The sequence below is a fragment of the Cnephaeus nilssonii genome (genome assembly GCF_951640355.1).
Source record: "Cnephaeus nilssonii genome assembly, chromosome: 20".
Lineage (NCBI taxonomy): Eukaryota > Metazoa > Chordata > Mammalia > Chiroptera > Vespertilionidae > Cnephaeus > Cnephaeus nilssonii.
In genome coordinates, this window is record NC_137091.1 from 5686283 (window position 1) to 5827580 (window position 141298).

At 58.1% G+C, this 141298-nt stretch overlaps 1 protein-coding gene across 2 annotated transcripts; it reads right to left on the bottom strand.

The window, feature by feature from the left end:
• Positions 1-17199: 17199 nt before the first annotated feature.
• On the bottom strand, positions 17200-84997 carry NKD1 (NKD inhibitor of WNT signaling pathway 1). 2 transcript variants are annotated; one of them, XM_079799345.1, is made up of 10 exons: positions 71173-71379; positions 71010-71042; positions 70217-70350; positions 35668-35734; positions 26354-26460; positions 23781-23876; positions 21902-22049; positions 21472-21556; positions 19827-19954; positions 17200-18868 (listed from the first exon to the last, which is right to left on the bottom strand). In XM_079799345.1, the coding sequence occupies exons 1-10, from the start codon at positions 71195-71197 to the stop codon at positions 18276-18278; spliced, it is 1416 nt and encodes a 471-aa protein (XP_079655471.1). In that variant the 5' UTR covers positions 71198-71379; the 3' UTR covers positions 17200-18275. The 2 variants fall into 2 exon arrangements, with proteins under 2 accessions (XP_079655471.1, XP_079655472.1); XM_079799346.1 differs by lacking the exons at positions 35668-35734; positions 71173-71379 and adding an exon at positions 84944-84997.
• Between the last annotated feature and the right edge of the window lie 56301 nt (positions 84998-141298).

The following is a 141298-nucleotide window of genomic DNA, read 5'->3' on the forward strand; positions in this document are numbered from 1 at the left end:
CACCACAACCCCGGCCAGGGATCAGAAGCATCAGCCTCTCGGGGAGCTGCTCAGCAATGCCGAATGGCAGGCCGCCTTGGGCCCACTGAGTTAGAATCTTCACGTGACAAGCTCCCTCCCCTTCATCACAAGTGATTCCTGTCTGTGCAGGTGAAAGCAGGAGGCCAGCTAGGTAGGCAAGTTAAAGTGGGAGGTACCTGAGGAGCAGCATCCACTCGCTTGTCTTCTCCCCATCTGTCTTCCTGCCTCCCAGCCCCTCCACACACACACTAGATCCCTCCCACACACAGGCTCCTCCCACACACAGGCTTCTCCCACACACCTAAGCCCCTCCCACACACCTAAGCCCCTCCCACACAACTAGGCTCCTCCCACACACATAGGCCCCTCCCAGACATATAGGCCCCTCCCAGACATATAGGCCCCTCCCACACACCTGCCTCACTGCAGGGCCAGGAACCTGCAAGCTGGTAGCCCAGGCCAGCTCACTCGCACCTGGCAACCGCTCTGGGCCCTCTCCCCAGAGGCTGGGGGCTCCTTCAGACAGCAGCCTGCTCCTGCAGCCTCTCCCTCCTGCCCTGTGCCCCCCACCCCCCCGGACGGGATTAGACATGCCTCCCCCAAGCCACGGTGGGAAAATGGCATGTCAGTGGCCGCCTCATTTAACAGGCAAGACACAGATACCCAGAGAGGTTAAGTGACTTGCCCGAGGCCACACAGCCAACAATGAGCAGAGCAGGAAATTCACCCTGAGGCACCCTTTAAGGTCTTTTCACGAGTGTCTGTTTACAGGTGGGGAAACTGAGGCTTGGAGAGGGGACTCACTCAAGGTCACATAGACAGGGCAGCTCCAGGACAAGAGCGGGGTGTCCACATCACAGCGATGTGACTGGCCGTGGAGCAGACACAATTATCCCTCAGCCAAATGGTCAGGGAGGGCTTCTCGGAGGAGGAGGTGTAGAAGGGAGCCACAGGGGAAGCTCGGGAGGCGGCCATGGCAGCCGGGGGAGGGGAGAATTGTAGGCAGAGGGGAAGCAGAAAGGCAGTGTTGAGGCAGGAACTCTTCCATCCCTGGGGACCCAGGACGGGGCCCAGAAAGGAGGCAGCCCCTGCCTGACAAGGGGGGGCTTTCTTCTCGGAAAGCCCAGGAGTAACCAGCCTGAAGCCTTGTCACCCAGCCCCTCGCCCTCACTTTCACTTTCTCTGTCACTTCTGCTTCCCTGGGCCCTGCGTCTCTCTCCTCCTGGGGACAAGATGGCCGCAGCAGCTCCGGCCTCGCATGCTCCCTGGTCTGCCACCCCAGAGGCCCCCTCGGGGTCGGGTGAAGCTTTCTTCTGGAGGGGATGCAGGGAGCACCCCCGAGTCCTTTCCTGGGCAGGGCGGCCCCCCGCCCCACAGCGCAGCAACCACCATCGGCTGGCCCAGCCTGCAACAGGAACAGGTCTCACACTGCTTTGCAATCTGCTTTGTAGCTGTAATAGGCTTTCTTTCTTAGAGCAGTTTTCGGTTCGCAGCAGAATTAAGGAAAAGGTGCAGAGGTTTCCCATTGACCCCCTCCCCCCACATGCATACCCTCCCCCATTATCAACATCCCCACCAGAGGGGTTACATTGATGAAACTGCACTGGCACATGATCACGCAGAGCCCGCAGTTTACATGGGAGTCTCCCTTGGGGTTAGGTTAATGTCTCCGCCATTAACGTGTATCCGAGGGTGAGAAATTAAAGTATGGCTACATTGTATCATGTCATCAGCATGTCCCTGCAACACAATATCCTTCCCTGCTACTGCCTTTGGTTCCACTGGATCCTTTTGGTTTCATGGCCCTGGTTGTGTTAACCGGCTTGTAATGTTCCCGTTTCCTCATTTCAAGCAACAAAGCAGCAAACGCCGCGGTTTGCTGTGCATTTCCTCTTCGTAGTGAGTTTCGCAGGCTGACTGTCATCCCCGTTGCCCTTAAGGTGACAAAGATGTTTCTTTTCCGCTTTCCCTCCAGCACTTCAGGAGGGAGGCGGCATCCAGGAGGATCAGTTCCTGAAGTTTGAAAAGCGACCGGCAGAGGGCGCTGCCGCCCTTGGGGCTCCTGGAGCTCCGCGGGCTGTGCGGGAGCGAAGGAAGGAGACGGTAGGGGACTCAGCCTTTCCCGAAAAAGAAAAGATTTTGCAAACCCGTTCGAGGCGGTTTGAAATAGCGCTAGAAGGTAAAGCTTTGCTGGGAAGGCGCTGGTGCTTCGCCGCCTCCTTCACCTCCCCCACCCGCCACTGCCAGTGTTGGCTGGGGTCCCGGGCGACCAGGACTTGGGGTTCGGGACCTCACTGCCTGGTGTCTGCTCCCCCAGGCTCTTCCCCGCAACCCGGAGGCCCCAGAGGCGGAAGGAGGCCTCCGCGCTCCACCCCTCCGCCTCCTGGGCGATCAGAGAGGAGCCAGTGAAACCCGCGACTCCGAACAAAATAGGGCGCGTAAAAATAGTCCGGGGGCACGGGCCTCCCCTGTGTGACCAGCTGCCTCCCAAGGGGGGGCGGGGGGGGCTTGCTTAACCCTCCCTCCTTATGGGGGAGGGGTTATTTTTCCAACAGGAGGGGGCTGGGTGCCCAGAGCGCCACCGCATCGCTTTCCAGGAGGGAGGCTTTGGGAGCCACGCTCCTCCCCAGACCTCCCCGCACCTCCCAGCTTCTGAGGACCCAGGTGGTGCGGGGGAGGGGGCCCCATCATCTGCTCACTGGAGTGGGGGAGGGGACAGGACTCCGTGCCGCACACCTGGACTCGTTTTCGCCTTTCCACACCTGAGCCCCGTGCAGACTGTGGGTAAAGCAAGGGTTGGAAGAGGGAGAGGGGAGGGGGGTGGGGGGGGGGAGAATGGAGAAGTACCCCTTGCTAGTTAGAGTGCGAATTGGTACAACCACTTCGGAAACGCGCGTGGCCACCCTCTCCTGAAGCCGGACATGGAGGACTCTATGGGGACCCAGCACTCCCCCTCATAGGAACGTACCCCACAGGGAGACAGGGAGACGCTCACCCCAAAGCCCGAACTAGAATTTCAGAGCAGGACTACGTCCAACAACAACCCCCAACTGGGAACAACCCCAGCGCCCATGGACCAGGAGACGGATAAGCGCTGTGGCTGGGCGCCGGGGGAATAGTATGCAGCCCTGAAAAGGACCTGTGCTCCAGAAAGGGTGACTCTCACACGCTGGAGTGAGTGGAGGGGCAGCCGGTAGGACCCCCCTGAATGACGCTGGGGAAGAGGAGACACTGGGGTAGTGGTTGAGGATGCTTCGTTCCAGGGCAAGAAGAAAAAAGCAGAGCGGGTCCCTGTGAACTCCAGAGAGCGGCCATGACCGCCGGAGAGGGCGGGGCTGCGGTGGGAGGGGCATAGGAGGCCTCCGGAGTGGAGGGGATCTGTTCTCAGTCCCTGGTGAGGGTTGTGAGGGCGTCTGTTTTGTGATACTTTGTTAAGTGGCACACTTACATGTTATGCACTCCTCTGTGTGGTGCAAATAGTCGAAATATATTTTATTGATTTCAGAGAGAAAGAGAGAGGGAGAGAGAGAAACATCAATGATGAGAGGGAATCATGGATGGGCTGCCTCCTGCACGCCCCACACTGGGGATCGAGCCTGCAACCTGGGCCTGTGCCCTGACTGGGAATCGAACCCTGACCTCCTGGGTCATAGGTCGTCACTCACCCACTGAGCCACGGGCTGGGCCACTAGCTCACTCTTATTGGCAAATCCAACCTCCTGGCCTGCCCACTCCCCGCCCCTGCCCAGCCCCCTTAGTCCTCAGAACCGCCTAGAACCGTGGTCGGCAAACTGCGGCTCTTGGCCCCTTGAGTGTGGCTCTTCCACAAAATACCACGGCCTGGGCGAGTCTATTTTGAAGAAGTGGCGTTAGAAGAAGTTTAAGTTTAAAAAATTTGGCTCTCAAAAGAAATGTCAATCGTTGTACTGTTGATATCTGGCTCTGCTGACTGATGAGTTTGCCGAGCACTGGGCTAGAAGCGTGGCTGGCAGGCTGGGGTCGTGGGCGGTTGGCCTCTGGCTGTACAGGACCCGCGCCCCGAAGGGTTCATGCTCTGTGGAATCCGCGATGCTTTCAGAACATCTTCCCCACATTTTTATCCCCCCCCCCCCCCCCCGTGAATTATATCCGCAGCCGGTCCTGCTGCCGGCGGATGGAAGGCACTCAGCAAGGGGCTGCTGCTTGTTCGACAGCACCCTGTGCGGACCCCACCCGCGCTCCGGCAGAAGGGGAGATTGTGGGGTGGGAGGGGTGAGGCCGGGGCAGGAGGCAAGGCCACAGGACCTGCTGGCCATTCAGCTTCAACAGCCCCGATTCCTGAGACTCAAGGTCTGGGCTGCCAACGTCCCCCCAGGAGCCCCCTCCCCTCCCCAAAGCCCCTTGGGGACGCTCCCCAACCTCGGGCTCCTTGGCCCATTTAAAACCCAAGCTGCAGGCGGACCCGGAGCCTGGAAACCAGGTTTCTGCTTTGAACGCGGCTGCGGACGGCTTCCCGGCCTGGCGCTGGCCCGTCTTCACAGGCTGGGTTTTAAACTCGCTCTCCTCATGCTGTGATCAAAAGCCTTGCTTGTTCCCTGATGGGCGACAAGAGACGTCAGAGCGACTAATGAGAGTGTGGCTGCGCCCCCATCCCTGCTCCTGGAGCGGGGAGGACCCCAGGCATCCTGGGCGGGGGCCTTTAGGATCTGGGCGGGAGGGTGCGGAGATGAGGGTAGAGGCTGCAGGCAGGGGTGGAGGAGGGGGCTGGGCTGGCAGGCTGATCCTGTGGCGCCAGGAGCCACCATGCCTCCCAGCATGCACTTCCCCTTCTTCTGGGCAGAGCGCCCCAGTTTCGCTTTAGGGTGACCACCCTTCCTCCACCCTCCTCTGGTTCGGGGGGTGCTGACTCCAGCCCCAGGCATGGGCTGCGTGTGGGACTCAGACCTGGCAGAGTGGCGTCTGGGACTCTCCCGGCCCCAGCGATTGGCTGCAGGGTGGGCCTGAGCCCATCAGAACCACCGAGAAGCAATCCTGGGGCGCCAACTGTGGCGGCCAGGAGCCTGCCCGAGAGGGACTGAGGGAATAGACCCAAAATGGAGGCGAAAGGGACAGACGCTGAGTCGATGACCTGGAGCTCCTGGATCAAACTGTACCTGAAGGTGGCTGCAATAAACTCCCTTTTCTGGCTTAACATGCTGAGTTGAGGTTTTCCTCTCATCAGGACAAAACATGGCCGTGTGGTGATCGCTTATCATCATCAGAACGTGTGTTCACTGGCCGGTACGACTTCCTCCATTCCCACGTTTCCAGGACATGTCCAGCCCCTGCAGGCTCGTCACACACCAGCACTGGGGTCGTCTCTGTGAGGAGGCACAGTCTGGACAGGGGAGCTGAGGCTGGTCAAGCGGGATGCCGCATGGAGAGGTCTTGGGGTGGCCACACCCCCGGGTGGTCCCTGCGTGGGTAGCTCTCCACTCGAGAGACAGTCCAGAGGAAGGGGTCCGAGTCCTCACACCGGCGGCTCCTGAGGCCGATGTCCCCCTCCTTGAACTTGCAGCCCCATTTTACAGGCTCAGGGACTGAGGCAGCGGGGACGGGACAGCTGACACTCGCACTCTCCTCGCCCGCCTCACCCTGACACATGCTGAGCGCCCCCCCCCGCCCCCAACCCCCTGCCCCTGCAGCTGGGGGGAGGGGGCTGATGCTCAGACACCGACTGTCCTCCTGGCTTCAGGGGCAGACGAAGCTGGAGGGAGATGCTCAGGCTCCTGAATCCCTCTGCCCAGTCACTGCCCCACACAGCCCATTGGCCAGGACCAGCCGCCCCCTCACTGACACATGCAGCCCATTGGCCAGGACCAGCCGCCCCCTCACTGACACATGCAGCCCATTGGCCAGGACCAGCCCCATGGCCCGTCACGTTGGGGGGGCATGGAGAGTTGGTGACCAAAAGAAATCTCTGCTGTCCACCTGCTGGGCACCCCCAGCTGTTGTCCACTCGCCACCCGCCATGGGATCACCCTTCCCTCACTGAACACCTACCGAGGACGACTGAGATCCGGGCACCGCGAACAGGACAGACAGGGCCCCAGTCCTTAGGGGCGCATGGCGGCGGGGGCTGGAGGATGGAGCACCCCTCCGCGCAGGGCTCAGGCCTCATGCCTGCACCCCCCTGTTGCAGCAGCACATCCTTTCCGACTTGCCCGCTCAGTTCAGTCAGCTCTCCAGCCTCGAGTGAGCCTCGGTGTTCCCGTCTGTGCGATGGGGATAATAAGAGACTAACAAGTCACCCAGTAACAACGAGAAATGTGGGTCTCAGGCTGGTGCAGCCTCGCGGCCAGGGCAGCCAGCATCCCAACACGTCAGCCTGACTCCATCATCCCCTCTCTCCCTCTCCTTCCTGCCTGGGTGCTCCTCAGGGTTTTCCTCAATCTCTTCCGCCCTCTGTAAGAAGGAGCGGGTCTGAGCCCAGCCGGCGTGGCTCCCTGGTTGAGCGTCTGCCTATGAACCAGGAGGTCAGGGTTCGATTCCCGGTCAGGGCCCATGCCCGGGTGGCAGGCTCGATCCCCAGTGGGGGGGGCATGCAGGAGGCAGCCGGTCCATGATTCTCTCTCCTCATTGATGTTTCTCTCTCTCTCCCTCTCTCTTCCTCTCTGAAATCAATAAAAATTCATTTTTTAAAAATTGTAAAGAAGAAGGGGGTCTGAGAGCCCACCTCCCAGCCACAGCCAAGGTCAGCAGGCCTGGCCTCGATCCCCTGAAGACAACAGCCCCGCGGCATCCCAGCACCGCGGCTCAGGTCCTTCCAGAAGGCCATTCCCAGGGTGTGGCCAGGTCAGCTCCAAGCCCCTCCCCCCCCCTCCCCACGGCCGCGCTGCAGACGGAGCTGTGGTCGCAGTTTCCCGCAGGACCGCGAGGCCACCTCTGCCTCAGGGGAACCTGATGGCCAGGTGCTGATTGGAACCAGGAGGGGTTCAATCAGCGGAGCCACATGCTAGGTGCGGAGATGAAAGTGCCACCAACAAGCATCGTCTCCGGGGGGGGGGGGGGGTGTCGGGAGGGAAGCACACAGCGAGGACACCTTTCCTCCTCCCGGCAGCCCTGCCACGCTCCGCTCTGTCGTCCGGGCGCTGAGGACCCTCCGGCCCCGCACCAGGCAGGAGTGTCACTGTGTTTGACGGTGGCCCCGCGCCCACGCCCCGCACAACTTCTAAATATACAATGGATGCCTATGAATTATCGTTTCCAACCAGCCAAACGAGCCTTCATTTGCTTAATCGCCTCTTCTGTGTCATCGGGAAATTGTATTCTTCCCTAATCCCTGCATCCAAAGCCACCCACCCCGTGACAGGGGGCTGCCTGCTCCTGGGAAGGCCTGCCTGTCCCCTGGCCATGCCTCCCCCCACCCCGCCCATGAGACAGGAAGCCTCCTGGGGCCTCCAGAGCGTTCCACAGGGTGTCTGAGGGGCAAGGGCCGGGGGTGTGGTGGAGGCCAGGCTGGGCCCCCTGCCGTCCACAGAAGCAGGTCCGGCAGGGCCCGGTCCGATGGGACTGGGTCTGATCAGTGTGTGTGGGGGGGGGGGGCGGGGAGACTGGGTCAGCATCTTTGGGGTCCCTGCCAGCAGCCCTGGGGACTGCCCTCCAGTCCCACCACCCAGCGACGTCCCGTGTCCTTGGCCCCGGTGCCTGGATGAGGAAGGACCCCGAGACCCAGGGAGGGGAATGCTGTCCTCAAGGTGGCAGGGCGGAGGGCGAGGCCGGGACGCAGACTCGGAGTCGAACTTGTCCGGACTGGGCGTCGCCCTGAGAGCGCGCGTGCGGAGGCACTGTTGTCCTGCGGATGGTCACTCTCCTCGCACCCTGAGCACGAGGTGCACTCCTTCCTCATCGCCTTTGGGCTTGGCCGTGTGACCTCCTTCCACCAGAGGGAGGGGAGCGAGTGAGATGCCCCCCCGCCCCCGCAGCCCTGGGTGATCAGGAGGTGCTCAGGGAAGGGAGGGCGAGAGGAGGGGAGAATTGCATCAGCCCCCAGCCTTGCCATCCTCGTCTGTGAAATGGACGCCATAGAACACCGACCCATCAAGCTGCCCTGAGGACTGGATGGGCGGTGCTTTGCCTAAGGCCGTGGTCAGCAAACTGTGGCTCGAGAGCCACATGCGGCTCTTTGGCCCCTTGGGTGTGGCTCTTCCACAAAATACCACGGCCTGGGCGAGTCTATTTTGAAGAAGTGGCGTTAGAAGAAGTTTAAAGTTTACAAAATGTGGCTCTCAAAAGAAATGTCAATCGTTGTCCTGTTGATATTTGGCTCTGCTGACAGATGAGTTTGCCGACCACGGGCCTAAGGGAACATGGCGTCCAGGGAGCCTCTCAGAGGGCCCAGAGCAGGGAGAGGCGCTCTCTCCCCGGCTCGGGACTCCCGCCCACCTGCACTCTGTGAGCCCCTGGCAGCTCTCTCCCTTCCTCTCCCTCAAAAATCCATAGAAACACACCGTGGGGGCAGTTTCCACACCGGGAGGAGAGGGAGAGGGAGAGCGGGGGCAGCCAGCCGCCCGGCCCAGAGGGGGGCAGGGGGTGTGGGCGGGGGCTGTGCTCGCCATCCTGGAGCACGGCCACGGGGTCCAGAGAGGGAACCGCCCGCTGGGTGTAGGGACCATCGTCCATGGAAGGTGGTAACAATGACGATTGTCCTCTGTCCCAGAGCCCTCGGTCCTGAGCTCTCCACTGTCTCTAGAGTTTGTTTGGGGGGGGGGGGGGTTGAGCGAGCGGGTTGTTGGGAAGAACCGAGAGGGACTGTGGGGAGGACAGCGGGAGGCCACTGGCTTAGCCGAGCCAAAACTATTCCTAGAGAATACCTCCGACCTCTCTGAATCAGTTGAAGGCAAGGAAGAGGAAGAAGAGGAGGGAAGGGGAAGGGAGGGGGGGAAAAGAACCTGTAAGAATAAAGCCTGGCATTTGGGGTGCCCAGAAAACCTTACAAGCTCAAAATCTCGCATTTGGTTAGCTTGTGAATATTAAAACCAAACTGGAGGCTGAAGACACAAACTGGCTTAGACTCACCGCGTGGCGCAGAGGGGTATTGGGAGCAACCACAGGACGCAAGGTACAAACACACCCTCCCTCCCCTTCCCGTCTGAATCTTCCGCTGCAGACACGAAAATGGGGAAAAGACAGAGCTGGTTGACCCTCCATGCCGTTCATTCATTCATTCACCCCATCATTAATTCATTCAACCATTCATTCATTCATTAATTGAACATTCATTCATTCAATTGTTCATGATTCAATTATTCATTCATGCAATCATTCATTCATTCGTCACATCATTAATTCATTCAACCATTCATTCAGTCATTCAATCATTCATTCATTGAATCATTCATTCATTCAATTGTTCATCATTCAATCATTCATTCATTGAGTAATTCATTCATTCAGTCATGCACCAGCAGGCACATATCGAGTGTTGCCTGAGTCCCTGCCCTCCAGGGGCTCACAGGCTACTTGCTGGTGGGGGGAGTGGGGGCGGCAAGGAAAGCTCAGCGCTGGTGAGCAGGCAGCAGAGGCAGAACGCAGGGCACCTGACCCAGCTGTCTCACCGCCTAGCATGCCCCCGCCTACCAGGATCATGCCTGCAGGAGGTTTCCTGAGTCCCCAGGCCTCCTGGCTCCCCCCAGCCCCTAAGCCCCTAGGGCCTCACTCGGATGGACCGGGCCCCGGGCTGACAGGGCCTTGGTTGGCTCAGAAGTGTCCCTTGTGTCCATTCCTCTTGTCTTCCCCTTTAAGGGCGAGGGCTCCCAGAAGGAGGGGACCGTGTCCCCAGGGCTGACCCACAGCCTGGCCTGACCTTCGGGGCCCCGGTCCCAGCCCCCACTCCTGCCTCCTGGCCTCCTCCTCCCGGCCTGTCCGTTTCTTATTTCATAAAAATCGATGTCCGTGCGGCTGTGTCTGCACATAAAAGACGTGGCATCAATTAGCCTCCTTTGTCTCTCCCCTTCTCCCTGTTCCTGCCTCGTCTCTTTTGGAAACTCTTTGTTAGGGAAAATCTCGTATTTCAGCAATTTGCATTATCCACACACTCAGCTTTGAAGTTCTAAGTTATGGTAAGAAAAGGACCCACTTATCTGCCCATAAAAAATGTTCAAAGCTTATAAACTCCCTGAAACAGATGTACATTATCATTGGATTTGCCTTTCTCTGGGCTGGAGCAGCCTCCTGCTGCCCGGCCGCCGCCCCGCCCCCGCCCCTGAGCATCTTGTCTCCACGGAAGCCCGCTCCCCACCGGGCCGCCCGACTTCAAAGGCCCGGGCTGTCTGTGGGCAGCAGAGCTCCACGTGGGAACACAGGGCCTTTCAGTCCCCCGCGTTTAAGTCAATATCATGCCTGCCTCCTTCTCCTCTCCTGGCATTTCCGACTCGGGCAGCAAATCGAGGCCTCGTCCTCTCTGCCTTTGTCCCCTCGCTCCTTCCAACTTCACTTCCGCCCCTTACCCCACTCAAGAAGAACGTTATTCAGCAGCGGGGAAGGTATTCCTGCTCCCCGGGACCCCGAGCAGTTTTATGGGTGGGAATGTCATCAGCAACTTCTACCCAACAGGCACCACGGGGCGCCCGCTCGTCGGGCTGCTGACCCCTTCTCCACTAAGTGGCCAGAGGGTCACGTGCTGTCCCGCCCGCCCTGTTGACCCTCCACCTTCTTGATGTTGCCCCCAGAGTGATGTGCAAACTCGCCCCTGCGGCCCCCCAGGCTCTGCTCACCAGAGCCTTGCTGTCTGCACTCAGCCCGATGGCCCACCCACCGCCCACCTCAGGCCCTTTGCACCAGCTGCTTCCTCTCGCTTTTCACCTGGCTAGTTCCTCCTCATCCCCAGAAGTGATCACAGTTGGTAACAATGTAATGTTTGTGTGACAGCTCTCCCCCTCCTTCCCCCCCCCCCGCCCCCACTGGGCTGAAAGCTCTGTGAAGGCAGGGAGGGTGCCTGTTTCATTTAGTGCCGAGCAGGGCTCCTGACACATAGTAGTTGATCAGTAAATACCTGAAAGTACGGGGGGACAGAGGGGTCTGGAGATGAGCTTGGGACAGGTGTGGGCCAGGGGAAGGCCAGCGGGTCCGAGCAGGACCTCTCTGGGCAGCGGGTACCAGGTTTGGGTCACCCTGCTCTTCCCAGGCCTCGAGCAAACTCCATTTGGGAAGCTCCCTGTCTCCAGGGAGTGGTCAGACTCCAGGGACTCACTTTCGGGAACTAAAGGGCGAAGCATGGATTTGAATGAGATGCTCAAACCCTTAGGGAGGGAGGAGGGAGGGAGGGAGGGAAGGAGGGGGGAGTGAGGGAGGGAAGGAGGGAGGGAGGGAATGAGGGAGGGAGGAGGGAGGGAGGGAGGGGAGTGAGGGAGGGAGGGGGAAGAAGGAGGAGAGGGAGGGAGGAGGAGAGGGAGGGAGGGAAGGACAGGGGAGGGAGGAGGAGAAGGAGGGAGGGAAGGAGGGGGGAGGGGAGGGAGGGAGGGAGGGAAAAGGGGTCACATGAACCACTCTAGAATATTCTGGCCAGGAATTCCCGAGCCAAATCACAATCAGATGCTGCCTTTCCAGGACAGAGCCCGAGGAAATGGGGTCAGGTGACTCCGGTTAAGAGGGCCGGGGGCCCTCTCCATCTGGAAGGGGTCTGGCCAGGGCACTGGGCCACTCAGAGCCACCCGGAACCCGGCCTGCGCTGGGAGACCACGGGCGGGCGGGCCGAGTCCCAGGGCACGTCCCTTCTCCTCCAGGGCCCCGGGCGTCCCTGGCTTCCTGTCTGTCCCGATGCCGCCGTCTCCATGAGTCCCGTCCGCGGGGCTCTGCCGAAAGCAGTCCCGTGCCGGCCTGGCTCGGGGCCTCGCTGGGCAGGTGTTTATCCCTCAAGCACCTGTCTGTGCTGAGGCTGCGGCTGACCCAGCCGTCTTGATGGCCGCGATGACTTTGGGCGGAAACAGATGCTCACCAAACCATCAGAGGCCCCAACACATACACACAGGCACCCCTGACTGGTCACAGATTCCTCGGAACCCCCAACCAGTACTCAGGGCCCGTTCACGGTCCTTGGTCCTCAAGCGCCGAGCAGCGGGAGTTTTGAGCCACTCCTGGGGGCAGCTGAGGCCACGGCCTGCAAGAGGGGCCTGAGAGCTGGTCTGGGCTCAGCTCCGGGTGAGAGTGTCCATTCCTTCTCCGCCACCCCACCCGCCCCCGCCTCAGTTCTCCCGTCTCTCAGATGCGAGGAGTAACAGTTCACCGGCCTGCACCCTGCGCCCGGCGCCTGTTCCCGGCGTCCGAGGCGGAGGAAGAGAGCGCACAGTGAGGGCTCCTGCTCTGACGCCGACCCCGGGCCCCCGTGGGTTTCCTTTCCTCTTTGCACAGTAAGAGGCCGTCTTTCTCTTTGTTTTCTCTTCTCATTTAGCAAGATTAAAAGTTGGCCAGGCCGTGTTGCTTTGTCAAACTTTTATATGAAACATGACTGGTGCGTGGCTGTGTGTTACAGTCTATGCCAGTGGCTCCCAACGTGGGGTACACGCCCCACAGGGGGGCAGTTTGATGTTTAAGGGGGGCCATTGGAGAATGAGATATGAACAGTGATTTTTTTCATGTCTTATGGTTCCAGGGGCCTCCTATACAGTCTATCAATAGTCATGCATTTCAGGTCTCTAGTATGTGTTGTGAAACTTTGCTATTTGTTCCTGTCACTTCATATTATTATTATTTTAACAATTTCTTAGTGATTTCTTCCTCGGTACGTCAACTGTCCTTTCGTTCTTTTATTTCTTTCACGGATGCCATGTTCTTGGGAAGCTTGTTTAGACCAAGTTCGTGGCCTTTTAGGCTTCCTCCACGTGACTAGTTCACTTTGTGAATAATAAGAATTCTATGTCGGGTGGGGGGAGCATCAGGGTGTTAGAGATGCTTAGGTGGGACGTGGCCCAAAGAAGGGTGGGAACCCCGGGTCCATACGGATGTTCAGTCACATGTCGGGGTCTCGGCCTGGCTGCCCAGGAAGTCACCTTCGAACCTGAAACATCTTGATGCCTGGACCACGCCTCCGACCAGCAGGTTGGCGCCCTAGGCAGCGAGGATGAGGCCCAGGCACCGCCTGCCTGCCCAGCGCTTCCGAAGCACCCCGAGGACCTCCCCACCCTCCCCCGCCCCCTCCCCTACCCCCAGGCTGGGCTGTGCCCAAGTCCTGTTTGTGTCTCAGACCCAGGTAGGGACCCTCTCGTCTCCGCCAAGCTCGGGCACTGAATACACCGGGATTCTTCCACGTTGTGGGGAGGGCGTGGGGAGGCGAGGGCGTCCATGGCCCGCCAGTCGGCTGTGACGGGGAGCCTCGGCCAGCCTCTGCCGTGTCCCCGGGGTCCCTTCTGCTGCTAGGGGGTGGGTCTCACCCCCGCCCCATCTCACGCTGAAGGCAAACGCGGGTGTAGAAAGGCGTTTGCCGGGCAATACGTGAACCAGGATTCGAGGGCGTGGGCCCTGAGAAGAGGGTCAGGTGCAGCCGTCTGCTGGTTTGGGAGAAGGTGGCGAGACCCCAACAGCCAGATCAGAGCCCCAAACGCGGCATGACTGTGGGAAGGGACGACACCGTAGTGACGGGGGCGGGGCCCCGGGCACCACACTGAGGAGGCGGTGAGCCTGTGGCCCCACGTTCGTCCGTACAGACTGTCACACAGCCACGCACGTCGGGGGGAGGGGTGACGCGGACTGAGCCCATGAGCCTCGGGGACAAAGAGGAGCGGGAGGACGGTGCTGGGCTGACCGGGGCCAGGCTCTCCCGGGGCCTGCGGTCCCCAGACAGCTGCTGGGTGGACGCAGCCGTTCCTTTGATGCGGGGGAGGGGTCCCCGCCCCTGAGGAACATCTCGGGGTCCCTTTCATTCCTGAGCACTAGCAGGTCCCTCAGGAGCGGGTTATGCGTGCCGGCGCCTGGCAGAAATGGCCCTTGGGGTGCAGGCAGCCTCCCTCAGCCTGTAAACATCTGACACCTAAACACGGAGAAGGGGGGGGCTAAAGAAACTGCTCCCTGCTGTTCCCTTTGCCAAAACGTGTAATTGGCATGGCTGGGGGCGAGTGCACCCCCAGGCCCCCAGGAGATGGGAGGGGGCCATGGCAGCCGCAAGCCTCACCTGAACACCCCAGGCCACCTCGGTGCCCGTGGAGGTCAGCGGAAACGGGGCATCCGGGCACCAGCGAGTGCTTGTGGGTAAGGCAGGAGTCCAGTCTCCCCGACAACGGCTCAGGGCCCCGAGCTGGTGCTCAGAGCTGGGGGCCAGGCCCAGGCTCTAGAATGGGGGGGGGGGGTGTCGGGGGTCGATTTGCATACAAGACAAAGCCCCCGACCCCAGCCTGCAGGAAAATGTGCTCAGAGCCTCCCCAAGGAGCACTGTTGACTCCTGTCGTCCCCCCTCCATTCCTCTCTCTCCTCTTCCTTCCACTTCTAATCCCGAGGTGCAGCTTCTTCGAGGGGTCATCAACGACAGCATCCGAATGGAAGTCACGTGCTCTTGAACTCTGTGGTCGGGGCTCCTGCTGGTGGGCACGAAGGCAAGCCACGCCCGGGGCCTGCCGGCCAGGGTGAGCCCCACATGCCTGCAGGGAGGGGTGGGGCCGCCGCCCGGAGCCGAGCAGCTGTTGGAGAGAAGAGGCCCGAGCGGCCGGGCCCACGGAGCCGGGTCGCCCACGCCATGAGGCCACAGAGACCAGCCGAGCACGCACACCACGCTCCCGCTCGGGTGAAAATAAAGGCGTGGGCCCGGCAGGGGGATGAGGCCGTGACTGCCATGTTTTCTTCCTTAAAAATAGATCTGAAGTAAACATTGCAAAAGGCCTCCTTTTGTAAAGCCTGGGGGAGGTCAGAGTCGCTGTGACACAATGTTTTCTGTTACAAAATTGTGTTAGAAATACTTTTAAAAAGAACAAAAGTGGGGGTAAGGGAGAGAAGAATAAGCAGAGAGTATTTAGTGGAAATATTCTGTGTGATACTATAACGATGGATACATGTCACTACCCATGGGATTTACAACAAACGCCGCCAGTGAGCCCCGAGGCAAACTGTGGATTTGGGTGATTATGTGTCGATGTAGGTTCATTCTTGGTAAAAAAAAAAAATGTGCCACTCTGGCCCTAGCCAGTTTGGCTCAGTGGGTAGAGCATCGGCCTGTGGACTGAAGGGTTCGATTCTGGTCAAGGGCGCATGCCCGGGTTGCAGGCTCAATCCCCAGGGGGGGGGGCATGCGGGAGGCAGCCAATCGTTGATGTTTCTATCTCTCTCCTTCTCCCTTCTTCTCTGAGATCAATAAGAATATATATTTTTAAAATGTCCCTCCCCGGTGAGAGATGGTGACAGTGGGGGAAACTGCGTGAGTGGGGGGAGGGGGGAGATCAGGACTCTGTCCCTTCCTCTCAATTTTGTTACAAACCTAACACAGCTCTGAAAAACACAAAAACAACGTCTTGTTAAGAAGTTAATAAACTTTACATGGGAGCTATCGTATGTAAATGCGTTTATTCTTGTCCATAGCGGCAGCGAACACTTGTGCGTGCTCCCGAGGGTCAGCCAGTTTTCGCTCAGTGAATCCTCACAACTCTGTGGGGAAGTCTGATCCCCTTTCCCGAAAGGGAAACTGAGGCTTGAGAGGCACAGAGTCCCACGTGGAGCACTAAGAGAAGATTTGAATCCAGGCGGGCTGGCCCAGGGGCCTGTGCTGCCAGCCACCAGGCCACACGCAGCGGCCCTGGAACGTGCCCGCAAGCCCTTTTCACGCACACCTTTTGGGCCCGTTCAGTCTTTTATCTGCGCACACCACCATTTCTCAGAGTGATTTTTAAAATACATCCCAGTGACTCCTGACAGCCGTGGGGCTGGGGAGGGCAGCGTGGGACCTCCTCTGAGAGGCCGAGGAGCCGCTCCACAGCCACCAGGCCACAGGAGGCTCCCTGCGCGGACCCTGTTCCTGGTTCATTGCCATGGTTGCATTTCTGGGCCTGGGGCACCAGGAGCTCCTGTCTGCTCAGCATCCTTCCTCTCCTTCCTGGCGCAGACCCCGCCCCTTGCCACAGGTTGGCCATGTGACCCCAGTGGGCTACGGTGATTGGTCCAGGGATGGGTACCAGCTCTGAGCCCAGCCAATCAGAATATTCTCCTTGGCTTCACCTAGTCCCTAGTATAAGATCCTTTCCCACTTGGTTGTGAGGCCCAGAGAGCTGGCAGCCCCCACACGGTGACAAAACATGCCGGTGGGGGGGTCTCTCTCCTCCCTCCTCCCTCCCTGCCTTCCCTGCTTTGGTTACATTCCCATTAGTTTGTGTTGGATACCGACGGTCAGAAGCCCAGATGCTGTGGTTAAGGGACCTCAGGGAAGACTAGAACCCCAGCTCTGCTGTGTGATCTCAGGTGAGTTACTCAACCTCTCTGAGCTCCAGCTCCCCGAGCTTCCACTGGCTGCCTCCGAGGGTTGTCCTGAGGATAAACTGTATTAATCCATTCCCAGGCACAGGGGTCACTAACCCAGTAATTTGGTGACAACAACTAAGCCCAGTATTTTCAAAAAGAACTCCTTACCGACCACATTGAACCCAAACCAGAGGCTGGAAAAGGGGTGGCAGCTGGGCAACCAAGCATCAGACGGGCGGGCAGCTGGGCTCACTCTCCACTCTCTTCTCCGCCCTGGAAGGACCCCTGCCCGCCTGCAGGGGAACCCCCATCAGCAGCTCCCCCGCCCTCCAGCTCCCCATGGCTTCAGCACAACAGGACGCAGGGCGGGCAGGAGAGGGAGGCCAGGGTGGCGGGTCCCTACAGGGTCCCCACAGGCTGGCGGCGGCGCTCACGGCTCGTTCAGGGGCCACCCTTCTCCACCCGCTGCAGGGCTGGGAGTGACCCCCAGTGCTGGCCTGGATCCTGCACTCTTGCCAGCTTTGCCCGCACTGGGTGGCTCTCTCCTTTATTACACTCTCGTCAACGAGCGCCATGTGTGTCCCGATGGCTTGAGAGCAGTCCTTTTCCGGCCCCTCCAGGCCCCCATCAGACAAAAGCCGGCCCTGCGGAGCATGCTCCCGGGGCCAGCTCTGGCCACTGCCCCGCCTGGCTGCTCCTGCACCCCAGCAGGCTTGTCCAAACCTGTCAGACCCCAAACCACAGAAGGGACCCCTGAGGACAGACGAGCGGCTGTTCGCATCCGATGGGGCCCCAGCAGGAGGCACGCAGGGCCACGTCTGGGCTCGGAGGGGTCTGGAGAAGTGAAGCAGGAACTCGGGCACACGGGGGAGGTACCTGAGAGTGTATATTTATAGAAAGATACATCGAAATGGACAGGCGGCGTCTAGCTATAGATACAGAGAGCCGGCAGGGAACCGCGTCGGGCCGCCTGGATGTTTGCCGAGGGTAGACCTCAAGGTTCCCGCATCTTCCCTCAACCGGCGACACCCCGCTGCCCGGCCGGGGGAAGCCACGGTGGCTGAGGTGGCCGGTTCCCTCTCGGAGGTTTCCAGAGCGAGAAGTCTGGTTTCAGGGCAGTCTTTAACTGTGAGCGTATCTTTCTAAAGAAGCGAGGAGGAGGAGGAGGAGGAGGAGGAGGAGGAGGAGGAGGAGGAGGAGGAGGAGGAGGAGGGAGCGGAGACGCGTCTCTTCGGGTTGTGCCCGGCGAAGACGACGGCCGCGTTCCCCGCGGGCGAGGCGTGATCCCACGGGAACGATCCCACAGAAAGGACAGCGAAGGCCTCTGGGTCGGGACACACACAACAGCCGGGAAGGCGGCGCGGAGGCCGCTGTCCGCCGAGATCCTTGGAGCGCGTGACCGTCAGGCAAGGGCAGAAGAAAATCGGAATAAACTAGGAGGTAGCAGCTGTGTATCTTCTCGGAGACTTCGAGGGCCTCTGGGAGCCGGGCCCAGAAACGGTGCTCTCTCTCCTGGGAGCGATGGGGGCGCCGCAGGGCTCTGGCCCAGGGGCTCCGGGGGAGGGGGGCAGGGGGCTGGGAAGGGCGTGGGCCTGCGAGAAACCACAGCTGGGAACCCGAGGGAGCCTCCGGCGTCTTCAGGCCGCTTCCCAGCCCGCAGTCCCTTCGTGGGTGAGCGACGCAGTCCCCACGGCATATAAATAAGGGTTAGTTCTGTGTGTCCATATGTCGTCTACACGGAGGCTAGCTGAATATTAGTGGAGTAACAATAATTATTAATAACAATAGTCGTCATAATAACAATAATTAATAGAATAAGAATGCCTGGGGGCGAGGGGGGGTCCTTCACGTGGTGGCGGCCGGGCCTATGTCTGGTAGAAGTGGTGGTAATGGTGGTGGTGCTCGTGGTGGTGGTGGTGCTCGTGTCTCTGGACCGCCTGGCCGGCCTGGCCGTCATGCGCCACCGCGGCCGGCGCGGGCAGCTCCCGCACGTGGTCCCGGCCCAGGACCGAGCCGCCGGCCAGCGGGGCCTGCAGAGCCCGGCACCCCTGCTGGCCCTCCTTGGCCCGGTGCCTGTGCTTCCTGTGCCCGAGGGGTGCAAGGGTGGGGAGGAGGCCCGGGCTGGCGGCCAGGTGGGCGGACGGGGACACCGCGGGGACAGCGGGTCCCGGAGGGGGTTTGCTTCTTGCCCCCCTGGCCACGTGGCCCACGCCCACGTTCTTGCCCTGGGCCTTGGGGGACCTTACAAAGTGCTTGCTCCCGTCCTGGGCGCCCCGGAGCCGCTGCTGGACCTCCGGGACCTTGGCGAACGGGGTGTCCAGGCCGTGGGAGGAGCCCGGGTCTGCGCCTTGGGGCTTCCGGTGGGGGCCGTGGATGGCTTCTGGCTCGTGGGAGCGAGACCGCGTGGGGTTGGAGGTGCGGGGGGGCAGTTCTGACTTCTGGGCCACGGACGGGGAGCCTAGGAGCCAATGCAACAGATACCTCATGAGCACCTACTGCGCGCGGCGCTGCACTGTGCCCCACAAGTTACCTCCACCCTGGTTCGCCGAGTCTGAGGAAGGCCGGCTGTTCTTTATCAGAGTCCCCGCGTCCCCGCCTCCTCCTGGCCTCGGGGACGGCGCTCTGCAGTGGCACCCTGCCATCTGCCTGGTGGGAAGAACTGTGTCTGTGTGGGGTCGTTAAACAGAATCCCCCTCCCTAGAGAGAGCTGCGAAAGAGAGGGAGGCGGAGAGCGTGCCCAAGTGGGGTCGTGGGCATGAAGGAGACCTGCAGGCATGTTCCTCAACTTCCAAGGTAACCCCAGAAAACCAGCATGGAGGGGGCAGGGAGGGGCGGGGTGAAGTTCCTGAGCTCCGTTCTCATTGGTCTCAGTGAGAGCTGGGACAGCAGAGCTGATACAGACAAAGCTTAGGGAAGTGGGGTCCTCCCTGGGCGGAGAGGGCGCAGGGCAGGAGGGCAGGGTGGGTGTGGGACGACTGGTCTTCCTTGTGCTATAAGCTCTCAGATACTCCCTGATTTGGTTCACTTCGTGCATGTGTCATTACTTTTTTTAATATATTTTTATTGATTTTTAGAGCGAGAGGAAGGGAGAGGGAGAGAGAGATAGAAACATCAATGAGAGAGAAGCATGGATGGGCTGCCTCCTGCACAATTGGGGATCGAACCCACAACCTAGGCATGTGCCCTGACCGGGAACCGAACCAGCGACCTCTTGGTTCATGAGTCAATGCTCAGCCACCGAGCCACACCAGCCGGGCATTACTTTACTTCTTTTAACGTTTTTAATGTCATTGCCTCCAATAACATCTTAAACCTGTCCCATCCAAGCTCTGCCTTCCCCCAGCCCAGGGGGGACGGTGACCACTACCCGCCTGACGCACCCTCGGCCTGGCCACGCCCCCCCTCAGCCGCCTTACCAGGCCCGAACTGGGACGTGTAGTTCTCTATCCCAGCGAGGTCTAAGTAGTGGTTTCTCCTCTCAATGTTCTCATCCACGCAAGGGTGGTAGCAGCCGGGCTGCTCCAGGCGGCTGTCCCCCTGGAACCTGTCACAGGAAGGCAAGTGAGCGGCGGGTGCTGGCCCGGGGCGCTGGGGAGGGCGGCAGGGCACAGCCTCCTGGGAAGCCACAGGACCAATCCTCCTGGACCCTTTGCTGACCTCCCTCTGGGTCCTGGGGACGGTGTGAGGGAGGAAGAGGTCCATGGAGACAGATCCCTGCCTGGCCTCCCTGGAGGAACAGGCCCAAAGCAGGGGTCAGGGGTTACTGGTCGACACTTAAGGATGCCCCAAAGCCAGGCTTCAAGCCACGTGTGCCTGCGCAGACCCCAGATAGGTGGCCCAGCTCCCGCCTGGCTCCCCGGGGGGTGTGGGCAGCAGAAGACCCCCAGCCGGTGGACTCGAGGCTGGCACCTGCCCCAGAGCCCAGGGCCCGGAGGGGGCCTTCCCTGTGTGTGCATGGAAGGGCGGGGCGAGAGGCGCTGCGGAGGCCACCTTCCTCCCCCAGGGGGGTCCCCTCCCCTTGCAGGGCCTCCGTGATCTGCACGTACCCCCTCCCTGCCCCCCTCCCCCCAGCAGAGCCCCCCACCTGCAGCCAGCCCTGGGACCTGTGATCGTCAGCCCCTGCCCACATCACACTGAGCCCCCTGCGTCCCCCTTCTCTCTGTTCCCTGTGCTGCTGCGTCTCAGAGTCCAGAACTTTCCTTCTACCTTCACTTAGGAATCAACGTGCCTCCCGCCTCCGACGGCCCTGCCGCTTTACTGCACCGTGTGCCCCCTGCTTTCTAAGCAGCCCCCTTTTCCTCCCACCTCTTCCTTCCCTCTGGGAGGCACCGAACCAGGAGAAAGGGACCGGCCGCCGCAATGGAGGCCCTCATGCAGCCCCGAAGCCCCAGTGCCTGCAAGCGTTTTCCCTACCCCACGGGCAGCCCCGCCTGCCCTAATCGAGGAGAGGGCAGCGACGGTCTTTATGCCACTCGGTGTGGGTACTCGTACATCTGCCCGCAGAATCACCCACGTGCAGAACCCCGAGGTGCCGCCCAGACCCCAAAAATAACACGTAAGGAATACACTTGAGCACCTTTGCAAACCAGCAAACGCCAAATGCCAACCCTCTCTGGCCTAAAGCTTTTGGATAAAGCAATGTAGACCTATACTCAGTTATTTTTTTATTTTTATTTTTTTAATTTTTATTGGTTTCAGAGAGGAAGGGAGAGGGAGAGAGAGAAACATCAATGATGAGAGAGAAAATCATGGATCTGCTGCCTCCTGCATGCCCCACACTGGGGATGGAGCCCACCACCCGGGCACGTGCCCTGATGGGGAATCAACCAGTGACCTCCTGGTTCCTAGGTGGATGCTCAACCCCTGAGCCACGCCGGCCGGGCAAGACTCGGTTATTTTTAAAAATCAAACTTTGTGAGCCTGTCGTCTGAAATCGCTGCCCCTGAAGAGAGCGCAGACGGAAACCCCCTGCTCGGGACCTCTCAGACGCAGGTACACAGCTGGCGCTTAACCGTGCTCAGGTGCCCTGGGCTGCCCGGCCCCCGCCCCTGCCCGCTGTACCTGAGCGGGGCTCGCTGCTTCTTGTCCCAGCTGCGCAGCTCCTCCGCGGGCTTGGTCTCTGCTCTGGGCCTGATGCTCTGCAGGTCTGAGTCCCGCCCAAGAAACAGCCTGATGAGCAGCTCGATCCTGCTCCCGACGGCCTCCGGGTCCCGCCCAGGTTTTCCAAGCTGCTGGCCCCAGCAGCTGCCCAACGGCTTGGTGGCCAGGCTTCTCAGAGCCAGGACCAGACAGAGGGGTCTCACAGTGACCCGACCCATCCTGCTCAGCTCCTCCCACCCCATCACGACACAGCCTCTGCCCTGGCTGCCGGCCACACACGTGCCCAGCCGTGCTGTGCTCCCTCGGGCCTTCGGCCTGGAATCCTTTCCCTATCCTAACCCCACCTGCCCGCAGGGTAGCTCCCAGTGCCCGCGCCCGGGCCGCCCCTCACCGGGGTGGTTGAGAAGGATGCTCTTCTTGCCCTGGCTCCCGTCGGGGGCCACGGTGAGCTTCACCCGCAGCGTCTTGCTGGACGTCGGGGAGTGGTTGACGGAGGAGTCGACCACCTCGTAGATGGTGTGCAGCAGGCTGGTGATGTCCTGGGGGCGGGAGGGAAGCAGAAACCGCGCGCGGCCTTAGCCACAGCATGTCCGAAGCAGGGATGTGCGCTCTCCGGGCCACGGCCTCAGGTGGGCAATCACCCGCCCAGAGGCCCTGCCTGGACACAGACAGACCTGACTGTCCCTTCACCCCACCTGCAAGCACTGCCCTGGCCAGGCAGGGGCGCACAGGCCCCACCCACGGCGGGGGGGCCGCCCTAGGGCCATGCAGGCTGAGAGGCATCTCCGAGAAGCCAGACCCAGTCTCCTGTTGAATCTCCAGAACCTCTGATACTGGCAACTAATTTTTTTCTCCAATTCCCCACTCCCCTCTTCCCCCTACCCCTGCAACCGGCATTCTACGTCGTCTAGTGTCTGACCCCTCTAGGCAACTCTTCTGAGCAGCATCACACAGCATCTGTCCGTCCGTGACTGGCCATTGCCCTCAGCACCATGCCCTCGAGGCTCAGCACTCTGCAGACAGCCGGCCCAGGAGCTCCCCCTTTTCAAGGCTGAGTAACATTCCACGGCGGGTGCAGACCACGGTGGGTTTATCCACTGCTCTGCCGACGGGCACTTGGCTGGTGTCCACGTTGGGGCTGTTGTGGATAACGGGGCTATGAACATGGATGTGCAGGCATCTCTTCAGGACCCTTCTTTTCTATGTCGGGGGACACATACCGAGAAGTGGGGGGCTAGATCACATGGGGTTCTGTGTATCATGTTTTGAGGACCCTCATGCTGCTTCTCTCAGCAGCTGCGCCGTTTGACATCCCCAGCAACAGTGCCCAGGGTTCCAAGTTTGCCACTTCCCTGACAACACTTATTTTATTTTCTCTCTTTTATTAAAAAAAAAAATATTTTTTTTTTATTGATTTCAGAGAGGAAAGGAAAGGGAGAGAGAGAGAAACATTCACGATGAGAGAGAATCATGGATCAGCTGCCTCCTGCACGCCCCCCACTGGGGATTGAGCCCGAAACCCAGGCACGTGCCCTGACCGGGAATCGAACCGAGATCTCCTGGTTCATAGGTTGACGCGCAACCACTGAGCCCCGCCGGCGGGCGGCACGTGCTGATTTCTGTTGTCTTCAGAGCAGCCATCCTGGTGCTGTGAGGTGGGATCTCAGGGCGGCTTCGACTTGCACTTCCCTGATCATCAGTGACGTTGAGCATCTGTTCATGTGCGGGTTGGCCATCGGTGCATGTGCTTTGGAGAAATGTCTATTCAAGTCCTTTGCCCATTTTTGATAGGATTACTTCGTTTTTTACGTTGAATTTTAGGCGTTCTCTATACACAGTACTCTGGCTGTTCCCGTGTCACAGACATGATTTGCAAATGTTTCCTGCCGTTCCGCCGGCTGCCCCGCGCCCTGCAGGCCCTTGGATGCGCCACGTTTACGTTGTGATGGAGTCCCATTCATCTACTTCCACTCTTCTTGCCTGATTTAATTTTACCGAACCCTCTGTGGGGCGGGGCCAGAGCCTCTGGGGGCGAGACCAGCATTGTGGAGGCTGCCTGTTTGGGACAAGCCTCCTCCCAGCAGCCTCGGGGCTCAGCACCTGCCTAGCCTCGTTCCCACCACACCCGCTCCCTGCACCTCCTGTTTCAGTTCACCGGGAGGGACAGGCCCTGCCTTAGCAGAGGGGGTGGGCAGAGTCGCCTGGCACAGGACCAGTGCCCTGTGCCCCAGGGCACGGCCCCCAGCCAGAGGTCAGGCGGGCACACTCACCTCACGGGTGACCTTCCCATTGTTGTCAAAGTCATACAGGGTGAAGGTCCACTCCTGCCGGCTGTCCTCCTCCACGGACACGTCACACTGCAGCTCCTGACAGACAGACAGCACACGGTGCGCTGTCACCCGGCAGCTGGAACACCTGGCGCCAGGCCACAGGGCTGCCCCTCCCCCCAACTGCAGAGTAATGACCAAGATGCGACTGGCCAGGGAGAGCGGCCAGGCCGGGCGGGAGTTTGGCCTGAGGAGAGATGCCCGCAGGGTGCCAGACGGCTCTGGGTCCTCACAGGCTAAGGGAACACCGGGGCAGGGTCTGAGAGGGGGCTCTGTGGCCTTGGGGAGACTGAGCGTGGACCGAGGGCTAGAAGTTACCCTTCACATATGCCTACACACACACGCACATGCATACCCACACGTGTGCACACACACGTACAGGTCTGCATGCGCTCATATGTGCTTGCACCTATGCACCTATACTCATGCACACCTATACACATGTGCAGCCTGTGCACGCCTGCACATGTGTGCAAATATTCACATTCACACACACCTGCACCTGCTTGCACGCACACACAGACGGCACTGTCACTTGGGAAGCTGTGTTGCGGCTCCCAGGGTGGCCACCTGACCGGAAGGCAGGGGAAGGGTGGGCACAAAGAACTAAAGGTCCTTCCGTGTGGCCCTCCACAGCTGCGTGCCCTCCACCTGGGCATGTCTCCCCTGCGCCTCAGTTTCCCCTGTGTAAGTTATGGAAAACGGCGGTGCCGCCCTCATAGCCGTCCGTGTTGGAGCAGTTGCTGGCCCGCCCTCCCCCCCCCGCCCTCGGTGCTCATCGTAGCTGTGGGGGACAGGTCCCGACCGCCCACCTCCAGCCCCTAGCTTCTGTGTCGAGGGCAGCCGGAAGGAAAAGCCAGAGACTGCATCAGGGTGGGGGGCGAGTGGTGGAGGGTACCCCAGCCTCCATGTCCCTCCAGAGGACAAATCTGAGGGCACCCGTGGGACTGAGCCTCCGCTGCCCTAGCTGTGAGCCACCCCTTAACCTTCATTGGCTCCCTTCCTTCCCTGCTCCCTGGGATCACCCCCAGACCCTTGTCTCAGGTCTGCTTTGGGCGGACTGGAGATGAGTGTGGAGACTGGCTGGCACCCAGAACAGTCCAACGAGCGGTGGTAGCTGCTCCTCTTTGTAAGGATTCCTAATACAGTGACGTCACACCCTCTCCCACACCCGAGGGGTCTGACCAGGGGACACTGAGCCGGGCGTGGCGAGCTCTGGCGCTGGCGGAAAGCACAGGGGCCGCTGAACACAGAGTTCTAGGAAGGACGGCCGACTGGGAAAGAGCGTCCGGAAAGGGCCTTGAAGATCCACAAGGTTCCATGAGAACCAGCAGAGAGGCCAGACCACCCTGTTCCACGCCCTGCCCGGCCGGCGGGGCATGCGGACAGGCTCAGCCCCCCAGACGGGGGGCACTGGCCCCAGGTCGCTAGAGAAAGCGTGGCCAGGCACCGCGCCCTGCCCCCAGCCTCTGCGGCGCAAAGCCAGCTCCTCCCGCCGCTCTGGCAGCCCACGCTGAGCTCAAAGCCGCTCTTCCCTCAGTTGTGACATGTCCGTCTGATACCTGCCAAGTGCCCGCTCTGCTCTCTGAGGAACTGCTTCAGGCGGCACAGCACTCACCCCGCACACACGTGCACTCACACACGCACATCTACAGACAGGCATGCACACACCTGCACACACATACATGCATGCCCACACGTGCACACACATGCACACCAACAAATGCATGCACACACACCTGCATGTACACATGCACATGCTGACACATACGCACCTGCACGTGCGTGCACACATACTCTCACACACGTGCATGTCCACATACATATCTACTCATACACACCCACACACTCATGTGTGTGCACATGTGTTCACACACATGCATGTCCATGCACTCATGCATGCACACATAGAGTTTAACTGACTCCCTCTCCCTGGCCCCTCTGATTAGCTCCAAAGGAAGCCCAGGTTTGAAGTTCAGAGACAGGTTGAGCAGCTATTGCCACCCCCACCTCCTGGACTTCTCAAGTGAGCCCTCCCCATGGACCACAAACAGTCCCAGGCAGGCAGCCTCCCCTCTCCAGAAACAGACCCCCCTCGGGCTCCCAAGGACGCGGGACGTCCAGGCCTGGGCCTTCCCTCTCCTGTCCATGCAGGAGGTGAGCAGCCTCCACATCTGGCCAGGCCTCAGCTTCCTCCCCAAAAAGCACCACCGAGCCCTAGCCAGTGTGGCTCAGCGGATAGAGTGTCGGCCTGCAGAATGAAGGGTCCCAGGTTCAATTCCAGTCAAGGGCACATGCCCGGGTTGCGGGCTCAATCTCCAGGAGGGAGCGTGTGGGAGGCAGCCAATCCATGATTCTCTCTCATCATTGATGTTTCTATCTCTCTCTCCCTCTCCCTTCCTCTCTGAAATCAATAAAAATATATTAATAAAAAAAGAAGAAGAAGAAGAAAGAAAAGCACCACCGAGAAGAGAAAACCATCCTCCCCAGGCCCAGCACCAGGAAAGGAAACTTACTTCCAATTTCAGCTGCTTCTTGGAGCCCGGACAGGATTCGCTCGGCTTCTCCATCCTCTTCTCATCGCCACTGGCCAGCCCGCTGGTCTTCTCGGGGGGCAGGGCCACTGTGGGGGAAGGCACGGGAGGACGCGTGAGGCCTCGTGCTGGGGCCCTCCCTGCCCCCCTGCCCACCTGCTGGAATCAGAGTTGCTTTGCCCTCCAGGGCTGTCCAGCGGCTCCAGGGGGGCCCCGTCCAGGGCACACCCACCCTCTGCCCACGGGGGACATGCTGCTATCATGACCTACAACATCCTTTACTCACCCCCTCCCCACACACACACCCCTCCAGAGGGCGGGTGGGGGCTGCAGAGAAGAGAAAGGAAAGGAAGAAAGAGAAACAAAGGCCAGCTCCATCTTCAAAGCCGCTGCCTCCCTGCGCGGAGGTCCTGGCTGGAGATGTAAGCCGGCCAGGCTTATCGAGACCAAACTTCAAGTTCAAAGGGAAGTTATCAGAAAACCACCTTCAGGTTCAATGTTGCCTTTCAAGTTCCACTTGATAAAACCCAAAGAAAAGAAACCTCTGGCCCGGCTCTCTCCTCTGGAGCCCCCTCCTCCCCTCTGAGCAGAAACAGCCTGTCCTCTGTCAGGTCCTCCCCTGCCTCTCTCCTCTCTCCTCTCCCGGGAGGGGGACATCCCTCCCACCCCTCCCCCACTTCACGTCTTCTCTGAAGATCAGGGTGGCCTGGCCTGGCCTCCCTTCATCAGCAGGGCCTCATCCCGTCCTGGCTCAGAAAACCACCCAGACGCCCCTGGAGGGGATCCTTCCCAGCAGGGGCCAGGCACACAAGGGGAGTAGGACTGGGAGCCATCCTGCCCTGGGTCCCGGGGGCCAGGAACAAGGACAGTTAGCGCCCCCTTGCCCCATCAAAGATGGCCTTTCACCCTCTCACTGTCCCCTATCCAATGGCTAGAGGAGGTAGGTGTCGGAGAACCCACCGATCAAAGCCTTGCAGACCCCAAGGCCAGGGTCGGGGTCAGGACTCAGGGATCATGATTCTACTTCCACCCTCTGGACCCTCTGGAACCAAACCAGGCCAAACCAGCACCCGCCCCCAGACATCCCCGTGCAGAACAAATCACCCTCCACCCACCCACCCATCTATCCATCCATCCATCCATCTTTCATCTATATCTAGCTATCCATCCACTCATCCACCATCCATCTATCCATCATCCATCCTTCATCATCCATCCATCCATCCATCCATCCATCCATCCATCCTTCCATCCATCTACCATCCATCCATCCATCATCCATCCATCCATCCACCATCCATCTACCATTCATCCATCCTTCCATTCATCCATTCATCCATCCATCCATCCATCCACCATCCATCTATCCATCATCCATCCTTCATCATCCATCCATCCATCCTTCCATCCATCCTTCCATCATCCATCCATCCATCCATCCATCCATCCTTCCATCCATCTACCATCCACCATCCATCCATCCATCCATCCATCCACCATCCATCTACCATTCATCCATCCTTCCATTCATCCATCCATCCACCCACCATCCATCATCCATCCATCCATCCTTCCATCCATCTACCATCCATCCATCCATTCATCCATCCATCATCCATCTACCATCCATCCATCCATTCATCCAGCATTGGGCTCATGGGTGGGCTGCAGAAGGAAGAATGGTCCTACCACAGGCTGCCAGGGTCCAGCCTCAGTGAACAAAACTATAATGGAGATGGGCTTTGGCACCAGATTCCGAGCCCATTCTCTGTCTCCTCCTCCTTCTGGTTCAGCTCAGGGACTTGATTTCCCCGAGATGATCTCTTGGGGGGCACAATTTCAGGGGGAGTCTGATCATGCTTCAATGGCAAGGCACAGCCACGAGAGGAGATTCTGCTCATATGAAAGAGGAGAAAGTAGGAGGAAAAGGAAGAAAAGGGACAGAGTAGGAGGAAAGCAAAGCCTGCCTCTTGCCTCTGGAGTCCCCTGGGTGACGTAGAGCAGGACTGGCAAACCACGCCCCCATGAGCCAAAACCTGGCCGCCTCCTGTTTCCATAAATAAAGTTTTATTGGGACACAGTCGCTCGGACACACATTGTGTATGGCTGCTTCCCTCCATGATGGCAGAGTTGAGTAGTTGCAACAGAGATGGTGTGGTCCACGGAACCAAACATGCGTCCTCTCCCAGCCCTTTGCAGAAAAGTCTGTGACCTGCGCTGTAGGGGAACGCAGCCCTCACCCGCACCTGGTACCCTGACCCGCGGGCGCGGGCTGGGTTCCACCTGCTGCTCCCCTGCTCCACGGGAGCCCCGGGGCACGCACACCTGCCCAGCTGTGCACACAGCCATGGAGGGACAGACAGGTCAGCGCTGCCTCCCTCAAACCCGCTCTCAGCTCAGGAGTCTGGCGCAGTGGGCGGGGCTCCTTTCCTTTTTCTAACTATTTTAAATCTATTTTTATTGACTTCAGAGAGAAGAAGGGAGAGGGAGAGGGAGGGAAACATCTATGAGAGAGAAGCATCATGGATCGGCTGCCTCCTGCACGCCCCCTACTGGGGGGTCGAGCCTGCAACCTGGGCATGTGCCCTGACCGGGAATCAAACTGTGACCTCCTGGTTCATAGGTCGACGCTCACCACTGAGCCACGCCGGCCGGGCGGGGCTCCTTTTCTTCTGAAACGGCTCCCCGCCCCTCCTCACTCCGTCCCTCCTCACTCCCCGGCCACGAGGAGAGGAGCAGAGCGGAGCCGCTGTGTTTACCAGCTGATGCTGGCCCACACTCCCGCAGCCTGGCATCGCTCCACCCCCGGCAACTGCCAGATTAAATGCATTACTTGACCATCCTCACCCGCTCCCTTTGATGTTCCCTTCTCGGGCTTCAGAATACCTTTTGGAGGGAGATCAGACAGCATTAAACAGAATTACTAATTAATTAAGCAAAGTTAAATTTTAAACACTGTTTGTTGTGTTAGCCAAAAGCCTGAACAGAACAGACTTTTTTCCTCCACGGAGATCAAAGACAGCCTCTTCCCTCGCCCCTCCCCCCGTTTAAAGAAAGGAGGGGCTGGGGAGGAAGAGAGAGAAGGAAGAGGGCTGGGGACACTGGGGACAGAAAGGAGGTACCAGGATGGTGGCTACTCTGAGCCGGGTTTAAACACCCGTCCCTGAACCCCACCCATGGGCCTCAGGGAAGGAGGCCCGGGCTCATGGGGGACGGCAGGCTGGGAGAGCCACGGCCACTTTCTGGGGACTGTTTACCCTGGCAAACAGCGGCGACCGGGGGAGCGGGATGGCATGGCCGACCCAGCACGAGGTGCTGACAGCTGGCACCACCCAACAGCAGGGAAGAAGGGCTGTGAAATGAAACAGATCCACCACCGCACCCCACCCTCCTCAGCAGGACGAGCACCTCCGGCTCTTCCTCCCTCGCCGCGGGGACAGAGTCCTTTGGGGTCACTGGGAGCCTGGCTGTGCCAAGCAGGCCGTGCACGGTACGGCTCTAGGCGGCGCGTGCCCGTGCTGGGCGGTACACATCTGCGGATGGCATAGGACATTTTCTGAACAGATGGTGAAAGGTGTCGTGAGGAGGGGCCCCTTCTCCTGATTTGCACAAACGCTATTTGTCCCTAGCAGGATGCTGTCTAAACGCATCCCATCTAGCTGGGCCGGCGTGGCTCAGTGGTGGAACATCGACCTATGAACTAGGAGGTCACAGTTCGATTCCCGGTCAGGACACATGCCCGGGTTTCGGGCGCAATCCCAAGTAGCCGATCAGTGATTCCCTCTCATCATGGATGTTTCTCTCCCTCTCTCCCTCTCCCTTCCTCTCTGAAATCAATAAAAACTACATTTAAAAATAAATAAACAAACTCATCCCGTCCAGCACTTGATCCCGTGCGGTCCTGGCTCGGGTCTTCTGGTGGCTTCGCAGGGGCCCGCCACGTCCACGCAGCCACGACAAAAGTTTCTGCTGGGCTGCGGCTGCTGGCTACGGGCCCTGGGCTGCCCACGTGGACGGCATGCGCCGTACGGGCACAGAGCAGACAACCTACCATCACCACGGTGCGCTCACTGCACCGAATCCCCAGGCGGACACGGGGAAGGCCACGTAGCAAGCACACCACAAATCCTGGCTTGACGGAGCCTGGGACTGGCATGGGAAACGGGGTAAGGGGAAAGGGGTAGGTTATTCCTGAATCCTGCACTGAGGCTAAAATCCAGACCCTGGCCCAGCCGGCGTGGCTCAGGGGTTGAGCGTCGATCTGTGAACCAGGAGGTCACAGTTTGTTCGATTCCCGGTCAGGGCACATGCCTGGGTTGCGGGCTCAATCCCCAGTAGAGAGCGTGCAGGAGGCAGTCGATCCATGATTCTCTCTCATCGTTGATGTTTCTATCTCCCTCTCCCTTCCTCTCTGACATCAATAACATATATATATATACTTTTTTTTTTTAATCTAGACCCTGAATGGTACAGCAAAGGCCGTTACTGTGACACAATCCAGAAAGGTGTGGTTGACATTAAACTTTGGAAGAAGCCGCAAATTAGAACACAGGGCAGTGACTACGTGAGCCCCAGCAAAGACCAGAAATGACCAGGACACCGAGGCGTGGCGGGCACCTCTGCGGGCCCAGGTGCCTGGCGTGTGCTCAGCTAGCCCCATGTCAGATTTAACACAGGCCGGGCCTCCTCGCTGGACTCGGCACATTCGCCCTACGTATCCACCGCCCCTTCTTAATGGTCCTCGCGCAGATTATCTGCCACAAATATTTCCATCTCGGGGTGGATTGCCGGGATGTTTCTGACTCCCCAGCCCCCCGACAGCAGCTGTTGGAGGGGAGGCAGATGAATTTAATATTAGCCGATGCCAAATATAATTAGGCGGCTAATCTGCTGCGTGTAAAAAGAGAAAGGTATCGCGTGTGCATTCCGGGCCAAATGGTTTCTTGCGTTCAGGGCAGGAGGCTCTCCCCAGGGAGCGAGGGTCCCGGAGACGCACAGATCTGCCCGGCCGCGGGCTGTACCGGGACCCGGTGAAGGGAGTGGGAACACGCTATTCCACCGGCTCCTCTCGCTAACGCCACGCAGCGTGTGTGGCTGCTCGCGTTTGACAAAAGGGGAGCCTGAGCTTAAAAAGCATACTCGCGCCCGGTGTGGCGCAGGGGTTGAGTGTTGACCTATGACCCAGGAGATCACGGTTCAATTCCCAGTCGGGGCACATGCCCTAGTCGCAGGCTCGATCCCCAGTAGGGGGTGTGCAGCCGATCCATGATTCTCTCTCATCGTTGGTGTTTCTCTCTCTCCCTCTCCCTTCCACTCTCTGAAATCAATAAAAACTTTTTTTTTAAAAGAAAAAAGAGGGGGAGAAGTCCTGCCAACAAAAGCTCTCTCCTCGCAGCATCAGGTGCAGGGCCTCTGGCCATGACATTCAAATCGGACTGAGAAGGGACATCTGTTCAGGGAGGGAGGGCGACACGCCGGGCAGGGACAGAGGGAGGGGAAAAGCCTTCTTTGGGCTAAAAATATCATGTCCCTCTCCCCCTCCCCCACCCCTGCCCAAGGTGAAAGCTGTGATGAAACTCAGGTTTAAAACCTAACCCCGAGCCACCTGAAACTACGAGCGCCTCCCGATGTGACACCCGCGGAGCCTCCGCGGTGCAGGCGGAGCTGCGTGAAGAGGGGTCCTGAGGGGAACTGCCGTGGGCTGACCCCGGGGCGCCAGGGCCTGCGGGGTGCAGTGGGCGATGGCTCTGAGCTGAGGGAGAGGAGCCAGCGCCCGGCCCACCTGCCCCCTCTGTCGGGGGACAGTGGGGTCCCTGCTGCTCTCCAGTGAGCACCTCTCTGCCTCAGACTCCCGGGCCCCCACCCGCAGCCGGTGCTCAGTCGGAACCCGAATGAGGATTGCGAGGCCGGAGCTCGGTCCTCGGTCGGCTGTGTGACCCTGCACAGGCTCCACCCCCACTCCGGCCTCAGCCTCCCAGCTACACGTAGGGGACCGGAGGCCCCCCCGCCCCCGGGGCTCCGCAGCGAGGTGAATGGCCAAGCCCTCCCCCCTGGGAGTCTGGGTGGACTGGCCTGGGCCCCGAGGGGAACACACCGCCGGCCTGGTGGCTGCGGGAGAGGGTCACCTGACTGGGGTCGCCTGCTGTGAGTACCATGGAGCACTTACCGCAGGCCAGACCCTCAGCCCCCACTGGGAGGAGGAGGAGACGTTCAGGGGTTCTGGTAGGGTTAGAGAGGCTTTGAAAAGAGGCCTTGCTCGATCTGGACAAGGAAATGACCAAACCGCCGTGGGCCCCTCATCGAGAAAGGTGGACCTGAGCTGGCCAGTTGCTCAGTGGTTAGAGCATCAGCCGTCACACCAAAGGCCGTGGGTTCAATTCCTGATCAAGGGCTCGTACCTGGGTTGCAGGTTTGATCCCCAGCCCCAGTTGGGGTGCGTGTGGGTGTCTATCTCCTCTCTCTCTTTCTCCCCCCTCTCTTCCACGCTCTCTAAAAGTCAATGGGAAAAATATCGTCGGGTGAGGATTAACAAAAAAAAAAAAAAAAGGAAGATGGACCCACAAAACAACACAAACCAGGACAGCTCACAGGCACAGGCACGTTCTCCAGACCAGGCTGTCCTCCGAGCTCGCACGCCAGTGACCTCACTCTGCACAGGAGCCTGAGGGAACCCGCACAGAGAGGGTGCCCGGCTCCCCGAGGTCACACAGCGCGTCGCGGGAAAGCGGGCTGGACCTGCGGCCTGACTTGCAGATCCTCAGGAAGCCAGAGTAGGAGGGAGGGAGAAGGCGCCTCCTGTGGCCTCCGCTGGGGGAGGCAATGTTCGGGGCCCCTGCACAGTGGGACAGGCCCCCCCGTCTCAGTCCCCACACCACTGCCCTGCTGGGCAGGCCCAGCTGCTCCGGGCACATCCACCCTTGGGGCCGGGGAAGCAGAGATGCCACCGGCCCTGCCAGGCCCAACCCGGGCTGGGAGGTGGGGGCGGCAGGAAGCAGCTGGACCCCCAGGGAGAGGGCCCCCTAACACTGGTGGCATTGAGGGCTCCTTCCTTCCTTTTTTTAAAATCCTCAACTGAGGATACCTTTTCCATTGATTTCCAGAGAGAATGAGGAGGGAGGAGGGTGAGAGAGAGAGAGAGAACCATTGGTGTGAGAGTGAGAGAGACACAGTGATGAGCTGCCCCTCCACACATGCACCCCCACTGGGGCCGGGCAACCTGCCACCGAGGTACGTGCCCTTGAGTGGGAATCGAGTCCAAGACCCTTCGGTCCAAGGGCTGACGCTCTAACCACTGAGCAAGCCGGTGAGGGCACGGCCCCGTTCTGAGCGGGACCAGCATGCCGGACTGGGTTCTGGGAGTCAGCTTTCTACAGACACTGCCAAGCGGACTGCACTCTGCCTGCCTTTACCCCCATCAGAGAGGTCGGAGGACAAAAACCAGGTATTTGGGGATGCTGAAGGTCAGGGGGCACAGGCCGGAGGGTGAGAGGCAGGAGTGAGCGAGAGGCTGGGCAGGGGGGCAGCGAGAGGTGAGAGGGAGAGAGGGGTCCCACTTACAGGTCTTTTCCTCCAATGGGTGCAGAGCAGGAGCTGTCGCCTGAGCTGGGTCAGGAGGAGAGACTGCTGGGGTGAAGGGTCTGCCAACAGGCCTGGCCCCACTTTGCACCTCAGGCCACAGGCCACCGGCCCCAGGCTGTACCCCCTCCCCCCACGGGGAGGCTGGGAAGTCCGGCCGGTGCTGGAGGGAAGTGTGGGGCTGACCTCGCCCTGGCCTCGCACCCGGGGCCCGGTCAGCCGAGGGAGGGCTCCACTTCCCAGTGAGCCCCCCTCCAGCCACGTGCCGCCCCGCCACGCCCCACCACACCCCGCCAGCGGGGGCTCGGGACGTTTGAAGTTGACTTTGTTCTCCCCGCAGTTCAAAAGGAGCTCCACAGCCGCCGCGCACCCAGCCCGGCCTTAATCTCCAGCCGCGCGCGTGCTCCCAGCTGGCCGGTTAAGGCGGTTAAGACGCTGGATTGGGGCCGGCTTTACAGAACAACGCAGGAGCGAAAGCCCGCCTCTCCCGGGACGGCTAACAGGCTTCTTTTATCTTCCTGCCTCAGATGGCCTTTTCTTCCTCCCTGCGCAGCCCTCCAGCCCGCCAAGAGGCGGTGAACTTGGCCAACAGGAAGACAAAGGAGAGATTCAGGATTCCACGCGCTCTCCCTGGCCGGCGCGCCGAGGACGCCCACCGCCTCCCACCCCCACCGGCTCCGGCCAGGTGGGTGCGTCCCCGCGGCCAGAAACCACAGCACCTGCCTCGGTCACAGCCCGGCCCCCGCCCTGGGGTGGGCGCCGGAGAGCCACAGCCCGCACAGGGCCCAGCCTCCCTCGGGCACAGCCGGAGCAGCCACTCTCACGGCTGTACTTACTTCGGTGTCCCTGTTTAATGCTGTCCTTCGCCTTGCGTTTCACAAGGAACCTGGGACGGCATTCTTGTAAACGTTAAACCGTCAGTCACAGCTAACGCTACAGTCCTCTGGGCCATTCCGTCCCCCCTGAGGCTCCTCCTCCTGTGCCCGGGAGCGGCTGCTATTGTGTGTCTAGGCCTCTGGCTACACGGCAGCACACACATGAGGCATCTACACATATGCACGGGGATGGGTGTCGGGCGGCCCTTGCTCCATAAAGGATAACGTGCCATCTGTACGTGCCGTGTTTCTGCGCCTGCTCTAACCGCTTTCTGTCCCGGGCTCCTGTGTAAGCCTTCGTTTGAAGAACGGGGCCCAACAGCTTGACCACTGACAACCCAGTCCAACCTCCTCTAGGTCCTAGTTCTTTCCTCAACGCAGTGCTTCCCCTTGAAGAAAGGAGGCGTGACAGCCGAGAGGAAGGAGGTGAGGCCGGGGGGCGGGGGTGGGGTGCCCACATACGTGTGCTCCAGGTGAGTGGACGAGTGGAGAATGGGGAACAGAACAGCTCCGGGAGGGAGCGCTCACGGCATGCCTGACGCTGCGGGAGGGGCCCATGAGGAGCCACTACGCTCACTTCCTACGGAGCAGCTGAGGTCAAAAAGCCCATCCGAGGCCCCGCAGCGGACACACGGCAGGGCCGGGCCGGGGACCCACGTGGCCCGGCTCCACTCTGGGCCTGGACTGTGGGAGCCACACTTCCCTCTTGCTCCTCAGCCCTCCCCCTGGAGTCCTGCCCTCTGCCTGGACCACAGATTTCTGGAGGGTGTGCAGGGCATGTGGCAGACCAGATGGCCCCATCCCCTCCGCCCTGCCCACTGGGAAGAAAGCAATGGAGTCCAGTACCTTCCAGTCGAAAGTCTTCCTCCTCCTCCTCGCTGAGCGTTTCTCTGAAAACCTCGCCCACCAGCTCCTAGAGGAAGGTAAGACAGGGATATGAAGGACACCCCGGGGTCAGGTGGCACCTGGCATCGGGGCAGAAAATGTGGCGTTGTGAGCATGTGACTGCCTGGTCGCAAGGAAGCTGGGGCCCCGCTCCGATTGTCCGGATGGGAATGTGGGCCAATGGAGGCAGGTCCCAACCCACCTAAAAAGCTGATCATCAGCCCGGCTCAGTGGTTGAGTGTCGACCTATGAACCAGGAGGTCACAGTTCGATGCTGGTCAGGGCACATGCCCGGGTTGCGGGCTCCATCCCCAGTGGGGGGCGTGCAGGAGGCAGCCGGTCCATGATTCTCTCTCATCATGGATGTTTCTCTCTCTCCCTCTCCCTTCCTCTCTGACATCAATAAAAGTATATATATTTTCTAAAAAGTTGATTGTCACACTGCTGTGTAGGAGGTAAGTTTTCTCAGCCTGCGGCCCACCACGAAACACGACACGGGGCCACACTTCTCCCCCACAAAGTGAGTCCCACCTCCACCTCAGCAAAAGGCAGAGGCCAGATCGTAACATGCCCCCATCTCTCCCCTGGAGCGGGACAACGCGCCTGCGCGGTGGCCTCACGAAGAGATCTGACTGGAGCCTTCCTCCCACGGCGGGTCCCGGCGGCGGTCCCGGTGGTTTACTAAGAGGGCGGTGTGCGGGGTAGGCTCCGACCGCCCTTCCCATAAGCCAGACTCTTCAGCACACGTTGGACCTCCATGCTCCGGCTTCCATACGCCTCCCTCATCTCCCGCCGGTCCCTGCACACGCCTGGCCTGTCCCTTCGCGTGGGGTAAAGATGTCTGGGAGCCCACCCTGGCAGGTGCGCTCAATGGTTAGAATGTCAGCCCATGAACTGAAGGGTCTCGGGTTCGATTCCTGGTCAAGGGCATGTATCTGGGTTGCAGGTTCAATCCCTGGCCCTGGTCAGGGCACGTGCGGGAAGCAACCAATTGATGTGCCTCTCTCACATCAGTGTTTCTCTCTCTCTCTCTCTCTAAAAATCAATGGGGAAAATTTTCCTCATGTGAGGAGTAACAAAACAACGATGCCTGGTAGCTCACCCCCGAGGGCAGAGCGTCGCCCCCGCCGGTCGGGCTGCCCCGTGGGGCTGTTGGGTTGGCCGGGGAGCGTGGTCAGTCCTCAGGCTGGGAAACGTCTGGGATATCCACAGAGGTCCCACCTCTCTGCCCCCAGCCCAGCAGGACGACTCCAGACAAAAGGCTAAGACGAGTTGTCAAACTGTCTTCTGTATTTATTGGTTTTCTGCCAAGAAGAGTTCTGGGATCAAAAAAAGATTATTTTAAACCAAGTTAAACAAGGTCCCTTCCTGCAGGACTTACTACGGCAACGGACACCGTGAATAACCGTATAACGTGGTCCTCACACGGCATCCCTCGAACCCCATCAGACCACGGAGTTTTATTTCTCAGAAGCATGCCGTGGGACCTGTGTTCCAAGGAACCCACTGTGAGAAACGCTCCTCTTGGCCGGGAGCGGTGAGTTTTGGGTGAATTACACTGCCTTATCGCTCCCGGCGCCCACCATGACCCGCGGCGGCGCTCTGCAACCACGAAATGACAAGCGAGAAAACCAGCCCAAACCCAGCGCTGTCCCCAGCTTCCCTTTTGAGAAACATAAAAGGGAACAGGAAAAGCACCCTCTCCGAGAAAAATCAGGGGAAAGTCCTGCCTCTCGGATGCTTAACAGAAAAACCAGTGCTCATCTCGATGAGCAAAAAAATCATTAAAAGTTTAAAATCGCTTTGCGGGGTCCACCATCTTATCCACTGGGCTCGGCCGGGGCCACTCTGCTGCCTGCCGTTGTTGGGAGGAGACACAGCTCGCATTTAGGGCTTGGCCTTCTCTGTTCCCTTTTCTGCTTTCAAATCACCCGGGGGCACTGCCTTCTCGTCCCTAAAGGTGGCTACAAGGTGGCCATTCAGACTCGGAGCCCCGACTCAGGCCCCTGCCTCCTGGCCCAGGATGGCTTCCCTCCCCGCCACCCCCCCCCCCTCCCCAGCCCATGACCGAAACCCCGACCATCTCCTGGGCGTGCGGACTGGCTGTTTGTGTTCACAGAGCCGGAGGTGACAGGGGAGCTGGGAGCTGGTGACAGGAAAGACACACGCTCGGGTGGCATCAGTAGGCAGCGGGGAGGCCCGGCAGCCAAGTAGGGCCCATCTTTCATGCCAGGGGAGGGCGATGCCGCCTCCGCCGAGAGGCTGGCGGGCGGCACTTCCTCGCAGGAGCCGGGATGTCCTCAAGGGCACCCGGACCCCTGCGAGCTGAGGTCCTCCGGAGCGCCGCGGGGCTCCACGCTGACCGCTGCCACCCCAGCCGCTCCCTGCACGGCGGCTCCCGGCCTGGCTGACGGCGTCTGCGAGACAAAGGCTTCGGAGCGCGTGACTCCAGATGTCACCACCAACAAAGCATGTCTGGGCCCGTAAGGATGCTGCGGGGCGCATCACGCAGCCACAGCCCCCCGGATGGCGGCCTCGGGGCTCTCTGCTGGAGGACCAAGCTCTCTGATGTGTGAAAGCAGAGTTCTGGCACGTTCTGGGGCGGCCTCTTCCTGCCAAACCCCGCTCAGCTCCGTAGGACGCTTCGCAAGCTCCTGGGCGCCATGGTCTGCTGATACAGACACTCAACTGCGGGCACGCTCCTCTCAGCCACCGGCCGGACGGCCAGCGCCGTGCGGTGCAGTGTCCGCGGTCCTCAGGCCATGAAGCGCTAGGCCAGAGGCAACATGGCCACCTCCCTCGCACCTGGACCTGGAGCCACTGCCTTCTCGGAACCTCAGTCTGCCTGTCCCTTAAGTGGGCACAGCGATAAACTGCAGCAGCACTAACAGGACCGCTGACACTTCCTGGGCATTTCTTAGGGGCCAGACGCCGTGCCAGGCACCTTTTATGAACAGTGAGTCCTTTAAGCGACATGAGACCCGCTCTTTCCATCCCTCAAGGAATAAATGCCCGTAAAAATGATTTGCAAACTGTACAGTGACACGTATGATTGTCATTAGGTTTTTTGCCTACAAAGAAAGTGCCCTCAACCCCCAGGGACCATGTGAGACGGGAAAATGATGCAAAGACAGCCACTCACATCCCTTACCAAGTATTCATGGGCCCCCCACCAGTCTCCATAGAAAGGGGGGTCCTACTCGCCCCGTGTTTCAATGAGGAGGAGGCTCCAAGAGGCCCGGTGCCTGGCCCTGGAGCACCAGCCGATGAGGGGCAGGGCCCCGATTCCAGTCAGCTCCTTCGATGCCCGCCTGAGCTTGGACAGTGGCATAGGGCTCCTGTGGGCACAGGGCAGAGGTGGCACAGGGACTTGGCACTGGCCTGGCCAGCAGCTCTTGTGGGTCAGGGGCCAAGCAGGCCCAGCTGTGGTCTCAAAGGCGCCCACAGCCCTGATCCACGAAGTGTGGGACGTGGCAGAGCCCTGGGCGGGAGCCCCGCATGCAAGGTCCCGGGCTCGGTCCTCGGGGCCACCGCACAGGAGGCACTCGGGCCCCTAGACAGCCAGGAGCCCCCTGGGAGCCCTGGTGCAGGGGTGCAGGGCATGGAGTTGGCGAGACCGCAGTTCAGATCTCAGCTCTGCCTCGCACAAGCGGGGTCATCCAGTGAAGGACCTTTGTCCCCAATGTGTGCACAGGGAGGGGGGCCCTCACGCTGTCTCGGGGTGCGTGTGAGGACCAAGTAAACCACTGGATAGCAAGTGCTTAGCATTCTGCCTGAGACCACGCCTGGGGCCCAAGAGATCAGTGGCCTTCTACTCTTTTTTTTTTTTTTTTTTAATCCTCACCCGAGGATATTTTTCCCATTGATTTTTTTAGAGAGAGTGGAGGGGAGGGAGAGAGACACAGAGAGAGAAGCATCGATGTAAGGGAGACCCATTGATTGGCTGCCTCCCACACTCGCCCCAACGGAGGCCAGGGATTGAGCCTGCAACCGAAATACATGCCCGGAACAGGAATCAAACCCGAGACCCTTCAGTCCACGGGCCGATGCTCTAACGACTGAATCGAACTGGCCAGGGCGTTACTTTTTCTCTCGTTGTCAGGTGGCCACCAGATCACTCCTGGGGGAGGGGGGGGGTGAAAGGCTCCACAGACATCCAGACACACCCCCAGCCTGGCACGCGCTTCTTCCTGCTCTGCATTTAGCCCTCACCGCAATCCTCTGAGTGGTTCCATTACTGCCCCCACTTTACAGATGAGGAAACTGAGGCACAGACATTAACGACTTGTCCAAGGTCACTCAGCTAGGGTCAGAGCCAGGATTGAAGGCAGGCCTTCTGGTTCCAGCGCCCACGCCCTTCACCCCCCCACAGCGCCCCCCCCCCCCCGTGAGAAGCCATCCCCTGCCCATCCCCCACCGCTGGTGCCAGGCCCGCTCTCCTCTGGCCGCCAGGACGGTGAGCCTCAGCCTCTGCTCCACGTTCTCATCAGACGCCTCCTGGATCCTCAGACCCCCTGGGCCCCCCAGACCCTCTGCCCCCACCCCACCCCCCCCCCCCCCCCCCGCCCCAGCCTGATGACGGGCTGCCTCCCACCCAGTGGCCGGGCTTGGTGGCCTCTCCGGCCACAGGGCCCAGCCCTGCCTCCCTCCAGAATCCCAGCACCGCCCTCCTCGGCCCCTCACGGGCCCCAGGGAGAGGCCAGCTCCTCGGGCTCCGGGTGTGCAGCCAGCACCAGCCGGAGCCCAGAAGCGCAGGCAGGATGCCTTATAAGGCCTCCGGGGACGGGAACCACATCAAAGCGGGGCCTTGGGGCGCGGGCTGGAGTTCAGCCGGGCTTTTTCCTCTTTGTCTCTGCGACTGGCTTCATACTCCTGAGCGTACGTCTCCCCCCCCTCCCCCAGTGCTGTCAACCTTTCTGCGCGCTAAGAGCTAACAGATGTCGGTGCCCCGGGTTTCAAAGGAAACTCCTGGTGCCCACAGGACCGGGGACAGCTCAGAGGCCCCAGGAATGCGCAGGGCTGGGCCCGGCCAGCGGGAAGCGGAGGCTGGAGGCAGGACCAAGCCACCCTGAAACCCTTCCCTCCGAGCAGTCTGCCCTGGAGCCGCCCCAGGACATTCCTGGCGAGCTCTCCCCTCGCGCAGAGCAGCGGCTGCGTCCCGGGGAGCCCGCGCCTCGCCTCCGGGCTGGCCTCCCTGAGCTGCCTCGTGCACCCGGGGGTCCAGCCCGGCTTGTTCTCTGGATCGAGGGTCTGCCTGTCAGGAAGGTGGGCCTGGGTGGGTGGGGGGACGCAGAGCTTAGCAGGAAGGGCTCCCGCCCTGGGGCCACAGGCAGCCCGGCCGCAAAGTCTACTTCCTGGGCGTCCCCCCAGCGAGCAGGCGGCAGCCACACACCCTCCTCCCAACTCGCCCCTCGCCCCAGAGCCCGGTCCCCTCTGGGCTGCCACCGTGGTCTGTACATCGGTTAGTTCTCTCTCTCTCTCTCCCTCCCTCCCTCCCTCCCTCCCTCCCTCCCTCCCTCCCTCACCTACTCTTGCCGTAAGCAATAAGATCAGTGAAATCGCAGGTGTGTGAGGTCCTAGTGGTTTTTTTTAAAAAAATAATGCATACCCTGACCAGTGTGGCTGGAGCATCGGCCTCTGCACTGAAGGGTCCCAGGTTTGATTCCTGGTCAAGGACACGTATCTGGGTTTCAGGTTCGATCCCTAGCCCAGGTCGGGGTGCATGCAGGAGGCAACCAATCGATGTGTCTCTCTCATTGATGTTTCTCTCTCTCCTTCTCCTCCTTCCTCCCCTCCACTCTCTCTCAAAAAAATAATCAGCGGAAATAACCTTGGGTGAGGATTAAAGACACAGGCGCTGCCCACCATCCCCCCACGCCCGTGTCCTGTGGAATGTGGGTCACGCTTTGGGAACCAGGCGCTTTAAGGAGTCCAGCACGGAGGTCCCCTCCCCCACCCCCACCCTGAGCCATCGGGCTGGTCCCAACAGGTGGAAAGGGGTGGCGAAGGGGGGAACAGGGGGAGGGCAGCACCTAGTGAGGGGGAGAATGGCGCTCGCAGCCCATTGGACGCTCCCCACACCCGACCACAGGCCCTCCTCAGGGGCTCCGGTTCTAGAATGTGATTGCTGGGCATGGAGAAAATCGGCTAACGCCAAAGGAAAGCGGCCAGGTTGGGCATTACCCAGAACCCTCCAACCTTTGGGATTTCTGAGCTGGATGACCCAATGCCAGGCAGGCTGTCCAGGGCCGGAGGCCCAGGGGGCTCGGCGTCACTGGGGTTTCCCTCCCGGTGCTCCGAGGAGCTGCTATGGTGGAAAGCAGGGTCCGACGGGCTCGGGGCAGTGACTGAGGTCATGGACACAACGGCCCCGAGGTAAGAACAACCTGCACTTCTTTAGTGAGGGCCTGGCCCACGCCCGGGCCCTGCTCAGCACGTGAGGTCGTGGCCACACTCTCCGACGGCCTGGGAGCCGGTGCTCTACCCCGAGGAACCCGAGGCCTCGAGAAGGGAGGTGACTGGCTCGAGGGTCTGATGGTCAGCCCGGCTCCTGCCCCAGCCCCTGACCCACACAGCACGCACCCCACCCTGCCACTGCCCGCCACACAGCCAGCCGCCACCAGCTGGCTCCACCTACCGCCTCCCACACGGCACAGCCGCACGCTGATAGCGGGAGGCCACAGGGGCCGTGACGGGCTCCGATCTCCGAGCGGCTGGCACTGCCTCTGCCAGCGGCTCCTGGCCCGGGCGCAGGCCTGGCGCTGCTGCCAGGGTCCAGCGTGTGCCCTGCTGAGCAGGGCGGCCGTGAGCCAGGCTGCTAGGACAGACTGCGCTGTCACCCGCGCCCCAAAGCACGGGGTCCCCACAGACACGGCCACCTGCGGGGGAGGGGGCGCACCCCTGCAGGGCACAGGCCCGCCCCCGGGAAGCAGGATGCTGTCGGGGCCTCCATCAGGAGGCGGGGCTTCCTGCGCCTCCTACCTGCACAGGGGATGGGTCCTCTCCTCTCCACGCCCCGGGAGCCCTCACCTTCAGGAGGGGACGCGGAACAACGCCTGGGCCGGACGCTGCGAGCCTCCTGCTGTGCACGCACACAGCACCCATCATACACAGATACACACACAATACACACTCTCACACACACTCTCGCTGTCATGCACACACTCACACTACACATGCCTAGCACACGCCTCCCGTCAGGAATCACAGCAGAGCGCGCTGGAGAAGACAGCGGAGCAAACAGGAAGTCGCTCGTGTTGGTCCTGGACGGGACGCATCCTGGCAGTGAGCTTGGCAGCTTTCCAGTAAAACAGGCGATTTTCTGGTTCCAGCTGGGCAGGAAAGTGTCCCCAGGCCCCACCACCCCCTCCCACAGCCATGCCACGCAGGGACCATGACGAGACCACGGCCTCTCCCCGCTCCTGGCTGTCTGTGCACACGTGGGAAGCTGGGGGCCGGCAAGACCCCTCTCGGTGGCCATGCGATGCAGACAGGCCTTGATCTCCGAACTGGCATGAGGCCAGCTGAGCATGTCAAACGGGCTGTCCCTGGGGGCAGGGAGGGGGGCAGCTCTCTCCTCCCCACCCCACGGCGCACCCAAGTCCAACTGTGCCCACTCTCAGGCAAGCAAAGATCTAAAACCAGGTTTTATTATTGTTTTTTAATCCTCGCCCGAGGATGTTTTTCCATTGATTTTTAGAGAGAGGGAAAGACAGACAGAAACATCGATGTGAGAGAAACACATCGATGGGTTGCCTCCTGCACGAATCCTGACCAGGGCCCAGGCTGAGGAGGAGCCTGCAACCGAGGTACGTGCCCTTGACTGGAATCAAACCCGGGACCCTTCGGTCCTCAGGCGGACACTCCATCCACTGAGCCAAACCGGCCAGGGATAAAAACAAATTTTTAAAAAGAGACTGTCACCACAGAGTGGTCCCCTGGGAGGTCACGGAGGTCATGGTACGACCTTGACCTTCCTTGGAGAGCCACCCACCTGAAGCTCGCCAGACTTCACAAATAAACAGGCAGGACACGCGGTCACATTTGCATTTTAGACTCCATCATTGTCTAGCATACATACGTCCCATGCAGTATTGGGGATATACGTTTATGAAAATTGTTACTGACCTGAAGTTCCGATGTAACTGGGTGTCCTGTATTTTATCTGAGGACCCCGGCCCTCGGCACTTCCATCCGTGAGGTGTGGACAGGGCTGATCTCTCCCCCTAACCACAGGGTGGATGCATGTTCCGGGCCTGACCCCTGGGGACTCTGCACATCCCTGGCCACAAGGCTGGGCACGAGGCCCAGGCCGGGCCAGAGGGATGCAACTGCAAGACAACTGCTCTCTTCTGCCGACATGAACGAGACGTGACCTGGCACTGAGGGGAACCGCTTACCTCCTTACCTTTTTGTCTAAAAAGGAGAAAAAGCCAACATAGAGGAAAACAGATCCAAAAGGGGGAAAGCGACAGAAAATGGGTCCTGAGAACACTGTCTGAGCACCTGGATCCAACCATACCTGATGCTCATGTTCCCCTGGGCCTTTCAAGGAAATGAACCACTAAATCACCCCGTGTTTGGGCCAGTGTGCGCTTCTTTTCTGTTACCAACCGCTGAAGGAGTCCTGCCCAATCCGCCTCCTCTCACCCCACCCACCCCTGGCACCACGCTGGGCAGAGTCCGTGCTCGGAGAACAGTTAGGTTGCACATATCTGTAATTTTATACCGTCCTGTGGACGGCAGCGTGGGACTATGGCAAAGGCTGGGCTGTGAGGTCAGACAGGCTCCATTCCCACCCGGCTCCGCTCCGCCCCGCCCTCATTCCAGGGTCCTACACAACTAACTCAAGTCTCCGTCAGCCTCAATGTCCTCGGGGGTAAAACAAAGACACTAGGACCTGGGTCTGGGTGTCCATGTAATTTTACTGCCCAAACTGGCACACTTTGGAGAGTGAAAGGGGACACTATAACCAGGCATGGCTCAGTGGTTGAGGGTCGACCTCTGAACTAGGAGGTCACAGTTCAATTCCCGGTTGGGGCACATGCCTGAGTTGCAGGCTCAATCCCCGGTGTGGGATGTTTAGGAGGCAGCCCATCAATGATTCTCTCTCATCATGTTTTTATCTCTCTCTCTCCCTTCCTCTCTGAAATCAATAAAAATATATATTTAAAAAAAATAACCAGGCCAGGACAACAGGAGTGACTGGGACTGTCGTGGGTCAGTGGCCCACCAGTAGCCCTGCCTACAACTCGCCCAACCCCACCTTCCCCCACGGTCAACTCCTTCCATCCTGCCTCCCTCCCCTCTCCCATCCCTGCCCTCTGTCCAAGACGCTCCCCTGCTTCTCTCCTCTCTACTTCCTAACTGCTACTCCCAGCCTCAGCTGTGATGTTCTGCCCCCCCCTCCCCTCCCCCCCGGGCCCCCAGACTCTGTAAGCGCGCCCCCGGCCGCCTGTGCTGGCCACGGTCACCCAGCGCTCAGCATCATTGTTACTTGTGGATCGCCAGGCTCCCCGACGTGGGTGGAGAAACACCAAGGACAGAGGCCGTACCGTCTCCCTCATCATGGAAGGCCCTATGGAGCTGGTGCAGCGTCTAACACAGACGGGGCCAAAACACACACACCCCCTTCCCTCCTCCCGCAGGTCCTGTGTTGTCTCTGTGGATAGGAACATCCAGGGTGAGCTGTCCAGCAGGGACCTGAATCGGAGCGGGGACGGAGGGGCAGGGGGCTGAGTAGGGGAAGGACCGCCCCTGGGAGACCAGGACCCGCTGATACTGTTCTCCGAGCTGGTGACTCTGGGGACAGCCACCCCGCGAGGCCCCGCCCAGCTGGGCGGCCGTGCGCTGGCCCTGTGGTGGCTTCCACTGATCTGGGGCCAACACGACTGGCCCCGGGCCGGCTGTCTGTTCCAGCATCCAGCCCTGGCTCCTGCTCAAACACAGGCCTGGCGTCGCCTGCGGCCTCACCAGCTCTGCCCGCGGCTGCGGCCAAGTCACTGCCCAGAATGCACGCTGGACAGGTGCAGAGGCCTCTGAAGCCCGAGGCCACGCCGGGATGTGCCACACGCAGACCAGGCTGCTGCGCCGTGAGCAGCCCGCGGCCCCTTGGGTGCCTGGGCCCCGTCCCACGCAGCTGCCCGGCCCCCCAGGGCAGCCTCCCCGCCTGATGTCTTGGCTCAGCCAGCCCGCAGCCTGAGGTTGGCTACCTGCAGAACTCTGCCGCCCCGGCCCCTCGGCTCACACCCATCCCACGCCTTTAATTCACAGGATCCCTCCCTGCTCTGCAGCCCTCACCACTCCCTATTTCCAACCAACTCAGTCCCCTCTGTGGTCTGGCCCTACCTTCCAGGCCTGCTCCTGGGAGACAGGTGGTGATGGGGAGGGAAAAGGCCGGCCCAGAAGCCTCGCGCCGTGCCTCAGTTTCCCCACTGGGCAAAAGGGAGGAGGCAGGGCAAGGGGGTGTCTCCAAAGGCCTTCCTGCTCTGACAGGACTCCAGGGGCCCCTGATGGGGTCAGTCAGTCAGGCCCTGACCTCCGTCCTCCTGCCGTCTCAGGCCCCGCCCATGCACAGGACCACGGGCCAGCCTCCCAGGACCGCCGGTCTCAGGAGCGGAAGTGCTGTGGGGAGCAGGGAGGTCATCTGTGGATCTGAATGTGTCCCCCAACCAGGCTGTATCAGCCCCGCACCTTGCTCTCCGGCCCCCGCATCCAGCCCCACAGAGACGCGCAACTCCAACTCAAAAACAGGAAACCGACACGTGCGTGGAGTAAAGGGCAGACACACGGCTGCATGAAGCACCCAGGAAGGACCCCACGGCCTTAACCGCACAGTAGGTTGAGTGCTAACGGCCTTGAGCGCACAGTGGGGCCACAGGGAGCCAGCAGCATCACTGAGGGGTATGGGGCCCAGAATCTGCCCCAGGCTGCCTGGGGTTTGGGTCTTGGCTCTGTCACCGACCAGCTGTGTGATGCTGGGCAAGGTGTTCCCCTCCCCCCTGCCTCAGTTTCCTCCTCTGCAGCACAGGGCAACAATACCCACCTCATGGAGGCGGCGGGATGACTGGCCGAGGTGACATTCGCACGGCACTGAGGACAGTGCCTGGCTCGTCGGAAGCGCTCTAGACATGTGTGTGCGATAAATGAAAATAAAGGTTCGTGTGAAGTACATGAAGACTAACAGAAAAGAAGGATAACTCCCCCTCCCACAAAAGGGATGACCGCTCGTGAATGCCTTTAGCGTGTGTCGGTTTGGCATGCAGGAGGCATGAACATGTGGGTTTCTGCTTCTCCCATGGGGCGCCTGCCAGGCCTGCACGAGGAGCGCTGTGCTCCGGAGCCTGACCGTGAACAGCGATCACCGCTCCGCGTGTGAACGGACCCCTCGCGTGAGGACAGTGACAGCACCACAGAGCCGGGCACACAGTGGGACCGCATCCGATAAACACGCACACCGTGGACAAAAGCATCCGCACCCCACAGAGGAGCCAAGAGCCTCCTGGGCATGTGCGTTCAGCAGCCAAAGGCGCGAGGAAACACGGAACGTAAGGGCTCGGCCGTCTGTGGCGCGTGGATAAATGGTAGCTGTTACTGCTGCGCGGGCTGCTCTGGTTTTCACCATTACAGGTCCTCCCTGGAGAGGAGGGAGAGAAATCGATGCCGATGATTTCTCGATGGAGGAGAGGAGGGAGGCTGAGGCACAGAGAAAGGGATGAGGGATGGGGGGGGGGCGGGGGAGAGCGCTGGGAGGAGGGGAGGCCCGGCCTGAGCAGGCGCTTGGCGGCTGGTCTTGGAGGCAGAAGGCCTCTGGAGAGCCAGCCCGGCCTCAGAAGTCAGGCCAGCTCGCAGTTCCCGGCATCCCGGCCCCAAGTCCCCATTCGGCCCGCTGCCCGGGGTGCTCAGACCCTTCCAGGGCCCGGGATGTGCGTCCAACGCAGCTTCATCTCAGACTCGGGCCCAGAATTCCTTGGCCGCGGGGACCAGTCTCCAAGAGGCTGACAGAGCCCAGCTGCTGGGCGCCTTCTCCCGCACTCCCACCCCCGCCAGCCCCGGCCTGCCCCGCCGGCTCCCTGGCAGACGAGCCTGAAACTGCCGTTGTCCCAGCCCCGGTCCCAGCTGCAGATTCGGTACAAACGCCAGTGAAGGCCTTGGCCCCTCAGCGCCCGCACGGTGGCAGGCCCCACCTGGTCCGAATCCGAATCGAATGACAGGTCTGCCCACGCTGGAACGAAATCTCTGGAAAGGCCACGATTTGAAGGAAAGGGAACAACAACAAGAAAAAGACCCCTCTCTGTTCTCCAGAGCGGCACCGCCTGAAGGTAGCAGCGTGCCTGACCCTCAGGGGAGCCAGGGAAGGGCCCCCCAGTCTGGAAGGTGTGAGGCCGCCACGCTCTTCGCAAAGACTTGTGTCTGGAAACGGGCCTGTAAGATCTGGCCTCCCTCGGGCCCGGGAGGGAGCAGGTCTCTCCCAGGACGGAGAGGAGCCTCATCTTGGCCGGAGCTCCAGGCAGAGGCCCGAGGGGCTGCTGCCGGGGGGGCAGCGCTGGGGGGGCCCTTAATCGTTTAACTGAAATCACATCCGAGGCATAATTAGCAGACAGCTCCCAATTCATGATCTGAGGCCCATCGGCTCTAATGGACTAATTAGCCGAGACATCCTTGGGCGGGCAATGCACTCTGGCCTTCTCAGAAGCATCCCAGGGAGCTGCGCAGATCAAGGCTGGCATCTGGTCCAGAGCGGCCTCGCTGCGGCTGGGCAAAGAGACAGAAGCATTGCTGGGCAGGAAACGCACCTTCCCACACGCTCAGCTCAGGGCGACCGAGCTGGCAACCTCCCACTGCACGATCCCACCCCCGCCCCCCAGGTCTCGCTCCTCGAGCCCTGGAGACTCACAGCCACTGAGGGGTGTTGCAGAACCCGTGGTCGGCAAACTACGGCTCTCGAGCCACATGCGGCTCTTTGGCCCCTTGAGTGTGGCTCTTCCACAAAATACCACGGCCTGGGCGAGTCTATTTTGAAGAAGTGGCGTTAGAAGAAGTTTAAGTTTTAAAATTTGGCTCTCAAAAGAAATTTCAGTCGTTGTCCTGTTGATATTTGGCTCTGTTGACCAATGCGTTTGCCGACCACTGGACTAGACCAATATCATCCCGGATCAGAAAAACAAGCCACTGGCTCTGTGGCAGCCCACAAAGTGCCCAGAGCCACAAAACGACCACAGACAGTGGGCGCTGGCTGTGCACCAGCTCTCCCAACCCAGTTGCTTCTGAGCAAGTAGCTGGGCCAGCGGGTGGGGGGGTGCGGCGGGGGCTCCCACACAGCAAGGAGGACTCAAAATCTCTGCGAGGAGTTTGCAGAAGACAAAACCTTTGCAAAGGCAGAGTGTGCATCGTGGAGAGGCCCTCAAGGCATCTGGCAGGAGAGCAGGCACACGCATCGGTGTGGTACCCGTGCGGAGCGAATGCAAGAGACAGCGACTGCACCAAACCCAGGACTCGCCGTGGGGCTGGGGCAGCGGTAGATACCTGCGCCAAACACTCACTCTCCCCCTTCCACAGTGCGGGCTGTCATGGGGAGGTGGCTGCCCAGATGGGACTACATTTCCCAGCACCCCTTGCATCATGGGGCCATGTGATTACGTGCTATGCGCCACCTCGCATCCAGGAATCATAAGAAGTAGGTAGAGATTTTCCATTCTCTCATTCCCCTTTCAGCAGCTCGAAGCAGAGAACTCAGAAGCCCTGGCAGATGAGTGAGCCAGAAGTTGGAAGGAGCCTGGGCCACTAAATCAGTACCTGGGTGACAGTCACCTTCCAACCAGGATACCTGTTTCAGACAGGTATGTGAGTGATACATATAATTCTAGTGTATTAAGCCACCGCAGTATCAAGATTTATTTGCTACTAGAGTCCCGATGCACAAAATTCATGCCAGAGTAGGCCTTCCTTCCCCCGGCTGCCGGCTCCGGCTTCCCTCTGGCCCCTGGGACCCGGGCTTCCCTCACAGCCCCGGCTTTGTCCAGAAAGACACCTGGTCTAATTAGCATATTACGCTTTTATTAGTATAGATAACAACTAGGGTTACCCAATCCACATCAGGAGAAGAAAGAAAAAAAAAATACTATGAGCCTAGAAAACAAATCCTCACCCGGTGGGCAGCTCAAGGCAAAAGCAATTCAGGAAAAACTCCCCTTGCTACATCAGATCAGCCACTGCCTCCTACATGCAGCCCACCGGAGTCTCCAAGTACAGGTCAACTCTAAGACCCCTGGGTGCTCAGTTATGCCTCCTACCATGATCAGGACTAAGTTATAGAACTTATTTTGAATATATTTTATTGATTTTTTACAGAGAGGAAGGGAGAGGGATAGAAAGCTAGAAACATCGATGAGAGAGAAACATCAACCAGCTGCCTCCTGCACGCCCCCTACTGGGGATGTGCCTGCAACCAATGTACATGCCCTTGACCGGTATCGAACCTGGGACCCTTCAGTCCGCAGACCGATGCTCTATCCACAGAGCCAAACCGGTTTTGGCAAGAACTTATTTTGGAAAAAACAGTTATTCACCAAATGTATTCTGCCCACCCACCCAAGGAGCTGCTGGGGGCGGGGGGGGGGGGGGGGCAATTCGTCTCAACTTTGAACAAAAGGCAGGAATAAGCCAATGAGATAGCAACCAATCTCGGGAACTCAGAATCTTCCAGAAGCCTGGAGTGCGTTTGGAAAGCTCTGAATCCAAGGGGAACCCACCCACCTTGGCACTATGGATGCGGGGGGGGGGGGGGAGGAGGGAGGGGGAGGGGGGCGCGTCCCATGCCACAGGATGTTTAGCAGCACCCCCGGCCTCTATCTACCAGGCACCAGTAACAGCCCCCACCGGGCTGTCATAACCAGGAACGTCTCCCGCGTGCCAGCGCCCCCTGCTCCCATTGAGCAGCCCTGCTCTACAGGGCGCCCCCTGGTGGCCACGCCCACATGTACGCCCGGTGTTTCCAGATCTCCCATCCTCTCATATCTGGACTTTTATGTAAAGTGTCCAATTTTTAAATGCTGGCAACTAATGGATTAAAAACAATTACTTTATCCTGTAAGAGCCAGAACCACGCGTGCAGGTCACCTGCTGAGCCTCTGCTCCATCGGGGGGGGGGGGGGAACGAGACAGGACAGGGCCCCCTCCCCAGCAGGGAGCCCCTGAGCATCCTAAAGGCGGAAAGCAGCCCCACAGCCCTGGGAAGGAGCCCTCAGACCTGAGACACAGACCAAGGCAGAGGCGATGAGGACCCGAGTTAGTTCTGGGGGGACACTGTGAACACGGCTGACGGACCCAGATCCCCCCTTGGCAGGAAGGGCGACTTCCCTCCCCAACGTCCCCACCCCCATCAGCCTCAGCTCCCCCAAATCCAATCACCTTTCTGCTGCAGAGCCCAAGGCCCTGGCCCGGACGTTCTCGTCCACGAAGCAAATGTCCGTGAGCCCAGCCTCTGGGCACACAGAATCTTTTATTTTTATTTTAGCTTATTATTTTAATTTTTAAAAAATATTTTTTCATTGATTTCAGAGAGTAAGGGAGAGAAACATCAATGATGAGAGAGAATCATGGACCTCTGGCACACCCCACACTGGGGGTGGAGCCTGCAACCCGGGCATGTGCCCTGACCGGAATCGAACCCTGACCTCCTGGTTCATAGGTCGGTGCTCAACCCCTGAGCCCCGCCGGCCGGGCCACGATGCATCTGTTAGAGCTGACGTTCGCCCAGGACTGGGCCCCCTGTCTCCGAGCCCCTCGTTAAAGGACTTGTTCTGAGCCAGCTTCCTTCACTTCCCGCGAAAATCTGGGTTACTAGGGGGAGGGCAGTGGAGAATCTAATAAATCTTAGAATATACTTCTTGGCTGAAGGGGAAAAACACACCCTGCTTGCTGCTGTCATGAAAGGGCTCCCGCGCCCCCGTGAAGGGAGCGGGTTCAGAAGTTACTATTGTATTCAGGCTGCATTAAATCAAGCTGTGAGCGCCCGGGTTATGCTTTTAAAGAATGCCCTGAGCCAATTCTGATGTTTAAAGGGAAAAGGAAAAGTTTCCAAGCCTTCCATAAATTCCGACAAGAGGAAGTTTCAAACCTGGGTGTTCGGTCCGGGGCCCCCGCATGGAAACAGCTTGGTTTCATGTATTTGGTTTTACTGTTCAAACTTGAGGGTCTTTTAACTTTTTATTTTTACAGGGCTCAGAAGAAAAGGGAGAGAGAGCCATTTGCTCACCGGGTGCCAAAGAAAACCCCGGCGCCTCCGTCGGAGGGCCCCTGCCTGCACGGCGGGGAGGGGCCCCCCTGGCTGCTGCACCCCCCAGCGCGGGCCCCCCCCCCCCCGCCCCCGACGCCAGGCCTGCGTGCCCGGCTGCTGATGAACTCGGCCGGATCGATTCAGGCGAGCGTGTGCGTGGAGCCCGGGTAGGACAGTCCCCCGGCCGGGCCTGAGCTTCGGGAGGAACAGAATGGAGACTTTCCAGAAACAGGCCACCAGCCGAGGAACCCTAAATATAGCCCCCCCAGGAAGGCTGTGTCAGCTCGGCCAGGGAACCAGTGAGGCCCAGCATCGCGCGGAAATGTCAACCAACGCAAACAGACCCTCCCATGACACCTCAGCCCCAAGCCCTGCCTGGGGTAGGTAGCACCCCTTCCATCGGGAGGGGTGACTCACGCACCCGTTTCCAATGCCCAGCTCCACTCGCCAAGCGCTGTCCGCCCAGGTGGTCCAGGCCAGTGCCATGTACCCATCTGACAGGCAGGAACACTGAGTCCCCGGAGAGGGCATGGGAAGCGGCGGGAGCACAGGCAGTCCTGAGTGAGGATCCAATATCAAGCTCGAGCGCTCGAGCCCGCGCAGGGTGGCCCAGTGGTTGAGTGTCAATCTATGAACTGGAAGATAGCAGTTCGATTCCCGGTCAGGGCACATGCCCAGGTTGTGGGCTCCATCCCCCGTGGGGGGCATGCAGGGGGCAGCCAATCCATGATTCTCTCTCATCAATGATGTTTCTCTCTCTCTCTCCCTCTCCCTTCCTCTCTGAAATCAATAAAAATAGATTTAAAAGAAAAACAAAGATCCAGCACTTGATACTCATGACCTGGAAAAAGGGCCTCACTTTTACCTTCTGTAAAATGGGAGCGAGGATGTTTACTTCAAAAAGCTGGGATAAGGCACAAATAAAATTTAGAAATGTATAGGTATGTATACACATGTAGCATTCACATATACATATGTACACATACATATGTACATATACGTTCATGTGTGTGTGTGTTAAAAGGAGACTCCTGGGCCTCACCCTAGATATAGATAGTTAACAGCTGTCGCTGGTGCAGCTGGGCACCCCGCCCCCATCTGTGGCAATGACACCCTGACACTCTTCAGGTCGCCACCCCTCCCCTCCGTCCCCGTGGCTTCGCGGGCCTGACCCATTTCCAAAGGGACCTGGGGCACCACTGAGTCAGCGTTGCCAAGGGTTGAGCCCGAGGTTATCTGGAGAAGTCCCCCAGGTCACTCCGCTGCGCAGGAGGCGGCGTGGGAACAGCCCCAGCTATCTCAGGGGGCTCAGCGCTGCGCTCAGAGGGTTAATCCCCGGGTCTCAGATCCCAAAGGGCTGCAGGACTGACCCTCTCCCAGCCCCGCGCCACGAGATAGCCATGCGGGAGGTCCGTGAGGCGGGTTCTGATCTGACCCAGGAAAGCACTGCCTGGCTCCGCAGGGCAGCTCGAGGGGAGATGGAGGCCCAGACTCCAAACGGAGCCTCCCCTGTCCCCTCAACCCTTGACCGTAGCCCCTGGGGGAGGGAGGGGTGGTAACAGGACATCCACCCATCCACAGGCAAATGCAGCGTAAGGAAGTCTCCATAGCAACCCTCCACCTGGACAAACTAATGAGCTACCTGGTGGCCACACAGAGTGCAGGGCGGCAGTGGAGGGACGGGGAGAGGGTGGTGCTGAGGGCAGGGGGTTCCCAGAAGGAAGGAAATCACAGAGACCTTTCCACAGGGGTGGGGGCGGGGGAATTCCAGCAAGACTTCTGTCTCCTCCCTCACGAGAGCAATGTCATTAATGGTAACAACACAGGCCACGGGGGCTCACCGGCAAGGTCTACTGGGCTCACACACCAGCCCCAAGAGGGAGGGTCAACTCTGGTCCCATCTTACAGATGGGGAGACTGTGGCCTCAGAGGTTAGGAAAGCTGCTTAAGGTCACATGAGTGGCAGGTAGCAGCACCCAAACTCCCCGTTCCAGAGCCCAGGGTCCCCCTCTCCTGCCCGGCGGTCAGCACCCTCCGGCCTCTGCATTCTCTGGATCTCTACCCAGGTCTGCCTGACGCAGGCTCGCTCGAGCCCCAGCGCCATGCTGCGCCCAAGCTGGTGGATAAGAGGAACCTTGGGGCTGCTGAGCACCCACATTTAGGGAAGGACCAGTGGGTACACAGAGGTTTTATTTATCTTTAATAATATATTTTTATTGATTTCAGAGAGTAAAGGGAAGGAAAAGAGAGAGAGAGAGAGAGAGAGAGAGAGAGAGAGAGAGAGAGAGAGATATCAATGATGAGAATCATGGATCGGCTGCCTCCTGCCCGCCCCACACTGGGGATCAAGTCCGAAACCCGGGCCTGTGCCCTGACGGGGAATTGAACCGTGACCTCCTGGTTCGTAGGTTGATGCTCAACCACTGAGCCACACCAGCCAGGCCACAGAAGATTTCTATTTCCTGGGGTCCACACAGCAGACCCCCAACCCTGTCCAGCCAGAACACAAAGGAAGGGGGTGGGGCACATGACCCTGCAACACCCAACCTTCCCAGTAACCCCTGGGGCCCAAGACAAAGCCCAGGGTAATTCCCAGCAAAGTCCAAGATGGGAGCACCTTAGAGGTGCCTGGGTCCTACCACCCCCCATTGACAAACAGGATGGCTGCAGCCGAGAGAGCGGAGGGCCTCGTCCAAAGTGTACAGCAAAGCAACTTCATTCTGCACGGGTTCCTGGGCACGTGCCCCACTGCCCCAGGCCCCACCCCTCAGGGCTGATGCCCCCGCGGGCAGTGAGCTGTCAATCACCGGATAAATCACTGATGAGCACTGGTGGCGAGCACCTGAGGATGAGAAGGACGGGGACGGGGACGGGGACGATGTGCGTGAGCAGGAACAACGGTGAGGAAGGAAGCTGGTTCTGAGCAGGGCCCCGGGAAGCTGCTCAGAGGTGGTGATGTGGAAGTTGAATCCTGACGGGTGAGCAGGGGAGAACCGGGCAAAGAGTACTGGGAAGAGCATCTCAAGCAGAAGGAACAGCATGTGCAAAGGCCCTGGGGTGGGGGTGTGCCCAAAAATGAACCCGAGTGGTGAGGAGGAGGCCGCAGGGATGAGAGGCAGGAAAGTCGCGTAGAGTGTGGGAAGGCCCCACACCGCCCCTGGAGGTCGCGGGAAGTCGCTGTGGGGTTTACGTAGGAGTGCGATTCTGTAAAATCCTATCCGCACTTAGGAGCAGCCTGGCTGAATACAGCAGATCAACCCGAGGCTGTGGAAGCCTCCAAGTGCGTTCGGATGGGGGCTTAGACCAGGTTGGGGGCAGCCGCGAGCAGGGGACAAACTTGAGACTCACTGAGTCATAGAAATGGCTCTTCAGTAGAGGGAGGGGAGATGAGCCCCCTCCAGGCTCTGAGCTGAGCAACAGGTGGAGGGAGGGCCAGTCACTGCGCCTGGACCGCGATGCTCACGGTCCACGGGGAGATGCAGGGGGAGGTGCAGGCAGGTGATGTTGGGAGCGCGTGAGTGACGCCGAGAGGGGTTTCAAGCAGTAGGGACCAGTCTCAGGCGCCTGAAACTCCCAAGACCCCACCCAACCGCCAAGGCCGCCACGCACATCCACCCTGGTGCTCCAGGCAGTGCACCAGCTGCGCTGCCCACCGGCCTCTCCTCCCCCAGGAGGAGCCTCGGAGGGTCTCTCACTCTGTGATCTCCGAAGAGGGAATTTGGTTCTGTTACTGGAAGGCGGCCATGCACGGTCCCCGTGTCACCAACCATTTCCAAGTCCTTGAAGGTCTCCTGTAATCCAATTGTCTGTGTCGGGCAGCCAACAGGCAGCCCCTCTGTCCGCCTCCGCCTTCCTCCCGGCTCTCCCTCTGAGGGAGGCCCCAGGGAGGCGCAGCCCAGCCGGGCCCTGGCAGCTGGACGCCCGCACGGCCGGGAGGGTCTGCCGTGACCCAGCGAAGGCCACCAGGACCAGCTCTCGGTGCAGAAAACCCCAGTCCTGGCACGGGGCCTCCAGCCACATCCACGCTCAGCACACAGCGCCGCGCAGGTCTTACATCCGTCCCAGCAACCCAATGTCCAGATGGAAAAATCGAGGCTCACAGACATCACGGTCAGTCTGTAAATTCCGGGAGAGAAGCCCTGCCCTGTTTGCCTTCCAGAGGCTGAGTATCAATTACATTAATTTTAATTGCTTCAGGGGCGGGGGTGGTGAATGAAGGTTGGAGGCTGCATGAGAAGGAAGAAAAGGGGCTCCGGGGATGGGGGGGGGGGCAGGTGTATTTGCAGGGAGTGACGCAGTCATATGCATGGATTCCCAGGGGCGGGGGGCCAGGACGAGGCAGGAATCCTGGGCGCCGAGATGCTTCAGCTCGTAGCCGGACGCTGTAGGAGCAGAGTCCGAGTTCAGCCATCTCGTCCCGGAAAAGCACCCACCGCCCAGCCCATGGGCCCCGAAGCCGGCGGAATCCAACTTCCCAAAATATTTACCCGAAGGCTCCGGGCACCAGACTCCATTCTGTAAACTTGGACGCCGTTCCCAAGCCAGCACGACAGATCTCCCTCGAAACAAGATAAACTCTGCCTCCCATTCGACAGAGCGAAAGGGAGGTGAGGAAGAGGACGGGACAGATCAGGCCTCCCGGACGGCCCCACTTGGAAGGGATCCTGGTCAGAAGCAAGAAGGGGGCAAGGATGCGCCTCCTTATCAGGCTCAGGGCTGCTCCAGACAAACAAAAGCCCTGGCAGGCATCCTTCCTCTGCCAGGAGGGAAGGAGGGCAAAGGTCAAACCCTGCTCCCCGAGCACCATCCAGCCAGCACGTCCTCCCCTGACTTCCCGGGGAGAGCGGGCCCTCCGAGGACCGCAGGGTGTGGAGGGAGGCCCGCCCACCCGCCACGAGCTGGGGTGGCCCAGTCCCCAGTCCGCTGCACCGTCAGACGGAATTCTTCGCTCGGGACTCAGGAGACAGCCCTGCACCGGAGGGCCCCGCCCAGGGCTGGCATGTGGACGGAGGGAGGCCCGTCTGCCGCCTCCCAGTCACCGGCCTGCAGGCGTCCACAGGAAGCGCATGGCACGGATGGCCTCGTTTAACACCGACGACGCGCCCACGGGACGGAGCGCTGTTATCCCCGAGGCACACACGGGAAACTGAGGCTCGAACGGGTGGGACCCACAGTCACACTAGTAAATGGCAGAGCCCTCCCCAATGGGGGGCCTCACATATTGGGAGACCCTCTCCTCTCCCCCCGTTTCTCCCTCTCTCCACCCTGCATCCCCAGCTCAAAGCCCAGCTCTGCCCTCTTCCCTTCACTGCTCTGCACCCGAGGCTTCCTCTCCTGCCCCAGTTCCCCGGGGAGGGTTCAGAGAAAGGGCTGCACCCTCGGGGTCCCCCGGACCCCCCACCATCTCACGTCCCCCGCTCCCCACTCCAGAAACGCGGCCCGGCCTCTCCAACGGCCGGGCCAAGAAGCGGGCCCCCCAGCATAATACTTCCCCCCACGGAATGGAACGCGGGAAGAAAGGGCTCTTTGCTTGTCTCCTGAAATAACTGGCCTCCGCCATAAAGCAACCTCCTGCCCAGGAAAAATATTGCCGTAGAGCTCGGTAACTCTATCTGTGGCTCCTTTTCTGAAAGTCAGAAATCTTGGAGAGTGGAACATGGCAGGGCCGACTGCAGGGCAGCCCATGAGGTCATGTCTGCCCACAGTGCCTCCTCAGCGCTCTGATTAACCGGCCGCGAACCACAGGGACTTTGTGTCTTAATACCTCAGAGCAGAGAACCGGTTCGAATTTCTACAGAACAATACCCCCCGGCCTGGACCTGGGGTCCCGCCAGGCGGGCCGGGGACCCACTGGCCGGGGCTCAGGTGCCAGAAGGAGAACTCCATCAGGCACAGGGAGCTGTCGCCTGTGGCCTGTCCTTGTCCAGGCAGGAGGCACCGATGAGACGTGAGGGTGCCCTCCCACCGCAGTGTAACGCCACTCACAACAAACCCCAACGAACCCCAACTAACCCCGAGCCCCTGGGTAAGCCGCCGAGAGCGCCCAGGCCTCATTCCCCATCGGGAAGTGAAAGAAAACCGTCGCATGGCAACTCCTGAGCGTCAAGGCGGCCTCTTCACCCGGCGCGTAGCGCCCGAGCGTGGCCAGGTGCCGAGCTGGGCCCGGACAGGTGCGTTTACCGGGACCGTGCAGACAGCCCGGCTGCTGGGGGCGCTCGCTGCAGGCCACGGCCGGCCATAAACCGCTGGGCGCATCCTTTCATTTACCCCCTGAAATGACTCCAGGAGGTGGCTAGTCTTTCCCTCATTTCACAGATGGGGAAACTGAGGCCCCACACCAACACAAACAAACCAGACCTGAAGCCCGGGTTCACAGCTCTGTGCCCGGCACTGGGAGGAGACCCACATGGGGGAAAGTTAATAAAATCAGGTTTAAAAAACCAGCCATACAAACTAAGACAGGCGTTGTTAACCCTGGGGCTGCCCTGAAGCTGGAGTGAAAGGTGTAGGAGCATTCATTTGAGGGGGACGCCGTGAGATTTAGCGGGCTCCCCAAAGGGTTGGTTACCCACCCGCTGAGGGTTGAGAACCTCTGATCCTCAAGGAGAGGCCAGGAGCTTGAAAGTAAGGCTGTGACCCATGTGGGCTGCATGGAGGAGGTGGCAAACCACTTGGGCTCTTCCAAGATCCACTGTCAAGGAGCGGTTCTCCGGGATGGTCAGCTGCCTTGCTCCCACCCTGCTCGCCAGCTGCTGACTGGAGCTGCGGGCAGTGAGCCCCGCGCCGGGGGCCAGGCTGTGCAGATGTTCGTCCCATCCACGCAGCGTGCACTCCACAGCCTTCTCCTCACCAGTGGTTTTTCTTTTGGGAACCACCCACCCCTCACCTCCCTGCCCTGGAGGTTTGGGGGCGCTGATCCCAGCCCCCACTCCATGAGGCCATGTGCCCCAGGACCGTCAGAGGCATGGAGGTCAGTTATGTCACATGAGCCAATAACGTGCCTTCGTATAGAACAGTTGAGAAAGGCCACGCTTAACCGCAAACTCCTCCACAGCCGCTTCCCTCCTGGGTTTTGAAGACAAAACCTGGGGGAGAGACTGGCTTTGCCAGGAAGGAGTAAAGCCACCCCCGGTGACGGCATCCCGGGGTGCAGGGTGTGAGTGGCAGGGGGTGCAGAAGCACAGCCACAGAAACGCACATCATTGATCTAACACAGCCCACTGACTGGGGACCGTGTACTAAAGCGCGGTCCATCCTCACCTGGGAGGCTTGAACGCTGTAGAGCAATCCTATCTAATTAAGATGGAATATGTAAATTGACCGTCACTCCACGACAAAGATGGCTGCACCCACAGCCAATAAGAAGGGAATATGCAAATTGACACGACAAAGATGGCGGCGGCCAGGCTGGCATGTTTGCGTCATCACCATGACAGGGGGTGGAGGGAGCTACAGGAAGGCAGCAGGGCCGGAGTGAAGGCAGAAGGTGGCTCTGGCCGGAGCGAAGGCCCGGGTGCCGGAGGGAAGCCGGTGCCGGCAGCCAGGGGAAGGAAGGCCTATTCTTGCACAAATCTCCGTGTATCGGGCCTCTATTGAGATTATGTGCGCGATGGGGAATGATTTCCAAGAGATTCTGTGACGCTGAAAACGCCAGGTGCAGAGACAGGTGATGACATGCAACGGACGCTAAAATGCGTGAGGCCTCGTCGCTTCTTATGGTTCTCCATCTTCAGTGAGCTTTTCAGTGGACCTACCACCACCACCCTTCCCAGGCTGGCGGGCTGAGCGGGCTCCCACGGTCTGCAGGGCACAGCGAGGAACACTCGGACCCTGGCACCTGGGAGGGGGCAGTGGGAGGCCCGTGGACCCGGGGGACGGAGGGGCTTTCTCTCCTTGCATCCCCGAGAGGACTGATTTGAACTTCCTTCCCATGTGCTTTTTGCCAAGTACATGCCTTCCTTCATTCACCGCAAGGGAAGAGCTCAGGGGGGGAGCGAGCAGGGTGCTCTTCCAGGGCCCAGAGCGGCAGGAACCTGAGAGAAGCAGCAGGGATGTGGGGGCCAGGACCCAAGTCCCTGCCCCCTCCGAGGCTGAGCCCCCCGGCCGAGCCGCCAGGCCCCTCCGAGACCCACTCATTCACCTGGCGAATGTTCTCTAGGCCCTGCCCCATGCCTCGCAGCACAAAAAGCCTGAGGCTACGGCAGGAGCCACACACAACCTGCCCCACGGACCTCGGACCTGGACCTCGGACCCGCAGCCTGCGTTTCCCCAGGGGCTGACGAGGGATCCCGTTTCCGCCAACAGCGACTTCCTGACAAACCACCGTGAGGAAGACTCGGCAAACCACAGAGCTCCGCATGCATGCCAGCTCCCGCCCGGAGAGAAAAGCTGGCCCCCTCCGCGCGGCTCCAGCCCCAGCCGGGGGTTTGCCTGCAGCGCCCAGACCACAGCCACGGGGACGAGTCGTCACCCAAGCACCCAGAGGCAGGTGCCACGCAGCACCTCCAAGGTCAGAAGGCCCCGGTTTATGACACCAGGAGAAGGTGCTCCAGCCCGCCCCCCTGGAAGGAGCCCCATGACCCTTCCCATCACGGACATGCTGGTGCCCAGCCGGGGCCGCCTCCTTCCACGCGGGAGCAGAGCCGTGACTCCAAGAGGCTGGGTCTGGGAAGCACCCAGAGGGTCTCGCCAGGGCTTCCCGGGGGCGGAGCGTTCTTCCCACCGCCACCTGTGCAGGCACCTCCTTGGACGGCCCTCAGAATGGGGGCTAGCTGCGCTGTGGTTAGTTAGGGGTGGGTTAGGGTTAGGGTGACAGTAGGGTCAGGGTTAGCCGGCGGCGCTGCGGTGCCAGGGTCTTCTCCATCGGTCCAGAGCTGTGCTATTTAAATTTACAGTTAAACTGATCCAAATAAAACATACATTCAGTTCCTGGCCGCAGGAGCCGCATCCCAAGTGCTCAGAGCCACGGGTGGCTAACAGCTCCCATCCAGGGCGGAGCAGACAGGCAATCCCCTCCATCACAGGAAGTTCTGCGGGCGCAGGTAGAGGGCCTGTCTCAGCCCTCCCTCCAGGCATACACGCGGGGCCTGCAGCCCATGGGAGAGGGCCGGGTGTCCATGGCTGTCAGGGAGGCGCTAAGGCCACTGGTAGGTTTCAGGAGCCACAGCCGTGGGGAAAGGCATAGGAGGAGACGGACATTGCCTGAGAGCTTGGCACAGCCAGGAACTGTGCCAGCTTCTCCACGGGGCCACGCGCTGGATCCGCAGTCTACACGTGGGGAGTGTCACCCCCGCCCGAGCCCTGCCCCCAGCCTGCGCACCCCCCCCCCCCCCCAACTTTCCTACCGGGTCCTCATCAGCTGGTACAGAGCGGCTCTGACTCAGAGGGCTTTAGGGACAGGGACTCACGGCTCGTGGTTGAGCAATGACCTATGAACCGGGGGGTCTCGATTCGATTCCTGGTCAGGGCACATGCCTGGCAGGTTGGCTCCATCCCCAGTGGAGGGCATGCAGGAGGCATGGCTGTTTGGCTGGCCTGCCACCTGCTGCCCAAGGCCCTGGTCTTGAGTACAGGGCGGGGCCTTGGAGAGAGCAGAACAGAGCGTAAAGGGCCCAGGAGCAGGATGGGCCCGCCTCCCCTCAGGCCGCAGGTGAGGGCGCCGCTGAGGATGTTTCTCTAACTCCAGAAAGCCACGTGGGCTGGCCCCCTGCACAGAAGCGATGGCTCAAGGCCATGAAGTGGGCTTAGGGGCCCTGGTTAGGGTGCCCCTTCATGTCTGGCTTGCAGAGGGAGCCTGGTCACGGGGTGGTTTGACCTTGACTCTGTTGCTTTCCCCCCCTTAGAGGTCAAGAGCAAAAAGAGGGTGTAAGGAAACTACTGCAAACCAGGGGCAGAGCTTCGATCAGCATCTCAGATGTACCGCTGCCTTCCCCACGCGCTGCCGGTCGACCCAGCAGACACCCCGAGTGCTCTTCCCCTGCCCCTCCCCTGGCCTTGCTCACCGCCGCTCCGCCCCCGCTCACCTTTGGACTTGAATCACCGCTCCTTCGAGACCACCTCTGACCCTAGAACAGTTGCCACTTGTGGCTCTAGACCCTCCGTGTCCCAGAGCATCCTCTCGTTGTCCCTTAATATGGCCTTCGTTGCTCCATATCCATCTTTCAAAGCTATGAGCCAAACCATCTAGTCCAGTGGTCGGCAAACTCATTAGTCAACAGAGCCAAATATCAACAGTAGAACGATTGAAATTTCTTGTGAGAGCCAAATTTTTTAAACTTAAACTTCTTCTAACGCCACTTCTTCAAAATAGACTCGCCCAGGCCGTGGTATTTTGTGGAAGAGCCACACTCAAGGGGCCAAAGAGCCGCATGTGGCTCTCGAGCCTCAGTTTGCCGACCACGGATCTAACATGAATTTCCATACAAAACTCCAACGTAACATATTAGCGGATCAAACACAGAAACATTGTAAAACAGTGATCTCTCATGACAATGATTTAGGCGTGCAGACAGCTGAGCGCTAAGAAATCTAGCGATGCCAATCACGCACACAAATCATACGTTTGGGAAGAAGGGCGACCTCCATCAACACCCCCGCAGCAGTTCATAAAATTCAGTAAGCATTCCCGCTTTTAAAAGCTCTTAGCAAGCCAGGCGTTGAAGAAAGCTTTCTTAGGTAGATAAGCAGCGAGCATCGCTCTTCACGGTTACTAAGCAGCACAGGAGATTGTAACCAATGCAATAAGATAAGAAAAATCAACGCGAGGCAAAGACGAACGTTTAGTCCCACTGAACGCCATGTTCTTTGAGGCAGGAACTATGTCCTGTTCCTCATAGTTTCCACAACACCCCAAGCACCCTCGGAGGTTTGTGGCATGAACAGCCACCCAATTAGGTCTGATCCCCATTAAATGTTCTCAACGCACCCAGTACTTCTCCTTTGAGGCACATATATCACAACGTAGACTGTGTAATTTGTTTTTAAAAATACTTCCCGCTGGAGTGTAAGCTCCGTGAGAATGAGGATCACACTCCATTGATAGAGCAAATGTGTACCTGGCCAAAAGCAGGTCCTCGGTGTCTCGCGCAGACGCACAGATGACTTGAATGGAGTGTATTCAATAGAGAGTTGCTGGACTATAATAAACGCTTTCTCCTGCTTCTCAGCTGGAAAACCCAAACCCAAAGGAGGGAGGGCCCCTCCAGCCGATGCCACCCCACTCCCTGGGGTCCTCTGAAAGGCGTCGGCCACACACACACACAAGGCCACACACACAGGCCGCGGCCCACGCGGCTCACCCAGTGAGGAAAGCGAAGCCGAAACCGTGTGCCCTCTGAGCAAACACACCCGGGGCCAGCCCTGGCGAGAGCCCGTGGGCGCCACCTTCCTCGGGCCGAGGATGACTTCAGTGGCGGCACCTGAGGCTTCGCTGCGAGGCCCCGGCCGGGGCCCACACGGACAAACAGCCCCCTCTGCCTCCCCGGGAAGTTATCAAAGAAGCACTTATGTCTCCGGGCACGCTTGTTTGGAAAAGGCCCTCCGCCCCACCTGGGCTTGGCAGGAGCGGCGGCATCGCCAGGCCCGGCCTTTGGGGACTGAGCAGGCTTTGCCTCCGCCCTGGAGGAGCCGGCCGCTGCGTGGGGAGGCTGAAGCCGGCCATAAAGGAGCAGGCAGCGTCCCAGCATAAACGGAGCACGGTGACATCAAAGGGTGCCTTCCAGATTAAACAACCGGGCCTTCAGCTCGCCCTGGCGTGTCTTCCAGAGTATTCTGGGCTTCTGCCTCAGTTCTCCCTCACATGGAATGGCAGATATTTTGTTTGTGCGAGTCTGAATTTTTTCCTTCCTCGGGGAGGGGGGGTGAGGGGGGAATGGGAGGGGGAGAGTGAGAGCGAGAGGAAGAGAAAGAATGTCTGTGAGAGACAAGAGCCACAAAAAGAACATGTGTGAGTGAAAAAAAGGGAGAGGGAAGTCGGGGAGGCAGCCAGAAGTGCCTGCTTTGGAATCCAACAAGCAACCTAAAAATTCCAGAAGTTTCTAAACCAAAGCACTGTGAACCCACAGCCAGCGAGCGAGGCTGCAAGGAGCCCGGACCAGGAGGCTGTGGGGCACCTGACGCCAGAGCCAGGGGACCTCAGACAGCGGCGCTGCCCAGGGCCCGAGGGTCGCTCCGCACCCCCTTTCTGGACACATCTGGTAAACCGAGGCAAGGCCCCTCTTCCCTGGGCTCACAGCAGTGCTAGGGTGGGGTGAGCTCTCTCTGGGGCTGGCTTGTCACTGCCTCTAGTCCCCTGGCCCTTGGCCAGCCAATCCCAGCCCCGCAGGCCCCCCCCCTCCCACCCCTGCCAGCTCTCCCGCCCCCTCTGGCTCCCCCTCCCCGACCCACAGGGCAGCAGGGGTCACCAATCCATCCGAACAGCTGGAGGAATGCCCCCACGCACAGGACACTCCCCAGTAACCAGCTCGGAGGCGCCTGCTGGTGGCTGGGGCGGCGCGCTGACTGGCCACCTGCTCGACCCCGCACACCTGTCCGGGGGGACAGCGCAACGTGCCGAGAGCCACGCAGGCACAGGGCTCTCCAGAAAGACCGAGCACCAGGAGAGAGCCCACATCCTTCTGGATGCCCAACCCGACCGCCCCCCATTCCCAGGGAGGAGAGGGCGCCGGGGCGCCTTCCAGCTCACGTGCCCGCCCCTCTGCCCACACCGGCCTCCTCGCGGCTCTCAGGGCTGGGCTGAAATGCCGCCTCACAGCTTCTCATGAGCGACTGTCGGTCAACGGGCCGCTTTCTTGCTTCTTCTTTTAGACCGGAAGCCGCAGGAGGCCAGGGACCACCCCTCTCCTATTCGCTACCATATCGTCCATGCCCGGCACGGCGAGGGAATTCACAGTGAGTGACAGTTCACTATGGGCTGTGATTAATGAAGAGCTGAGTGCCTGCCGGAGAAGGCCTAACCCCCTGACTCCTCCATCCAATGCCATTGGGCAGGGGAAGAGGCTGGGGGAGGAGGCAGGGATGGTGACCGAATCTCTCCTCCGCTCGCTCATTCATTCATTCATTCATTCCCCCGTTCATTTAGCAAGCAGTGTGTGGGTGCCCACTATGTGCACTGGGGCTCCGCAGGGAAGACGTGTTACCCAGAAAGCCGTTCTGTCCTCGCTGACGGCTCGGCCTTGCCTTTTTAAGCTCACAAGGGGACAGTTCAGTCCCTGAGCGTGGTGCCTGAGCTTCCTGGGACACAGAGGCATACCTTCTGTCCTGCCATCGCCCAACTTCTCCCCTCACTGTTGTCCCCACTGGGAGAGGAGCTCGCGGGACACGCAGTGGCCGTCTCGGGTTCAGCTTGTCCCCGGGTTGATCAGAGTTTGTACAAAATGCAAATGCATGCCCTGTCCGGCATGGCTCAGTGGTTGAGCGGCAACCTATGAGCCAGGAGGTCACGGTTCGATTCCCGATCAGGGCACGTGCCCGGGTTGCGGGCTGGATCCCCAGTGTGGGGTGTGCAGGAAGCAGCTGATCCATGACTCTCTCTCATCATTGGTGTTTCTCTCTCTCTCTCCCTCTCCCTTCCTCTCTGAAATCAATAAATATATTTTTAAAAAACGGGACTGTTCCTGAGGCCAAGAGGCTGAAATACGCACACGGCCTGTCGCAGGGAACAGGCCTCCTCTTAAAGGAGCAGGTTTCCAAAGGAGGAGGACACCCCTCCACGCCTAAGGCTCTCCAAGGGGGCGCGGGCCGCTGGAAACCAGAAGCTACCCCTGGCGCGGTGCCCAGCCCAGGCTGCCCGTCCCTCCTCCCGCCTCCCCGAGGGGGGGGGGGGGGAAGCTCCCGGGCGGGGCTGGACGCTGGCCTGGGTGCCACGGGCAGGGAGCCCCTCCGGGGAGCACTCCAAGATGCCAGCGAGCGGAGGCCCACATGCCTCCGCCAGCCTCAAAGCAAATCATCTCTTAATTCCAAAACACCAAATATTTAATTTATGCTTTACCTCAAATGTCAAGTCCACCTCCCGGCACATAGCTTTGAAACCACGTAAGGAGGCCTAACACTTTCCATATGCTGAAGACATGGGGCCTTTTAATTGTGCCAACTGGTATCATTCAAGGGTAATTCCCCGGGAATCCGGCGCTCGGGCAGCAGCTGGGCCGCCTCCAACCTCAGCGCCCAGCCCCACGGGGACCCGCGGGCCCCAACCCGGCCTGCGCCCTCCCCATCTCCCCCAAAGAGCCAAAGGCACTGGGTGTCCCCTCCTCACACCCCCACATGGCCTGGCAGCACCTCTGCTCGAGGCAGCCCCGCCTGCACCGGACCCAGCTCCCTTCACGGAAAAGAACAAAAGGGCCACGCGGGCGTGGGGAGGCGGCCGACTTCAATCCGTGTGCACACACGAGCACACGCGGCAGGCGCGTGCACACAGGCACACACGCCCTGCTACTCAGGGCTGCTCCAGCGATGCCTGTGTTGCTAAGCTTTCTGTTTTCACCCAGTCTAGCTTCCACACCCCAAAGGCGCAGCTGGCTCTTCCGCAGCTGCCTGTTGCTGCCTCCTGCTTCCAAGACCACCCCGTCACCCCTTTCTGCGCTTATTTTAATCCTCACCGCGGAGCACGCTGCTGGGGGCACATAACCGCTCGCTTTATTGCTCCTCTCCCGTAGGACTTGTGCATCTCCCGTTCCTCATTGTTTCTCTCCCCTGAGCTCACGTTCCCTTGGAGTTGACCTTGCACCCATGGAGAGGACGGAAGCCACAGCCTTAGCCTGTGTCCCTCCAAGTGAGTCTACAGTGTTAAGGGGTCGGGGGACTCTGCTCTCATAATCTGGGACCCCCCCGCCCCGCAATCTCCGTGTCTCAGTGACCCTCCCGGTTTGTCATCTGCCGGAAGCCGGCCAGGGATGATTTTCTTAGACCCGTGGTTGGCAAACTGCGGCTCGCGAGCCACATGCGGCTCTTTGGCCCCTTGAGTGTGGCTCTTCCACAAAATACCACGGCCTGGGCGAGTCTATTTTGAAGAAGTGGCGTTAGAAGAAGTTTAAGTTTAAAAAATTTGGCCCTCAATAGAAATTTCAATCATTGTGCTGTTGATATTTGGCTGTTACTAATGAGTTTGCCGACCACTGTCCTAGACCCATTTTGCAGATGAGCCCATCAAGGTGTACGAAGGTGACGTGGCTCGTCCAAGCTGACCAGCTCTTGTGGCAGAGCGTGGCCTCGTTTAGTTTGCATTCGGGAAGACGGGTGTGGGTTGGTGCCAATGGGGCCCCCCTCTGACACCCCAGGACCTTGCATGTGACTCGGACCTAAACTGAACGCTTACTAAGCCACTCAGACCCCATCAGGGAGGACGAGGGCAAGCAGGGGCCCCTCCTGCTTCTATGCACCCCAAAACCTGCCTCACCCCAAAGCACTCGCAGCTGGCAGGCTGCCACCTCTCCGGGAGGCAGCCAGTGCGGCGCCCTCCGGGCAGATGCTCGGCACAGGCTCCGCCACAGGTGGCTTCCCATGTCCTCGAAGGGGCTCCAGAAAGGGACAGAGCCCCCCAGCTGGCTGCTAACCCCACAGGCTATGGGCAGGATTGAGATAATGTGGGCCAAGTGCTTGACACGTACAGACACTTAATAAGCAGTAGTTATCATTGCGATAATGATCATAAGAGGAATTGATGAGCCACCACCGTGTCCCCAGCCACTTTGGTGAAAGGCCGTGAAGGGGCTGAGACGGAGGCCAACCCCAAGGCAGGCCTGGGGCGGGAGGGGCACCCCTGCCAGGCCTCGGAGCCGCAGACATTGGAGCCCACACCTGCCACGTCCTGATGACATCACGGGAGAACCGGCAGCCCCTCCCCCTGCCTCTGGGAGTCACCGAGAGAACTAGACTGCGGGCTGCCCACCCGTCCTGGTCCTGCTTGGGGTCTCCGAGTCTCCCAGACTTTGGGCATTCCGTTCCCACAGTCACCATTCTGACCCCTGGCACTTCATTCTTTATCTCGGAGTCACCTTTAGACTATCTCTTTCAGCTTCATCCGAAGCAAGAACATCCGTGACATCATGGGTTTGATGTCCTAGTTCTTTTTCTTTAGATAAAAGAAAACGGAACTATCAGGATTAAACATACTCCTCCAGGTACCACCTGAAATCACTGTGCAGGCCCCCACCTTGGGCGCACGTGACCTCTCCCCCCTCTGCAGGCTCAGCAGCTGGGCCTGGGCCGGTGCAAAGCCAGGTGTCCGGGTCCCAGTCCCAAGCACAACTTCAAGGAGCAAAGGTCCCCTCCCCTTAATATCTTGAGGGCAGGGCCCACCCTCCACCCTCCACCCTCCACCCTCCACCCTCCACCCAACATATGTCACGCTCATGGTTCTATGTCTCACATCTTCAAAAGTGCTTTGAACGAACAGTAATGACCCCTCAGTGTTTCTCTGAGATGGGGGGCGGGGGGTTGAGGAGGGAGCGGCGGCCGTCCATGCTGTCCTCAGCTGGGGAAAACCAGGCAACACAATTCCGTGACTTCACCAAAGCCACCGACTTAAGCTGGGGCCCCTCCCGCCCCCCTCACTTCCCCCATGGCAACTTTTACTGGCTCGCATTCCTTTTGCTGGGAACACCACTATTTAATTAAAAACGACAGACTTTTGTTTTCCTCTCCTTCCTTCCTCCTCCCTCCCATCCTCCAGGACTGGATGCCAAGGAGACCCACCAGAAACATGCGGGTAACATTTGTTACGGCTTTGAAGATAAAAGTCAGTTGAAGTAAGCCCTCGATGTATTTCAAGTTTCCCCTAAAGCATGGAGCAAGCTGCCTGGCAGTTTAGGGAAAGGAGGGAATGGGGCGGGGGGGGGGGGGGGGGGGGAGGGAAGGGGCGGGCCTGCAAAAACAAAAAAAAATGTCATTCTGCAGGATACTTTGTAAAAATAAACAGGCGGAAAAAACCCCAAACTTGATTAATGGAAAGCCACTCAGTTGGCCTCTGTCTTGGGCCACAAATGCGTTTGTTCGTGTGGCTCCATCGGATCGTTTTCATTGGGCTTTAAAACAAAGATGTAGATCATAAACTCGCGATGCTGGGGCGGGGGGGCGGGCAGGGAGGCTTGCAGGTCTGTTTTCAAAGGGCCCTAGCGACAGTGCCCCACCCGTCTCGCTTTGACCTGGACCAGGAGACAGCAGCTCCCGTTCCAACCCGCCTCGGGGTGCATGGAAATGTGGACGGGAAAGGCCCAGCTAAGTAAGTGGAGGCAGCGGAGGGCAGGTGGGGGCTTCTCCCAGAATCAGGGGTGATTCCAGCCGTGCCCAGGAGTCGGCTGTCTCCACAGGCTCACCTCCCACCCCTGGCCCCTGCCACGGAGCTGCACCCAGCCCAGGTCCCACCACTCACACACACACACACACACACACACACACACACATCTGAGAACTCCACGGGCCCCTCCCCAGCCCGCGGACAAGACCAAAGAACTAACCAGACCTGAGACTCAGCCTGTTCCCCTCGAAGTTAAAAAAAATTAAATGTCACATCAAAAAGTGGATTCACGCTTTGATCTGGGCTCGGCGGAGTTGCACGCAGACCATCTGAGAGCCCGTGCCGCGCTCGGAGCTCCGAGGGCCTCTGTGAACGCCAGTCCCCGGCCGGGCGCTGCGCCGGACTCACTCCCCGTCACTCTACCGCTGGCCAGGAACTATCCCACCGCAGGGACCTCAGGAGGGGGCCCCGGCGAGAGCCAAATGCGGCGCACTCTCTCTCCTCCTGGGCCCAGCTGGGGGGTCCACCGGCTCTCGGTGGCCCCCAAGCTCTGCTACTCAGATGGCAGCCTGACCTACTGGCTCCCGGGCAGACGGGACTGATGGATGCACAGACACACGGATCATATTTGGAAGCCAGCACCGTCCCCAACACCCCTCAATATCTGCTCTCGCCCCAGCCCCACCATTAAGCCCACCTGTGAATGCTGGCCACAGAGGTAGTCAGAGCAGCCCCCAAGTCCCCCAGCTCAGACCAGCGCCCGCCCCGTCGGCTGGACCTGCCCCACCTCCTCGCCTCGGACCTGCCCCAGCCACACAGAAGACCGTCACCCCGCCACCTGTAAAGTTCCTGCAGGCCTGGGGGTAGGGGGTCATGTTGGGGGGCAGGGGCAGCGAGAAGGGATTTTGGGCTTAGCTGTGCCAAGAGGGTGCTAAACGTTGGGGTGGGTGGGTATGGAGACCCATCTCTGAGGTAGAAAAAGGGGTGTGTGGGGATCGTACCCGGGTTCCTCTGCCGACAGTGCCCGCCGCCCGCAGCTGTCGGGGTCCGGAGCCGCCGCCCGGGCAGCGCTGCCTCCCGATCCACTCCTCAATGCCCTTCCGAGCCCAGGCAGCGCTCACCGTGAAGCTGTCACCTGGGCGGGAGGACACAAGCCCCTGAGTCCCGCCCCTGGGCCCAAAGTTACCCCGAGAGGCGAGGGCTGGGAGGGGGCTGAGAGCTGGGGCACAGCCCGAGAGACCCACACAGGCAATCAGGAGATGGGGGGTTCAGAGAAGCCCCGAGAGCAGGGACCCAGAGGGGAGCGTGAAGGGGGAGCAGTGCCCTCCCAAGGAGGAAGGGTCTGGGGAACAGAAGAGCAAGCCTCCCAGAGGACAGGACCGCTGAGACGGGGGAGGGTCTGAAGATGGGTGCATGAACATGGGGCAAGGGGGAGAGGTGAACTGAGGTCAGGGGAAGGGGTGCAGGGGGCGCAGGAGCCACCACCTGGGGAGAGGGGGCTGGGGGCCTGGAAGAGAGGGAACAGGATTTGGGAGGAAAGGGCTTGGAGGTCTGAAAAGAGGGCACAGCGAGCGTGGAGGGCGGGACCGCGAGAGGAGGGGTTGAGGCTCCGAAGAGGGAGCGCAGGACCGCGGGGAGGGGGTGGGGGGGGACAGAGAGGGGGCGCGAAGGCTGCTCCTGGAGCGGGTTTGCGGGACTGGTGGCCAGAGCTGGGGTGGGGGTGGCCCTGGTAATGAGATCCCGCGGGCTAGGCCATCCCATCCATTCCCCCGTCCGTGCCCCGCGCGCCCCTACCTTCCGGGCTCTCCCTGCGCTTGCACACGGCGGCTGCAGGCACATCGCGCGCGGCGGCGGCGGCGGCGGCGGGAGCCGGAAAGAAAGGAGAGGCAGAGAGTTAGCGGTCGCGGAGGCGAGGGCGGCGGGGGCCCGGGGGCCGGCGCGCGGCGGGGACACTGACCCGGCTTGGAGTGAAGTTTCCCCATGCTGGGGGCGCGGCGGGCGGGGGCGTCCCTAAGCCATGCGCCCGGCCCGCGGGCCCCGCGGCTCGCCGCCCCTCGCTTGGCTCTCCTCCTCCGGGAGCAGCTCCCGAGCCGAGCGGAGCCCGAGGCGGCGCCGGGACCAGCTCCTGCCGCCGTCGCCGCGGCCCGACTGACGCCCGGTCGCGCCGAGCCCCCAGCCCGCCGCCGCGGCCCGCGCCTCCCCGCGCGCCCATTGGCCAGGCGCGGCGCATCAAAGGCGAGGCGGGCCGCCGAGGGGGCGGGGGCGGGGCGTGGCCAGCGGCGGGGGCGTGGTCAGCGAATGGGGGCGGGGCGCGGCGAGACGCTGCGAGCCTGACACAGCGCCCCCTCCAGGCGGCAGTGTGCGTCCCCCAGGCGGGTGCCGGGGGCTGGGACCTGGGTCGGAGGCTCCGGCCAGCAGGCTCCTTGGGACCGACGCCCTCTGAGGTCCTGCGCTCTTGTCGCTCAGTCCAGTGCCTCCCTCCGCTCTGTGTTCCCTGGAAGCGGCTGGGCGAGACTCGGAGGCTCCAATTTGCAGGTGATGAAACCGAGATGGGGAGAGGGCCGCCGCTTGCCAGTCTTCCCACGACCGGCCTGCGCACGCTTCTTACTCGCCGCACGCCCGGGTCACCTCCAGGTTTGGATTGGAGAGTCCAGGCGAGGCTCCCACCGCGCCCACAGCCAGTGGTGCACCCAGCCCACTCCTGGCGGCGACAAGTGTCTGAGAGACGCGCGTTGCTAGCCAATCGCTCGGATCCCCCCGCCGGGAGGCCTGTGGGTGCCCGCCTGGGGTCAGGGCGCGCTGCCAGCTGCGCGGCCTGGAAGGGGGTAACCGCTGGGTCTTTGATCTTCCTTGGTTTCCGCTCCCTGCTGCAGTCCGCCAGACCCAAGGGCTTGTTTGTTTTGTCTGGGGAGGTCTCTGCCGAGGGGAGGGCGACATCAAGGGGTTCCACCCCACCTTTGTGGTTCTCGGAGAGAACGCCCGCTCTGCTGGGGACATGGGAGGCCTGTTGTTAGGCTCGTCCCGGTACAGGACAGCCCGGTGTGGGAAAAGAAAACCCTGTGCTGGGAGTGAGACCAACTCTGCCCTGGGACGGAGCTCTCCGGGAGAGCCTCAGTGTCCGCATCTGTGAAATGGGGACTCGGGTCTTCCCTTTTGCCCACTCCTGAGAGTGGCCCTGTCCAATGGAAAGATAGATGAGCCACAGGTGTAATTCTCAATGTTCTGGTTAGCCACTTTTTTTTAAAGGTAAAAGAGCCCGGCAGGTGTGGCTCAGTGGTTGAGCTTGGACCCGTGAACCAAGAGGTCACTGGTTCCATTCCCTGTCAGGGCCCAGCTGCAGGCTGGATCCCTGGTAAGAGGGGTGCAGGAGGCAGCCGATCCATGATGTCTCTCTCCCTCTCCCTCTCCCTCTCCTTCTCCCTTTTTCCCTCTAAAAATAAATTTAAAAAAATTTTTTAATGTGCAGGGCATGCATGGGGGGCGGTGGCCGATGGATGTGTCTCTCTCATTGATGTTTCTCTCTATTGCTCCACCTTCCTCTCTGTCTAAAATCAATAAAAACATATTTAAAAGAAATAAACCAGCCAGTGTTGCTCAGTGGTTGAGCCAGCAGGTCACGGTTCAATTCCCTGTCAGGGGGAATATTAAAAAGTTAAAAGACACAGAGGAAATTAATTTTAATACTATATTTCACTTAGTCTACTACATTCAAAATTTTGTAGTTTCAACATATAATGAGAGATTTCACATTCTTTGTTTTGTGCTACGTGTTTGAAATCGGTGTGTATTCTGCACTGAGACTACATCGCAACCCAGGCTAACCACATGGCAAGTACCAACGGCCGCACGGGGCTGGCGGCCACTGTCCCGACAGCTCGGTTCTGGAGCTCCCACGTGGCCCGAAAGGACTTGGGGAGCTGCACGGCCATCCGGAGTCATCAGTAACCTTCACCCAACATGGCCTAGTGCCCTCCTCCACACGTCCTTTTCGTACACACCCTTCTCTGGTGGAAACGAGGCCAATCTTATGAGCAGGCACATCGTTGTCCATTGTATACTGCAATTCTTTATCCAGTACCTACCACACGCCAGCCATTGTCTAAGTCGGCGATTTTCAACCGGTGTGCCGCAAGAATGTTTAAAACATCCACACCTGACTATTTAGTCAGGGGCACTGACCTCTTTTCCCTGAGATGGTCAAATTAAAGAATGACAACAGCCAGCATCACAATAGCCATCTGGTGTGAATGAATCAAAATGATACCTTTTTTTCTTCTTCTTTTTTTTTTTTTTTTTTGTCAATTGGCAAAAGATCGGGTTTTTGGCGTGTGCCGCAGGATTTTAGTGATTCGTTTATGTGTGCCATGAGATAAAAGGGTTGGAAATGGCTGGTCTGTCATGCATCGCCCTCACAGCGAACCACTCTCTGATGCAGGCTTGTATTGGCCTACAAAGGAGGGAACCTACGAGGTTCAGAGAGGTGAAGTCACTTGACCAAGGTCACACAGCAGCCAGCGACCTGGCCAGGAAAGAAACCCCAGCCCCTGGGCCCCACTGCCATGCTGTTCTCCTACATCAGGCCGCCTAGCACAGTCCGAACTCCACGTTCCGCCATCTAGAAGCAAATCCGGAGCCGGTGCCAGCGATGCAACAAGCACTGCGTTAGGCACTTACGATACATCAGCGAACAAAACAGACCATCCCCGCTCCCAGGCCACCCTCTGCTGGGAGGAAGGCAGACAGGAGACAGTCAAAGTCAAGTGTCCCATGATCTCACTCCTAAGCGGAATCTAAGTAACAAAGTAAACGGATGAACAGAGTGGATCCAGAGACCCAGAAGCATGGACCAGAGTGCAGAATCTCGGAGGGAAGGCGCGGAGGGTGGGTGGGTGGGAAGTAATCAACCAAGAACCTTGTGTGCATCTATGCATGGCCCACGGCACAGACAGTGGGGCCGTGAGGGCCTGAGGCGGGGGGCGGGCTGGAGGGGGCTCCTGGGGGGGACAGGGGGGCATATGTAATACTTCCAACAATAAATTATTTTTTAAAAGAGAAAGAAACAGTCAATGTGATGCACAGGCAATTGGGGTGGTACATTAGAAGGCAACACCAGCTCTAGCCACAGTTCTCAACCACGGGCCATCTGCACACACACACACACACACACGCACACGCACACACACACACACACGTGCATGGGGACAGTGGGCGATGTCTGAAGGCATCTGGCAAGAAGCCAAGGTTGCTGCTAAGCACCCCACAGTGCACAAGACGGCACCCCGAAAGGAGGGAGCATCCAGCCCCAAGTGTCCGCAGTGCCCACGTGAGCAGCCCTGGGCTCTAGCGAGAGGCCAGAGCCAGAGCAGGATGGCAGGTGCGGGTGGCAGGGAGGTGGGGGCGAGTGTCTGGATCAGACCCCCCTTCGGTGGGAACGGCATCCTGCGGGGGGTTGCTGTTTGTCTCTCTCACCCCCACCCCACCCGCCACCCCCTGCCGGTGCCGGGGTGCGTGGAAATGAAAGCCACGCTCTGCGTGTTCTTTCTCACGGTGCTCAGCGCCGGCTCCTTCCTTAAACCGGCCGCGGCTTTCTTCTTTCATGAGAAAAAAGGAGCCCCCTGCCCCTGGGGAGTCTCTTTCTGCAGTTCAAAAAGAGATAAAAGCAACAACTAAAACTCCGCAGTTACCAGTCTGAGTCTTGGGGGAAGTAAATCCCCAATGTCCAGCCCAGACACAAAGGCCCGCCCCCCCACCTTCAGCCCGGCCCTCCCCAGCCCGGCACGCGCCCGGGGCCTGGCTGTCTTGGAATCAGGACACCCCCACCTGGCCCTGGGCAGGAACCCAGCGCAATGGGCCTCATGCTGAAACCTTAGCCCGGTTAGGGCTCTGAGCAGGGGCTCCCCAGGGGCCACCAGCCCACCACCCACCTGGGGTGGCTATGTGGTCCCGGCCGGCTTCCCGAGCCAGGACTCGCTGTCTTTTTATGTTTTAATAATTTATCTGGCCCACTTCTTGGGCTGTATACTTACAGTGACACATCTTTTTCTTTGAAGATTTCCCATCCTTGGGGGAGGAGAATGGGGAAGGAAGGCAAGGGAGCGATAAGAGAGACAGATTACAGCAGAAACGGTTCCACGGGGCTTGAGATTTGGCAAGGCTGGTTTAGGTGAAGTCTGTCAGACACGGAGCTGGAGGCTGAGGGGGGGGGGCGGGACGGGACAGCACCCCCACGCTTGTCCCCAGGTTAAACTGTCTGATCTGGCCCCCTTCAAACCCACTTCCTATAGGAAGCCCTCCTTGACCTTCTAACCTAGGAGCTCTGACCACTGAATAGACTAGGTCCCTTCTCCTCTTTCTCCACTTGGTGCTCCTCTGGGGTCTTGCCTGACCTGCAGCTCTAGATGCAGTACCCAGCCCTGCCCATAGGAGGTGCTCTACGTAGAACAAGAGGATCCCACCCAGCCCTACCTCCGACCTGAGTGTGTAGTGGTCAACAAGAGAGTGGGACAGCCGCTAAGAATATGATCTGGGGGCCTGGCTGGTATGGCTCAGCGGTTGAGCATCGACCCAGGAACCAAGAGGTCACTGGTTCGATTCCCAGTCAGAGTAAGGGCGCATGCCCGGGTTGCGGGCTCGATCCCCAGTAGGGGTGGATGCAGGAGGCAGCCATGATGTTCCTCTCATCGATGTTTCTATCTCTCCCTTCCTCTCTCTCTAAAAATCAATAAAATCGTATTTTTTTTAAAAAAGAAGAAGAAGACTATGGCCTGGAGAATACTAAAGAAAAATGTACTGTCCAAGCATGCTGGTCCCTTCCGGCCCCTGGAGCGCTTCTCTCCACAGCCCCCGGCGACGGTAGGCACGGCTCGCTGGCCTGGTTTGGGTGAGGAGCTGGTGAACCTGCCCTGCACGTGAAGGGCACATGGATTTTGGAGATGGCGACCAGGGAAGGGAAATAGAGTGTGAGAAGCGAGAAAGAAAAATGGGAAACCAAACACCTCCTACGCAGGAGGGCTCTGTGGGTCGGGGACTTCTTAAAGCCACAGCTCAAGGTGTGAGGAAGAGCAGCCACTGCGGAGATGCTGGCAGTGCATGTGCCTGCCTCACCTGCCTTCCCTGAGAGCTCACCTCCTCTCCTCCTCCTCCTCTCCCTCCTCCACCTCCCCCACCCCACCTCACCTCCTCTTCTCCTCCCCCTCTCCCTCCTTCACCTCCCCAACCCCACCTCACCTCCTCTTCTCCTCCTCCTCCCCCTCCTCCACCTCCCCCACCCCACTCACCTCCTCTTCTCCTCCTCTCCCTCCTTCACCTCCCCCACCCCACCTCACCTCCTCTTCTCCTCCTCCTCCTCTCCCTCCTTCACCTCCCCCACCCACCTCACCTCCTCTTCTCCTCCTCCTCCCCCTCCTTCACCTCCCCCACCCCACCTCACCTCCTCTTCTCCTCCTCCTCTCCCTCCTTCACCTCCCCCACCCCACCTCACCTCCTCTTCTCCTCCTCTCCCTCCTTCACCTCCCCCACCCACCTCACCTCCTCTTCTCCTCCTCCTCCTCTCCCTCCTTCACCTCCCCCACCCACCTCACCTTCCTCTTCTCCTCCTCCTCTCCCTCCTCCACCTCCCCCACCCCACTCACAGAGCACAGCCTCGGGGTGGCCTGGCTACCTTGCTGGGACCACAGAACCCCTTCACTCCTAGGCCACAGCTGATTGGATGTCTGACCCAGAAGCCTGACCAATCGGCATCTCTCCGCAGAATTGGAATAGAGAGGCCCAGAGCCTGGGTCCCATCCTGGGGGTCAGGGCAGCTGAAGGGCTCCGCGTCCCAGCACTGGAGCAGCCGACGGAGTCCATGTGGGCTGACAAACCAGCAGAGCAGAAGTAGCAGCGGAGAGCAGGAGAGCATGAAAACCAGGGAGAGAGCGACAATCCCCCTGTCACAGCCAATTCCAGGTCCAAGCCTTGTTAGGTCTGCCTGATGATCTGACCCTGGGTTCCTGGGAGAGCCTTGGCCCCCTTTCTTGCCTGGGGTCAAAGAGCCTAGGTTAGGGCTGCTTGGGATTTAGGGTGGCTCCCCTGCTGAAGGTGGTCTGGGTAGGACCTGAGAGACCACACTCGGAGGCTCTAGAAAGTCCCACCTTCTCTGCAGCGACTAGGGTGATAGAACGAGCCTCTTCATTGGGTAAGTTACGGTACCGGGGAGGAGGGACAGAGTCAGGGAGGAGAGGCCCAAGAAATAGAGGTGTTTCTCTTTCAGTAATGAAGTCATTCAGCAAAGATTGGTTGAGGGCCTAACTTATATCCAGCTCTAATGTTATCTTTGTCTCTTAGACAAAAGTAAATCCGTGAGATGTAGGGTGTGTCCATGGGGGGGAAAATCAAGTGGGAAAGAGGGAGAAGAAATGCCAGGGGAGGGGTTGCCATTTTAGGTCTGAGGGTCAGCACGAAGGCTTGCAAATGAGGAAGACGCCGGGGGAACGCGGGTCCAGGCAGAGAGAACCGCATGTGCAAAGGCCCTGGGGTGGGCACGTGGGTGACTATCTGGGGAACAAGGAGGCCAGTGTCTCAGAAGCAGAGGGAGGGAGAGGGGCTTTCAAGGAGGGGGAGGGGGTGAGGTTGGAAGGCGGCAAGGCTCAGTCGTGAGAACCTCAAAGACCTCACTCGGCTCGGGCTGCAGCTCTCACAGAGGGAGGCGATTGGGCCGCCGTGTTGCGAGCTGAGTGTGAATCAGAGGGTGGTGGCCGGAGACCAGGCAGAAGGAAAGAGACGGGCGGAGAGGTGGCTGTGACAGTGGTTCAGACCTGGGTGACAGCCTGGAGGAGGTGAGAAGGCCGATGCCAGATGTATTTGGAACTTAGAGCGAATACACTGGAAGATGGAGTGGGAGAGAAAGAGGGCGCTAAGGAAGATGCTCGGGTTGTTGGCCTGAGCCACTGGAAGGAGGGAGCGGCATTCACAGAGCCGGGGTTACCTGCGGTGGGGCTGGTCTGCAGGGCCGGCTAGCGCCTCCGGTTTGCACGCGTTAGAGAGGCCTGTTGAATGTCGGAGCAGTGATATCAGTGGGCGGGGGGATCTATGAGCCTAGAGTTCAGGAGTGAGTGTGGCTGCAGAGCGGTGCCTGGGACTCCCAGCACATAGAGGGCACTTAAAGGCTGACACTGGGTGAGACCCCTAGGGAGTGAGTGTGGACAGAGGGCCAAGGACAGAGGCGTGGGGGTCAGCAAGCATCTGCCCATCTGTTCCAAGCCCACAATGACCTCTTGACCTCCATTCAGTCCTCAGGGGTTCCCTCTTAGAGAACCCCCTTCTCAGTAAATCCTTCTCATACCTGCTCACTGCCCACCACCCCCCGCCCCCCCCCCCGCCCCCCGCCCCCAGCAGGCAGGATTCCTGGCTCAGCAGCTAAACTCTCAAAGCGCTTCTTTGTTCAAAGCAGCCCTGGAGATAAACGAGACAATGCGTGTGAGATGCTTAGGGTGTCCAGTGCAGCGCAGGCCCCGGGGGTGCCGCGGGCCCCAGGTGGGCTGGGCACAGCAGAGCACCCTGCCCGCCCTGCCCCCGAGTTGGTCATGCTGGTACCCACCTCACACCACTCGGGGCCTGGCACACAGTGGGGACTTGAGAAATGTTAGCTGCAGGCAGGAATGTCTGAGCAAACGGGCCACCTGACCAGAAGTGATGCCGTCCCCCACGACGCTGGTGGCCTCCTCAAGCCCATGCCACTTTGGTTTCCTCTGCCTCTGTGCCCAAGGGCAGGTCCCTGCCACCCTAGGGCTCCACACGGCTTTCGCCCGTATCACACGCACCCAGGGCAGACGGAGGCCGCTGCGGGGAGCCCAGCCGCTGTTGTCCCTTCCGCTGACGCCACACACAGGGCCGTGTTTCCTGAGAATCCCGACTGGCCACTTCCTGCGGCGAGCTGGGCGCATCCCCCACCTGGCGCCGCTTTGAACACCATCGTCTGCAGGCTTCTCTGGGTGACAAGTATCTTTGCCCTGCGCCCCCTTCCCAGCCCCTCCTCTCCGCCTGGGTCCTACCTCCTCGCAGGCTTCCGTCCGCACAAAGGAACCATTGAGAGGCGGCCCTGGGGCGCTGCCTTTGATCTGGGGTTCCAATAACGTGTGTATGTTTGCGCCCCCAAACAATGCCCAGCCTGGCTGGCTGGCGGGAGGCAGGGGAGGAAGAGAAAGTGGGCAGGAGGGTGCCCTGGAGGCCCGGCCCTGAGCGCTGGCACACCGGCGGACACACTAGGAGAGCACCTTGGCAGGTTTCCTCCGGTGAGAACATACCGCTCACACACCAAAGCCCTGGCCTGGCCCTGATTTGCCAAACTGAGACCTGAACGGTCACCAGGACTGCCCACAGGCTCCGTAGAACCAGGAGCCACCACCTTGCCGGGGGAGGAGCAGGAAAGACAGAGGGGGGCTCGGGCCAGATAGATCTGGGGGCACATACCCAGCCAAAAGGGACAGTGGCAGCTCAGTGACCCCCTGAGGGCTCGGAGCTGCTGAATCTTTTGATTTTTCAAGAGTAGCTGGAAATACAGGTTTCCAGGTGAAATCGCCAAATTTTAATATTGGCAACCAGTTTTAAAAAAATTAAGTCATGGTTTAAGCCAAATAAAATGTGCGTCCCTGCTGGAACCCAGCCTGTGGTCACCAGTTCCGCCCTCTGCTTGGTAAACGCATCCCCAGTAAAATGTACGCCGGAGGCAGGGAAAGGGTGGGAGGGCAGCCATCAGACTGGGCGCCCGCCCAAAGGGAAAAAGACCACCCTGGCTGGTGTGCTTAATGGTTAGAGCATCAGCCTGGGCATTGAGGGTCAAGGCTTCAATTCCTGGTCAAGGGCACGTACCTGGGTTGTGGGTTCACTCCCCGTCCCTGGTTGGGATGTGAGCAGGAAGCAATCGATTGATGTATCTCTCTCACATTGATGTCTCTCTCTCTCTCTCTCTCTCTCTCTCTCTCCTCCCCCCCCCCTTCTCTTCTACTCTCTGAACAAGCAATGGAAAAAATATTCTCGTGTGAGACTCAACAAAAACAGTGATGGAACAGCCACACGGCCAGGCACCCGCTTTTCCAGGCTCCCTTGCAGCTATGAGTGGCCATATGTGGACGTGAGGTGAGCAGGCACGTGTGCTAGCCCTTCACCTCGTCCTTCCTCCTTTGCATGCATGGGTTGAGCATAGACATGGTGCAGAGGTCCAGGTTCAACTGTGGGGACGGGCAGAGAACGAGATGGCAGTCGCTTGGGCCCTGAGCCACTTCATGGGGTCCCATTGCACCCCACTCCCAAGCTACCTCTTAACTTGGAGTCTTACACAAGAGGAAAAACTTCTACGTCGTTAAGTTGCTATGTTGAGAGGAACGCTTCTTACAGCAGTCTACCCTGTGCCCTCACTATCCCTCCTCCCCCAGCTCGTGCTAGATTCTCAGACCTTGCCAGCCAGGGCCCAGCAGCTAATCCCATCGAGAAGAGGGGAGGAAGGGGAGAGAGGGGGAGGGGAGGGGAGGACAGCGGTGATCGGACGCTCACTCTGTCCCAGACATTCATCGCCATTATTCTGAAAGCTTGAATGTTATCATCGGCAATAAATAGCCTCCATTATTCTCCTCGCGGTGCCAGGCACTTCAGGCCTTTTCAAGAAAATGCCTGTCAAGTCCGAAAAACCATCATTTCTCTCCAAGTAAAAATGTATTCAGCTCGCGAGTCAGACAATGGCGCAGGCCCTGTTCCTGAGATAACTATTGTATCTCGGCATGCTGGAGAAATGCAGGATGCATTGGTCACACACAATATTAAGACAGTGCTATGCAAGGACGGAGAAATTAGCAAATCAATCCATGTTCCTGCTTTCAGGACATTCTTTTTTTTTTTTAATCCTCACCTGAGGATATTTTTTCCATTGATTTTATTTTTTTTTTTTAGAGAGAGAGTGGAGGGGAGGGAAGAAGGAGAGAGAGAGAGAGAGAGAGAGAGAGAGAGAAACATTGATGTGAGAGAGACACATCAATTGGTTGCCTCCCATTCGCACTCTGACCAGGGCTGGGGATCAAGCCTGCAACCAAGGAATGGGCCCTTGACTGGGATCGAACCCATGACCTTTTGGTCCATAGGCCGACATTCTAACCACTGAGCAAGACTGGCCAGGGCCATGACATTCTTAAGCGATGTCATCTCTTTTTCTGGTTTTCGTCCTGCACGTGCATGATAGCCTCACCCATATGTTCCAGCTCCTGCACCCCCAGATCCTGCACCCCCAGCTCCTGCACTCCCGGCTCCTACATCCCAGGCTCCTGCACCCCCAGCTCCTGCACCCCCGGCTCCTGCACCGTCAGGGCAAATGTCCACACAGCAAAATGGGCACAGGACGTCTCCGTGTCATTAGGAAGCTAGCTCTGACTTGCCGACCCCCCGAAAGGGTCAGGGGGACCCAGGCCTTCTCGGACCACACTAAGTTCCTCTTCAGCATTTCCTTCCATAAGCATACGAACATGCACACACATATACATGCACACGCACACGCACACGCACGCACGGCATCTAGCATTTGAATTCTCTAAAGGCATTTGAATATCAAAAAGAAGAAGGACGTCATGGCAGAGGAAAGGCGGCCCGTTGAACCCAGGGCACTGAGGCTCGCGAACAACTCGCCGCATTGTCTCTCCGCCCTGTCTCGCCGAGGCCGGGGGGCGCTGTTGGCAGGGCGGTGGTGCCTGGAAGCCGCCTGCAGCCTGACAGCCCTTCCCGCACAGATGGCAGAAGTCACACCCCAAAGGCCGCGCGCAGGGCACACAGCTCTTTGCTCGAATTGCCTGGCGCTGAGTGGCAGGAGGACCCTGGGCAAGCTCTCACCCCGCCCCCACCTGCCCAGGAGAGCTGGGGCAGAACAGCCCACCGCAAGCCCCCCCCCCCCCAGGTGTGCATGGACTCGGCTTCTGTCTGAAGGGGGTGGGCCTCTCGCTCCCCTAGTAGGGCCCCAGAGAAGTGTGTTTGTTTAAAAATATATTTTTGTTGATTTCAGAGATAAAAGGAGAGAGAAAAAATCAATGATGAGCGAGAATCATGGACCAGCTGCCTCCTGCACACCCCACACTGGGGATGGAGCCCGCAACCCGGGCATGTGTCCTGACCGGGAATCGAACCGTGACCTCCTGGTTCATAGTTTGACACTCAACCACTGAGCCACGCCAGCCGGGCGAGAAGTGGTTTTTTCATTACCTAGCCACCTCTGCTTGGCCCCTGCCCAACTCCTTTGCCCCCTACCCCCAATTCAGCATCCCCTGCCTGGGGTCATCCTGTAGGAGCCACACATACCCACATACCCACTCAGGTGCACAGCACGCACATATCTGCCACACGCACACATACTCGCCCTCCCATCACATGCCCTGCGTGCGGACTCTTCAGCATGCTCACAGCCCTCCTCTCACTCTGCCCCGGGGACGCACAGGAAGCCAGGGCCCAAGGGCGGGGCAGCCACTTCAGACCAGTCCCTTCTCCTCTCCGGCCTCAGCTGCCCAGCTGTAGGGGGTGGGGGGCTGGAGAAGGTGCCCGTCTCTAGAGACCCCGCCAGTCCAGCATCCTGGGCATCTGTGACAAAGGAAGAACGTTTTGAGGGCCACCCCAGCAGCCACTGCGGGGTGGGCAGAGAGTGGGCGCTGGGAGGCAGGAGGGGCCGGGGCGTCCACACTGAAGTGCAGGCAGCTGGGACCCCCCCAGGATTGGAGGGGAGGGTGAAGGGGGAGTTTGGAGGCAGTGGATGCGACAGGTGTGTTGGGTGCAATGAGGGGTGCTTATCGGCGAGGATGGGGTCACGAGTCTAGTCAGTTCACCCCGGGAGAGTGCTACGGTGGACCACAGAGCGACGGGTGGCTTTCTGTGTACACATCCCTCCTCCCCTTCAAGGACGTGGCTTCCGGGGCAGGAGGTGATGGTGAACTTACGGGTCAACTGGACTCGGCCATGGGGGTGCCAGATGCTTGCTCATGCATCATGTTGGGTGTGATGTAGGGGGGGGGGGCTCGGGATGAGAGTGCCATTTGAACCTGTCCCCTGGGTGAAGCAGAGACCTCCCTAGGCTGGGGGGCGAGCCCGCTGAAATCCGCCGACAAAGGAGCTGTCAGCACACAGCACGCCGGGATGGCAGGGGCCCTCTGCACGGTGCTCCGGGTCCCCGTTGGGCTGACACACAGCAACGTGGGTGGCCTGTTAGTGGATAGAGGTAGGGCTTCACGAACCTAACTCAGAAGTTGGATGGATTTCAAACATCTACGACCCGTGAGAAGAAAAAAAACCACAGGTGTCTCTACAGCCGCCTCCAGGGTGGCCTCCTGGATTTCCCTGTCGGGGCACTGGCTCGACCTCCCAGGCTCAGGGATCTCCTCTGTTCCAAGAGCTAAATCAGAGTCGCCTCTCCAGAACCCCGTTTCTGGGACCCTCCCCCTCTACCACCACCCGAGGATGGGAGACTGCCGCCTCCTCAGAGTCACCCTGTCTTCTTACAGTCGCTCCTCCTGTCACTGGGGAGACAGCAACAAGACTTAGACCCCCATTACATCCACTTGCTGGTAACTCAGAAGCAAGGGATGTCAAGTCATACAAATTAGCTGGCGCTAACGGTTAGAGAAAAAGAGAAGAGAAGCTAAAGGAATTCCACACCAAGGAAAGGACTGCCCTCTATTCACACGGTACAGACAAACCCAGATGGAACTCAGTTTCCCTGGGAGCGGGACTCCCATCAGGGAGAGAGGGGTGGGAATTTCTCTTGTGCCCTCTACACGGAGCCCGAAGAGCCAGCTGGGTGACTTTGGTCCCCATTTCCCCAGGAAGTGTCTGCTCAGGGGTCCCTGCCCGCGAGGAAGCGACAAAGATGGTCTGGGACAGAACACACCTGGGCTTTCTCAGGTGAATGGAATCACCAATTAAAGGGGGGCGGGGGGGGGGGGAAGCCCTGGTGGGCATGGCTCAGTGGTTGAGCTTTGACCTATGAACCAGGAGGTCACAGTTCGATTCCTGGTCAGGGCACATGCCCGGGTTGGCGGGCCCGATTCCCAGAAGGGTGCGTGCAGGAGGCAGCTCATCCATGATTCTCTCTCATCGTTGATGTTTCTCTCTCTCTCTCCCTTCTTCTCTGAATCAATAAAAATATTTTTAATGGATTTATGGAAGGAGTCGCACCCTAAGCCGTCGTGGCACCGTGGGTGAGGTGCACGTTCCGAGCAGCGGTGCGCGGCAGCCCCGGTGATCGACATAAAGCGGTTGGCACATTGGAGGTGCCACGCTGTGCCTCCTCCCGCGGAAACTGACACGTCACCCATAGACTTAGGCTCAGCGTCTCCCCGGCCCCTCCCTCCACGCTGAGTGCGTGTGGGCGCTGAGAGAGACCTGCCATCCTGTGCCCTGCTGTGAAGGGGGACCAAACGCGGGGGCCAGGCTCCAGAGAGCCAGCACCCCGGCAGGGACAGTAGGGCGACTTCCCCGCGGGAGGGCCCTGGGGAAGGTCCTGGCTCATCTGCCTCCAATGAGGGCTGTGGTCACTCCTGGAGGAAGGGGCGCCGTCTGCTAAGGTGAGCAGGGGCCTGCTTCAGGAAACGGGGTCACGCTGTCTCTTCCGGGCGCCCAGGCTGAGGGCGCCGGCCCCTCGGCCCCTCTTCCCATACCAGTCGGTGAATCCACTTCCCAAGGGACAGTTCCGGAGCCGAGGGACCCGTTTTTCTATCACCCTTCCTTACCGGTTACCGCCACTTAGCGCTTTCATTTTATGACAAACGTTCTTCGGCCCAGTCCTGGGCTGGTCTCCTGATGGGAGCTGCCGCCCCCACCCCCGCCCAGATCAAAGCGGCCTGTTTGTTTGTGGAGGACGAGGATGAGCCGTCTTGCTGGCCTTTGAACATGAAGGCCCCTTTGTCTTCCCGCTGAAGTCATCCCTGGCACCAGGCGGGAGGCAGCTGGGAGGGGGAGGGCTCTGCAGCTCGGAGGAGGCTGGACCCGAGCTGGACCCGAGCCAGAGTGGGGGGCGGGGAGCGGCTTTCAGAGGAAGACCCCAAACCTCCCCGCCAGCCCCAGAAGAGGGGTCTCAAATGGGCGGCCCCTCGGGAGGTCTTATTTGACCCCTGTGATGATTTTTTACTTAAGTACTAATGCAAATATTAAAAGATTTCAAAATATATCAGGTCTTGCCCTAGCTGGTTTGGCTCAGTGAATAGAGCATCGGCCTTTGGACTGAGGGGTCCCAGGTTTGATGCTGGTCAAGGGCACATGCCCAGGTTGCAGGCTCAATCCCCAGTGTGGGGCATGCAGGAGGCAGCCGGTCAATAATTCTCTCTCATCATTGATGTTTCTATCTCTCCCTTCCTCTCTGAAATCAATAATATATATAATATATATATACCGTATTTTCCAGTGTATAAGACGACTGGGCGTATAAGACGACCCCCAACTTTTGAGAAGATTTTCCTGGGTTAAAAAGTCGTCTTATACGCCGGAAAACACGGCTTCTAATGTATATATTAGAAGCCCAGCATGCAAAACTGGGTGGCCCCGCCCACCCACGCTGGTCTTTGGTTGTTACGGCATTATGGCCACAGGCCTTTTATAATGTGTGTGTGTGTTTATATATATATAATCAGCTCTTAAATATTTCTTAAAGAAGTAGAATATTTTATTCCTAGCTTCTTTAAATATCTGGCAATCCTGGGCCTCAATGGAGGGAGTGAAGTAACCAGTTTTCTGAACTTGTTTTTCATGATCTTCAGGGCATTTGAGTTTTCAGCTCTATTCAGTACCTTTGTTTCTTTTTAACAGATCCTGTAAACGACTGTTTTTCTTGGACATTCCAGATTTTACATCCCTGGGCCCACCAGAACCTCACCTCTGCATTGGAAGAGGTGGTGGTTAGTGGGGAAACGACTGTACCCATTTTACAGATGGGAAAACTGAGGCCCCGTGGCATTCTAATAACCAGCCCAAGGTCACAGAGAGGTTAATGGTAGACTCAAGACATAAGACTTAGAAGACAAAGGGAACTAACATGGATCTACCTCTTTCATTTTAATATTATGGTCCATGTGGCTATTTGTTAAAAATAAATAAATAAAAAGCGGAGTGAGAGGCCTTCCCATAGCCTAGGGACACCTGATGCTAATGCTGGGGGCCTATTAGGTGCGGGTGGCTGCGTCGGCATTACATACCCTTCACAACAAGCCTTTCAGGTGAGTTCTAGCTTCTCCCTTTCCGGGCAGAGAAAACGGAGGCTTAGGGGCTCAAGGACTCGCCCAAGGTTACACAGTGAGGCAGAGAGTTAGACCCAGGTCGGCCTGGCTCCAAACTTGGGCAAGTGGTTCCATGACGCTTGCTGGGTGGTTACTTCTCAGAGCCCCAGGGGTGCCTGCACAACGTGGGGTCCCCTGCTCAGAGCACACTCTCCTCCCAGGGCTGGACCTCCCGCCCCACACACCTCTCAGCCTCATCTATCCCCGCCCCCCACACCTCCCCGTGAAACAGCTGATTGGACCAGATAGACACCTGACCCAAGCTGGGCCAATCAGATCCTTCTCCTGGCAGTGGGGTTGGGGTCCAGTCTGTAAAGCTGGGCAGGGACAAAGGACAGGGCTAGCGTGTATGGCCGTGTGGGCTGTGCACTGCACAACTCCAGGGGGCGCCATCCGCATAAATGAGCCCATGAATGGCACCACAGGGCCAGCCAGGAGAGGAACATCAAGGAACGGAGGGGCTTAAGGGGGGTCTATTTGAATAAGTGGGTTTGGTAAGGAACCATGGGGAAGATGGCGGGAAAAATAGTGCAAAATCTAAATTCAGCCCTAGGGGGCGCTGTCAGTGTGGAGAGCACACATCACAGGTGGAACAAGGAAGAATGCATTCTTCAGAGGGTCTCCAGCTCAAATGCCTACGAGGCTGGCCCCTAGGAGGCCGGAGGCGGGAGGACGCGGTCACTGCTGCCGCATGGGATGCTGGGCTCAACCCTGCCAGACCTTCAATAAAAAGTTTTAACCCAGAAATCCAACTTTTTTACTTGAAATCTCTTTAAATATTATGAACAGATTCTGACTTAAACACACACACACACACACACAAAGAAACACTTTGTATTGTATCCAGAATATATAAATTACTTCCAAAGCCTAATCAAAAACAAACTAAACAAAAGATTTGAACCCGTCATTAAAGAAGATATACAGATGGCAAATAACCACGTGAAAAGATGTTTAACATCATTAGTCGTTAGGGAAATGCAAATTAAAACCACAGGAAGATGACGCTCTGCTCCTAGGAGAATGGCTAAATTTTTTGAAATGTGGCAATACCAAGTGCTGGCAAACACAGGGAGTGCCTGGAACTCTCTGACATTGCTGGGGGTCCCAGGAAGCGGAACGGAGGAAGGGGGAGGAGGAGAGAGGAGGTTGGAAAGGGCCTAGAATAGGGGTGGGGACCCTTTGCCCTGCCAAGGGCCATTTGGACATCTGTGGGCCGTGGCATCGTTTGTGGGCCATACAAATTTACCAACTTAAAAATCGGCCTGCTCTATTTGGTCAAACACGTAATTAACTCACCCCTAACGCCTTGGCAGGGCCAGACCAGATAATGTCGTGGGCCTTATACGGCCCGCGGGCTGGACGTTCTCCACCCCTGCTGTAGGGGATTCAAGGCCGAGGTCTGTGGTCGGCAAACCGCGGCTCGCGAGCCACATGCGGCTCTTAGGCCCCTTGAGTGTGGCTCTTCCACAAAATACCACGTGCGGGCGCGCACGTACAGTGCGATTGAAACTTCGTGGCCCATGCGCAGACGTCGGTTTTCGGCCTGGGCGAGTCTATTTTGAAGAAGTGGCGTTACAACACTCAAGGGGCCAAAGAGCCGCATGTGGCTCACGAGCCACAGTTTGCCGACCACAGGCCTAGGTCATGGGCTACCATGCTGAGCCAAGCTGGAAGACATGGGTTCTCGCCGCTCTCTGGACCTCCGTTTCCCCATTTGTCCAGTATTCTTCTTGCTTCAAGATTCTGAGTCCCCTTCACCTCTTGTTCGGTGAGCTTTGTCCTGATGGTCACCTTCCAACATCCCAGACCTCGCAGGTTGTTTGAAAGTGTCACGGCCGGGATGGACGGATAGAGTGACAATCCAGGAGAGGGGGCCGAGAGGAATGCCACAGAGGAGGCCGAGCTAGAAAGGGGGGTGGCAGGAGAGAGAGAGGAGGTGATAATCAGAGGGACGGGCTGGACCTCTGGGGGAGGGTCTCCGTGGTGTTCTAGAAAAGGTACGAGGTGTAGAAGGGGCGGTGAGAACAGACCCGGCCGTACAGTCCTTCTCTGGGTGGTGTTTTGTCCGTCAGCCGGTCAGTGGGGTAACTCACAGGGGGCCGGCTAGGAGCCCTGGGTGGAGGGATGGAAGGAGGGGCAGACCCTCCCGCTTGCCGTGCCCCCCAGCACCCCACTTCTCCAGGATTCCATGGGGCACGCTCTACAGCCCCCAGCTGAGCCCTGTCCTCCTGGCTGAGGGCTCTAGAGGAGCCCATGATGGGGAGCAAAGAAGACTCCAGCTCCCGCTTGTCCCTCCAGCACCCGCATGCCCCTCCCCTCCCAGGGTCTTCCCGCCTGAATCACACAATTACGGGGGAGCGATCGGTGGCAGATGTCGGGGCTCAGGCGGGTTTGGATCGTCTCATTCAGCCATTCCTCGCTGCACAGAGGGGAAACTGAGGTTGGCGGCGTGAGGCCATCCTGTGTCAACGAGTTAGCGGCTGAGCTGAATCAATAACAATCATTCGATCAAGAATGATAATGATAATGATAATGATAATAATCAATGTTTGTGGAATTCCCTTCTCCTCTCCCTCACCCCAGGATTGAAGCCCGGGGATTGGGTGTCAGAGCTGAGTCGGAAGTCCAGGGGTGGGGTGGGGCGGAGAGGAGCCCCCAGGTGCCTCGAGGGTCATCCCACGTGGGCACTGGCGGCTCCGAGCGAGGCTGCGGCTGCGGACGGCCTGAGTGGGTCCCAATGTGGACATTTTTAAGCGGATTTCTCTCCTCACCCCGCCCCGCCCCTCCGGGCACATGGGTAACAGGAAACAGCCCGGGGATCCTTCACTGTCTTTCATCTTCCCTCTCGGGCAAACTGCAGAATCAAACGATAATTGTCTGGGTGATCTCATTATTGTCAACAAAATCCAAGCCTTGAAGTCCGAAGCCACTGACACGCTGACACATTAAACACAACAGGAAACCGTGCGGGCATGTCATTCCATAAATAAATGAGGCGGGAGGGGGCTGGGCGGCGGGCCCTCGGAGGAGCGGGGAGGACGAAACGACTGACCGTGCGACGTGGGGGCCGCACCTTCGGAAAAGCCTGGTCCAGGGGCTTGACGCCCGTCCTTCCTGTTTATATCAGCGCGGGCCGGGCAGGAAACAGATGGCATCTTCCACAGGGTGGCTGCGTGGAGTGTATGATGATGGGGCGTTTCTAGGGGAAGGGGAACCAGAGGGGCTGGGCACCCTGAGATAAGCACCAGTGGGGAGCCCGGGAGGACAAGGGACGGAGCAGGTACCGGAACGGGGGGGTGGCGTCTGGCAGCCACCAGCTGCAGGGCAATGGGGTGTGGGAGGCGCAGAAGGAAAGATCAAGCTCCCCGGAGTGCAGAGCAAGACCTGGGGGGCCTCCGGTCCGCATGGGACACCCCTGCAGCGTCTGCACCCGCCCCGCTCAGCCTGCGCACGCCCAGGGGTGGGACGCTCACCCACCCCCACCTGCGAGCCGCCTGTCCACAGCTGAATGTTCCAAACCTCAGTTTCTGGCAAAACCAAGCTCAGGACCCGGCCGGTGTGGCTCAGGGGTTGAGCATCGACCTAGGAACCAGGAGGTCAGGGTTGGAGTCCCGGTCAGGGCACGTGCCCGGGTTGCGGGCTCCATCCCCAGTGGCGGTGGTGTGCAGGAGGCAGCCGATCCATGATTCTCTCTCATCATGGACATTTCTATCTCTCTCTTCCTCTCCCTTACTCTCTGAAATCAATAAAATATAATTTTTAAAAAATTTTATAAAAACAATTTTGGGGTTTGGGGAGCAGGTCCTGTGCATACGGAGGAGCAGGCTCTGGCTCCCTATCGGGAGGGCTGGCTGGGGAGGGCCGGGGCGAAGCTCAGGAGGCCGGCTGCCCGCGCACAGCTGCACGGGACGTTACACGGAAAACAAGGCGTCCCCGCTCGTGCCTCTTCCTCTGGACTCTTCTGACATCCATTAGCATTCTCACACGCTCCTGGCCACGCACTATTGGTCACCGATGGGAAATTGGGCTGCGAGGTGTGGCCGGCGGGTCCCGGCCTGGCTTTGCGCCCACAGACTTCCCTTTCTCTCTGCCCCCGAGACAGCCTGGTGGGGGGTCGATGAGGGACAGGGCATCAGGACGCCGAGTTGTCACCTGCCTCTGCCACTTCCTGCTGTGTGGCCCTGAGCAAGCCTTTCCCCGCTCTGGGTCTCAGTTTCCCCACCCGACAAGGAAAGGAGACGTGGACCCGGGTCTTAGGCAGCCTAAGGCCCTAACATGGAGAACATTCCCTCTTCACTCTGCAAAGCCCACTCCAAGCCCCTTTCATTCAAAAGAGGCCGGTGGCTGCTTCGACCCTGAAAAGTTAAAATAATTAAAGTTTTGCCCTAACTGGTTTGGCTCAGTGGATAGAGCATCGGCCTGCGGACTGAAGGGTCCCAGGTTCGATTCCAGTCAAGGGCATGTACCTTGGTTGCAGATACATCCCCAGTAGGAGGTGTGCAGGAGGCAGCTGATCGATGTTTCTCATCAATGCTTCTAACTCTCTATCCCTCTCCCTTCCTCTCTGTAAAAAAAAAAAATCAATAAAATATATTTTTTAAAAAAATAAAGTTTTTCAATTGCAAGAAACTCCCGTGATCACCTAGACTTCTGCCAAGAGCCTCTCCGTGCTGTTCCGTTCGGTACGTTGCTGACAATGTCCTCCATTCCGCCTGCGCAGCTATAATGTGAGCAGAAGGCATGAGGGAAGGCCGGGCATCCTGGACCCTCTGCTCAAGCCAACACCCACCTGCCTATCCTGGCCCGCCTTGCGCTTGTCTACACTACTGACTTCGGCAGGAGGGATCGCGCTCTGAGCCTCGGTTTCCTCTTGGTAAGATCAGGGCGCTAATCACTATGTAAGCAACAGCACACAGGGCATTTGGCGTGAGGCGTCGGGTGGGTCCTCCTTCCCGTCCACGTCCTGCGGTCCCTGGAGGCTGGTGCAGGGGGTCCCTCTGCAGAGTCAGATGGCTCTGGCACCCGCCGCTCCAGCCACCAGGAAGGTCCCAGCACCTTATTCCCGTCTTCCCTCTGCTCTCACGCCAGGGGCGCCTCTTTCCCAGGAGACTACGGAAACGAGGTCGAGGAGGCCTCTACCAGATGCAAAGGACCGCCTGCTCCTAGGGATTAGGAAAATATGTCCAACTTTTCATCTCTATATGCCTTGTGGCCAGTAAAGGCAGGAAGTAGTGTTTATGGAACACAGTGGGAGACATTACAAGGGCTCCCCAATATCTGGTCCCCTTTTCCTTCCTGGACGTAGAGAAAACTATATATCCCAACGCCCCGGCTGCTAGATGGAGCCACGTGATCGTGCTGACCAAAAATGGAGAGCAAGAGTGTTCTGCCAGGTCCTCCAGCTGATCTCTTCCTCTGCCACCGTGAACAGGGAGGCCTCTTGTTGACATGGCAGAACCAGAATAGGATCTTCTGGATCATGTGTCACACGCGGGCGCAACACAACCCTGAGCCGTGCACTGGACCTACAGCAAAGTTGGTAAGAGCGTAAACGAAACTTCTGTTGCGGTACACCACTGAGCTCTGGGGGATGTTTGTTACGGCAGCATAGCCTCGTCTGGACTGACAGATACAAACACTAGAATGTGCATGTATTCCCATCTGCGTCATTATCACGCTTGGTCCTCGCCACGACTCTAGAGTTCGGTATGAATATTATCTCCACTTTCCAGGTGAGGAAACAGACTCCAGCGTGTTAGGTAATTGGCCCAAAGTCAATAAGAGAGAGACCCCAAGAGAGAGCCCGGTTCACTTGCCTCCTCAGCTCTGAATCTTAACAAGCAGGTCGGTTCCACCACCCAGGAGGGGAGGTTTGGGAGGCGGGCATGGAACTCGGTGTAGGAATGCCCCGAGTCAGTTTGGGATCTTTGCGGAGTAAATCTTCATCCTTCCAATGTGGCCTTCGAGAGTCTGGGAAAAATGTTCCCAGCTAAAAGTAGCTACAGCAGAGGGTCCCAGCCAAGGTCCAGCTCTAGGCTGGCAGACTTCGCGGACAGCTTGGAATTCCTGCTGGCCGGGGTTCCACTGGCATGGCCGTGTTTACACTCGCCTCGAATTAGTTCTCCCACGCCTTCCACAGCCCCGGCCCATATTTGGGATGGAAAAGGGCACAGGAGTCCCAGTGGGGGTTCGAAAGCATCAGGGAAAATGCCGCAGGGGCTGCAGCCTCTCTCCACGTGGGCCGGGGCTCTGAGCCGCCCCATCCTTGGTCCCTGACACCTGGACCCTGTGCCCAGCAGGGCAGCCAGGCCAGAGAGACCTGAACCCCCTCGTGCACTGAGTCAGAAGGAAGGCGTTTCTAGGAGGATTCCAGGAGGCCCGGTGCACCCCATGGCCAAAGGAAGCCCCCAAAATGAGAAAGACAGAGGATCCCACTTCGTTTCTTCTCTGTGGAACGTGGGCTTTTATTTCTCCCCCAAGAAGGCATCAGTGATTAGGTTGCCTTCAGCCGCGAGGAGCAGAAACCCCCAATAACAGCGCCTTCCCGGGAAGGAAAGCTCCCAGGAGCCCATGCAGGTGCGCCCTTCGCACAGGCAGGACGGCAGACACCTAGCCTGCGCTTCATCAGAGGATTCCTTCCAGTCAGAAAGCGTGAAAGCTCCCATTTTGCAGTCCTGACCACTGATCCCCGTGGCAGCTCGATGGCAATTCACCCAGGAGCTACGTGGGCTGCCGTCTCTCTCATCAGTCCTCTTCTGCCTTCCGGCTTCTTTCCAGCCCAAACCCTCCGAGGCTGCCTGCCTTCAGGGCCTATCTCAGAGCATCCCTCTGACCTCTGGGTAGGATGGCCACAACGTGGCCAAGGTACCACCGCGCCCCCTCCAGTGCCCATGGTAGGCATCACTAATCGATCAAGAGTCTGTGCCCTTGCCCTAACCGGTGTGGCTCAGTGGATAGAGTGTTGGCCTATGGACTCAAGGGTCCCAGGTTCGATTCCGGTCAAGGGCATGTACCTTGGTTGTGGGCACATCCCCAGTAGGGGGTGTGCAGGAGGCAGCTGATTGATGTTTCTCTCTCATCGATGTTTCTAACACTCTATCTCTCTCCCGTCCTCTCTGTAAAAAATCAGATATATATATATATATATATATATATATATATATATATATTTTAAAAAAGAGTCTGTGCCCTACTGAGCAAGATAAAGGCCTCCGATCATATCCTTCAACCATCCACTCATTTGGCATTGGTCATCCATACCCATCGGCAGTCACATCCCTGGTCCCTCACACCTGGACTCTGGCATCTTGGGAAGATCGCTCCTCCCGTGGCCTCCTCTTCTTCGCATGGAGTGGTTTTTATGTCCCCACCCGCTCTGTGTCCCAGTGAATTCTAGATAGTGGACTGGGCAGTTCTCCACTGTGGATAGCAGAGGGGAATCCTGCTGGTGTCCAGAGGAATGCCATGGTGTTTTTAATGCGCTGTTGGCAGTGGATCTGCCCTCTCTGTTTGGTTTCCATCACGGGGCACATGGAGCCAGCCATCGGCCGCTGAGTGTCCTCCGGGCCGGCCATGTCGCCGGGCCATCTGGAGGCCATTGCCCGCTTCCTGGAAGGCCCCGGAGCCCAGAGAGGCCTAGCATTTTCCTTCCAACTGGGATACTGCCACCCCACCCACCACCTCCCAGGCGGAGCCAGCCAAGATGAACATGACTCCCCCTCACACGGACCCCGCCTGTCCAGTGCCCTGTCCTGGGAGGGCAGCTGTCTGTCCCTCCACTGGGGCCTAGACAGCCTTTCTCACCAGCCTGCCCGCCCGCCAGGCTGCCCTCCCCACCGGCCCTCCCTCCGCCAGCCAGCCGGGATGCATCAGAGGGAGGGGAGAGGACAGGGCCGCCCCCTGGCCACCGCACACTATAAAAGAGAGAGCATTAAATCTTGGCCCCCACAGGGAACTGCCTTAATTAGGGTGGCGCCGAGCAGGACGCCATAATTAACTGCGTGTCTGTGTTTCCATCCCAAACACGCATTTCCAGAGCTTTGTGATCCAGCTTTCTCCGAGGAGCCCAGCCAGGAGCTCGGCACGGGCAGCCCAGAGGGGAGGGACGGCCGGGTTTCTCCCGCTTCTTCCTCTCCAAGCCCCACTCGGGGTGAGTCTCTGGAGGTGGGAGCTGTGGGTCATTGCTCTGTGGGTGTTACTTATGGGCTCAGGGCTACTGGCTCTGCCCGGTCCCCGAAGCCAGGGAAACCCACAGGTGTGGTGTCGGGCACCTCTTAGTTTTCCTTGGACAACACCCACTATTCCTGGAAACCCCCGCAGCCACCTGTAGCTCTAGGGCAGTGGTCAGTAAACTCATCAGTCAACAGAGCCAAATATCAACAGCACAACGATTGAAATTCCTTTGGAGAGCCAAATTTTTTAAACTTCTTCTAACGCCACTTCTTCAAAATAGACTCGCCCAGGCCGTGGTATTTTGTGGAAGAGCCACACTCAAGGGGCCAAAGAGCCGCATGTGGCTCGAGAGCTGCAGTTTGCCGACCACAGCTCTAGGGCTAGGCCATGATCTAGGCCAACCAATCAGAGAGCTCAGCTCCTGGCCACAGGGATTGGCTTCAGAGTTGGTCATGTGATGGATGGCGGGCCAATGAGAGTCCAGGTGGACAGACTGGGAAATGGGTATTGGCTTTCCACTGGCTGGGGTGCTAAGCTGATCGGATGTCAGCCCGGAGCTTCTGGGGCCCACCTTTGCCATCTCTTGGGGAGAGTCTGCCTAAGAATAAGGCCAAATTGAAGAAAGCATTAATAAAAAGGTGGCTTGGTGGTTGAGCATCGACCTGTGAACCAGGAGGTCACGGTTCGATTCCTGGTCAGGGCACACGCCAGGGTGGCAGGCTCAATCCCCAGTAGGGGGCGTGCAGGAGGCAGCCGATCCATGATTCTCTCTCATCATTGATGTTTCTCTCTCTCCCTCTCCCTTCCTCTCTGAAATCAATAAAAATATATATTTTTTAAACAGTGGCAGGTGCCAGAGAGAGACCTGGTGACATCCTGTAAGAGAATGAATGCAGCCAGACCTGAAGCAAGGTGCCACCAGGGGCTCTGATTATAGGAGAGGCGGTGCATGCCCGTGTTTGTGTGTGTTTATGTGAACTGTGTGCGCTGTCATGGCAACGTGGGGATGTAGGGTCCGTGGAAACGGGCCACCTGGCTCTCACTCGCCAGGTAGGTCCGCCCCAGCCCGATGTGAGCCCAGCCGAGCCCCATGAGCCCCAGACCCTGGGCCTTAGCACCTGCCCCTTCCTCCCGGGACAATGTCGTATGAGAGGCCTCCCGCAGCCTCCCTGGCACCAGTCTTGCTGGGAGGCCACCCCTGTCCACTTGGACAAGTTTTAATAACTTTGCATGCCAGGAAGGTGGTCCTCCCAGGAAATGCCCAGAGTGTTTTACAAAATTTCCCACGCTTTTCACACTAGCCTTCAAGCTCTGCATGGTCTCTCGCTGAAATACTGTAAAGTTCTCCTCACCAGCCACACACACACACACACACACATGCAGGTTAGGAATGACGCACATTCTGGACTCTAGCTTTGTACTTAACTGCTGTGCAACCTTGAGCATGTAGCTTAGCCACTCTGTGCCTTTGTTTTCTTTCTTTTTATTGATTGATTTGAGAGAGAGAGAGAGAAAGAGAGAGAGAGAGAGAGAGAGAGAGAGAGAGAGAGAGAGAGAGACATCGATGTGTTGTTCCACTTGTGTCTGCCTTCATTGGTTGACTCTTGTACATGCCCTGACAGAGACTGAACCAGCAACCTTGGCATCTGGGGGCCGACATTCCAACCACCTGAGCTACCTGGCCAGGTGTTTTCTTCATTTCTAAGGAGAAGGCATGACGCCTCTGTGTCGACACTGCCGAGGGTTCAACGAGATGAAGAGTATAAAGCCATTTATCGTCAAGACGCAGAAATGGTCACTGGTCCCATCACCGCTGTATCTCAGCTTCCACACCCAAGGTCCAAGGCACCCGGGAAACCACAGCAACGGAGGGCCAAAGCGGCCAAGGCATCCGGCCAAGGTCACAGAGGCGACCGTTCTGGTGGCCGGGCTCCCGGTTCCGAGCTCAGGGCCCGCCCTCCAGGGTCCTGCTGCCTCCCAACCTTCATCCGTGTGAGCCAGATACTCAGCTCCCCTCTGGTCTGAGCCCTTGGTCCCCACGGGGCCGGAGGAGCAGGGTGGCTGCAGACACCCAGGAGAAGGGAGAGGTACTTCCAGGTCACAGCCCATGAAAGGACAGCAGCTTCTTAAAGGACCCCCAGTGAGGAGAGACCTTCTAACACGCAAACCCAGAATACAGAATCTAAAAAGACAGACACACGTGACCACGTACAAACGTTACTCTCTGGTCAGGTAAGAGATACCATAAGCAACGTTAACAGACAAACAATACATTTGGAAAAGATGACTGTGACGCAGAGGGCAGAGGGTTACCATCCATGATGTACAAAGGGCTCTTACAAATGGAAGAGAAAAGGGCAAACAACCCAAAAGAAATGATGGCAGAGAACATGAATAGGCCAATTCACGAAAGAAAGAAGGCAAGTGGCCACAAACAAATGAAAAGATGCTCACTCATTAGTGGTCCGGGAAAATGCAAATTAAACTGACAATGAGATATCACAGAGGGAAATTTAAAAGAACAATCACGCCATTGCGGGCAGGGACTTCAGGAAAGGCTACATTCACATGTGGTTGCTGAGAATGTAAATTATTACAATCTTTTTGAGACAAAGTCTGGCAGCACCAATCAAAACTTCAGGAGTGACATGAAAACTTTGCATTTAAAAACATGTATAGAGTGTCTTTGACCCAGCAATCCTAACCCTCAAAATCTGATAAAAAGTAAACTACCATAACCTAAGGACAAATGACAAAAAGTAGCTATTGAATTATTATTCACTAGAGGCCTGGTGCACGAATTCGTGCATGGGTGGGGTCCGGCCAGCCTGCCCGCCCCAATCGGGACTGATCAGCCAGGCAGGGAGGGGCCACAGGCGGTTGGCAAGCTGGCCCCGCCCCTGGTAGAACTCCCAGTCGAATACTGGTCGAGGGGACAATTTGCATATTAGCCTTTTCTTATATAGGACTAGAGGCCCAGTGCATAAAAATTCATGCACTGGAGGGGGGACTCTCAGCCCAGCCTGCCTCCTCTCACAGTCTGGGAGCCCACAGGGGCGGGAAGCAACCTGGTGATCAGGGGAAGGCAACACTCCATCACACCTCTGCTGCTGCCACTGCTGGCAGCACAAGCCTCGGCCGGCCCTGGTTACCTGAGCCTCGGGCTGGCCCTGGGTGGCTGGGGGTCTGAGAGGACTGGGCGCCACCAACTTGTGGCTGTGGGCACCGCCATCTTTGAGGGCATGGCAGTCAATTAGCATATTCCCTCCTTATTGGCTGTGGGCACCGCCATCTTTGAGGGTGGGACAGTCAATTAGCATATTACCTCCTTATTGGCTGTGGGCACTGCCATTTTGCGGCAGCATGAGGGTCAATTAGCATTTTCCCTCTTTATTAGACAGGATAATGGGGGGAAAACTCAAAACAAAGCGTGGCAGAGACTGCCCGATAGGGAAGAGCTTGGCTGGGACCACGTGACTGGGTTCTGGCTAACGGACTGGGGAAGAAGGGATGTGCGGTCACGAATCCCACGGTGTGGCCCCTTCCTGTCTTCCCCTTGAAGGAGCTGACAAGGACCCCGATCCCCGAGTCCCTGTTGGGAGAATCATCACCGAGGCTGCCTGGCCGCCGAGCACTGGGCAGGAACAAGAAGTCCACGCCTGTGTGAGCATGCTCCAATCTCAGGGCACCCTGGGGCCACAGCACAGCACAGCTCACACTCGAGTGCCCAGCGGCGGGACATGACTGGCTCGCACACAGCACACCTCGTTGGTGCTCAGCCTGTACACAGGACTCAGAGGCTGAGCAAGAGCTTCCCCGGCATCCGAGGAGAGGAGTGAAATGCAGAGAACCATCCTTAATGTCTCATTTGGGTAATATACCTCTAACAGTACGCGTGTTCTGTGTCTAGGCGTGTGTGCATATATGGTTGTGTGGGGAAGAATGGGGATGTAAAAGACACTACCAGCTTGCAAGCATGCCTGGGAGTGAGGGGGGCGAGGAGGGAGAAAAGAGGCAGGGAGCACCACACAATACAGTGGACAAAGCACATCCACACACAACGTTGACCTGAGCACGTTTTTGCATTTGTGAGTGTGCAGGTGTAAACATAAAGCAATTCACTATTAGAGGGTAAACCTCTCTTCTTAGCACAAGAGGAAGAGGCACCCACACAGCCGGTGCATGCGACGGGGGAGGGGGGGGGGCGGTTTGCCAGGAGTGGGCAGATCCCATCAAGCCTTTCTGCCTGGCTGAGTCTGGTCAGGACATCTCCCCAGTTGAGATGTGGGTACAATGCAGAGAAAGGAAGGTAGCCAGGCTCATGACCATACTGGTTCGGGGGCTGGAGCCAGAAGGTGGGGCTGCTTCCTGGTCTCCTGAGAAAATTGGGGGCCTTCAGCCAACAGCTCAAGAGCTAAGCCAGCAGGTTGGGGAGAGTCTACCAAGATAGAAGGGCCCTTTGGAGTCACCAGGGTCAAAGGCCACAAACCGGGAGCCCAGAGGCCAAATCCAATCCTTGCACAGTGATGTCTAAAGAAATTCAAATTGGTTGCCAACGTATTAAATTGGCAGATTTTATAAACACACACACACACACACACACACTCCAAGTTTAATATCTCCAGCTTATAGTGAAACCACTGAACTATGCACTTTAAAATGGTGAGAATGGTAAATTTTGTTATGTATATCTTACCACAGTTTTAAAAAAAAAGATTTGAAAACAAGAGAAAAAAATATTCCCTTCACAATAATAACAACACACAAGGCACCTTGGAATAAACCCAACCAGAAGTCCATAGGACCCTGGAGAAAAGAGTAAAACTTTACGAGGAGACGTAAGCAATGTGAATAAGAGAAGATATACCATGTTCATGGAGGGAAAGAACCAGTGCTGTCAGGAGGGCAAATCCTCCCAAATTCATCTATAATATAATGCAGTTCTAAGCCAGACCTCAACAGTATTTGTCATTGAACTCAATAAGCTAAAAGTCCTTGAAGAACTATAACACAAAATTAGCACTATGCTCAGAAAAAATACACCAATTAGCAGTGTACAGCTCAATGAAGTTTTACACAGTGACCGTACCCAGGTCTCCAAGACCCAGATCAAGGAACACAATATTGCCCCAGAAGTCCTCTGTAACCCCCTGCAGTCACCACCACCTTTGAGGGTAACCGCCCCCTGGTCTCTCTCTTGATCAACTAGCTTTGCCTGTTTTTTGAACTTCCTATACATGGAATCGAACCACCGGTACTCTTTTGTTATCTGGCTTCTTTCCCTCAACATCATAACCGTGCAATTCATCCATATTGTTGCCTGGGTTGTCGGTGGTGTGTTCTCATTTCTTTATTCTCAATAACCCAGCGTAGGAGCATCTCGGCGTATATTTATCCCCTTCTGCTGTTCACAGGCATCTGGGTGGTTTCCAGCTTGGAGATGTTACGAATAGCTTTCTGGTCCTTGTCCTTTGATCCGCATTTATGCACAAATTTGTTGTGCATGTTCCTGGGAGTGCAACTACTGGGTCATCAAAAAACAATTTTTTCTTTTTAAAGAACAGAGGATGTTTGTGTGGTGGGTGGGAATGGGGTAGGCTTGCCTGACTGAAGATCAAAATAAATGATAAAGCTGTAGTAATTAAAAGGCACACATATTAGCACATCCCCAAATCTACACACACACTCACACACACACACACACACACACACACGCGCGCGCACGCACACACTTGAGCATACACGGGCATGCACACGGTCCTCGTGCACACACACATCCACACACAGGCGTGCCCTCCCACCCCACGTACTCCACCAGGCAGCACAGACAACTCCGGGCCGGACTTCCCAGACCCGACAGATAACTGAGCGTCGCAGTCCCTTTCAAGTGGTATCAGAGCGCAGGCTTGCGAGTATTCAGGAAACGGCTGATGGCGAGGGGGAAGGAGAGAGAGCCCCCCCACTGCCCACTGGCTTTAAAGGGAGAACAAAGTGAGCAGGATCAGAGGGTGCGAGGTGGCAGCAGCGATGCTGAAGCCATTTATCTCCGCTCCGTGGGTGAGGATCCAGGCTGCAGGGCATGCTGGGAGTGCCACAGGGGCGCCTGGACCCCAGACACAGAGAGAAAGAACCTGACCGGTGGGCACGGGACCAAGGAAGGGCTGCAGGGCCCTCCTCTTGACAAAATGACCATGTGCCCTCTTTTCTGTCCAGCCCAGAAGGGGCTGGGGGCTGGGGCCAGGGCCGAGGCAGCAAGAGCTTAATGAAGGGCTGTCCGTCAAAGCTCTAAAAATACCCTCCCGCTGCCAGGGGGCCCCCTCCTGTACCCGCCCTCGGGCTTACTGCCGCCTGAATGGTCCCTTGGTGACACACAAGGACAAATGTTTGCCCGGACGGGCCTGGTGTCAGGCAGTACACATGGCCCCACTGTGGCATCTGCCCTCCCCCCTGCCCCACCCCCCCCACTCCCCGCTCCCCCAGTCCGTGCCCTGCCAGGACCTTCTAACTGGCACACCCTGGGCCAGGAAGCAGGTCATGAGGACCCCAGAGTGAGGGCCCACCTGCACCCGGGGCTTCTCCATCCTCTGGGGAAGACACCTCTCCTCGCAGGGGGCTCCTGACCCCAGAGAGCCAAGTGTCCTGGGGAGCACGGGAGACTCCCCATCAGAAGGGGGAGGCACCACCCCCTTTCGGCAAATCTGGGACCCAGGACGGTCTCTGCTTTCGCTAAGTTCCCGGCTCAGTGGGGAGGGCCAATGGCTGTGCTTGGGACACACCCCAGTCAGCCAGGGCAGCATCCTCCGGGCCACAGCCCAGCTCCCGCCTGGAGCAGCTCCGGCCTGACCGCAGCAGGCTTTTCGCCGAAACGTCCTGACGCCCCGTGCTCCCCACGCTTTCATGCACTGGGAGCTTTTAAAACACAGATTTCGTCCTGCAGGCCCGGCGGCTCCGCACGTGTAACCCCATCCCCCGGGCTGCCCGCGCCCTGGTACCTGGTGGCAGAGGAGGTGGATGGAGGGCGCCGATAACCGGGCTCTGCTGGCCACTGTGCTGACGCCAAGCGCCGGGAGCAGGGTTCCTGGGACGGCTTTGGAGGAAGCGGAGCCGGATCTGATGGGCAGAGAGAGAACTCCATCGCACACCTGGCACAGGCTGGGGGCTTCTGTAATAGACGGCACCCAGCCGTGTGCCCACAGCTGGACCAGCCTCAGGCAGAGCTGGAGGGGGCTGCTCCCTAAGGCAGGATGCAGGGAGGCCTGGAGGTATTGGGCAAGCCCTTGACCTTTCTGAGCCTCAGTTTCCTCGCCTGTAAAATGGGGGTGGGGCATAGCATTGCCTGTCTCTGCAGCTTTCGTGAGAGGTCAGGAGATCATACTCGCAACAGCTGCGGAGCACACCGCCTGGCTCAGGGGTGGGGCGTGGGGGACAGCGGTGCAAGGGGGAAGGGACCCCATGGCCCGGGGACCCGGCTGAGCGCAGGAAGCCAGCACGCCCACCCCGCCCCCCACCCACCCAGAGGCCGAGGCCTCCTTTGAGCCTGCGCTGCGCTTTGAAGTCCCAAATGGGCCCGGAGGAAAGAGGATCCCCGCGCCCAGCCCCCAGCCCGCACCTGGATAAACACGCGCCGCCAGCCCGGCCGCCAGCCCCGGACCGACGCGCTGGCGGCAGGGCCGGCCGCCTGGCCGGAGAGGCTGGGCAGCGGCTCACTTCAAAGCGCCCGCGGCTGCCGGCGGGAGGGGCCCTAATCAGGCCCGGCTGCCGCCGCCCCGCCATCTGCTCCGCGTTAGCGCGCACCGTGGGGGCGGGGCGGCGGGAGGGAGGGCGGGGCACCGTCATCGAGGTCCGAGGTCCGAGCGTGCGGGCAGCCACGTCCCCGGCTCCTTCCATCACATCACCGCCTCATCACTTCATTCCTTCATTCGCAAGCAGTCCTGGCCGGCCTGCTCCGCGCCAAGCCCCGTGCCAGGCGAAGGAATACCATTTGTTCTTCCATTCATTTGCTTAACAAATGCGTATTGAGCTCCTACTACTATAAGGGAAAGACCCTGGGGTTACAAGTCATTCATTCATTCATTCATCCAGTAAACATGTTTTTAAATATGTTTTTATTGGTTTCAGAGAGGAAGAGAGAGGGAGAGAGAAACATCAATGATGAGAGAGAATCATGGGTCTCCAGGTTGCCTCCTGCACGCCCCCTACTGGAGACCTGGGCATGTGCCCTGACTGGGAATTGAACCATGATCTCCTGGTTCCTAGGTCGATGCTTAACCATTGAGCCACCCTGGCTGGGCTTGATGTTCACTTTGATGACAATAGATGAAGGTGCCGATTCCTCGGGAGGACCCTTCTTAGATGACTTACCCATCCGGCCGGGGCACTCTGCCCAGGGGCACGGGTTACACCCCGCACGACTCCAGCAGGCGCCAGGACCGAACCGCAGTCTGCACCGCACCTCCTGGGACCTGGCTGCCCCTGTCCACGGCTTCACGCAGCCCTGGGCCCCACCGTGCGGGTCCCTGACCCCGGGCCCTTCTGACGCCCACGTCCCCCTCCAGGATGCGGCGTCACCTGTACACACACACACACCGCACAATTCCAAGGGAACCACACAGGCAAGGCAGCAAGCGAGGGGTCCGGGAGGGGATGGGGGACATCTGTAATACTTTCAACAATAAAGATACATTAAAAAATAAAATAAAATAAAAGGGAAGAAAAGCACTAGCCCCATCCCTGGCACACATCGCACTCAGCAAACGGTGCTGTTCATTTGGTTTTGCCTCCAGCATTTTCCTGCCCAAGCACCAGCGCTAGAGTGGATTTCAGCTCTGAGCATCCCAGCTCCAGCTTCGGGGGCCTCCTAGGGGACCCCCAGCCCCCACCTGGCCCCCAGCTCCCACCCGCCTCTCCCCTCCCCCCCTCCCCGCCCGCCTGCTGCCCGGAAACCCTGGGGAGAGAAAGGGTTGGATCACGGTGTCCCTTTTCCGCTCAGGTTCAAAGCTACCGCCAGCCCCCACGTGTCCGACTCGATTTGTTTCTTATTTTTAATTTTTTTTTTTTTTTTATGGAGCGGATCCCCTCCGGTGACTTTTTCCGCAGCATCTCACCGCATCTTTGGAGTGGGCAACAAAAGCGTTCTTTTGGGAGCGGCGGGGGGCCAGGGCACAGCCACTTCAAAGGGGATGCGAGCGGCAGCGATGTCCCTGCCATTGTCCTCCCTGTGAGCCTGTCCCCCATTGTCCCCGGCTGCCCTGAATAGGCCGCACAAAGGCCGCCGTTCAAAGCGGGCACCACACGCTCCTCAGAAGGCCAGCCTCTGCCTCCGCTCTGTCCCCTTCATCCTCACGCACACGGGTTCCAGCCTGGGCAGGGGAGCTGGCCTTGAAGTGGGCTCTCTCTCTCTCTCCCTCTCTCTTCCTCTCTCGCCCTCTCTCCCCGCTCCTGAACCACACTTATGGTTTTATTGTCAATCAACCTCTGGCTGGCCACCCTTCCTTCTTACCTTCTTTTTTGTTTTTTAATATATTTTTATTGATTTTAGAGAGGAAAGGAGAGGGAAAGAGATAGAAACATCAATGATGAGAGAATTATGAATCAGCTGCCTCCTGCATAACCCCCACTGGGGATCGAGCCCGCAACCCGGGCACATGCCCTGACAGGGAATCGAACCCGGGACCCTTTAGTCCACAGGCCGGTGCTCTATCCACTGAGCCACACTGGCTGGGGCTGCAGAAAGAAACGGGGACTTCCAATGGGCTTCCCGGGCCTTTGCTCGTGGGCAATGCCACCCGGGTGTTGAGGCACACAAGCTCCGCTTAACCTCATTCCCAAGACAACCCAGCCCAGCGAAACCGCCTCTTCCTAGACATCCCGGCGACGAGGATGAGCACAGTGGTAGCTGCGCCTGTTTAGACACCATTGACTTTCAAATCAGCTTGCTCGGCAGCCTGCGTGGCAGAGAGAGAGTCAGCATGCAAATGCGGCCTAAACGGCTCTATAATAAATGCTCATTCAACATTTATTCTTCCTCAAATCATCTCGTAAAGCCCTTTCATGCTCATGTGTAGAAGATGTGACATTAGGAAAATTGCTTTGACATGCTAAGGGGCTCCAAGATGAACAAAAAAAAAAAAAAGAAAGGACAAGATAAAGCTTCGGAAGAGCGATTTCAGAGGAATGCTTCCCGCCTTTGAGAGCGTTCCAAGGTTGCTGTGCGTTGCGGCTTGTTGGCATACATGCAAATGAAGTGTGACCCAAGCCCTGGGCTCCATTCCACTCCGATGAGAGCTCCCCGGCGCTGGCTCGGGGGCCAGGAGAGAGGCCAGACGTGGGGCTGAGCCCTGAGCGGGGCTGCGGGGGCTTTCTTGTCCTGAAGGCAGACGCGGCAGGCTCCAGCCCGAGCCGGGGTCCAGCATGGTTCGTGGGTCACGTCGAAGAAGCTACGTCTGCATCTTTTAAAAATCTCTCTCTTTTTTTTTATTGATTTCAGAAAGAAGGGGGAGGGAGAGAGACAGGAGCATCAATGACGAGAGAGAATCATGGATCAGCTGCCTCCTGCACGCCCCACACTGGGGACAGAGCCCGCAACCGGGGTATGTGCCCTGACGGGGAATCGAACCGTGACCTCCTGTTTCATAGGTGGATGCTCAACCACTGAGCCATGCAGGCCAGGCTGCATCTTTTATCAAACACATCCTCTGACCCACCCCCACCGCTGGCCTGAATTTGCATCCTGGCCTTGGCCTTGTGTGTGAGCTGAGCAAGGATTCCGACCTCCCTGGGCCTTTCCAGTGGAGATAACCAGAGAGCCCACTTAGAGAGGAGTCGGTGAGAGTGACGGGGACACGGCTGGTGGAGAGAGCGCCTAGCGAAGTGTCCCACACTTAGTAAGTGCTTGAGAAATGGCTCGTGGTGGGACTTGGTCTCTTCAAGGCCAAGGTTGGAGGCAGAAGAGAGGAGGAGAGACGGGGATGCCACCGGTGATGTCGCCAAGACCAGGGCATCTCCGTGAAGACCATCCCAGGGCCCCCAGCTACAGCTATCAATGGGTCATGACCAAGTCCGCTGTGTGGCCCATCTGGCTGCCCACCCCCCCCGCCTAGCGTGGGCTCTTCCTTCCCGAGCGGCTCTCACACTCGTCACATTTCATGTCCTGGGGTCCTGCGCTGTCTGCGGCAGGAGTGACCGAAGGAGGTGACCAGGACCAAACGCGTGGGCCCCCGGCCGGTTGACTGGGTATAAATACCCTCCCCTCCACTGAGTGTTCACCACCTCGGCGCTCTCCCCTCCGCTATTCCTCCAGCAGTTCAGCTCTGGCCCCAAACTTGCAACCTCTATCCGTACCCCCCAAAAGCCCTAAAGTTCATAGAACTGTCCACCTTCAAAGGCAACTTGGGGACCACACTTGTTACTCAGGTGTGCTTCCAAAGGGCTCCCCCCGACACCCCATGGCTTATCAAGGAGTTTCTTCTAGCCGCACACGGTCCTGCCCTGATAGTGAGACACAGCACACATAACTTCCTCTATCCGTTTCGTTTCCGGTGGTCACCCCATCCGCCTTCAATCCCTTACTCAGCCCTGTTAGGAATCACCTGGTCTCCATTTTGTAGTGGTGGAAACAAAGACTCAGAGAGGTTAAGTGACTTGTCTAAGGTCACACAGCAGCAGGCTAGAGGCAGGGCCAGGCCTCCCGCCTCTCCACCCAATGCTCCTACCAGAGAAGCCACGGATCCCCTCCGCTGGCTGGAGACGGGGCCCGGGAGCCAGCAGCTGGGAGCTCGGATGGAGGAGACCTGGGCTGGGCACAGACTCCGAGGCCGGGCTCAAACGGCCCTCCGGAGCAGTCCCGCCCACCCCGCCTCCGCCCCCTAATTCATATTGTATGGGCCCTTCTCCCTCGCTCGCAGAGGGTCATTAATCTGCTCCCTGGCTGTGCGGAATAACATCCCTTCAGAACAGGCTGCCTTCTGAATATTTCATCATTCCTCATTCCTTCTCCCCAGCCCATATAAATGCACACAGCCCACCTCCTGCAGGATACCTCTATAGTTTTCTCCAGTGCCCGAGATCGTGGACACAGAATCGCACAGAAGTAAAAAACAAACAAACACATGCCTTGCGATTGATGTTGGAAGCGAGAACCAATCATTATCAAGCTGTGAAGGAAGCCAAGAGGAAGATGTGCATGGGGTGGGGGGGCAGGGGCGGTTGAGAAGAAGATGAAGGAAAAGAAGGGAAGCCAGATTCCGGCCCAGGAGAGGAGGCGGTAGGCAGCGCTGGCCTCTCTAAAGGGAACCTCCATGCCATCCTTGCTGCACTTAGCAAGCCTCTGCGTTGAGCAGAGCAAAGAGCTGTTCTGTCCAAAACAGGGGTCCTCAAACTTTTTAAACAGGGGGCCAGTTCACTGTCCCTCAGACTGTTGGAGGGCCGGACTATAGTTTAAAAAAAAAACTATGAACAAATTCCTATGCACACTGCACATATCTTATTTTGAAGTAAAAAAACACAACGGCAAAAACACCCGCATGTGGCCCGCGGGCCGTAGTTTGAGGACGCCTGGTCCAAAAAGTCACAAACTTCCCGCGCGGAGACCCAGAGCGAAGAGCCCCGGTCCCGCCCAAGTCTGCTGGGGCGCTCTCGTCCCGTGGCCCATGTCTACAGGGGGGACTCGCACTGTGCGTGGCCCTTCTGCTTCCTGTGCGGATACTGTCGTTTTTATTCCCCCCCCCCCAAAAAAAAAAAACAGGCGTGTGAGGTGGAAAGGCAGAGAGGGTGACCCCGTTTACAAATGAGGGGAGATTGATCCAGAGAGGGCAAAGCCTATGCCGGCATGCAGGCAAAAGGGTGCAAAGAAATACACATAGAGCCCAGCTGGCGTGGCTCAGGGGTTGAGCATCAGCCTAGGAACCAGAAGATTCGATTCCCTGTCTGGGCACATGCCTGGGTTACGGGCTCGATCCCTAGTAGGCCCCTGTCAGTCTGTGATCTGAATGACAGTCAGAGCTGCTTGCCAGGGCACTTGGCCAAGGTCCCGTGTCCCCCAGAGCACTGACCACTTGCGTCTCAATCCCTCAACCCCGCACGGGCCTAAGCGACACAGGAGTCCAAGCCTTGTGCCTCTGGGGTCTGCGGTAACCCTGCACAGCCCCGGCGTGCGCATGATTCACAAGGTCACCAACTCCTCGCAACGGTGCCCTTACTGAGCTCCAGGCTGTAGGCATCCTCCTCTCACCCTCACCGCGAGAATTCAGCGAACGAGGCAGGTACCATCATTGTCCCCACGTTATGAATAAAGAGGCTCAGAGAGGTCGACCAGTTGTCCAAGGTCACAGAGCCCGGCAGGGCCCCCCTGCCTGCAGCTCTCTGAATTACCAACACTCCCTGGGCGTTCTCCCGCCAGAGCCCAGTGAACGTGGGTTGGACTCAACTGGCCTGAAGCCTTGTCCTTCTGCTAGGGACGCTCTCTGCCACCTCTCCAGGCAAATGCCCTGCCAGAGGGGTCCAGACAGAAGGGCAAATTTGTGGGTGAAATGCCAGGAGGACCGAGGAGGGAGCAGGTCCCAGCAGTCTGGGATTGGCTTCCTTCTTGTACCAACATGAAGTCAGCAAGAAGAGGCCGAAGCAAAAAGGAGGAGGAGGAGCAGGAGGTGGAGGGGGGGAGGGGGAGGAAGAGAGAGAGGAGGAAAAAGAGGAGGAAAATAGAGAAGGAAAAAAGGGAGGAGGAGAAGAAAGAGAAAGAAAAGAAGAAGGAGGAAGAGAGAAGGAAAAGGAGGAGGTGGGGGGGGGAAGAGCAGGGAAAGGAGGAGCAGGAGAAAGAAGAGGCAGAGGCAGAGGAAGAGAAGGAGGAGGAAGCTGGCAGATCCTGTGGGGGGTGCCTGCCACCCCAGACGGCCTGTGGGTCCCAGGATGTGGGGGTCTCCTTCACACACCATCGGAGTTACCCAGGCGAGGAGGCCCCAGGGCCCCGGAGCTCTGTGATGTTTGGGGTAATGGCCCTGAGGTGGACCGAAAGAGAAAAGAATTTAGTTCCGCCTGCTTATCTCCTAACCTTATAAACTCGGGATTAGCAGATCAAAGGCGGATTTGGCACAGCTGAGGGGCAACGGTGGCTTCAGAGAACAGTGTGGGCTCCATCCTTCATGATCAAATGAGCTTAAGTCATCGATAAATAAATGGCGTTTTGAATTCCTCTAATTGGGCATGTGGGTCACGCCTGAGCCTCCCCAGCCCGGCCATCCATCCGGGCAGAGTTAATGAGCTAAAGAGCCAAGTGGGGATTGAGCACTGACCACGAGAAGGGTGCCAGGGAGCGCCCTGGACAGGGGGCGGGTCCCAGGATGCCCTCGCAGCAGGCCCGCGAGTTCAGGGCGTCTGGTGGGTTCAACCCCCCAGCACAGCCACCAACAGGCTAAGCGACCCAGGTGGCCCTGTCACCTGTCTGTGTCTCCATTTCCTCAGCTGTGACCTTGTGACCCCTCCAAGGTCACAAGGTCAGAGCACGAGGTCAGGGTCAAAGCCCAGTCTCCCCAGTCCCTGGGCTGAGACACTTCCTTCTCTGTGCCTCAGCCTCCTTCCAGGTAAAAGTGTTTGCCTGGGTGAAAAGGCGTTCCCGCCCGCATCTGAACAGCCTCAGTGCTGGGTCCTGGGTGATATTATTGACCTTGTGCCAGTCACTGCCTGGCGATCCCAGATCTCATCGTTGCCTTTCTCCTGCTCCGCTCCATGTCCCAGGAACTACATTTCCCAGACTCCTTTGCCACCAGGCTCTGGGTTGGGCTGGTCAATAGGAGGTACTGCAGAGAAACAGGTGTGAAAAGCCACGGTATTCTCCCCTCACCCCATCTCTGTGTTCCCTGTGGCGTCTCCAACAGAGACTGCGCCTAGTCTCTGGTCCCCTGCCCCCCTCACCCCCAGGAGGCAGCCCCCTCCCCATCCTAGCTCCTGCCCCAGCTCCCAGGCTCTGCCCCGGCCCCGGGGGTGGCAGCAGCTTCCCGCTGTTGCTAGAAGCCCGCTGTCCCTTTCTCTGGTCGGCTTCTCAGCTCTTACTTCTCTTGTGTCATCCACGCCCTCGATGGAATTCTCTGTGGAAAGACCTGGAGAAGTTTCTGAGTGGCCCGCACCTGGTCACCCGTGTAGCATTTCCCACTCGTAGCGGGTGCTGACCATTCAGCACCCGCTCTTAGCAGGCGCCAAGCAACAGAGACGCTGGCACCGCGGGCCCTGGCACTCAGGCCACTGCCCCTCAAGGGGCGACCAGCTGGTCTGGGACCAATCTGCCACATCGGGCGGAGGCAGCGGGCAGTCGGCCCGTCTGTCCACCAAGCGCTCTCACGTGCGCCCAGCGTGGGCGTCGAGCTTATGGCTGGACAGAGGCAGACGGAGGCCCAGGGAGCGAGGCGGCAGGAAATCTTGGGCTGGAGCAGGAGCCCTGGAGCAGGACCGGCACCCGGGGGGGGGGGGGGCTGCCCCTGGGGCCCCGCGTGTCCTCTCGCTGGGCCTCAGTTTCTCCATCAGAGAAATGAACAGCGGGAAGAGGTGACCTCCATGGTTCCGTCTGTTTCCACGTGTTGCAGCTTCTCAATGTTCGCCCGAAGGAGAGAACGTAGAAAAACCCCTCTGAGCTGTTTGGATCTTAACCTGAAGTCGCCAGGTCCGCCCGGGAAGTGTGCAGAGAGCACCCCTGTGGGTCAGGCGGGCTTGGGGCCGAGTCCCTGCTCTGCCCAAACTCCCTGTGTGGCCTCGAGCACGCTCCTCTCCGAGCCTCAGTTTCCCATAAGACAAATGAGGCACAGAGCAGTGCCTGCCCCTAAAGGGTTGTGAGGATTGAAAAAAGAAAGTATGCGAAAAATCGCTAAACGCAGAGTAGGTGCTCAATAAATGCTAGTGCACACAGTAGGTGCTCAATAAATACTAGCCACACTGCCGCTGGCACTTGGTTCAAAGCAAGGCAGGAGGAGTAGGAGAGGGAGGAGCAGGGACATTTGACAGAAAACGATGCTACCTGCCTCGGACTTGCTGACCATCTGCCCCGGAATGGACACTACTTGCTGGGGACATGGGCCAGGGGAAGCCAGCGGTGAGGAAAGCTGGGCGCCCGACAGCCGGATTGGGTTTTGCAGCCGCAGAGACATTGCCAAGGGCGGACAAAGGTGACACCCTCTCACACGGAGGCTCTCAAACTCGTCCCCCGCCCCTGGGTTAGCCTTACAGAGCCAGCACCTGCAGAGGGAGGGAGGGGGAGCTCCCCCGGGAGGTGGCCACACAGGTGTCAGCAGTGGCCAGCTGCTGTAGGTGGCGGCACAACAGACAGCCTGGATAGACGAGACCCCCCACCCCCAGCGGAGGCCTGGCTCAGGCCAGTCGCCCCTGTGCTGGGCACAGATGGTGCTAACAGTGCCTATGGCCACCCAGCCAGGGAGGGGTCCTCGGGTGAGGGGTGGCTTCTTTCAAGCCCCCAGCTCGCTTGCAGGCTCTGGCTAAAAATAATCCCTCCACGGAGCCCCGCGCTCCTGGCACGGCTGGGCATGCATTAAACATGGGCGCTCAGGTTTCCTCTGTGAATGGCTTCATTCAGAGGACGCGGGGTGAAAGGGTGGTGGGAGGGATCACTCGGCTTCCTGCGGGGGACGGGGGGACTGCACAGCCCGGCCTCTGCCAGGGCCCCCAGTCTCCCCGCTCTGAGCCACAGAGGGCTCCCAGGCTGGGGCTGGCTGGGAGCACCTCCTTCCCCCAGCCCCCCGCCCTCCCCCCCCCCCCCCCCGCTTCCAGGCCTTTTTCTGGACCCCCTTAGTGGAGAGAGAAGAACTCCCCGGGCAGAAGGCAGACGGCACCAGGTTTGAATCCTGCTCCCCCCGACAGCCCTACTGTGCGCCTCACCTCGCAGGTAAGGAGAGGTGCTCAGAGGGGGCGGGAGCTGCACAAAGACACGCAGCCAGCTGTCTGATTCGTTCGCTGCCGCCCTTCAGTCATGGTCCAAGGTCAGCGTGGTTTCAGGGGACGGGTCACAGAGGAAAGGAATATTCAGGAGAAGCTCGTCTGAACTGTGACGCCTGAGAATGATGGAGTCAGGGCCTTCCCACAAAATCGGTTCCCTCTCTCCTTTCTCGCTTTCTCTTTCTCTCTCCTTTTCTTTAATTCATTTCTCCTTCTTTTTAAAAAATATGTTTTTATTGATTTCAGAGAGGAAGGGAGAGGGAGAGAGAGAGAAAAAAAACATCAATGATAAGAGAGAATCATTGATTGTCTGCCACCTGCACGCCCTGCACTGGGGACCCAGCCTGCAACCTGGTTCTGTGCCCCTGACCGGAATCCAACCCGATCCTTCAGTCTGCAGTCTGGCGCTCTATCCACTGAGCCAAACCAGGTAGGGCCATTTTTTCCCTTCTTAACTTTCTACATTCACTCAACAAACATTTCCTTATAAATATTTTCTTAATAATAAAAACAGATGCTCTGGATCTTAACCTAAAGTCGCCAGGTCTGCCCGGGAAGTGTGCAGAGAGCACCCCTGTGGGTCAGGCGGGCTTGGGGCTGAGTCCCTGCTCTGCCCAAACTCCCTTGAGTGAAGTTTCCAGAAAAGTAGTTAAAAGAATAAAAATTTCTCATAACACTCCCATTCCAGTTATCTGCCAATATGTAACACCTGTCTTTCAATGTATGCCATCTGTCAACACTAAACCACGCCCAATTTACGGGCAGAGAATGACCCTGTGACAATGCTCATAGATTCTGTGGGCCAGGAGTCTGGGCAGGACACAGCAGGGATGGCTGGTCTCTGCTCCTCGATATCTGAAGGCTCAGCTAGGAAGACTAAACAACTGGCTGGGGACTAGAATCTTCTAGATTCTAGAAGATTCTTCATTCTCATGTCTGGCTCCTGGGCTGGGACACATCGGCTGAGACTACGGACCCAAGTTCCCACGCATGGCCTCTTCGTGTAGCGTAGGGTTCCTCACAATATGGCGGTTGTACTTCTTACCTAGAGGCTCGGGGCTCTGAGAGCACTGTGAAAGGAAACTCCATGGCCTTTTAGGACCGAGTCTTGAAAGTTGCATCGTGTCACTTCTGCATATTCTCTTTGTCAAAGCCACCACCAGCCTGCCCAGACTCAAGGGGAAGAAGCCATACGTCCCTCTTCGCAATTGGAGGAAGACTAAAGGATTTGAGGAAAGGAAGGGGAAAGAGAGAGGGAGGGCGGGAGATAGAAACATTGATTTGTTGTCCCACTTATTTATGCATTCATTGGTTGGTTTTTGTATGGTCCCTGGCATCCAACCCGAAACCTTGGCGTACCAGGACGACGCTCTCAGCAACTGAGCTACCAGCCAAGGTCATCTTGATTTTTTTTTCTCACTTAACATGATGCGATAGCCAAATTCTACCTCATTCTTCTACAGCGCCATTTTTCATCCCATTGTGCTGACAGCCAGAATGAACTTGAAGGACCCCCCACCGATGGATTTGAAGCTGATCCCGACTTGGCAGGAATGTAAAATCGCCGGCGACATGGTGGCGCTCACCACGCGATGGGCACGTCGCACGTGCAGTGCTGTCAGCAGCCCGGGACCATCGCCCCCCACGCACAGCTATTAGTAATAATCCGACCGGATGCTCACTGACACTGCAAGGGGCCCAGCATGTTTCCGTGGTGAACTCACTAAAATCCTCCCGACCACCTACGAGCTAGGTGCGCCCCTTCATGCCACAGACTAGGAAACCGAGGAACACAAACCAGTACGGGCCGCATCCCTCATGCCCACATTAGTAGTAACTGGCAGGACCTGGACCCAAACCTGGGTTGTCTGACTCCAAAACCAGGTCTACAACCACGGCCCCACCCAGCCGGCCTTGCTCAGTGGTTGAGCATGGACCTATGAACCAGGAGGTCATGGTTGGATTCCCGGTCAGGGCACATGTCCGGATTGTGGGCTCATTCCCCAGTGTGGGGGCGTGCAGGAGGCAGCCGGTCCATGATTCTCTCATCATTGATGTTTCTATCTCCCTCTCTCTTCCTCTCTGAAATTAAGAAAAATATATATATACTAGAGACCCGTTGCAGGAATATTCCTGCAAGAATAGGGCTTTCTGTGGTGGTCTCCGCCACCCCGCCTGCTTCCCTCCCTTCTCCGCCACCCCGCCTGCTTCCCTCCCTTCTCTGCCGCCCCGCTTGCTTGCTTCTCCGCAGCTTTTCTCCCTTCTACAGTGCTTGGCTTCCTTTCTATGCTGTCTTCAGTCTTTGCTCTGTGCCTGGATATGCAAAATAACCGCCATCTTGGTTTGGTTAATTTGCATACTTGCTCCTGATTGGCTGGTGGGCATGGCTTGTGGGTTTAGCGGAGTTATGGTCAATTTGCATGTTTCTCTTTTATTAGATAGGATACTAGAGGCCTGGTGCATGGAATTCATGCACTGGGGTGGGGGGGAATCCCTCAACCTGGCCTGTGACCTCTTGCAGTCTGAGACCCCTCAGGGGATGTCCACCTGCTGCTTAGGCCTGCTCCCTCTGGGGAGAGGGCCTAAGCTGGCAGGCGGACATCCCTCTCGCAGTCCAGGTCCCCTCGCTCTTTACCACCCGCCTGCTTGCTGCTCCCTACCGCTTAGCTCGCTGTTCTTAGTGCTGCTGCAGATGCTCTTGCCACTGTCGCTGCACTCGCCAGCTGTGAGCCTGGCTTCTGGCTGAATGGCACTCCCCCTGTGGGAGCAGACTGACCACCAGGGGGCAGCTCCTGCATTGAGCATCTGCCCCCTGGTGGTCAGTTCATAACGACCAGTCATTCCACCATTCAGTCAATTTGCATATTAGGGTTTTATTATATAGAATTAAAAATATTTAAAACCACAGCTCCGAACCACTGAGGACGCCAGGGTGGGCCCTGAGCGAGGAGAAGAGAGGGACCCAGTGCCCAGGGAGGGACCAGCCATGGGTCCATCCCGGGGAGACTTGATCTGACCCGCCCTCAGCACCCTGAGAGGCCGTGGGGGCTGGGGAAGAACTGTGTCCAGCTCAGAGCTTTCTGGGTCTTTGACGGCTTTTAAGGAGACCCGGCTCTAATGTCACATTTGCTCACATCACCCTCGCCCCCTGGGCTGGGAGCCCCACAGGGCGGGGAGGACAGCTGCGCTACTCATCCGCGTGCCCCCGGCAGGGGCTGGAGGCCCCCCTAAGAGAAGGGCTAGTCAATGTCTGACTTTCAGGGGACAGCTAACGGCCAGAACTCTCGCACCCCGGGGTGCACCGGCCTTGGCTCACACAGCAGGCCTCCCTGTAGCATTATCCCACGTAGTTCCGCTGTAACATTGTAACATTGGTGAGCTGCCCTGGGGCTTCCCTCTTGCTTGTATCCATTAGCCGATGACACACTGTTTCGTTATGCGACCGAGCACTGCAGTTCCGAGACCCTATGAGCCCATGAAGGGCCCACTGTTCATCCGCCGCATCGTCCCGGTGAAGTATTATCAACACCATCCCCGCAGAGGCACACCGAGGGTGTCGCCCGCCCACAGGTCACACACACGTGGCCGAGGTAAGGGACAGCAGCAGGACTGGGGAGGCGTGGCTTCAAAGCCGTGCCCCCAGCCACCAGCTCAGTGGTCGCCCACACAGAAGGCGGACCTCGGCTCAGGGGCCCACGCCAGTGACTGGCAACCCCAGTGCCACACGGCTCCATCCGGCCAGTGACCCGAGTCAGGTGACCGGTGGTGCTGAGGACGTGACTGTGGGGCCGGGGGCGTGGGGGGAGGGGGAGTTGGCGACCCCCCGGGAAAGGCCCGCACATGGGCCCAGCCCTTGTTTGCTTTGTATCTGGTTCCCGCTGGGCAGCGCTGCCAGGGCGTGCTTTTTCCACCTAATGGTTAACATTCTAGCAGCATTATTCTCTGCTTTGCTTGGCAGCGCGGAGCATACCTCTGATGCGGCAGGTAACTGGAGAGGGCCTCGGCGCAGCAATTTGCTGAACACGGGGTTTTGTGCACAAAAACACATTACGGCACTCGGGGCTGTCACTCAGGTACACCGTGGCCAGCCGGGGTCGGAGTTGTGTGTATCAGAGAGGAGGGATCGGGGTGAGGGGGCCCAGGAGAGGGGCCCTGGGGGAGGTAGGAGCCCTGAAGTGTGTACAGCAAAGGGTACCCCGGGACTCACCCCAACAGTCACACTCAGCCTGGGCCTGCGGTGAGAACACGAGCTTGATGTCGGGGTTAGGTCTAGCCTCACGGCCCTGGCTGTGTGACTTCGTGAAAGACAACGAACCTCTCTGAGCCTCAATTTATAAAATGAACAACATCAGAGCACGCGCCTCCTGCGGCTCCTGCAAAATCCATGGGGGGTGAGCATTGCGCCTGGTCCCTCTGTATCCTCCAGGCCCCTGGTCGGCAAACTGCGGCTCGCGAGCCACATGCAGCTCTTTGGCCCCTTGAGTGTGGCTCTTCCACAAAATACCACGGCCTGGGCGAGTCTATTGTGAAGAAGTGGCATTAGAAGTTTAAAAAATTTGGCTCTCAAAAGAAATGTCAATCGTTGTACTGTTGATATTTGGCTCTGTGGACTAATGAGTTTGCCGACCACGGCTCCAGGCCTACTGTGTGGCACACAGTAGGAACTCGGGAGATTTTGGTAGCGTGGACTTGTCCGAGGCCGACCCCCAGTACTCAGAGCGTGCAGGAGGTGCTAAAAGCCTGTTTGTTGAATCGGCTTAATTGTTCACAGCTGTGCCCAACGTGGAGCCAAGCACGTGGCGTGGCGTACGCACTCACAAAGGGATTTTTGAATGAGTGAACGTCAAGCGTTCGGCATAGGACACGGGGTTCGGTGCTTCGTTTTTGTTGGCTGTTATGCTCTGTTCATTCAACAGAAATCCGCCCAGGGCCTTTTTCTGACCTCAGGTCTGCAATTCTCTGCCTCCAACTGGGTGTCCCGCCGTTCAATTCCATCCAGACCCTCACCACCTGGAGGGAGCCTCAGACCGCCCAGGTTCAGGGCTCAGTCCCACCAGACAGCCTCACTTCCGATGCCAGCCGCAAATGGGGTCCCCGGGTAGCCCACGCGTCTGCCCAGCAGCTCCAAGTTCAGGGGCTCCCACCACACCCTCCAGAGGTGCCATTGCTGGAACGGCTCACAGAACCGGGAGGCACTCTCTGATGATGACTGGCTTACTCTAAAGCAGTGGTCAGCAAACTGCAGCTCGCGAGCCACATGCGGCTCTTTGGCCCCTGAGTGTGGCTCTTCCACAAAATATCACGTGTGGGCGCGCACGTACAGTGTGATTGAAACTTCGTGGCCCATGCGCAGAAGTCGGTTTTCGGCTCTCAAAAGAAATCTCAATCGTTGTCCTGTTGGTATTTGGCTCTGCTGACTGATGAGTTTGCCGACCACTCTAAAGGAATCTACAGGAAAGGACCCGGAACAGCCCGATGGAGGCGGCCGGGGCAAGGAGAGAGAACCGAGGGGAGGTGTGTGCCGGGCGCTCTGGGAAGGGCAATGGGATAGGCACACGAGAGGGACCGGCAGCGTGGAGCTCTCCGTAGCTCATGTTACCCCCGAGCACCTGCCGCAGAACAACCTAGCGGGCAGAACAGGACCGCCCGTGTCAGCCCGTCCCGGTTGCTGGCCACCCCAAGGCTGGTAAATGGGTTCATGAGCCCGGCCGGCGGGGCTCTGGGGTTGAGCGCTGACCTAGGAACCAGAAGGTCACCGTTCGATTCCCGGTCAGGGCACAGGCCCAGATTGCGGGCTCCACCCCAGTGTGGGATGTGCAGGAGGCAGCCGATCCATGATCCTCTCTCATCACTGATGTTTCTCTCTCCCTCTCCCCCCTTCCTTTCTCTCTAAAAGAATCAATAAGAACAGTTAAAAATGGAATGGGTTCATGGGAGGAGTAGCCACAGGGACAGGAGCAGGGGCTGTGCGTGAGCCGGGCCCCCCTGAGCTTGCCCTCACCGGTGGCTCGCGCTGCTGCCTCTCAGAGCGTCCGATGTGCGGGCAGCAGAGCCAGCGCCGGGCCCCGGTGCCACACTGCCATGTGGACAGGCCAACCCGCACTTGGTGACAAGTCGCCCAGGCCGGAGCCCTTCCATCCTGAAACGGAGCCTCGGCCTCAGTCTCCTCGTCTGAAAACCGCGGAGACAATGGGCCTGCCTGTGGGGTGGCGGGAAGGGGTGGCAGGGGCGGGGGGGGGGGGGGTCTGGCCTCGTGTTCAGCACAGTGCCTGGCACGGAGCAAGCCCTCCAACCCCCAAGTCACCTGCCCCCCTCCCCACCCCCGCCCAGGGCCTCCTGCCAGGTGCCTCCCCCAGAAAAGTTCGCTCTGCCCTGGGGATGAGTGAGAGAGGGAGCCCTTTGCTAGGAATCCCCGACCCCTCACTCCTCCGCGGGGGTGTGTGTTCCTCATTGGCAGCACGAAGGCCCCTGTGCGGGGGGAGCAACAACTCCTCAGTGACAGGCAGGCCGTCCGCGGGGCGGGCAGCTGGTCTGGAGTCGGGGCCCCGCGTCCAGCCTTACTCCAGGAGGCAGGCCAGGCGGAGGGAGCCGCACCCCAACGCGCCCGTGTCCCCGTGTCCCTGTGTCCCCGTGTCCTGGTGTCCTCCATCTGATGGGCGCCTCCTGTGGGCGGGGCCAGCGGCGTATCTGCAGCTGCAGCCTGGCCCGCTGGCCCCCGGTGATGGCCCAGGGAGCAAGATAGGCTCCGGGAGGCCCCCCAGCAGCGGGCAGGGCTCTGTGGCAGGAAGCTGTGCCCTGGGCGGAGCCCGGGGGAGGGGGAGGGGGGCACTGGGTGGAGGAGGGGCATCAGCAGCGAGGGGGGCTCCCTGCAGGAGCAGACACCAGCCGGGGCCCGCTGAGCGGTCTCCCCCTGTGTGCTGGGGCCTCCTGAATGAGAAAGGACTGGGGAACCGGAGCCCAGTGCAGGCTCAGGAAGCTTCGGAGCCGGGTTAGGGAAGGCAGGCATTCAGTCATCCGCTCACGTGTTCATTCCTTCACCTGTCAGGGACATGGAGAGCCCTGGCCACTGTGGCTCAGTGGTTAGAGTGTCGGCCCGAACACTAAAGGGTCTCGGGTTCGGTTCCCTGTCTAGGGCATGTACCTGCGAAGCAGGTTCGATCCCTGGCCCCAGTTCGGGCGCAGGCGGGAGGCAACCAAAAGATGTGTCTCTCTCACATCGATGTTCCTCTCTCTCTCTCTCTCTCTCTCTCTCTCTCTTTCTTCCTCCCACTTCCTCCCTCCCTTCCACTCTTCCTAAAAATGGATAGAAAAAATATCTTCTGATAAGGATTAAAATATTTTTTAAAATAATAAAAATGTAAAAAGAAGAAACGTTGGAGAGAGCCACTGCTTGCCCCAGAGCCCGGAGACTCAGCGGTGACCTGGTCTGGCGCCTGGAGATGTCAGTGAAGTGACGCCTGAAGCCCGGCCTGCCCATGGCTGCTAAGAACTGGGTCCCCCGGCCCCCCATCTCTCGCCACCTCTGCCCTGGGGCCTGGAGAGGCTCCAACCAGATGGTCCCAGCTGAGGGGAGGTCAGGCCTCCGGAGGCCAAGGCCAGGCAGATCTCAGACCAAACCGTAGCCTGGCGGAATGGAAAGGCTGCGCCCAAGGTCCACCCGGCCCCTGATGAAATCGCTGACGCCGGCGAGGATTCTCCGTTGATGCGTTAAAGCCATCGGTAAAGGACCGATGCGTAACCGGACATCCGAGTTGTGCCATTTCCTTCTGGCCCCGGCGGAGAAAGCAGAACTGGAGGGGTCCGCCTGTCCCCACCCTGGCCCGGGAGTCAGTCTCGCACAACCAACAGGAGGGCGGCCGGAAACCCCGTGGGACACAATGTGAAGCCCTCAGCATCTCCCATATGTTCCAGCCAAAAAGGGTCCATCACCCATTTGACCCAGTGATCCCACTCCTAGGAATATATCCCAAGAAACTAGAAACACCAGTCAGAAAGGATACATGCACCCCTATGTTCATAGCAGCACAATTCACCATGGCTAAGATGTGGAAACAGCCTAAGTGCCCATCAGCAGATGAGTGGATTAGAAAACTGTGGTCCATCTACACAATGGAATACTATGCTGCCATAAAAAAGAAGGAATTCTTACCATTTGCAACAGCATGGATGGACCTGGAGAGCATTATGTTAAGTGAAACAAGCAAGTCAGAGAAAGATAAATATCACATGGTCTCACTCATTTATGGAAAATAAAGAACACTATAACCTGATGAACAAAAAGATAGACACAGAGGCAGTAAAGCACCGAACAGACTGTCAAATTACAGCGGGAAGGCTGGGGAGTGTTGGGGAGCGGGGGAAAGAGATCAACGGAAGGACCTGTATGCATGCATATAAGCACACCAATGGACACAAGACACTGGGGCAGCGGGGGGATCAGGGCATGCGACAGGGGGTAGGGGAGGCTGGGAGAAGGTCAATGGGGGGGGAAAAGGAGACATATGTACTAATATATGTAATATTTTAAACAATAAAAAAAATTAAAAAACAAACAAACAAAACAAAAAGCGTCCATCGAACTTTAGATTTGACTTCCAGGTCACAGGCCGTGAGGGGACGAAGGGACACGCTAACCAGTGGCCACAGGAAGCAGCCACGCTGGTCCGGACAGCGGCAGCCCCGTCTCTGCAGCCAGACGCGGCCCAGGCGCTGTGCCGGCGGGAAAGCAGCGCAGGATAAGCCGCTCAGACACGTTGCTAAGACACCGCTTCCCTCGCTAAATACGGACCAGGTGCAAGGGGATATTTACCAGTGAGTATTTCTTTTGTTAAGTGGGGTAATGCTATTTTAGCTTGACCAGAAATGCTCTATTTTATTTTTTTTTTTAAATCCTCACCCAAGGACATTTTTTCCATTGATTTTTAGAGAGAATGGAAGGGAGAGAGGGAGACAGAAACACCGATGTGAAAGAGACACATTGATTGGTTGCCTCCCACACGCCCTGACCAGGGCCGGGAGTCTGCAACCGAGGTACCTGCCCGTGATTGGAATTGAACCCGGGACCCTTCAGTCCGCAGGCTGATGCGCTATCTGCTAGGGCCCTTTTTATTATTATTATTATTATTATTATTATTATTGTTTTAAGATACACACTTGAACAACAAAACTCCTGAATGTTCATCGTTGCTTGCAATAGACAGAATTCCAAGGTGGTCCCTGACTCCCAGCCACTGGGGTACGTGCCCTGAGTGTGGACGTGACAGGATCGCACTCTTGTTAAATGGCAAAGGGGCAGGGATTTTGCAGATGTCCCTCACCAGCTGACTTCAACTTCATCCAAGGGGGGCTGTCCCGGTGGGTCAGGGGAGCCCTATTCAGGCGGGCCTGGAGGTCAGCGATGGGAGGAGCCAGGGAGGTTTCAAACAGTGGCAGAAGTACTCTGGTTGGCCTTGCAGAAGCAAACTGCCGTGTGGAGGAGAGAGCCGCGTAGCGGGGAACAGAAGGTCAGCTCTGAGAGCTGAGGGCTTCAGTCCTACAACCACAAGGAACCTCACCTCACCAACAATTCCACAAACTTCGTCGTGGACCTGAGCGTCCGGAGGAGAGGAAAACCCTGAGCAACACCGTGATTTCAGCCTGGTGACACCCCTCTAACTGGTTCCTGGACACGTAACCCACAGAAACCGGAAAATAATACAACGATGGTGTTTTAAGCCACTACATGTATGGCAATTTGAGATCGCCATTGAAAACCAATACAGTTCTGTATTCATCAGAGCCAAAGCCAGAAACAACCCACATATCCAACCCAAGTAACCAGGGAGTGGATGAACCAACGTGGTACCTTCGCCCAATGGGACCATCTCAGCAACACAGTGGGACGCACGGCTGGTGCACGTTACAACTTGGACGACCCTCAGAAACAGTGGGCTGAGCAAAAGGAGCCGACACAGAAGACCCGTCTGTGCTCCCATCCCGTCATTTCACTCACAGGGCATTTCAGAGCAGGCAGACGCTGCCCGCAGCGACCCGACAGAGCAGAGCCAGGGTTGCCTGCATGTGGGGGGGAGGGGGATTCGCTGGGAAGGAGCCTAAGGAGCGTATGGGTTGCGTGAATTCTACTCATTTGTAAAAATGCACCACAACTACCTCGTTAGAGTCTGTCCATTTCACAGCCTATCGGTGATCCCTCGATGCGCATATAAAAACTGGACCCTTTTTGGCTGCAACATATGGGAGATGCTGAGAGCTTCAAACGCTTGGAGGTCGGCAGGTTCTCTCTGAGTTTGGGCATAAGACGCAGTGCATGGAGGGGACGATTCTTCAATGCACTCACGTTCACACACGTGCCCGAGTGCGCGTGCACACACGCACACACACACACACACACACGCACACTCACACACACTCTCACACACACACACACACACACACACACGCACACTCACAGATGGCGGCATAGCAGGCCAAGTACGCCTCCCCTTTGGCCTTTGCCTCGTTTAATGTGGAGAAGGCAGCTGCCTCCCAGCTCCCAGGTCACGGCTCTGTGTCCGCCTGTCAAGATAAGAAGGCAAAGGCAGATGCTGCTAATTACCTGGCCTTTCAAGTGGTCCCCGAGCCTCACATCTGGCTCCATCTCCAGCCTCCAGCTTGAGCCAATAAAAGCCAAATAAAATCACAAAGAGCTAATTTGGTGGTCGGGGCTCTGACAGGCTGCACATGAGGAGGTGTGGGGGCAGGACAAGAACAGGACTGGGAGCTGGGGCAGGAGGGAGGGCCGCGGCCCCCCGCCCCCGTGCCAGCCGGACGGAGGAGGAGAGAACGCCACCCCCGCCTCGGGGAAACAGCGGCGACTCTGGCCCGACCCGGAGCTGGTCCTGGATGGGTCTTTGCAGCTTGGACTTCTTTTACCCATGGGGGAAGGCACCTCTTCCATGGCGGCCGGAGCCGGAGCCGGGGCCGGGGCTGGAGCCATCTGGGGGGTTCCTGCTAGGCCTGCAGGTGTGGAAACGCCCAACGTGAGCCCCAGGGTTCTGGTGGTCCAGTTTCTCAGGGGTCCCAGCTTGTGGGAGAAGGGGGCCCCTCCTGAATCTTGCTGGGGAGACCTGCCCCAGAAACACCAGGCGCTGAGCAGAGTGGACCGTCACCTAGCGCTGGGAGGGCCTCGGCAAAGGCCTCGCCGTGCCCTGTCCCTTCGCCTGAAACCCCACCCCTGCAGGGAAGCACAGCTCCGCGTGGTGAAGGCTCCCGCACACAAATGCAGGGCCTGCCCGGCCGGCGGGGCTCAGTGCTTGAGCGTCGACCTATGAACCAGGGGGCCAGGGTTCGATTCCCAGTCAGGGCACATGCTCATGTTGCGTGTTCGATCCCCAGTGTGGGGCGTGCAGGAGGCAGCCGATCCATGATTCTCTCTCCTCACTGATGTTTCTCTCTCTCTCCCTTCCTCTATTAAAGAAATAAGCAAGTCCTGGGGGAACGTCACATTCTTAAGCCTTACCTCTTGGAGAGAGGCGGTCGGTGACCTCCAGGTGATGGGCCTCAGTTTCCCCATCTGCAAAGTGACGCCGTCGAACGGGACGGCCTCTCGGATGAAAGGGAAGAGGTGAGTGGGCCCGCCCCCCTCCTTATCGCTGCCCCTCGCTCGGAGACTGACGGCGAAATCCCGCCAGCAGACGTGTTTGCTTTGGCCGGCAGGGTGTTTGAAGAGAATCAGGCCAACGCCAAGCGCAGACAGATTCCGCGTTGTACGAAGGCCAGCGCCGGCTCCTTCTGGAAAACGGGAAGCTGGGGGGCACCGGGGCCCACACTCCCACACGCCAGCAGTGGTCCCTCGCCCAGGCCGGCAGCCCCGGGAGCGGGGGCACGCTGTGTCCGCTTTGCCTCAGTCCCCACCGCCCCTTATTGTCCCCCAACCCTGGCCCACTTGGCCCATTTCCTGGATCTGCCCGACCTTGCCGGCCTCTGAGTCAGAGAGCTCGTTCTGGTTCTGGATGGTCTCCCCCCACCACCACCACGCCCCCTCCCCCGGGCTCCTGGGCACTTTCAGCTCCTCCTGGGAAACCCGGGATGGAAATGGGGGACCCGTGATGTCGGGGGCCCTCCAAAGGCGATGCCGTGAGATGATTTTGCTAAACATAAAAACCCAAAGGCCGCGGGCCCACGGGCGTGTTTTTGCAAATGCCAGCAAATTAAAAAAACGTGTGCGTGCGCAGAATGCAGCTGCGGGGCAGGGCCTGGCTTTCGGGAAAGAACAAGTTGTTGGCCAAGACCAGTGGTCGGCAAACTGCGGCTCGCGAGCCACATGCGGCTCTTTGGCCCCTTGAGTTTTTAGCAAAGGCCAGCTTAGCAGTACCCTAATTAAGTTAATAACAATGTACCTACCTATATAGTTTCAGTTTAAAAAATTTGGCTCTCAAAAGAAATTTCAGTCGTTGTACTGTTGATATTTGGCTCTGTTGACTAATGAGTTTGCCGACCACTGGCCAAGACCAAGCAGCAGGTTAGCATTACAGACAACATGTCCTCTGGGCCGCGGCTCCCACGGGCAGGGCAGGCTCCTCGCGTCGGTGACCGGAGAAGCCGCTCAGCCTTTATCTGCAGCCGGTGGTAGGACTTTAAACGGCTCGGCAGCAAATGTCAGGGCTGTTTGATCTGCTTTTAGAAAGTCACCTGTCAAGGCACCGGGCGACACTTGACACGCCGCAAGGAGATTAGAAACCTCCCGGCTGCCGTGGAAGGAGAGCCAGGCAGGTTTGGCTCCCGGGGGCGTGGGCGCAGGTGAGGACCCAGCGGTGCCAGGTCCGCGAGCCCAGAGCAGTGGTTTGGCTTCAGAGGGCAGAGCCACCCCCTGGGCCACACCGGCCAGTTTCCGCTGCTCCGCCGCCCCCTGTCACCTGCTCGCCAAACACCCTGGCATGCCTGCGCCCAGGCTTTCCCCGAGAGCAGACTATGTCGTGTGGCTACAAGTCATGTGCCGGGTGGTCTATATGGTTTAATCAGTGGTCGGCAAACTCATTAGTCCACAGAGCCAAATATCAACAGGACAACGATTGAAATTTCTTTTGAGAGCTAAATTTTTTAAACTTAAACTTCTAATGCCACTTCTTCAAAATAGACTCGCCCAGGCCGTGGTATTTTGTGGAAGAGCCACACTCAAGGGGCCAAAGAGCCGCATGTGGCTCGCGAGCCGCCGTTTGCCGACCACAGGTTTAACTAACTTACCGCAACCTCTTTCTTATTGGCCTCATTTTACAGCTGAGAAAAATGGAGGCTTGATGAGATTAACGGGCTTCAGCTCGGTCACAGAGCGAGTAAGCGGACTCAGACGTGAGCCTCCCTGACCCGAGGCCACGCCCAGAACCGTCAGACCGCACGCATGCTCTCTCTTCTCATAAAACGATGCCGGCAAGGCCCAGTCTCCCCAAACCGGCAGAGACCGGTGACATCTCTGCAGCGGGCCGCCCCCACACACTAGGAGCCGACCATCTCCGCAATGAATGGATCTGCATTGTGACAGGAAGTGATGCTTCGAAAATGTAGGCCCATCATCGGGTTTCGGGCGCAGGAACAGTGAGCGGGATGATAGAGCGTTGCTCTGGGAAAAATGATCCTTTTGAAGCCACATCAGGAGCCCCGTGCAAGGTCGGCCTCTTTCCGAAAGCTGCCCGCGCAGTCAGGAGCCAGGGAGAAGGAACCGAGGACCGGAGTTAGGGGTGTGAGTTCCATCCCTGTTTCTAAAACCAAACTAGCTGTGTGACATTGGGAAGCTCTCTGTATAGAGTGGAAGTACGTACCGTCTCCCTGTGTAAAGAATGGAATCACATGATAAACCATTTGTCAGTATCCTGCCCTACTAGTCAGGATAGGCGAGGGGATGCTGCAGTAACAAAGAAGCCTGAAATCTGCCACAGTAAAGACGTCTCATACACGCTACATGTGCAACGGAGGTCAGCAAAGAACTGTGCTCTAGCGCAGTCGTCATTCCTCAGGGGCCCAAGGCGACAAAGGCTTCCCAACCCATACCCTATGAGGACAGCATGGCTCCGATACCAAAGCCAGACAACGAGACAGCAGAAGAAAACGACAGGCCAGTCTCTTCTAAGAATATCGGTTCAAAATCCTAAACAAAATACTAAGGAAACTGAATTCAGCAGCACATTCAAAGAACTATGCACCAAAGCCAGTGGGCTCCACACAAGGAAATCTATCAGTGTGATACATTGCATTCACAGAATGAGCGGGGACACACATTATCCTTTCAAATGAGGCAGAAAAAGCATCTGCAACATTCAACAACCTTTCGTGGTAAAAACATTCAATGAGCCCTAACCGGTGTGGCTCAGTGGATAGAGCTTCGGCCTGCAGACTGAAAGGTCCCAGGTTCGATTCCGGTCAAGGGCATGTACCTTGGTTGCGGGCACATCCCCAGTAGGTGGTGTGCAGGAGGCAGCTGATCGATGTTTCTCTCTCATCGATGTTTCTAACTCTCTATCCCTCTCCCTTCCTCTCTGTAAAAAATCAATAAAATATATATTTTTTTAAAAACATCCAATGAAGTGGGAATAGAGCAGAACTTCCCCGGCACGATCAAGGCTGCCCATGAGAAGCCCACAGTCAGCACGTGTTCCGTAGCGAACACCTGGGAGCTTTCTCCCTACGATCAGGAACAAGAGGGCTGCTTGCTTTGATCACTTTTGTTCAACATCACGCTGCACGTTCTAGCCAGAGCAGTTCGAACAGAAAAGAAAAGAAAGGGCGCCGGATTTGGAAAGGAAGAAATAAAATGATCCCTGTTCACATATGATATGATCTTCTATGCAGAAAACCTTAAAAAATACACACACACACACACACACACACACACACCAAAAAAACAACAAAAAAACAACTGTCAGAGCTAGTAAATTCAGCCAAGTCGCAGGATATAAAATCAACACACAAAAATCAGTTGTGCCTAGCTGGTTTGGCTTGGCGGATAGAGCGTCGGCCTGCAGACTGAAGGGTCCCGGGTTTGATTCCAGTCAAGGGGGTGTACCTCGGTTGCAAACTCAATCCCTGGCCGTGGTCAGGGTGTGTGCAGGAGGAACCAATCAATGTGTCTCTCACATGGATGTTTTTCTTTCTGTCTCTCCCCCTCCCTTCCACTCTCTCTAAAAATCAATGGAAAAATATCCTTGGGTAATGATTAACACACACACACACATACACACACACACATACACACACACACATACACACACACAATCAGTTGTATTTCTATACACTAGCAATGAACAATCCCAAAAGGAAATTAAGAAAACAATTCCATTTACGACAGCAGCTAAAAAATAAAATAAAATAAAACACCTGGGGATACATTTACCCAAGGAAGTGAGAGATTTCTACACCAAAAACGATAAAACATTGCCAAGAGAATAAAGATGACATAATATAACAAAAGCCACCCTGTGTTCATGGGTGGGAAGGCTTAATGTTGTTAAGATGTCGATATTGATAGTCCTTGCCATCCCTAGCAAAATCCCAATAGTGTTTTTTGAAGAAATAGAAAAACCTATCCTAAAATTCAGAGCAATTTCAAGGCACACCGGTCAAAACAACTTTGAAAAAGAACAAAGTTAGAGGACTCACTCTTGCCAATTTCAAAACTTACTACAGCGACCGTCATCAAAACAGTGGTAAGGCTAGACCTAGATCAATGGAACAGAGTGAAGCGCCCAGAAATAAATCCTCTCCTATTCGGTCAACTGCCTTGTGACAAGGGTGCCACGCCGATTCAGGGGGGGGGGGGGCGGGAGAAGGACAGTCTCTCCCACAAATGGAGCTGGGGAAACTGGATATCCACCTGCCAAAGGATGAAGTTGGACCGTTGCCTTACACATATGCAAACATGGATCGAAGACCTACATCCAAGAGCTAAAACGATAAAACTGTTTGCCATAAACATAGGAAAAATCTTCATGGCCTTGAATTTAACAATGGTCTCTTAAGCAGGACACTACATGTGGCCACAAAAGGAAAAAAAATTACTGTGTTTTCCGGTGTATAAGACGACTTTTTAACCCAGGAAAATCTTCTCAAAAGTCGGGAGTCGTCTTATACACCGGGTGTCCTCTTATAGGGCGGGTATATCCCAAACTCTATATTTTAACTGGAAAAGTTGGGGGTCGTCTTATATGCCCAGTCGTCTTATACGCCGGAAAATACGGTAATAAAATGGGTCTCATCAAAATTAAAACATAATGTGCCTCAAAAGACACTATCAAGAGAGTAAAAAAAGAACCCACACCTCAACAGCAAGACAACAAATGACCAAGTTCAAAACTGGGCAAAGGACGTGCCATTTCTCCAAAGAAGACAGGCGAGTGATCAGTACGTACAGGATAAGATGCTCGACATACTGCACATCAAAGCCATGCCCCCCCCCCACACACACACACACACGAGAAGAGCTACATTCCAAACCAGAATGCCCGTGAGGACATGGAGAAATGGGGGTCCTCACACTCTGCAGGTGAGATGTAAATGGGTACGGCCGCTGTGGGAAACAGGATGTCAGCTCTTCACAAAGCTCACCACCCATGACCCATCTCACTCCTAGATACACTATATTCAAACGGATCGAAAACAGGATGCACACACGTACTGGTACACGCACGCCCATCGCAACGTCATTCACAACAGCCGAAGGGTGGGCACAACCAGGTGTCCGTGAACGGATGCACGGACGAGCAAACTGCGGTGCATCCATTCAAGAATCCTCAGCCACGGGAAGGAATGGCACGTGCCACCACGTGGGCGGACCTTGACAACATGATGTCAAAGCGACAGAAGCCAGACATCAAGGCCACATGTCGTATCACTCCGTTGATTGGAAATATTCAGAGAGACAAAAAGGTGATTGGCGCTTTCCAGGGACTGGGGAGTGGGGGCACGGTGAGGTTTTATGTAAGGAATATGGAATTTCCGCTCAGAAAGATGAGGAAGCTCTGCAGTATAATATGGTGAATGTTCTAAAGACTGCTGAGCCCTAGACAGTTAGCTCAGTGGGTAGAGCGCCGGCCTGCAGACTGAAGGATACCAGGTTCGATTCCGGTCAAGGGATCCCTTCCTCTCTGAAACCAATAAAAATATAAAGAAATAAATACATACTGCTGTATGTATATAAAAAAATAAATACATACTTTGTAATGGTTCATTTGTTTTGCGTATTACACACATACACACACACACACATACCTGAGAAACAATGTTGTCATTCTCTATTTACTGATGAGAAATTGAAACTTGTTCAAGGTCATCCAGGGCGTTCTTAGCAGCCAAGGTCAAGAGTCACAGCTCCGGGATCAAAGGGAAAGCTACGATGGGTCTCCACCTCAGGGGAGGTGACAGCAAAGCCAGGAGGATGGGGAGAGGTGAGACTCGGAGTGCAGACTCCACGTGGCGCTCAGAGGCCTGGGAGGTTGTTTTTCTCCGAGGGCACACTCACCTTCCAAGGGCGTACATGTATTTCTTGTGCAGGTGCCAAAGGCTTGAATGAATTCCGTAAACCCAACCATAAACCTGGCAACGGCCCCCCCGGGACCTGGCGGCCACCAGCACGGGGGTCTCACACGCTGTGGTGAAGGCACCACCGGCCACACCCAGACCCACCACCCACCGCTCCCGCAGGTTACTGTTGCCGCGGGGACGGTAAAGGCAGCACTTCATAGCAGTCCCACTGATTTCTCTGCATCAGGCACTGCCCCTCTGCTTTCGCTGTGTGTGACCAGATTACTACGCACTGGGATATTTTTAAGTTTTTTAAAGACGTATTTGACTTATACTAAAAAATAGGCAAGGAAAAATGAAAATCAAGACTTAACATTTATTTCATCTATATGTATATCTATTTTTTTAACTTTTGCTAAACCATTTGTAAGTGAATCTCAGCCATCAGAACAGTGATACTCCAGCATGCATTGTCAAAAACCATCACGGGTATTTTTCCATAATACCATTATCTTGTCAACGAAATCAACACTCATCTCCCAATAGCATCGAATAATTGGTTCACATTTAAATCCTCATTTGTTCTAAAAGCCTTTTTTAAATTAATTTTTAAAGAGAGAGGAAGGGAGAGGGAGAGGGAGGGAGGAGAGAGAGGGAAACATCAATTGGCTGCCTCCGGCTCGCTCCCTACCAGGCGTATGCCCCAACCCAGAATCAAACCTCAGACCCCTCGGTTCATAAGATGACACCCAACCAACTGGGCCAACCAGTCAGGGTTAAAAATCTCTTTCAAAGATGCTTAAACCAGGGCCCAATATAAGACCACACCTGGCATTTGGCTGTTCTGTCCTCTGGGTCTCCCTTTTAGCCGAGAACAGTCCCCTCGATCTTGTCTTACTTTTTATTTCTTAAAATATTTTTATTGATTTCAGAGAGGAAGGAAGAGGGGGAGAGAGATAGAAGCATCAATGACAAGAGAGAATCATCGATCGCTGCCTCCAGCACGCCCCATGCTGGGGATCCAGCCCGAAACCCGGGCCTGTGCCCTGACCAGGAATTGAAACGTGACCTCCTGGTTCATAGGTCGACGCTCAACCCCTGGGCCACGCCGGCCGGGCTTGTCTTACTTCTTACATTTCAGACCATCCCCAGGCCATTTTGGCTGCCCCTATGACTTTACCACGCTGCCATAAATGTTTAAATGTGTCTCTGATGCCAAGAGGAATGCCCCAAACGAATTTGGTCCAAATGAACATTTTCATTGATAACTTCGGTTGCACCCAGTGGTGATTTTTTTTTTACAACGTTCTAAAGCGTATTTCAAGGACTCCTACCGGCTCTCTGGTTTTGCATTTCAAACTTGCAATGCCTTTCCAGCCAGCACTGCTTGCTCTATGTCTTCAGCGACGTTTCTCACACTGTTATTGCATACTGGCTTTGGACGTAAGTCGTTTTCATCAAGAAAAACAGAACTTCCCAGAGTGGCAAGGTCACGCACGAGTTCTTTTACTGACTATTCCTGAAAACCACGCTGAGGTTTCACATGTTATCTTAAGATCGGAATGTGACATAAAAGAGGTGAGACGTCGTGACAGAAATCATTGCTCGAGTCTGGCGTGTCAGGCGTCAGGGCGTGGCTGTGGTCTCCCCCGGGGTGATCCTCTGTGGGACGGTGCCGTGACCTCAGTTGGACAAATCGTGGTCAGGAGGGTGCTGAGCCCTTCTTCGTGTGGCCAGTCTCTGTTTCAGGCAGCAACGTCACTATCATGAAAAAGATAACTCACCCTAGCTGGTTTGGCCCGGTGGATAGAGCGTCAGCCTTCAGACAGAGGGGTCTCGGGTTCGATTCCGGTCAAGGGCACATGCCTCGGTTGCAGGCTCCTCCTCAGTCTGGGCGGCAACCAGTCGATGCGTGTCTCTCTCATGTCGATGTTTCTCCCTGTGTGTCTCTCCCCCTCCCATTCTCTCTAAACATCGATGGAAAAATATCCTCGGGGGAGGATTAAAAAAATAAAAATAATTCAAGAAGTGAACTTACTAAGAGTACCTGGCGGGGGGGGGGGGGGGGTAGGTCCTGCAACAGCCTTCCGGGCCCTCCTACTTTTGCCAGTTAATTTATGGATCCAGGGCCGGGCATATTCAGGTCGTTTCAAGATAAGGGGGTTTGGCAGGTGCCAAGCCCTACAAAGGAGAAATTCCCTCTCCCTCTCCCTCTCTCTCTCTCTCTCTCTCTCTCTCTCTCTCTCACACACACACACACACACACACACACAAACACACACAAACATACACACACATGCACATGTATGCACGCACATATACACACATACACACACATGCATATACATACATTCACACATGCTCTCACACACACACATCCCTACCCAGAATCCAATTGTCCATCCTATTTGGAGAAGCATCCCTTGTGGAATCTGGGAGAATCCGGGCTCCACTAACTGCGACCTTCCGCTGGTCCTCTGAGCTGCCCAACATCCTTCCCTTCTGTTCCTCTTGTGCCTTCCTTCGCCAGCACCCATCTCCGCTGTGGCCAGCCAGACCGAACGGAGGCTGCACCGAGGCCCTACCTCATAAACCCTACCCCTGACGGAAAGGGAGGTTCCAGGTCAGGAGCCAGACCTGGGGCCTGAGCGTGCCAGCGCCCTTGCCCTGCGGCTCCGGTCCAGGCCCCTCCCAAGCAAGCGGCCGATAGTGGCAAGGAGCTGGGGACACCTGGGCCCACACGACTCTGTGGTGGGACCCCTGACTGGGCCCCAGCAGCTCCCCTGCTCACTTCCTGCGGGGGATGGGGCAGCCCCGCCCAGGGGAGGCCAGGAGTGTGGCCCAGACCAGCACCAGCACGGCCTGGGGACCATGATACACGGAGGGCAGCCGCCTGAGAGGACCGGGAGGGCGTGGCTTCCGGGGGGGCTGGTGGGGGGGAGCCAGGGGAGGCGAAGTGGTGGCCGGAGGCGGGAGCACAGGACTGAGCGAGCAGCCGGTGTGAGATAAGGAGTAAGAAAGAGGCGCTGAGCCCGCCGGAGTGGCTCAGTGGCTGAGCGTGGACCTATGAACCATGGTTCGATTCCCAGTCAGGGCACATGCCCCAGGTTGTGAGTTTGAGCCCCAGTGTGGGGTGTGCAGGAGGCAGCCGATCAATGACTCTCTCTCAGCACTGATGTTTCTATCTCTCCCTCTTCCTCTGTGAAATCAAAATTTCTTTTTTTTTAAAAGAAAAAGAGACGCTGAAGCCAGACTCTATGGGGTTTGGTATCAGCGCTGCCACTTACCAGTTGCATATGCTTGGACAAGTCACGTCTCCTCTCTGTGCCTCAGTTTCCTCGTCTGTAAAATGGGATGGTATTAAGTGCACCTACACCAAAGGGCTGTTGTGGGATTGTTGCTACCGTGTACACGGCAACATTAGGTATTTAACGCGACCCACCGGAAGGGGCCTCCGTGCTGGTGGAAGGGCGGAGCGGGGAGATGGGGGAGACGGGGAACAGACAAATGAGAGTTGCCTGCATGGATCGAGCAGGCGGGTACACTCCACCCCGTGCACCTAAGATCCATCATTTCCCAGCTTTTCCATTTTTAAAGAGAATTCTACTGTTCAAGTCCCACCCGGCTCCAGTCGGAGGCTGCGACCCGCTGTCTGGTCCCCACTCCTGGCCCTCTCCCCGGCTCAGCGGCTTGTGGGCCGGCCCAGCCGCCGCCTCCGGCAGTGCGGGCTCTGGGGCCGGCACAGTGGGCAGGACGGGCCGCCGCGGGCCGGCTGCCTTATCACGCCGGGCAGAACGAACAGCGTGGGGCCTGACACGGCCTCCCCGTGGCCACAGCGGGGCGCCCGGCTTTCTTCCTGACCATCTTTGAGCCTGAGATCAGACACAGGGAAAGATTAAAACAAATATGAATTTAATCAAGGGATTCTGCCGTCCTGGGTGAAACAGGAGCCCGCTGACACACAGAGGCCGGAGCACTGGGGAGCCAGAGTCGAATCAAAGCCGCCTGCTTCCCACTAACCGCTCAGATGATCCCTATCATCACAACAAGAAAGGAAAACAATTATTTATTCTTTTTGATGTTGCAGCTCAGCAGCGACTTGCTTTTTGAAGAGAGCAAGGTCAAAACCAAGTTATTGTTTTTGCCTGAAACTTTGACGGGGACGCGGAGTTCTGCCGTGTGACCTACTTACCCGCGCGGCGTGGGCAGGGGGCGAGGCTGCTGGCTTCTGGGCCGCGAGGACTTCCTCCTCCTCCCGCCTCCTCCTCTCATCCCTCTTCCCTCTTCCCTCTCCTCCCGTGAAAGACCCGAATACGACGTCCTCGGGAACACGGAGGCTGCCTTCCCGGGGGAGAGCCAGGAGCCGAGTTCTCTGGACCGCCCCCTCCCCGCCCCCTCCCCGCCCTCCAGGCGTGCTGCTCCAGGCCCAGGTCACATCCCGGAGCGCCCAGCAGACCTACTGTTTTCACGCGCGTTGGCCCAACTTGCAATGTCCAGCCCCTCTGTGTCTTCCTCTGGCAACCAGAGCCCTGACCAGAAGGCCAGTGAGTCCCCCCTCCTCCCCCCACCCCCACCCCAGCCCCCGGCCTGGGGAGCAGCCTGAACCAATGATGGTTGGGGCACTGGTGGACAGGTGCCCCGGGCCCTCCGCCTCGAAGGGGTGACTCAGAGGCATCTGCTCCCCACACTCCCAGCCGTCTCCAGCGGCATTGGGCTCTGGTGGCTCACGGTGACAACTGGCTGGATTTTGCACGTTTTGCCAGCTCCTTCCTTCTCCGCGCAGCTTGCAGTCCCGCGGCTCACACCAGCTCACGGGAGCCCGGCCCACACATCTCTGTCCAGCTCTCCACTCCGCTGTGGCATGCCAGGAGCTTGAAATCAACCACGGTGGGAGCATTTACACCAGGGTAATTGGCAGACACTACAATCCAGGGATTTTATTTATGTACTAGAGGCCCGATGCACGAAATTCGTGCAAGAGTAGGCCTTCCTTCCCCGGGCTGCTGGCACCAGCTTCCCTCTGGCACCTGGGACCCGGGCTTCCCTCGCAGCCCTGGCTTCATCTGGAAGGTCATACGGAAGGATGTCTGGTCTAATTAGCATATTATGCTTTGATTATTATATATTTTTATTTATTTACTAGAAGCCTGGTGCACAAAATTCGTGCACTGGGGGGTGTCCCAGGCCTCTCACAGTCCGGGAGCCCTCGGGGGATGTCCGACTGATGACTTAGGCCCGCTCCCCATCCTCAGTGCTGCCACGAAGACGGAGAGGCTCCCACCACTGCTGCTGGGCTTACCAGGCATGAGCCCGGCTCAGGGCTTCTGGCTAAGCAGTGCTCCCCCTGCAGGAGAACACTGACCTCCAGGGGGCAGCTCTTGCATTGAACAACTGCCCCCTGGTGGTCAGTGCAAGTCATAGCCACCAGTCATTCTGCAGCTCGGTCAATTTGCATATGAGCCTTTTATTATATAGGATTCTTTTCAGAAAACCAGTTGACCTTCACATCACTGCTTTTTCCTGCTCCTTTCTCAGTGTGGCTTGGCATTACCTCCCAAACAAAGGAACATGTACACATGCCCTGACTCAGGATCGGCTCCTGGGGAAAAAAAATTAACACAGCTCCCCCGAGTCTGGAGACCAAGAGCAGTCAGCTCGCTCACAAGAGACAGGGGACCCTTTTCCAGGCTTGTCCTCTGCTGCAGGCCCTCCGTCCTATCGCCTCCCCTGCCCCCTCCCCCCGACACACACACACACACACACACACACACACACACACACACCCTGCACAGCCCCGTCGGTCCCCGACCCTCCCCACACCCTCTGAGGACACCCATTGCTTCCACTCCCCAGCATCCTCTCTACCTCTGCGGGCGCTGGCACCTGGCCTCCTTCAGGGAGGTGCGAAGTGGTCTCAGTGCCCCGATGCTCCCCCTCCTGCACAGCTGACCCTTCACCACCGGAGTGAGTGTTTCTCACGAAAGCTGCAAAGCTGAGGAGTGCAGCCCTCGGGCCTGGTCAGGGCCCTGTGACCTGCTGTGGGCACACAACGAGGCAGAAGTGATGGGGCGCCCGGTCTGGGCCGGGGCCTGGCGAGGGCGTTGCTGTTTCTATCTGATGTTGCACCCAGGCCCTGTGTCTGTGCGGGGAGGCGGCCGGGGGGGGGGGGGGGAGTGAGTGTCCAGCCCCCATGTGCCTTCCTCGGGCAACCAGAGCCCTGACCAGGGGAGCCACAGAACGAGCTGTAGGCTCCGCACCCCTCTGACTCCCCCAGAATAGGGCTGATCTCCGAAAAAGAGAGCGTGTGTGTGTGTGGGGGGGGGGGGGGGGATGGCAGGTCGGTAAACCCCTCCCCAGCTCCCAAGAGACAGACCTTCATCCCTTAGAGGCGGCGAGTGGGAAGGGGAGGGGACCCAGGGCACAGCGGCCTCCTTCGCGGGGATGGCGGGCGTTGGCCGCCGCCTTGGGCCCTCGCGCGAGGAGGCCACGCAGCACATGGCCACGGCCCGCACCTCATGCCAGCCGTGCGTGGCGTGGCAGCCCCGCCCATGCCCGAAAAGCCCGGGCGCCCTCGCCCTTCCCGAGGGGAAGGAGGAGGGCGCCTCGGCATTAATAGCGCTGGCGGCAAGGTAAGGCCGCCCGCCCGCCCACTCCCGCGCCCTCGCCCGCAATTACGCCAGCGAGGCTTTCATTCCCGCGCGCACACGCGGGCCGGTGATTGTTGTATTTCGGCCTTTTCTAGTCTCCTCTGCCTTTTATGCCCGGGGGGAGGGTGCCGCGGGGTCAACGCACCCTCCCCGGCCCCTCTCCCCGCGTCGGTCCTTTTAGAAAAACACCCAAAGCCATAATTTGTCTTAGAATTCCTTTTGAAACAGCTACAAGAAAGACTAACGACTGCTCTTTTCCCTCTGTTTCTGATCCCCGCCGTCCCTTTATCTGGCTTTCATTAGAGCCTCGGCCGCGCCTCTTTGTGGGGAGACTGGAGCGGGAGGCAGGTTCCCAGGGCTGTGATGTTGCTAAAGATTAAAAAGCAGCTTTGAAGCCGCACCAGTTCCATGCGCGCCCCCTCGGTCCCGGACCTCAGCGAGGCCCACGCCATCTGGCAAACCTGCCATAAAGACAAAATAAAGTGATTGAAACAGTCTCTTCAAAGCCACCGTGGCAGATTTGTTGATTTGAGCGTTATCTTTCATGCGAGACCCTCAGAAGTCCCCAGAACACCTAGGCAATCTCAGGCGGGCCTCGGCGGAGCGGACGGAGCCGGCCGGCCGGGGCTCAGAGGGGCTGGGCCTGGCGGGGCTGAGGGCTGGGCTGCAGGCCGCTGGCTCGCTGGACGCTGGATGCGGGCCCAGGACACGCAACAGTTGGATGCACCGCCGGGCCCCAGTGACGGTTGGCAGAGAGGCCTCCCCCGGCTCCCGCCTGGGGTCCCACAGCAGGAGGGGCGCCTGACACCCAGCAGACGGACAGGGCGGGAAGCCGCCTGCCGCAGGGGGGCCGAGCAGAGGGGGCGGCGGGGAGATGAAAGCCCGCTGCCCTAATTGCAACCGACAGCCCATTAGTAACGCCCTGGCAGCTTCCGTATCAGGATGTGCTTCTCACGGCTCCCGGCTGGGCAAGGCCTGGGCAGATGGCGGTCTGCGGGGCCCCGGGGAGGGTCTCCCTCGGCTTGGCTGAGCGGGACAAGCGAAGATCCCGAAGGGACAGAACCAAAGCCAGTCCTCCATTAACGCCGCCCAACACCCGCATGACCCCGAGCCCAGCCCTCTCTGGCCCTCAGGCTGCGCTCCTGCGAAAGGGGCAGAGCCCGGCGGCGTGGCTCAGCGGCTGAGCGTCGACCTGTGAACCAGGAGGTCACGGTTCATTCCCGGTCAGAGCACACACCTGGGTTGTGGGCTCCATTCCCAGTAGGGGGCGTGCAGGAGGCAGCCGATCCGTGATTCTCTCTCATCATTGATTCTTCTCTCTCTCTCGCTCTCCCTTCCTCTCTCTGAAGTCAACAACAATATTGTTTTAAAGGGCAGAGTCTCCCCGCATGGGCAGTTCCTCTCTTCCTGTCGGGTAGCAGTGCCCTGAGCACAGAGCCTGGGGTGGAGAAACTTATCTATAATAATAAAGGGGTAATATGCTAATTAGACCGGACACCCTTCCTGACAAAGCCGGGCCGGAGGGAAGCCAGCCCGGGTCCTGGGTGCCTGCTGGTGGCTGGAGGTCGGAAGCAGCCCGGGTCCCGGGCGCCAGAGGGAAGCCAGTGCCAGCAGCTGGAGGAAGGAAGGCCTACACTTGCATGAATTTTCGTGCACTGGGCAATATACATCAAAGAGCCTACAATTATGTCCAACACATAGAGGCACTTAAGAGAAGTGAATTTCACTCCTTCCCTAATAGACTGTGAGCTTCTCAAGGGCAGGAACCAGCTTTTCATTCATTCATTCAGCCCTCATTACTGAGCTATTGTTGAGGAGCTAGCCCTGAGTCAGAAGCTGGGTTCTACAGCAGGCCCAGGTGGCCCTAAACCTCCCGGTTGCTCTTCCTCACCCGTGCACCTCCAGCACTGCTGTGGCCGACACTGCCTGCACCCGTCCCAGGCAGGTGAGCCACGGCAGGTCTGCAAAGTTCAAGTGCAAGTTGCCTGACCCCAGGAACTCCTAGGCTGAGAGCAGAGAGCAGAGCCGCATTCCCCCCGATACTGCTGACTCTTACTTTGATGAGAAAGACACATTTACCGCTGGTCGTAGAATTCCCTGTCTTACGGGGAGACACGTGGCTCCTGAGTGTGGCCCAGGCTGTCACTGACGGGGTGAGACTGTTCCTGTCACAGGAGGGCACCTCCTCTGACGGGCGAGGCAGTCTGTGCCCACAGATAGCTCCAGAGTCAGATAAAACAACATGGATGGAAAAAAGAGATCAATCCCGAGTCCCTTTGAAAACCTCGCTGCGCAGTGTCTCTGTCTGTTGGCAGACGCGGAAGCGATATCCCTGGCTCTGCAGATCACCGCCGGGCTGGACACAAATGACACAGCATCCTCGCCTCGCCAGCCTCCAGCCCAGCCCCCTCCCCAAAGGGTCCAAGCCAGCGCTGGCCCGAGGCCCCCGTCCCTGGCATCTTCTGCCAGCCTTGCCAGGGGAGGCTTTCTCATGATCAGGGACATCTGGGCTGGCCGGGATCCCGGAGGCCACCGGCATGAAACGCCAGGGGCCCGGCGGAAGCACCATCTGCACAGCATAGAGCAGCGCGGCGGGTCCCGGCGGCTGCCTGCAGCTGCGGCCCAGCTGCCCGGGGACACCAAGGGCCGGGATGGGGACGGAGGGGAGGCCGGCCGCCAGGGGAGGGCCAGACTGGAGTGGTTTCCACTTACATTCCATGCACTTGGGAGATGAAGGCCACTGGGTTTGTCTCCCTGCCGCTGCCCATGCCCACAGGTCACACTCGCCCTGAAGCTGACTTGGTGGCATGAACAGTCTACAGTCGTGCTCATGGGCTCCGATTCTAGAGAGGCGCTGCCCGGGTTCAAATCCCGGGGCCCCTCCTTCGCCGGGCGGGTGGGCTTCGCTGAGCCCGTTGTCAGACCTGCGCATTGGAGACGGTAAGAATCATATCCCGTATCAAGGGGTGGCTGTGAGAATTAAAAGAAGGAATACCCGTAGTGAGCCGTACACTTCAGGTTTTTGCACTTGTTCTATACGTCGATGAAATTTCATCCTTTAGAATGAGGGCAGGTACGTCCCTCGCCTGATTTAAAGAGGCTCAGTCACTGTTGGCTCTTACCATCATTGGTACCTCCGCTCCTAGACCCTATCCTTCCTGAGGATCTTGGAGCAGGCACCTGCAGCAGGTAGAGCTATTGGGGATGTTTCATTGGCCATCCTCTGCAAGGCCCCGCCCCAGCACCAAGGCCACAGCTGATTGGACAAGGTGTAGGACATGACCAAAGCAAGCTCAGGTATTGGCGGTTGAGTAGACTAGGATTGTGGATTGATGATCACATTGAGGCATGTAGAAGCAAAGGAAGGAGGAGGAGGGGGAGGAGGAGGAGGAGGAGGAGGAGGAGGAGGAGGAGGAGGAGGAGGAGAAGGAGGAGGAGGAGGAGGGAAAAGATGGGCAGAGAGGAAAAAGACACAGGGTTCCCAAGACAGAGAGAGAGAGAGAGAGAGAGAGAGAGAGAGAGAGAGAGAGAGATTTTTCTTTCCCAGTAGATGAGGCTGAATGGTATATCCTGACCTTGGAGCCTATGAGGTGAGTCCTGCCAAGAAGCAGGACATGCATGCACATGTGCACACATACCACACAGCACATCACATGCATCCTACCAACATCCATGCACTCACCCCTTTTTACTTTTTCTTTACAATTCCTCTCCCACATCTGCACACCTTCCAGAGTGGTGAATCCCCCAGGAGACTCATTTTCTTGAGTGGGGGCAGAAACTAAGAGGAACAGAGACGAACAGTTCTGGACAGTGGATTGTTAGAGAGAAGAAAGGAGACGGCTGGCTGTAGGAGGAACTTGCAGGTGCACAGAGCTCTCACGGGAACTTCATAGAGTCTGAGCTGTGGTGTGCGGTCCCTCCTATACACTGCATTAACATCACATCGCCTGCCATCTCCCGGCCCTGCTCTTCATGTCGGCCACCTCCTTCCAGAGTTTTCCCCTTGTGGCTGCCAAGACAGCCGGTTGCACGTCCACCCAGGAACCAAGATTCCCAGTTTGATTCTCAGTCAGGGCACACGCCTGAGTTGCAGGCTCGATTCCCTTGGAGGGGCATGATTGATGATGTTTCTCTCTCATTGATGTTTCTTTATATATTCTTTATTGATTTCAGAGAAGGGAGAGGGAGAGAGAGAGAAACATCAATGATGAGAGAAAATCATTGATCGGCTGCCTCCTGCCCTCCCCACAATGGGGAGCGAGTCCACAACCCAGGCATGTGCCCTGACTGGGAATAGAATCTGCAACCTCCTGGTTCATAGGTTGACGCTCAACACTGAACCACGCTGGCTGGGCATCACTGATGTTTCTATCTTTCTATCCCTCTCTCTCTCTAAAAAAAAATCAATAAAAACTGTGTGTGTGTGTGTGTGTGTGTGTGTGTGTGTACACACACACACATAACGGAAAGACAGCTGCATCATTCCTTAACCACAGCCAACAGGAGGAGTCCTAGTGTCTTGGTCTGGGGTCCCCAGAAGCAGAGGATTTGAGTACAAATGGTTTATTGGGAAGTGATCACAGGAACTGGTAGGAGAAGTGGGACGTGAGCCAGGAAAGAGACTGGAGCCAATGAAGACTGTGTTATCTCTGTGGCGTCCGAACCTCATCTCACAGGGCGGCTGTGAGAGGTGGGGTAGAGGAGGTGAGAGACCAGAAGGAGCCAGCCGCATGCGGAGTGTGGGAACAGCATTCCAGAACAGGGAACAGCGTGTATGAAGGCCCTGCGTGGCGGAAGAGCGTGGCATGGTCAAGGGACTGAAATTGGGCAAATCGGGTCTATAGTGTGATGTGTGAAAGTGGACTTTGGCTCGAGATTGGGTCAGAGAAGAGGGCCTGGGGCCAGTTCACACAGAGCCTCGGGAGAGAATTAACAAAAGGAGATGAGAGAAGAGGAGGGAGGGAGGGAGGGAGGGAGGGAGGGAGGGAGGGAGGGAGGAAGGAAGGAAGGAAGGAAGGAAGGAAGGAAGGAAGGAAGGAAGGAAGGAAGGAGGGAATGGAGGAAGGAAGGAGGGAAGGAAGGAAGGAAGGAAGGAAGGAAGGAAGGAAGGAAGGAAGGAAGGAAGGAAGGAGGGAGGGAGGGAGGGAGGGAGGGAGGGAGGGAGGGAGGGAGGGAAGGAAGGAAGGAAGAAGGAAGGAGGGAATGGAGGAGGGAATGGAGGAGGGAAGGAGGGAAGGAAGGAAGGAAGGAGGGAAGGAAGGAAGGAAGGAAGGAGGGAATGGAGGAGGGAATGGAGGAGGGAAGGAGGGAAGGAAGGAAGGAAGGAGGGAAGGAAGGAAGGAAGGAAGGAGGGAAGGAAGGAAGGAAGGAAGGAAGGAAGGAAGGAAGGAGGGAATGGAGGAGGGAATGGAGGAGGGAAGGAGGGAAGGAAGGAAGGAAGGAGGGAAGGAAGGAAGGAAGGAAGGAAGGAAGGAAGGAAGGAAGGAAGGAGGGAAGGAGGGAGGGAAGGAAGGAAGGAAGGGAGGGAGGGAGGGAGGGAGGGAGGGAGGGAGGGAGGGAGGAAGGAGGGAGGGAG

Coding starts and splice junctions, on each gene's coding strand:
- NKD1 (XM_079799345.1), bottom strand. CDS start 71,197: ATGGGGAAACTTCACTCCAAGCCGG. Junction 71,043..71,172: donor GAAACTTCACTCCAAGCCGG/GTCAGTGTCCCC, acceptor ATGTGCCTGCAG/CCGCCGTGTGCAAGCGCAGG. Junction 35,735..70,216: donor CTGTCGGCAGAGGAACCCGG/GTACGATCCCCA, acceptor ACCTTCCTCTAG/GAGCTGGTGGGCGAGGTTTT.